Source organism: Hermetia illucens, chromosome 7 (assembly GCF_905115235.1).
Source record: "Hermetia illucens chromosome 7, iHerIll2.2.curated.20191125, whole genome shotgun sequence".
NCBI classification, from domain to species: domain Eukaryota; kingdom Metazoa; phylum Arthropoda; class Insecta; order Diptera; family Stratiomyidae; genus Hermetia; species Hermetia illucens.
In genome coordinates this window covers 4,804,632-4,948,810 of record NC_051855.1, presented here as the reverse complement: position 1 = coordinate 4,948,810, position 144,179 = coordinate 4,804,632, and the positions used below count along the sequence as shown (strand labels likewise).

The 144,179-nt window shown below is 42.4% G+C and overlaps 1 protein-coding gene and 1 long non-coding RNA gene across 4 annotated transcripts; one reads left to right on the top strand and one right to left on the bottom strand.

Annotated features, from left to right (window-relative positions):
• Positions 1 to 24,678: 24,678 nt before the first annotated feature.
• LOC119661016 (inositol 1,4,5-trisphosphate receptor) lies at positions 24,679 to 128,836 on the bottom strand. 3 transcript variants are annotated; one of them, XM_038070164.1, is made up of 25 exons: positions 128,656 to 128,836; positions 128,222 to 128,503; positions 128,083 to 128,153; positions 127,910 to 128,025; positions 126,365 to 127,846; positions 122,800 to 123,306; positions 122,530 to 122,705; positions 104,270 to 104,425; positions 72,010 to 72,160; positions 65,698 to 65,860; positions 65,386 to 65,400; positions 58,637 to 59,157; positions 43,951 to 44,095; positions 43,656 to 43,799; positions 43,366 to 43,589; positions 43,093 to 43,314; positions 41,595 to 43,028; positions 37,093 to 37,231; positions 36,079 to 37,031; positions 35,815 to 36,007; positions 35,025 to 35,320; positions 34,757 to 34,921; positions 34,281 to 34,464; positions 26,194 to 26,795; positions 24,679 to 26,120 (listed from the first exon to the last, which is right to left on the bottom strand). In XM_038070164.1, the coding sequence occupies exons 2-25, from the start codon at positions 128,320 to 128,322 to the stop codon at positions 25,860 to 25,862; spliced, it is 8,421 nt and encodes a 2,806-aa protein (XP_037926092.1). In that variant the 5' UTR covers positions 128,323 to 128,503; positions 128,656 to 128,836; the 3' UTR covers positions 24,679 to 25,859. The 3 variants fall into 3 exon arrangements, with proteins under 3 accessions (XP_037926092.1, XP_037926093.1, XP_037926094.1); XM_038070165.1 differs by having other exon boundaries at positions 43,093 to 43,293; XM_038070166.1 differs by lacking the exon at positions 65,386 to 65,400 and having other exon boundaries at positions 43,093 to 43,293; positions 65,725 to 65,860.
• LOC119661018 lies at positions 55,886 to 65,841 on the top strand. The gene is made up of 3 exons (XR_005250504.1): positions 55,886 to 56,274; positions 56,353 to 56,551; positions 65,705 to 65,841. It is a non-coding gene; the product is annotated as an uncharacterized LOC119661018 (long non-coding RNA).
• Positions 128,837 to 144,179: the final 15,343 nt, after the last annotated feature.

The following is a 144,179-nucleotide window of genomic DNA, read 5'->3' as shown; positions in this document are numbered from 1 at the left end:
TTTTTTTTTTCATTATTTGGAACGTACTAAACGAGAAATTAACGTCTAAATCCTCGCAAAATGATTTTTCAGCTTTTACCCATTTTCGTCATCAAAAAATCAAAGGCTATACACTTGCTTTTTCACTCTGATACCCTAAAATTTCAAAATCGAAAATTGGGTTTTTTTTTCATTATTTGGAACGTACTAAACGAGAAATTAACGTCTAAATCCTCGAAAAATGATTTTTCAGCTTTTACCCATTTTCGTCATCAAAAAATCAAAGGCTATACACTTGCTTTTTCACCCTGATACCCTAAAATTTCAAAATCGAAAATTGGGTTTTTTTTCATTATTTGGAACGTACTAAACGAGAAATTAACGTCTAAATCCTCGAAAAATGATTTTTCAGCTTTTACCCATTTTCGTCATCAAAAAATCAAAGGCTATACACTTGCTTTTTCACTCTGATACCCTAAAATTTCAAAATCGAAAATTGGGTTTTTTTTTTCATTATTTGGAACGTACTAAACGAGAAATTAACGTCTAAATCCTCGAAAAATGATTTTTCAGCTTTTACCCATTTTCGTCATCAAAAAATCAAAGGCTATACACTTGCTTTTTCACTCTGATACCCTAAAATTTCAAAATCGAAAATTGGGTTTTTTTTTCATTATTTGGAACGTACTAAACGAGAAATTAACGTCTAAATCCTCGAAAAATGATTTTTCAGCTTTTACCCATTTTCGTCATCAAAAAATCAAAGGCTATACACTTGCTTTTTCACTCTGATACCCTAAAATTTCAAAATCGAAAATTGGGTTTTTTTTTCATTATTTGGAACGTACTAAACGAGAAATTAACGTCTAAATCCTCGCAAAATGATTTTTCAGCTTTTACCCATTTTCGTCATCAAAAAATCAAAGGCTATACACTTGCTTTTTCACTCTGATACCCTAAAATTTCAAAATCGAAAATTGGGTTTTTTTTTCATTATTTGGAACGTACTAAACGAGAAATTAACGTCTAAATCCTCGCAAAATGATTTTTCAGCTTTTACCCATTTTCGTCATCAAAAAATCAAAGGCTATACACTTGCTTTTTCACTCTGATACCCTAAAATTTCAAAATCGAAAATTGGGTTTTTTTTTCATTATTTGGAACGTACTAAACCAGAAATTAACGTCTAAATCCTCGCAAAATGATTTTTCAGCTTTTACCCATTTTCGTCATCAAAAAATCAAAGGCTATACACTTGCTTTTTCACTCTGATACCCTACAATATCAAAATCGAAAATTGGGTTTTTTTTTCATTATTTGGAACGTACTAAACGAGAAATTAACGTCTAAATCCTCGAAAAATGATTTTTCAGCTTTTACCCATTTTCGTCATCAAAAAATCAAAGGCTATACACTTGCTTTTTCACTCTGATACCCTAAAATTTCAAAATCGAAAATTGGGTTTTTTTTCATTATTTGGAACGTACTAAACGAGAAATTAACGTCTAAATCCTCGAAAAATGATTTTTCAGCTTTTACCCATTTTCGTCATCAAAAAATCAAAGGCTATACACTTGCTTTTTCACTCTGATACCCTAAAATTTCAAAATCGAAAATTGGGTTTTTTTTTCATTATTTGGAACGTACTAAACCGAGAAATTAACGTCTAAATCCTCGCAAAATGATTTTTCAGCTTTTACCCATTTTCGTCATCAAAAAATCAAAGGCTATACACTTGCTTTTTCACTCTGATACCCTACAATATCAAAATCGAAAATTGGGTTTTTTTTTCATTATTTGGAACGTACTAAACGAGAAATTAACGTCTAAATCCTCGAAAAATGATTTTTCAGCTTTTACCCATTTTCGTCATCAAAAAATCAAAGGCTATACACTTGCTTTTTCACTCTGATACCCTAAAATTTCAAAATCGAAAATTGGGTTTTTTTTTTCATTATTTGGAACGTACTAAACGAGAAATTAACGTCTAAATCCTCGCAAAATGATTTTTCAGCTTTTACCCATTTTCGTCATCAAAAAATCAAAGGCTATACACTTGCTTTTTCACTCTGATACCCTAAAATTTCAAAATCGAAAATTGGGTTTTTTTTTCATTATTTGGAACGTACCAAACGAGAAATTAACGTCTAAATCCTCGAAAAATGATTTTTCAGCTTTTACCCATTTTCGTCATCAAAAAATCAAAGGCTATACACTTGCTTTTTCACTCTGATACCCTAAAATTTCAAAATCGAAAATTGGGTTTTTTTTTCATTATTTGGAACGTACTAAACGAGAAATTAACGTCTAAATCCTCGCAAAATGATTTTTCAGCTTCTGCCCATTTTCGTCATCAAAAAATCAAAGGCTATACACTTGCTTTTTCACTCTGATACCCTAAAATTTCAAAATCGAAAATTGGGTTTTTTTTTCATTATTTGGAACGTACTAAACGAGAAATTAACGTCTAAATCCTCGAAAAATGATTTTTCAGCTTTTACCCATTTTCGTCATCAAAAAATCAAAGGCTATACACTTGCTTTTTCACCCTGATACCCTAAAATTTCAAAATCGAAAATTGGGTTTTTTTTCATTATTTGGAACGTACTAAACGAGAAATTAACGTCTAAATCCTCGAAAAATGATTTTTCAGCTTTTACCCATTTTCGTCATCAAAAAATCAAAGGCTATACACTTGCTTTTTCACTCTGATACCCTAAAATTTCAAAATCGAAAATTGGGTTTTTTTTTCATTATTTGGAACGTACTAAACGAGAAATTAACGTCTAAATCCTCGAAAAATGATTTTTCAGCTTTTACCCATTTTCGTCATCAAAAAATCAAAGGCTATACACTTGCTTTTTCACTCTGATACCCTAAAATTTCAAAATCGAAAATTGGGTTTTTTTTTCATTATTTGGAACGTACTAAACGAGAAATTAACGTCTAAATCCTCGAAAAATGATTTTTCAGCTTTTACCCATTTTCGTCATCAAAAAATCAAAGGCTATACACTTGCTTTTTCACCCTGATACCCTAAAATTTCAAAATCGAAAATTGGGTTTTTTTTTTCATTATTTGGAACGTACTAAACGAGAAATTAACGTCTAAATCCTCGAAAAATGATTTTTCAGCTTTTACCCATTTTCGTCATCAAAAAATCAAAGGCTATACACTTGCTTTTTCACTCTGATACCCTAAAATTTCAAAATCGAAAATTGGGTTTTTTTTTCATTATTTGGAACGTACTAAACGAGAAATTAACGTCTAAATCCTCGAAAAATGATTTTTCAGCTTTTACCCATTTTCGTCATCAAAAAATCAAAGGCTATACACTTGCTTTTTCACTCTGATACCCTAAAATTTCAAAATCGAAAATTGGGTTTTTTTTTTCATTATTTGGAACGTACTAAACGAGAAATTAACGTCTAAATCCTCGCAAAATGATTTTTCAGCTTTTACCCATTTTCGTCATCAAAAAATCAAAGGCTATACACTTGCTTTTTCACTCTGATACCCTAAAATTTCAAAATCGAAAATTGGGTTTTTTTTTTCATTATTTGGAACGTACTAAACGAGAAATTAACGTCTAAATCCTCGAAAAATGATTTTTCAGCTTTTACCCATTTTCGTCATCAAAAAATCAAAGGCTATACACTTGCTTTTTCACCCTGATACCCTAAAATTTCAAAATCGAAAATTGGGTTTTTTTTTCATTATTTGGAACGTACTAAACGAGAAATTAACGTCTAAATCCTCGAAAAATGATTTTTCAGCTTTTACCCATTTTCGTCATCAAAAAATCAAAGGCTATACACTTGCTTTTTCACTCTGATACCCTAAAATTTCAAAATCGAAAATTGGGTTTTTTTTTCATTATTTGGAACGTACTAAACGAGAAATTAACGTCTAAATCCTCGAAAAATGATTTTTCAGCTTTTACCCATTTTCGTCATCAAAAAATCAAAGGCTATACACTTGCTTTTTCACTCTGATACCCTAAAATTTCAAAATCGAAAATTGGGTTTTTTTTCATTATTTGGAACGTACTAAACGAGAAATTAACGTCTAAATCCTCGAAAAATGATTTTTCAGCTTTTACCCATTTTCGTCATCAAAAAATCAAAGGCTATACACTTGCTTTTTCACTCTGATACCCTAAAATTTCAAAATCGAAAATTGGGTTTTTTTTTTCATTATTTGGAACGTACTAAACGAGAAATTAACGTCTAAATCCTCGAAAAATGATTTTTCAGCTTTTACCCATTTTCGTCATCAAAAAATCAAAGGCTATACATTTGCTTTTTCACTCTGATACCCTAAAATTTCAAAATCGAAAATTGGGTTTTTTTTTCATTATTTGGAACGTACTAAACGAGAAATTAACGTCTAAATCCTCGCAAAATGATTTTTCAGCTTTTACCCATTTTCGTCATCAAAAAATCAAAGGCTATACATTTGCTTTTTCACTCTGATACCCTAAAATTTCAAAATCGAAAATTGGGTTTTTTTTTCATTTTTTGGAACGTACTAAACCGAGAAATTAACGTCTAAATCCTCGCAAAATGATTTTTCAGCTTTTACCCATTTTCGTCATCAAAAAATCAAAGGCTATACACTTGCTTTTTCACTCTGATACCCTACAATATCAAAATCGAAAATTGGGTTTTTTTTTTCATTATTTGGAACGTACTAAACGAGAAATTAACGTCTAAATCCTCGAAAAATGATTTTTCAGCTTTTACCCATTTTCGTCATCAAAAAATCAAAGGCTATACACTTGCTTTTTCACTCTGATACCCTAAAATTTCAAAATCGAAAATTGGGTTTTTTTTTCATTATTTGGAACGTACTAAACGAGAAATTAACGTCTAAATCCTCGAAAAATGATTTTTCAGCTTTTACCCATTTTCGTCATCAAAAAATCAAAGGCTATACATTTGCTTTTTCACTCTGATACCCTAAAATTTCAAAATCGAAAATTGGGTTTTTTTTTCATTTTTTGGAACGTACTAAACCAGAAATTAACGTCTAAATCCTCGCAAAATGATTTTTCAGCTTTTACCCATTTTCGTCATCAAAAAATCAAAGGCTATACACTTGCTTTTTCACTCTGATACCCTACAATATCAAAATCGAAAATTGGGTTTTTTTTTCATTATTTGGAACGTACTAAACGAGAAATTAACGTCTAAATCCTCGAAAAATGATTTTTCAGCTTTTACCCATTTTCGTCATCAAAAAATCAAAGGCTATACACTTGCTTTTTCACTCTGATACCCTAAAATTTCAAAATCGAAAATTGGTTTTTTTTTTCATTATTTGGAACGTACTAAACGAGAAATTAACGTCTAAATCCTCGCAAAATGATTTTTCAGCTTTTACCCATTTTCGTCATCAAAAAATCAAAGGCTATACACTTGCTTTTTCACTCTGATACCCTAAAATTTCAAAATCGAAAATTGGGTTTTTTTTTCATTATTTGGAACGTACCAAACGAGAAATTAACGTCTAAATCCCCGAAAAATGATTTTTCAGCTTTTACCCATTTTCGTCATCAAAAAATCAAAGGCTATACACTTGCTTTTTCACTCTGATACCCTAAAATTTCAAAATCGAAAATTGGGTTTTTTTTTCATTATTTGGAACGTACTAAACGAGAAATTAACGTCTAAATCCTCGCAAAATGATTTTTCAGCTTTCTGCCCATTTTCGTCATCAAAAAATCAAAGGCTATACACTTGCTTTTTCACTCTGATACCCTAAAATTTCAAAATCGAAAATTGGGTTTTTTTTTCATTATTTGGAACGTACTAAACGAGAAATTAACGTCTAAATCCTCGCAAAATGATTTTTCAGCTTCTGCCCATTTTCGTCATCAAAAAATCAAAGGCTATACACTTGCTTTTTCACTCTGATACCCTAAAATTTCAAAATCGAAAATTGGGTTTTTTTTTCATTATTTGGAACGTACTAAACGAGAAATTAACGTCTAAATCCTCGCAAAATGATTTTTCAGCTTTTACCCATTTTCGTCATCAAAAAATCAAAGGCTATACACTTGCTTTTTCACTCTGATACCCTACAATATCAAAATCGAAAATTGGGTTTTTTTTTCATTATTTGGAACGTACTAAACGAGAAATTAACGTCTAAATCCTCGAAAAATGATTTTTCAGCTTTTACCCATTTTCGTCATCAAAAAATCAAAGGCTATACACTTGCTTTTTCACTCTGATACCCTAAAATTTCAAAATCGAAAATTGGGTTTTTTTTCATTATTTGGAACGTACTAAACGAGAAATTAACGTCTAAATCCTCGCAAAATGATTTTTCAGCTTCTGCCCATTTTCGTCATCAAAAAATCAAAGGCTATACACTTGCTTTTTCACTCTGATACCCTAAAATTTCAAAATCGAAAATTGGGTTTTTTTTTCATTATTTGGAACGTACTAAACGAGAAATTAACGTCTAAATCCTCGCAAAATGATTTTTCAGCTTCTGCCCATTTTCGTCATCAAAAAATCAAAGGCTATACACTTGCTTTTTCACTCTGATACCCTAAAATTTCAAAATCGAAAATTGGGTTTTTTTTCATTATTTGGAACGTACTAAACGAGAAATTAACGTCTAAATCCTCGCAAAATGATTTTTCAGCTTTTACCCATTTTCGTCATCAAAAAATCAAAGGCTATACACTTGCTTTTTCACTCTGATACCCTACAATATTCAAAATCGAAAATTGGGTTTTTTTTTCATTATTTGGAACGTACTAAACGAGAAATTAACGTCTAAATCCTCGAAAAATGATTTTTCAGCTTTTACCCATTTTCGTCATCAAAAAATCAAAGGCTATACACTTGCTTTTTCACTCTGATACCCTAAAATTTCAAAATCGAAAATTGGGTTTTTTTTTCATTATTTGGAACGTACCAAACGAGAAATTAACGTCTAAATCCCCGAAAAATGATTTTTCAGCTTTTACCCATTTTCGTCATCAAAAAATCAAAGGCTATACACTTGCTTTTTCACTCTGATACCCTAAAATTTCAAAATCGAAAATTGGGTTTTTTTTTCATTATTTGGAACGTACTAAACGAGAAATTAACGTCTAAATCCTCGCAAAATGATTTTTCAGCTTTTACCCATTTTCGTCATCAAAAAATCAAAGGCTATACACTTGCTTTTTCACTCTGATACCCTAAAATTTCAAAATCGAAAATTGGGTTTTTTTTTCATTATTTGGAACGTACCAAACGAGAAATTAACGTCTAAATCCCCGAAAAATGATTTTTCAGCTTTTACCCATTTTCGTCATCAAAAAATCAAAGGCTATACACTTGCTTTTTCACTCTGATACCCTAAAATTTCAAAATCGAAAATTGGGTTTTTTTTTCATTATTTGGAACGTACCAAACGAGAAATTAACGTCTAAATCCCCGAAAAATGATTTTTCAGCTTTTACCCATTTTCGTCATCAAAAAATCAAAGGCTATACACTTGCTTTTTCACTCTGATACCCTAAAATTTCAAAATCGAAAATTGGGTTTTTTTTTCATTATTTGGAACGTACTAAACGAGAAATTAACGTCTAAATCCTCGCAAAATGATTTTTCAGCTTTTACCCATTTTCGTCATCAAAAAATCAAAGGCTATACACTTGCTTTTTCACTCTGATACCCTAAAATTTCAAAATCGAAAATTGGGTTTTTTTTTCATTATTTGGAACGTACCAAACGAGAAATTAACGTCTAAATCCCCGAAAAATGATTTTTCAGCTTTTACCCATTTTCGTCATCAAAAAATCAAAGGCTATACACTTGCTTTTTCACTCTGATACCCTAAAATTTCAAAATCGAAAATTGGGTTTTTTTTTCATTATTTGGAACGTACTAAACGAGAAATTAACGTCTAAATCCTCGCAAAATGATTTTTCAGCTTCTGCCCATTTTCGTCATCAAAAAATCAAAGGCTATACACTTGCTTTTTCACTCTGATACCCTAAAATTTCAAAATCGAAAATTGGGTTTTTTTTTCATTATTTGGAACGTACTAAACGAGAAATTAACGTCTAAATCCTCGCAAAATGATTTTTCAGCTTCTGCCCATTTTCGTCATCAAAAAATCAAAGGCTATACACTTGCTTTTTCACTCTGATACCCTAAAATTTCAAAATCGAAAATTGGGTTTTTTTTTCATTATTTGGAACGTACTAAACGAGAAATTAACGTCTAAATCCTCGCAAAATGATTTTTCAGCTTTTACCCATTTTCGTCATCAAAAAATCAAAGGCTATACACTTGCTTTTTCACTCTGATACCCTACAATATCAAAATCGAAAATTGGGTTTTTTTTTCATTATTTGGAACGTACTAAACGAGAAATTAACGTCTAAATCCTCGAAAAATGATTTTTCAGCTTTTACCCATTTTCGTCATCAAAAAATCAAAGGCTATACACTTGCTTTTTCACTCTGATACCCTAAAATTTCAAAATCGAAAATTGGGTTTTTTTTCATTATTTGGAACGTACTAAACGAGAAATTAACGTCTAAATCCTCGCAAAATGATTTTTCAGCTTCTGCCCATTTTCGTCATCAAAAAATCAAAGGCTATACACTTGCTTTTTCACTCTGATACCCTAAAATTTCAAAATCGAAAATTGGGTTTTTTTTTCATTATTTGGAACGTACTAAACGAGAAATTAACGTCTAAATCCTCGCAAAATGATTTTTCAGCTTTTACCCATTTTCGTCATCAAAAAATCAAAGGCTATACACTTGCTTTTTCACTCTGATACCCTAAAATTTCAAAATCGAAAATTGGGTTTTTTTTCATTATTTGGAACGTACTAAACGAGAAATTAACGTCTAAATCCTCGCAAAATGATTTTTCAGCTTTTACCCATTTTCGTCATCAAAAAATCAAAGGCTATACACTTGCTTTTTCACTCTGATACCCTACAATATCAAAATCGAAAATTGGGTTTTTTTTTCATTATTTGGAACGTACTAAACGAGAAATTAACGTCTAAATCCTCGAAAAATGATTTTTCAGCTTTTACCCATTTTCGTCATCAAAAAATCAAAGGCTATACACTTGCTTTTTCACTCTGATACCCTAAAATTTCAAAATCGAAAATTGGGTTTTTTTTTCATTATTTGGAACGTACTAAACGAGAAATTAACGTCTAAATCCTCGCAAAATGATTTTTCAGCTTTTACCCATTTTCGTCATCAAAAAATCAAAGGCTATACACTTGCTTTTTCACTCTGATACCCTAAAATTTCAAAATCGAAAATTGGGTTTTTTTTTCATTATTTGGAACGTACTAAACGAGAAATTAACGTCTAAATCCTCGAAAAATGATTTTTCAGCTTTTACCCATTTTCGTCATCAAAAAATCAAAGGCTATACACTTGCTTTTTCACTCTGATACCCTAAAATTTCAAAATCGAAAATTGGGTTTTTTTTTCATTATTTGGAACGTACTAAACGAGAAATTAACGTCTAAATCCTCGAAAAATGATTTTTCAGCTTTTACCCATTTTCGTCATCAAAAAATCAAAGGCTATACACTTGCTTTTTCACTCTGATACCCTAAAATTTCAAAATCGAAAATTGGGTTTTTTTTTCATTATTTGGAACGTACTAAACGAGAAATTAACGTCTAAATCCTCGAAAAATGATTTTTCAGCTTTTACCCATTTTCGTCATCAAAAAATCAAAGGCTATACACTTGCTTTTTCACTCTGATACCCTAAAATTTCAAAATCGAAAATTGGGTTTTTTTTTCATTATTTGGAACGTACTAAACGAGAAATTAACGTCTAAATCCTCGAAAAATGATTTTTCAGCTTTTACCCATTTTCGTCATCAAAAAATCAAAGGCTATACATTTGCTTTTTCACTCTGATACCCTAAAATTTCAAAATCGAAAATTGGGTTTTTTTTTCATTATTTGGAACGTACTAAACGAGAAATTAACGTCTAAATCCTCGCAAAATGATTTTTCAGCTTTTACCCATTTTCGTCATCAAAAAATCAAAGGCTATACACTTGCTTTTTCACTCTGATACCCTAAAATTTCAAAATCGAAAATTGGGTTTTTTTTTCATTATTTGGAACGTACTAAACGAGAAATTAACGTCTAAATCCTCGAAAAATGATTTTTCAGCTTTTACCCATTTTCGTCATCAAAAAATCAAAGGCTATACATTTGCTTTTTCACTCTGATACCCTAAAATTTCAAAATCGAAAATTGGGTTTTTTTTTCATTATTTGGAACGTACTAAACGAGAAATTAACGTCTAAATCCTCGCAAAATGATTTTTCAGCTTTTACCCATTTTCGTCATCAAAAAATCAAAGGCTATACATTTGCTTTTTCACTCTGATACCCTAAAATTTCAAAATCGAAAATTGGGTTTTTTTTTCATTTTTTGGAACGTACTAAACCAGAAATTAACGTCTAAATCCTCGCAAAATGATTTTTCAGCTTTTACCCATTTTCGTCATCAAAAAATCAAAGGCTATACACTTGCTTTTTCACTCTGATACCCTACAATATCAAAATCGAAAATTGGGTTTTTTTTTCATTATTTGGAACGTACTAAACGAGAAATTAACGTCTAAATCCTCGAAAAATGATTTTTCAGCTTTTACCCATTTTCGTCATCAAAAAATCAAAGGCTATACACTTGCTTTTTCACTCTGATACCCTAAAATTTCAAAATCGAAAATTGGGTTTTTTTTTCATTATTTGGAACGTACTAAACGAGAAATTAACGTCTAAATCCTCGAAAAATGATTTTTCAGCTTTTACCCATTTTCGTCATCAAAAAATCAAAGGCTATACATTTGCTTTTTCACTCTGATACCCTAAAATTTCAAAATCGAAAATTGGGTTTTTTTTTCATTTTTTGGAACGTACTAAACCAGAAATTAACGTCTAAATCCTCGCAAAATGATTTTTCAGCTTTTACCCATTTTCGTCATCAAAAAATCAAAGGCTATACACTTGCTTTTTCACTCTGATACCCTACAATATCAAAATCGAAAATTGGGTTTTTTTTTCATTATTTGGAACGTACTAAACGAGAAATTAACGTCTAAATCCTCGAAAAATGATTTTTCAGCTTTTACCCATTTTCGTCATCAAAAAATCAAAGGCTATACACTTGCTTTTTCACTCTGATACCCTAAAATTTCAAAATCGAAAATTGGGTTTTTTTTTCATTATTTGGAACGTACTAAACGAGAAATTAACGTCTAAATCCTCGCAAAATGATTTTTCAGCTTTTACCCATTTTCGTCATCAAAAAATCAAAGGCTATACACTTGCTTTTTCACTCTGATACCCTAAAATTTCAAAATCGAAAATTGGGTTTTTTTTTCATTATTTGGAACGTACCAAACGAGAAATTAACGTCTAAATCCCCGAAAAATGATTTTTCAGCTTTTACCCATTTTCGTCATCAAAAAATCAAAGGCTATACACTTGCTTTTTCACTCTGATACCCTAAAATTTCAAAATCGAAAATTGGGTTTTTTTTTCATTATTTGGAACGTACTAAACGAGAAATTAACGTCTAAATCCTCGCAAAATGATTTTTCAGCTTCTGCCCATTTTCGTCATCAAAAAATCAAAGGCTATACACTTGCTTTTTCACTCTGATACCCTAAAATTTCAAAATCGAAAATTGGGTTTTTTTTTCATTATTTGGAACGTACTAAACGAGAAATTAACGTCTAAATCCTCGCAAAATGATTTTTCAGCTTCTGCCCATTTTCGTCATCAAAAAATCAAAGGCTATACACTTGCTTTTTCACTCTGATACCCTAAAATTTCAAAATCGAAAATTGGGTTTTTTTTCATTATTTGGAACGTACTAAACGAGAAATTAACGTCTAAATCCTCGCAAAATGATTTTTCAGCTTTTACCCATTTTCGTGATCAAAAAATCAAAGGCTATACACTTGCTTTTTCACTCTGATACCCTAAAATTTCAAAATCGAAAATTGGGTTTTTTTTCATTATTTGGAACGTACTAAACGAGAAATTAACGTCTAAATCCTCGCAAAATGATTTTTCAGCTTTTACCCATTTTCGTGATCAAAAAATCAAAGGCTATACACTTGCTTTTTCACTCTGATACCCTAAAATTTCAAAATCGAAAATTGGGTTTTTTTTCATTATTTGGAACGTACTAAACGAGAAATTAACGTCTAAATCCTCGCAAAATGATTTTTCAGCTTTTACCCATTTTCGTTATCAAAAAATCAAAGGCATCATCATTATGTATTGTAGCATCATGAAAATCTGCAATATAAGAAGAGTACAAAAGACTCTACAATAATTCCCATTCTATTGTGTCTATATAATCTTCTACGATCAGCCACCATCTTCTTATATACGGACATATCATTGAAATATATCGAAATGAATATCATTAAAGATATACGGCAATTTGCAAATGTCAATTATGAAATTCCCATAAGAGTTGCCAATAAAAATTGATCGCGCTACTGTATAAAATTGAATTGTTTCCATTGATCATTCGTCGTCGTCGTCGTCGTCGTCGTCGTCGTCATATTTAAAATCAACATCAAGGATCAATTGGAATACATAAAGTAAAAATGTCTAGGATATGATGTGTGTACTTCCAATTAGAAATTTCAAAATCGCATCTATAATCGCGTATATGCAATGGGAATATCGAATACAGAAATGCTGCCATACGAAAATACAACAATACTACTTATGTACATACTCGCCACATGTGTAGAAATATATTTCCTATAGAACAGCTATCAACATCTACATATATTCTCGGGGCCAATCATAGTCTGCAAAGTGCATACTTGTACGTACATACGAATGTCATAAGTTTTTCCAATATGTACACACATATTTCACAAAAATCTAGCATACGGAAACGTGCAAAAGAGTCTAGCTGTAAGGGGAAAAGTTGTCATCATCATCATCATCATCATTCATTAATACATACTGTTCACGTACATTTCGGGAATGAAAGATAACAAACAGACACATAAACACACATATATTTGGGAAAAACGGCAAGAAATACATTTGATTATTTCCAAAATCAAGTATAGAGCAGCGTGCGCAATATATAAAGTGCACTACTAGTCATCATTCCAATATACAGGTTAAATATCCGCTTGGGTCGCTTATCTCCCATTATTGAGTGCACCTGCATAACGGATGCACAAACCAATAGAATCATAAACATTATTAAGTGCACCTGCATAACGGATGCACAAACAAGCGAGCATCGTAGGTATTAAGGTAGCAGTAAGATAATAAAAGGAGGAGTCTAGTTGGAACTGTGGAAGGATGAAGATCAATAAAATATATTAAATAAATAACTAAGAGTCTAGTTGGAACTGTGAGAAGATGAAGATCAATAAAATATATTAAATTAATAACTTCAAGTGTTATTAATTTTAGTGGCGCAGTCGGTAGGATCCATGCATCGAGCAGGATCCAGTGATACGCGAAGTTACGTGTTTTAAATTCGTTCAAGAACCGGCGCAATTTTTTAGAAACAAAGTTGTTTTAACTAAAAAAATCAAGTGTCGCGATTCGTTTAATAATATAAAAAAAAAATATATTAACTAAAATAAATACAAAGCTAGGAGGCGGAGTAACAAGCATAAATCCGTCTTAAAACACATTCTGAGGCTGGTTTGGAATCCTAGCAATAAAAAAAAAAAAATCTAATATAAAAGTGCAGTGAAATAGACTCACCTCAAGACTCAACGTAGAGACAGACTAGCTATTTACCATCGACGCATCCTTCAAGCCGAAATGGATAGCGTATTAGCGCAACGATTGATAGCAGCTTTGGAGAATTTAGCTAATTTGCAACGGCCAAATCGAGCAGAAACAATAATAAAACAAATTGCCTACATAAAAGAGTTTTCGGGAGACAGGAAGCAGCTAACGCAGTTTCTAACAACCGTTGGTGGTCATCTTAGTGCTATTGATGAGGAATCACGGGAAGAAGCCTGGCAGGTAATTTATAACATAAAAATTACAGGAGCGGCAAAGGAACTTTTGTTAAATAATCGTCCGGAAAACTGGGAGTCGGCTAGAAATTTACTCAAACAACATTTTCGACCATCTACGAACTACAAGGACCTTTCGAAAAGAATAACGCAACTCAAAGTATGTTCTATCTCCGATCTTAACTCTAAAATTGAATATATTATAGAAGAAATCAATACATTCGCCACTTATGAATCGAATACAGCGGAAACTCGCCAAACTTTCTACGCGTTATTAGTGAATAGAATTAAGCAAATAGTTAGTGGTAATTTGTCACGTGATATAAGAAATTTGTTTGATTTACATGAAGTAAAAGAAATTTTATACTCGTACGTGGGCTACGATCAAGATAATTTAGACCGAGAAACACTATATCAGGAAAGAAAGAATTATAACAGTCAGGACTATAGGAAACACCATAACAAACAGGACAATAGACAGAAACAATCCGGTAATCATGGACAATACAATTCAAATTTTGGTAGACCAAATAGGGTAGAATCAAATCAATACAGACGTAGCTCGGGACATTTTTGGCAAGATCGACAAAATTCTCGACTAAATAACTTCCGAGATTCTGGGTTTAGAAGTAATAATAATTCTACTCAACATAGACAACATTCCTGGAATCGTTCTGACCAGGTTAGGCGACCACCACCTGAACCTATGGAGATAGGTACCGTGACCCATAGAAGATCAAATCAAAATAGAAATGACCCATCACCCGGGTCTAATTCAGTAAACGAGGAGGTTCATAATATTGAACCAGAGTTTTTTTATGAATTAGGCCTCGGAAACAAAATCTTTGCTAATCTTACCATTGATAATAAACTGTACAAGTGCTTGATAGATACAGGTTCAACAATGAGCATTGTGAACTCTGCTAGAGTAGATTGTAGCAAGTTTAAAATCTTCGATAAGACTAACATCCGTTTGCAGACTATAAACCATACAACCACGGAAAGCGTTGAACGAGTAATTACAAATATTCCAACAGAATTTAACTTTGATCCAAAAGGTGGAATCAAATGGTATAAGAGGGATTTATTAGGGAAGTCGTATGACTTTTTAATCGGAATGGACATATTATTCAAAATTGTGAAAATCTTCAATTTTGAGAATAAATGTCTCATCCTAAATAATGGTAGTAAAATATCTTTAGATTCTTCAGAAAATGAAGAAAACCTCAAGTGCTTTGAACTTAATGCCGAACAAGGGAAAGTTGACTTAAGTCATTTAAATAAAGAAGAAAAAAGTGAAATGGAAAAGTTATTTAAGGAATTTAGTGGGTTAATTTACAAGGAAGGGGATCCTTTAACTAACACCGACACAATTATGCACGAAATAAAAACAAAAACGGATCAGTCAATCCATTCGAGGCTATACCGTCTTCCTCCAAAACACGAGGAGGAAGTCCGCCGGCAAGTGAGGGAGTTTGAGAAAATGGGGATAATTCGGAAATCACACAGCCGATATGCCTCACCTATTGTAATCGTACCAAAAAAATTAGATAAATCAGGTAAACAAAAATTTCGCATGTGCGTAGATTACAGGGCGTTAAACGAAATCACAGAGGATGATCAATTCCCCCTACCTAACATAGAGAGTCTATTAGATAAGCTCGGACGAGCACAATATTTTTCAGCCGTAGACTTGGTTCATGGATATCATCAAATAAAAGTACATCCGAGGGATATCCACAAAACTGCCTTCGTTACACCCGACGGCCTATACGAATTCCTTAGAATGCCCTTTGGGCTAAAGAATGCCCCAAGGACCTTCCAACGATTTATGAACTATATACTTCGAGACTGTGTAGGCGTAATCTGCATCGTCTACTTAGACGATATTCTCATATTCTCCACTAGCCTAAAAGAGCATATTAAGGCATTAAGAAAAATATTCCAAATTTTATCTGACCATAATTTAAAAATTCGTTTTGACAAATGTTCTTTTATGCAAAAACACACCGAATTTCTTGGACATATCCTTACAGCTGAGGGTATGCAGCCTAACCCAAATAAGGTAAAGTGTATACAAGAGTATCCACTACCGTCAACAATTAAACAGTTAAGGGGATTTTTAGGTGCTACAGGCTATTATAGAAAATTTGTAAAAGACTATGCAAAAATTGCACACCCGATGATCAAATACCTGAAAAAGGACAAAAAAATTAATGTTAGAGATCCAGAATATATTCAAGCATTCGAACAACTAAAATTAGTTTTGACTAAACAACCGATTTTAAAATTTCCCGAGTTCGATAAACCTTTTACACTCACTACCGACGCGAGCAATTATGCGATAGGGGCCGTGTTAACACAGAATAATCAACCTGTGTGTTATGCCTCTCGATCGCTAAATGATCATGAGAAAAATTACTCTGTTACCGATAAAGAATTTTTAGCAGTTGTCTGGGCTGTAACATATTTCCGTCCCTACTTGTGGGGTAATCGATTCGAACTTATAACAGACCACTTACCAGTAAAGTATATGACAAAGAAGTATAAGGGGAAAGAATTTAGTCAACGTAATCAACGGTGGTTACTGAAACTACAAGAGTATCAGTTTGATATAGAGTATATCAAAGGTAAGGAAAACAAGGTTGCAGACTTCTTGAGTCGCATTCCAGAAGCCACTAACCAAAAAGAAAATTCCACTGATAACCAATCGATCAATGATTTGTCAGATAACGCTACAGTTCATTCACAAGATGAACAACAGTTGGATCACATTCCTATTAAAGAGACCATAGTTAATAAATATAAAACGCAGTTAATACTAGCATATGACGTAGATCAGGAAATAGAAATATTGCATAACCGTAGAATAATATGATATATATAGATATGACTAGGGATAGGGACCATTGGGTTGACCTTTTAAGAAGGTATATTCGACCAGGTATAACAGGAATCTACACCGAACTTTCATACCATCAGTTTAATAAAATTCAGCAAGTATTAATTGAACTATTCGGAGACGATAGGAACATAAAGTTTATCAAAGCTACAATGAGGGCTAGAGAAATAAAAACAGCAGAGGAAATCCATAGACAGATATCCTTATATCACACAGTTGAGAGTATGCACAGTGGGATTATAGAAACCTTTAATAGTCTAAAAAATAAATTGTATTACCCGAAGTTAGTCGAGGAGATAACCAAAGTTATTAATAATTGTAAAACGTGTTTGGAAACCAAATACGAACGTAAACCTTTCAGAGTTAAATACAAAATTAGTGAAACCCCCACTAGTATAAACGAAATTTTGCATATGGATATATACTATTTCATGAAGCAGGCATTTCTAACGCTAATTGATAAGCTGACGAAAAAAGCTTATATTTATCATTTGCAAAATAGAAATTGGAATAGGAAGATCGAAGTGTTGGAAGAACACTTCTCTAAATTTGGTAAACCGCAGAAGATTATTACCGATAATGAGTTCGCCAGTATTAATATCAAGGACTTCTTTAGAACGCAAGGTATAGCATTACATTTCACGAAACCTAATACCCATACAGGGAATAGTGATATCGAAAGGTTTCACTCAACATTACAGGAAAAACTAGTATCTATGAAGAAATTAGATCTAACTTTATTACAGAAAATACATAGGGCAGTAAGTAATTATAATGATAGATATCACTCTTCTATCAAAATGACTCCGAATCAAGCAGTACGGGCTGATCCTGCAATGCTTGAAAAGACTTTGAAGGAGTACAAGAATAAATATATAAACAAGCTTAATAAGAAAAGAGAAGATTATAGGGAGACTAGGAGAATTATTCCAGTTAAGAACTATAAACGTAATTACTATAAGAACGAACCGAGATATAGGATTAAAGAATTAGGTAGAGAACATCCCATTAATATAAAACGTCCGCGTAAATTTGAAGCTGATGACCTCAGTTTGGGTAGTTGCACTGCAACTTCTACTATTAGCAACACCACAGATAGACAGGAAATAGTAGAACAGATCCAGCTAATAGAAGAGAATTGTGAAAATGCAGTTCAAAACCTTAATAAATAAATTGAACTCAATTCTCATTTTAATAACTCGATTAAATACCTTAAAAATCTGATAGAGTCAGACCGAAACGCAATTAGTAAAACCTTTCAACAACTCACAGAAAACGAAAAATTATTAGTAAAAAAAAAAAAAACAACTGAAAACAGACCAAATTTTAAAACTCCGAATTTTGGAAGAGAAGTTAAATCAGATTATTGACAACATAGCAATGATGAAACATGGATTGATTCACTCTAGTATGCTAACAGCAACCGCAATTTTGACGACTAAACTGGACTTTTATAAACTCAAAAACGTACGAACCGGACTACTGAAGTATAAGGAAAACACAATAATTTTGGCCCTTAAAATTCCAAATTCTTACAAAATTGAAGAGTACAAATTAATTACATCGTTACCCACGACGAATAATTTACAAGCAATGTTAGAAGATCAGTATTTTATAGAAATAAATGGAACAAAATATGTTTATGATGAAAAATTGAATTATGAAAGGGAGTTGAAACCCTTGAGTAAGAGTATTACAAGAAATAATTGCGTACTTGTAGAAAATAATGGAACAGAAATTGTGAAGGTTGATGATAACACTATAATCTGTAAGAATCTTAAACAAACTAATATTGTTAATTATTGTGACGACAGAAACATACACCTAAATGGTAACTATTTAATCAACATCAATAACTGTACAATCCAGATACTAAATCAAACCGTTGGTAAAACAAATGTAAAACTTATTGACAGGTTCTTTTATAATGAAAATACGGATTATAATTTCACCAAAAACATTGATTTCAAAGAGATAGTTTAGAAAATAAGAGAAACTTGGAACATATCAATATTTTAAAATTTCATAAAAATATAAATTACCTATCTGGTTCAATTGTAAGCGCATTTTTGTTAATACTATTTATCATAATACTTACCCTATATCATGGACAAAAAAAAAATTGAAAATTGTTGTAAAAAGCTCGCAATCCAGAAAATTACGGAGAATTTCAAGTTAAATAGGGGAGAGGTTAAATATCCGCTTGGGTCGCTTATCTCCCATTTACAGTTAATTCCGAAACATTGTAAACATTATTGAGTGCACCTGCATAACGGATGCACAAACCAATAGAATCATAAACATTATTAAGTGCACCTGCATAACGGATGCACAAACAAGCGAGCATCGTAGGTATTAAGGTAGCAGTAAGATAATAAAAGGAGGAGTCTAGTTGGAACTGTGGAAGGATGAAGATCAATAAAATATATTAAATTAATAACTTCAAGTGTTATTAATTTTAGTTACATAAGATAAATGCAACGTATTTACTATTACACATTACACGAACACACAAAATGGCCGCCGACTCCTCCTTCTACAACACTAAGATATCAGCAGAATCAATGAAATATCATCTTGCTAATGCAATTGGAATTGCAATAAAAAATGTGTAAATATGGCACAGTGTCGGCTTCGTTCTCAGTGCCGGTTATATATGAAAAATGCAAAATTGTCGAAAATCTGACCCAATAGAATATTAAACCGCAATGTGCAACATTAGACAATTTCTGGAAAACGTGGGAAATGCAAAATTCACATCAGCAAATAGTTCATACCAAAGTCCAGATGCGAGATCAGCAAATTATTTATAATAAATATAGGTGCAACGTAACCTCCGGTGACCAGTCTCTAAAATCCATTTGAATACGTTACGTGTAGTTGAATTTAGTGCGTCAAATAAAGTTTTATAATGTATAATAAATCTTGTGTTTTTTAAAAACCTTCCCGCTCGGTCCGAACACATAATTCGCGCGGCGTGCTCGACCTAGATGAAGGCGGTTTGTACGTCTCGGCTGGTTTTTCCCATGATGTCGATATCGTCAGCATAGGCAGTAGTTGGGTGGAGTTAAAGAGGATCGTGCCTCTTGCATTTACCTCAGCATCACGGATCATTTTCTCCAGGGCCAGGTTAAAGAGGACGCATGATAGAGCATCCCCTTGTCGTAGACCGTTGTTGATGTAGAATGGTCTTGAGAATGATCCTGCTGCTTTTATCTGGCCTCGGACATTGGTCAGGGTCAGCCTAGTCAGTTTTATCAATATCGTTGGGATACCGAACTCTTTCATGGCCGTATATAGTTTTACCCTGGCTATGCTATCATAGACGGCTTTAAAGTCGATGAAGAGATGGTGCAATTAATGTCCATATTCCAACAGTTTTTTCTGAAAACCTGATCTGCTGTTGATTTGCCTGGAGTGAAGCCTCTTTGGTATAGGCCAATGATGTTCTGAGCGTATGGGGCTATCCGGCCAAGCAAGATAGCGGAGAATATCTTATAGATGGTACTCAACAACGTGATACCTCTATAACTGTTGCACTGCGTGATATCCCCCTTTTTATATATGGAGCAGATAATGCCTCTTTGCCAGTTGTAAGGCATTGATTCGCTGTCCCACATCTTGATAATAGATTGATGAACCGCTTGGTGTAGTTGGTTGCCTCGATATTTAATCAGTTCGGCTGTAATTCCACCGGCTCCTGGTGACTTACGATTTTTAAGCCGATTTTGCACGGACTGTTTCTGCTATACGTGATGGTTGCAGTATTTATCCGTCGTCTTTAGTTGACGGGACCTCTAATTCGCCAATGTTCTGCTTGTTCAGTAGTTCATCAAAATACACAACCCATCCCTCCAATATGCTCATTCTGTCGGAAATCCGATTTCCCTCTTTGTCTTGGCAGGATGAACATCGAGGTGTGTAAAGCTTCATCCTGCTGACTTGTTGGTAAAACTCCGTCGCGTGGTGCGGTTACTCCCTGTACTTTTGGAGTTCACAGACTTGTTGTTTCTCCCAGGCTTCCTTTTTCGTTTGTGATAAATCTCCGCACGTGTCCCCCCCCCCCCCCACCTTTTTGAGAATGTAACGTTACTCGGTATGCAGCATTCTTCCCTTCAGTTACTAGCTCACATTCATCGTCAAACAAACCAGTCATTCCGACTCTTTTTGCGGCTGGTGCCAAGTATGTTTGTGGCCGTATTTATGATAACGTTCTTCAGGTGATTGTGAAGATCATTTGTTGATGCTTCATCTCCAGGTCCTCTGTTGACTGCGGTTATTGCGGCATCCATTTCCCTCTTATAGGTGTCGCGTAAGGCTGTGTTGTGGCTGGCTTCAGTGTTAACTCTCACCTGATTGTCAGAGGGGATTCTGGGTGGTGTTGTTATTCGAGCTCGGAGCACCATGCCAACGAGATAGTGATCCGAGTCTATATTGGCCCCCCTATATGTTCTGACATTCTTCGAGGCTGACAGGTGGCGGCGTTCGATCAACACGCGGTCAATTTGGTTGAAAGTGGTCCATTGGAGCTAATAGTCTGAAATACGATATACAAGGGTCATATACGTATATAAGCCAAATGTGTAGTTTCTACCTGGAAACTATTGGAAAAATTCTTTAAATCGCTTTCAGCTGAAAACTGTTTATTAAATGTATTAATCACCAATGAGAAGCTGATCATGCATCTGAACCGGAAATGCCACATTATATTATCAAATACTCGAACCGTTTTATTATTTTTGTGGATTGTGGATGGTGGGGTTTGTAAGATCACAATAATAGTTGCGTTTCGATATCACTAGCGAGCCCCCCGGTGCGCACGGACGACGAGCGCGATCAAAGTCGTTGGCTCCGGCTAGTGAGCGTTAACCTATCAAAACAGAATTTTGAAGAGATAATTATTTGGGAAATACTTTATGTCATTGTATGCAATGTGATTTAATGGAATATTCTGTTTGTTTCTCAACCTCAAACGGCGCGCCTTGCATCCACACCGCGCGGCTCACGAGTGATATGCGGCTACTGGGATGATGAGAATTCCGAGATAGGGATGTTTGCCCTTTTTTGCTTCTTGTTAGGGTTTTGTGTGTAATAAAACAAAATGGTTAGTCAAGAAAATTGACCTACTACTAATAACAAGTTATAGAGCGTGAAGCTTTTGTATTTCGTATGAATTGATTGCACCCTAACGCCTAATGACGTTATCCTCATATAAAGTCGGAATATTTTATTTTTACCTTTTTTGTATTTTTATTTTTAACTCCTTTTTAGTTATTTGTAAATCAGAATCAATTAGTCGTGGTAGGTGCGTATACGCTAACGGAGTTCCGGGTAGCGCCCAAATCAGGTAGATATACATATGAATGTAGCAATAATCAATTCAATTTGCGCATGAATGCGTGTGTTTAGGAGAACTACATTTATGACTTTAATATGTACATGTGTATATTTTGTAGTTTGGATTTGGAGCTACTACACCCAGCGAAATAATTATATGTGCAAACAATTATTTTGAAATTGATAACAAAAGTGGTTTTATTTGATTTTGTTTATATTTTTATTGAAACAGGTTTAATATAAGAATACAAAAAATAGATTGCCCTTTTTATTCTGTTGGCTCTTTTAGTCAATATAAAGTGAAAAAATTAAGCTCCGAAGGAAATATTTATATGTGCAAAAGTAAATTAGATTATAAAAAAATAAGAAAGATAAGCTATAAAAACAAGAATTGATATTTTAGTATTTAGTATGGTCTCCATTATTATAAACCACTTGACTTAATCTAAATGGCATAGAATTAATTAAGGAATGGAGCGTAGAATCGTCGATTTTGGCCCATTCTTCCTTGATAGCTTCTTTGAGGTCCTTGAGGGTGTCAAATTGGCGGCCATTTTTATAGACTTGCTGAGAAAGAATACTCCACAAATTCTCCACTGGATTTAAGTCTGGACTGACAGCAGGCCACTCCAATAAAGGCACATTTTTGGAAGCAAAGAATTGCTTTGTAAACTTAGCAGAATGTATTGAAGCGTTGTTCTGCTGAAAAGTCCAGGACTCACCATAAATATCTTCAGCAAAGTCTAACAATACATCGTTAAGGAGTTCCACGTACATCTGCGCGTTGACTTTATGCGAAATAAAGCAAATTGGTGTCTTTCCATGGTACCCGAAACCTGCCCATACCATCAGAGATCCGCCGCTGAAATTGCGAGAGTAGCGCGTCTGTCGTGGTTGTCTGGAATCTCGCCAATACTTTTGGGAACCATCTGGTCCATCCAGATTAAACTTTTTCTCATCGCTGAAGATGACATTTCGCCACTCTTCGTGCCAAAATTTATATTTTTCAGCGAACTGGAGACGTGCCTTCCTATGGTGAGGGAAGAGTCTGGGTTTGGCACTGCGGTTTTCATATCGAATGTTACTACTTTCATGTAAAATTTGTTGAATACGACGCCTAGTCACTGGCAGATCCAGTTCTGCTTTAATTTGTCCAGCACTCATGTTTTTGAACACAGCTAGGCGACCGATTTCCCGTTTGGTCCTATCACAAACCATGGGTTTTCTTCCACTTCGCTTGATTTTGGCATAATTTTCAGAGTCGTCCAGAAAGTTTCTAATCGTATTCCGATGGCGATTAACTCTTGCAGCAATTTCCCCAATTTTCATACCAGATTCATGAAGACCAATTACGATCCCACGCTCATTTTCCGTCAGAGTGGTTCCACGTGGCATAGTGCTTTAAAAAAAATTTTTCTGTTCGAAAAATAACTATTTTAATCTATAAATATAAATTTACCTTCTTCTTGAATTTCCTTACTGATTAAAATACTCACAAAACGTAATTACTTTCACACTGCGCGCTTCAAAACACTATCGCTATTGAAATGCACATATAAATATTTCCTTCAACAGACAGACGCCGCCGCAGGTTTTTGTTAAATAACGGTACCGCAACAAAGCGAAAATGAAAAAAACCGATTGTGTTAAGAAACTACACACATACACGAAGTTATCTGCGTACTCAATGAATAATAACAATTATTATAAAAAGAAATCATACCAAATATATTTTTGCACATATAATTCTTTCGCTGGGTGTATTTTGAATTTTAAGCCATGTATGAATAGAAAAAAGTGCACAGAAAGTTTCTGACATAAGAAGAACACAAAACCTTTATACCCAAAGCGCCGAGCTTCCGATATTCCAACTAATTTCAACTATATATATCCTTTTTAAGTTTAATTCAATTTCAAACGCTCCCATGGCACGTAACGTCACAAGCCAAACGGAGGAATTTCAATAAACCAACGAAATACCGTCATCATACATCATTTGCATTCTTCCGACTACATCGGTTCCATAGCTTTGGCTTTTGGGTCTGCAAATAAATTTATGTACAAATGTGATGTAGATTTATGGTAATATAATTGTAACCTGACGCAGTTTAGATTCAAACTATTCGCCCAGTGACGCCATTGGGCCTTTCAGTCGAATTCTGTATCTAGAATTTGAAAAATTATAATTATTAAATTTTTTAAGGCAAGGAGCTCACACAAATTATTTTTAATTTTAACTGTTGTAACACATAATTTCTCTAGTTGATTCATACGGTATTTCCCCTGCAAGTTCCGATAATCACGAATTTACCTCCAACTCCTCGAAACATAATACTTGCGGTGATGTTGGCCCTTAACCTTAAAGGTTCCCGATTTTGGGTCCATTTTAAGGCTTCCCAGGAACTATGTTCAGTGAAAATACTTCCCATTTTTCTTCCAATAAACTTTACTACATTTTCTTTTATCCAGTAACATAAACTCACAAATAAGCTAATATATATTCACTTCACACATATAAACGTTCATTTAATGCATATATTAAATAAGTTTAAACTTTTGAGCGATTCGATTTCGATGGAAATAGTTGCTTTTCAACAGTAATAACAGATACACAAATTAGATAATATTTGATGAGGATTTTTTCCATTTATATAAAATTGTTTCTAAACATAATTATCAAAGAAAGTACGAATAGAAAAGCAATAAATGCTACCGAAATGGACCTACTTGGCCCATTCGGCTTAATAGAATGATTCAGACACTTTCAGTAAACGAGACTCGATGAGATATATTAAAACTAACAAATAGATAACAATTCAACAAATATATATGCAAATAAACCATTATTTAACTTTTTCTAGTTAGCAATTTGTTATTGACGATACGCAACATTAGTTATTCGTTACGGTTAGAAATATTGCTTGATTTATTTGAACTATTCTGCTATATAAAATATGTTTGGGATGCATCTTCTTGTTCGCCACATATTTCTATGTATTGTTTTCTTAAGGTGTGTAGATGTTGAGTCGAAAGTGTAAAATTTTTGCATGGGCGTTTGCGTACCGTATAGTAACAGTCCTGCTTGATGTAATTATATAACTTTTCTTTTGGTCTATTTATATCTGAGATTCAGCGCTACGCTCGAATGTGGATATGAAAATCGATCATGGGTCTGTATCAGGGAAAATACTTTAGCATGTTGATTTTGACAACGGTACCGCTTTAAATAATTTAAATTAATTCTTATTCTCAAGAGAAACTACCACAAAATAAATTGACAAACCGAAGAACTGGTACGTGTAACGGCTTTTAACTAAACATATCCCACCAACTCAAAGTTGATTTTTTTTTATTTGTATCTACTCACTGACCAGTAAAAATGCTTGACTTTAAACCGCAAGTGGCACGACTCATTCCGTAGCTGAGTGCAGAAAATTTACCGGGCCTCATTGGAGACCTTAAACCAACAATTCTCCATAGATTTCAACTCTTCATTTAATTTGCTTCAAAACTAGATCCTTCGATGTAGACACAATTAAATGCTGCGTTCTATACCCTGTTTGCTATTCCTACTTACAAGGAACTCAGCTCCTGTTTTCCAGGATACTCTTACACTAAATGCGAATTGAATTGATATGCACTAGATAGGCCTATGGTTGTGGTGTTTAGGAGGCCTAGTCGTTGCTTTTGTTTGCGTTGCTCGGTCATTTGATCCTTTAGTTCACGTAGCTGTTGTGATAGGTTGGAGACAAGCACCTGGGTTTGCTCCAGGTGTGCTTGCAAGCTACGAAGTTCAATCTGTTCCCCTTCAGCATCAATCGCGGCAAGGGACATGGCACGCAAGCGTGGAAACCAATCCAATATGCAGGCCTGAAATATGCGAAGAGAAAACATCTTATTTTGTATTAACTTCCTCAGTAGATTCATTGATGTGGTCACTTACCTTGACCATCGCGTAGACATAGCTCTCCGGACCAGTGAATTCAGTTGGATCTTTAACTTTGATTAAAACAATGAAATAAAGATAGTGCCACATGTTGTGTTCGCATTTAATGTGCTCTTCGAAGCTTACAGTTTTGTTATCAAAGGCCGATCTGTTCAGTCCACATATAAAGCAAGTATTTTTCAAGATTAGCTCCTTTTGCTGCTTCTCCGATCTCAAGTCGGCGAATGTATCGATGATAACACCAAAAATAAGGTTCAGCACAATAATGATGACGATGAAGAAGAATAGTAAGTCATAGATAACACGTGCTACAAATAGAGGTTCCTTGCTTGATGGGGCTCGCAGGATATCCCCAATACCACCTCCGTTTCGTAGTCCTTGATTTAGAGTGGTTACAATGCACATAACCAAAGAATCGCATGCTCGTTCTTTTTGTTCACCTCCACTGCCTTCACTTGGAGTGGGCTGTGTTGTTGTTATAACTCGATTGCACTCAGAAGAGGCTGTAGGTGATGATGGGTTATGGCACACTTCCTCACTATGATTACCACTTGATGGAAGACCTTCGGTCATGTGGTGTATGATGGGTTCGTTTGAATCTGGAAGAAGAGAGGCTCATCATTGATAGACTCAAAAGGTAAAATGCAGTTGGATACATGCACATGTCACACATTAAACTTTTTGTAGAAGATACGGTATCCAGACAGCCCCTTCTTCCATGTTATAATTCGGAGGGATTGGAGTATGACTGATAATAAGAGCGATCAAATGAGAGAGACCAACGACAGTATATTTGAGGTTGGTGTATCAGACATAAGGAAGAAGAAGAAAACAGGTCTTAGTGCCACAGGAGCGAATTGGTATTTATGCTTTCCTCTTTGAAAGTAGGATAAACCGCCAACAAGGTTGAGGAGAGACCTACGCCTTCGCGAGCAAACCTAAAAAAATGGAGATCCGCCTCGTTATTGGAAATACTAGAAGAGATTCAAGGACGAAGCCAAAAGGGGGGAAACTTTGGGCAAGTCGGGAACGGGAACAATGGTATTAGACTTGCTACTCTACCTTGGGCATATCAGGAGCTAATGCTCAGAAGTTAACGACGATCAGCCACCTTATCGATGAGCAGATGTATAATGGATGGAATGCCATGCATGTGCTCGACAGCAAATCTTTTCGCTGAGGTTGTAATACCAGTCCACCAGGATTACACGGAGGATAAAAGAAAATGACTTACGACCCCAGCCTCAAAAATGACAGGCTTGGAAGGAGTGAGCCTATCAAGATATGAAAATAACAACAAAGGAAATAAAGGAACTCTTAAACACCATGATTACTCAAACTGAGTGGAGCTTATTTGAAGCAAATTGGAGGGCAGAGAAAAATTACTCACGATCGTGAGCGATAACTGCTCCCTGGAGGCATTTTGGTTTGTGTGATCGACAACTTACATTCTATATTGCCTCTAGTGAAATGCAGCTGCACTTCAACATTGGACTCTCATATTATGTCCAGGTGAGAGGGGTGGCTGCTCCCATGCAAGTAGTCTCAGTCGCCTACTGTGCAATTATAGTCTACAACATGAATATCTGGTAGTAATATGGAAAACCAGATATGCATTAAAAGACTGCTACACCTGCCTTACGGCAGATATTGATAGCAGCATATGATAGGATGAGCTGTTAGCCAGAACACAACAGAAATATGCTTGTCGACGACGAGGACCCGGTACCGATAGGAGCGGGACCTTGTAAGAGATTAACAGCTGTTGGAGTTCGTGGACATCTCTGAACGAGAATACGAAATAAGAGAATGGTCACAGGCGGATAGTCGCGGGTCAAGCCAGCTTGCAATGTAGAATGTAAGTTGTCGACCACACAAACCAAAAATATTCCTGAAGAAACATCGGATAGAAACTCTACCGCGATCTCTGGCGAATTTCCATCATGCAAAAGCTTTGTCTGTAACAATGACATCCAAATACTACCAGCTTCAGAGTATTGGATGGACGGAGGGCAGAACCGTAGTCATGAAGGTAGGACATTAGGAACGAATTCGAGCAAGAAATACATGAGGCCAGTTGTCCGGATGGCGCCCGGGTTTACTTTGATGGAATACGAAGTCACGGCAGTATTCGCCTACTCTTTAGTGAAATAGGCCAAGGTACAAAGCCAAACTTACAGCAATGAGGTGAGGAAAGCAAAACGAAACGAGTTCAGGAAATTCTGTGAGGGTATTGAACAGACCACAATATCATCCAGGCTTTACAAGATACTAGCCAAGGCCAGAACAACATCTTCCGTATGTCTGAAAAAAGAATATTTGGAAGAATTCGATCGCTGATACCTGCTAATTTTACAGATGCTACCGCTCCGAAAATAATGTTAGCAGGGCTGGAAGTGCATTCAAAGCTATGATACCACTAAGTTGGTTGTGTTTGCTCAGTTGAGACGAACGCCTGACCCTGGTTCTGAATACAAACTGTCATAAAAATTTATGCTAACTCAAGAGAATTATGATGGTGCAGAACAATAGAGTAAGAGTGTACGTTTCTCGCAAAGTCTTGTAGAGAACTGATATACAATGGCGAGTAGTGATGTTTGAAGCCCTATGCAATATTTATTTATTTATTTAATGAGGACAATACACAGAAAGCAAATTTCTTATTACATATTGTCCTCAGAGGGAGGAGCAAGTAAATGACATATTTTGCGCTTAAAGCTAGAGAGGGACATAGAGTCAAATGAACCAAGCTGTAGGGCATTGTAGGACCGGCAAAACCTCGGGATTGGAGAGTGAAAGTAAATCTCGAGCTCGGCGAAGGGCACATCAAAAATGTCCGCATTACGTGTGTCATGAGACGAGGCGATACGGAGAGTAATATCCGAGTTGGCGGAGCAGTCCATCAGACCATTGCAGAGTTTGAAAAGAGTACACATATCAAGGAAAATACGGCGTTGCTGTAGGGAGGGGAGATTGAGGGTGCGGAGTCGTGACGGATAATCAACCCGTGGAAGGTTCTTTTTGTAAAAGAGGGTTCGGGTGAATTTGCGTTGTACAGCTTCAAGAGCGCGGCCGTCACGGATGCGGTAGGGGGACCAGACTACAGAGCAGTATTCAAGGATGTTTTTGACAAGGGAATTGAAGAGTGTTAAGGAGGGCTGGATTGAGGTAAAGTCGGACGAGGAACGTAGGATAAAACCAGACATTTTGGAAGCTCTATTGATGATGTCAACGAAGTGGGAATTGAAACGAAGTTTATCGTCGAATATTACACCCAGGTCTTTGAAGGAGGTCAGTAGTGAAAGGGGTTGACCACTGAGAGAATAGGAAAAGGATGATGGGGAGGGTTTCAGGGAATAGCGCATCCAGTGGCATTTGTTGACATTCAGTGTTAGCTTGTTGACCGAACACCAACGGGCTAAATTATCAAGGTTGGATTATAAGAGAGCACAGTCCAATGGAGAGGAAACAGAGGCAAACAATTTAAGGTCGTCTGCGTAAAGCAAATACGGACAGGTGAGGATGGAGGCGAGGTCATTGATAAAAAACAGGAAGAGTAGCGGGCCAAGTATAGAGCCTTGGGGAACACCAGAGGAAGGAGAGAAGGAACGAGATGAGTGACCATGAAAAGAAACTTTGCATGAACGGTATGAGAGATAGGAGGAAAGCCATTTAGGGGTAAATGACAACAATATATACCCAAGGTGATCATTCAAGAGAAATTTAAGTTATAGCGAAAATAGTCGCAGCTGAAAAGAGCCTGAAATTACAATGAGATCATTGTCCGGACTTCTTCTGAAGAGTTAATTTTCCAGTGGGAAAGGAACAATCTCTATTGGGAATCGCAGTACGAGGAGACAGCAGGGTTTGGACTCTCCGGTCTTCCTCTTAGAGGAAGACATCGACATCGCATTAATACAGGAGCCCTGAGTCGGAAGCGACCGGACCATCAAAGGGCTCCAAAGCAAATATTTTAATTTATTCCACAGCACAGGAGACGCTGATCAGGATAAACCTAGAGCATGTATTCTTGCAAGGAAGAGTCTGCACGCTTTCCTGTGCCCGGACCTGAGTTCCAGTGACCTAGTTGGGGTCAAACTGGAGCAGGCGGGGGCAGAGAACGTGTATATTTCCTCGGCTTGGCTCACGACCGACCAGCTCCGCCAGAAGAACTACAACATCTGACGAACACCATAACAGCAAAAAAAGCCAACCTGCTGATAGGCTGCGACGCGAATGCAAGGCATACGCTTTGGGGCAGCTCCGAAATCAACGAGAGAGGTGAGTCATTCTTTGATTTTATTATTACTTCAAATCTATCGATGTCCTTGATATCACCCTAATAACCGACAACGAGATTCTTAGGGTGGAGGACTGGAGAGTGTCTGACCAGAGATCCTTCTCTGACCACAGTTGGATACTCTTCAGTCTAGATCTCACCGCAGAGCTCTCCAAGCCCTTTAGAGACACCAGGAGGATCGACTGTTGGAAGTTTGGTCAGGTAATTAAGAACAAACTCTCCGGTGCGCAAATTGGTAGGATTGGCACGACAGACGAACTGGAGTCAAAGGTCCGGTCTCTGGAGAAGGCATTTGATACCGCCTGCAAAGTCTCGTGCCCTGCTAAGTACAGCAAAAAGACCCTGCGACCGTGGTGGAACGAAGATCTCTCTAGTCTCAGGAAGCTGACCAGGGAAATCTTCAACATCTGCTTCAGGAAAAAATACTGACAGCCATACAAGGACTGCCTGAAGAAGTACAAGTCGGCCATCAGGGCCGCCAAGAGGCGGTCTTGGCTAGACTATTGTCAGAACATTGAAAGCACTAGTGAATCCGCAAGGCTCAGTAAGATTCTGTCCAAGGAACATAAGAGTCCATCCTTCCTTAAAAAGTCGGAAGGCTCCTGGACGGAATCTTCTAGCGAAACCTTGGAGCTAGTGGTGCAAACGCACTTTCCCTCCAGCGAGGAGGACGGTGAGTCAGAACTTAGCTCGGAGGGTTTGCGGTAACTCCAGCTGTGCGAGACTATTAAATCGGTAATTACCGGGGATAGGATCGGCTGGGCTATAAACAGCTTCTCCGCATACAAATCTCCAAGCCCAGATGGCTTAGTAAATCGGTAATTACCGGGGATAAAATCGGCTGGACTATAAACAGCTTCTCCGCATACAAATCTCCAGGGCCAGATGGCATAATGCCAGTCATCTACAGAAGCAGCAGGAAAGGGTTGTGCCGTGACTTGTTGAGATTTACCGGAGCTGCATCACTTTAGGATACGTACCGCAGTCCTGGAGGCGCGCACGGGTGGTTTTCATACCGAAAGCGGGTACGCACGGTCATGAGTCCGCGAAGGACTTTCGACCAATCAGCCTGACCTCTTTCGTGCTGAAGACCCTGGAACGCGTCCTGGACATTCACTTAAGGACGATTATGAAGAGAACGCCTTTCTCTAAGTCCCAGCATGCCTACCTCAAAGGAAAATCCACAGAAACCGCCCTCCACGAGGTAATTGGCACGGTTGAGCGGTCGCTGCAGTACAAGCAGTACACCCTTGTTGCCTTCTTGGATATAGAGGGAGCTTTCAACAACGTCAGTACCAACGCCATCAAGGAAGCCTTGACCGGTATTGGATTGGAGGGGTATCTCACGCATTGGATTATATCCATGCTGAGTACCAGGATAATCCAGTCCGATCTGGGAGGCAACCACTTGACCAGAGCTTTGAACAGAGGCACGCCCCAGGGTGGTGCCATCTCACCGGTGCTCTGGTTAATAGTAATGGACAAAATTTTACGTACATTAGACAGCAGCGGGGTGAAGGTGGTGGCGTATCCCGACGACTTGGTGATATTAGTATCAGGGATGTTTCTGTCCATTATGAGCGACATCATGGAAGGAGCGTTGCGAAAGGTGTGCCTGTGGGCCGCAAGATGCGGACTCAGCATAAACCCAATCAAAACGCAACTGATGCTATTCACCACCAAGGCAAGGATACCTGAATTCCATCTACCACGGCTGAATGAATAAAGATTGGTTCTTTCCTCTAATGTAAAGTATCTGGGTGTAATCCTGGATCCTAAGCTAAATTGGAGATTGAACATAGAACTGAGAGTTAAGAAGGCCTGTATAGCCTTCTATGCCTGTAAGAGAACCTTTGCAAAGAAATGGAGTCTCCGGCCGAGGATGGTTCTCTGGATGTACACCGCTGTAGTGCGTCCGATCCTGACGTACGGCTCTATTGTATGGTGGCAGGCTTTGAAGAAGAAATACAATAGAACGAAGCTTAATAGGATTCAAAGAACCGCGTGTGCAAGTGCTACGGGGGCTCTGCAGTCCTGTCCGGCAGATGCTCTCAGTGTACTCCTACATCTCCTCCCCCTAGACCTCCACATCAAATATGTTGCAGCGTGCAGTGCCGTCAGACTACGTGAGTCCGGATGCTGGGCAGCGAAGTCCTACGGTCACAGCAACATCCTAGATGAAATACCTCGGGAAATCTGGGCATCCCCCACGGACTATGTCACACGCAAGCTGAACTTTACGAGAAACTTTGCTGTGGACCTTCCAACCAGGGCAAAGTGGAAGACCGGCGGCGTGTTGCAAGACTATGGTACGGTATTCTTTACGGATGGATCAAAGATGGCCTATGGAGTCAGCGCGGGGGTTTTCTCGAATACACACGGTATATCCAAGTCGTATGGTCTCCCAGTTTTCGCCAGTGTATTCCATGCGGAAGTACTGGCGATATTAGAAGTCTGTCGATGGCTGGAGCGAGATTCGAGCCCCAAGCGTAACATAGCCAACCTGACCGACAGCCAAGCGGCCATCAAGGCCTTGTACTCAACGACGACATCTTCCCGGCTGGTGGGGCAGTGCAGAGACGCGGTCAACCATCTGGGTGGCACGGTCAAGGTCACTCTCCTCTGGGTTCCCGGGCATAGGAACATAGAGGGGAATGAGCGGGCTGACGGATTGACCAGGCAAGGCTCTGCTCTTGGCAGTCCCTCGGCGAATACAGTCGGTGTTCCGCTGGCGGCTGTCGGGGGCCGAGTCTACTCGCACTACCTGGCAGCCGCGGGCCTGAGATGGCGAAGGCTTACAAGCTGTGCCAAATCAAGGAGAATTTGGCCCGCTTATAACATAGCCCGATCACGAGAGCTCCTGTGCCAGACGCGTGCAAATGCATTCAAGATTACGGCGGTCTGCACAGGGCACTGGCCCATAGGGGACCATGCCGCTAGGCTCGGCTTACCCTACAACTCGCATTGCCGAAGCTGGGGAGAAGGAAGGGAAACCCTCATGCACTTTCTCTGCGATTGCCCGGCTCTGGCTCGAGTCAGGCTGCGGACACTGGGTAAACCATTCTTTGGGGACCTCAGTGAGATTTCTAGCTTCAGGGTCGGAGAGCTGCTTTCCTTCGTGAATGCTACGGGCTGGCTCTGAAGATCCGAGCCGGTTGGACTCTGCTTCCCTGTTCCTATAACAACAGTCACGGTCTTAGGAGTTTGTGGCATCAAAACGGCGCACTAAAGCGCGGAGCGGCCACTGATACCTACCTACCTACCCTTGGACTCTCCGTATTTCCGGAGAAAACCGAAGTGGTCGCCCTGACCAAAGAGAGAATTCTCACAATCCTTTCTGTCCAACTTGAGTGGACAGAGATCATGATCGAGCTAACATCGGTGGTGAAATAATCTGGTAAAATGGTCGTCTCGAAAATAAGCTCCTTCAAGTCAATTTGTGCACCGTGGATAATGTTTCAGTTGGAAAGTACGTGATTAACTGATTGATGACCAATGTCGGAGGTCCTGTATTTGGTAGTTGTAATGTGCTAATGAGCGCAATTTATTCCATCCCTCTATACGATTATGGATCATCATATCATATTAATGCTCAACGGGACAGCACTACTAGGACTTATTCTGATCGGTCTGCACGCAATGGAGCGGAGGCCTATATACTTCAGAAAGGGTGAGGCAGAGATTTGCGACCACAGTAGTGTGTAAACGTGGCGACTATGACGAGTCAGCATGACATTCGCTATTTTGGTTATTCTAGAATAAAATAAAATAATTTAGCACTTACCCAAATGAACTTCCTCATCAACTGGTACTAGAAAGTCATCCTTGAAGAATATATATCCAATTATTGAGAACATATAGACTAAGATTAAGGCCAGCACAGCTGTTAAAATAATTGACCGTCCATTACGAGTTACAGAACGTATAACATTGAGTAGAGTCTCCTCCCGATATACCACATCGAAGAGCTGTATTAAGGAAACAGTAAAGATAGGAACATTAATGGGAGATATAAAATTGTTTCTTTCACTAGCAGTGTTTCCTATCACTGTTATGAGGAATATTCAGAACAGGAGAGCCTTTTCTATTAAGAATACTTCTTTCCTGCTAGCGATTCAATAAAGGTTATTCACAGTATTCCTGATTTGGCTAGCACTAAGGGCCGGGAAATTGAGAGCACCCTTTTTGACCACTAGGAGGAGAAAGGTTTGAAGTCCCTCCATTTAAACAAAAAAAACATCAAAATGATTGGATGCTTACCAAAACCGAATAGAAGAACGGATGAAACAGTAGGCCAGCCAGACATAATAGTAAGTAACCAAAATGATAAAGTAACTGTGCGTCTGTTATTATTTTAAGAAAATTCTTCTCAAGGGTACCATGGTTGCCCATTATGCTTACGATATGAACGAACTTCAGAGCAACCTATTAAAAAAAAATAGAAGAAAAATAAGTTTTCTTTCAAGAGACCAGAATTTCTAACTAATACTAGTGCTTTAACTATGGTAGTTCTATTGAAAATACATACCGTTATTGACCCTAATAGCCACATTGTTGGTTCTGGGCCCAATGAAAATATAAATCGCAGTATAACTGATGCAACCAGTGTTCTTATTCCAGATTCTCGTGGCAATGTTATAACAATGGCAAATGAAAATATCATGATGGCCCAAATTAAACATGACATGTGTGAGCTAAGTTCAGGTACTGTATTATCAAATGGGTAGAAGAATGCAACGATTAAATTTATAACAACAACACAATTAAACAAAATATTGCTCCAGAGGGACATGTAGCTGCTAACCCAGAATAGAAGCGGTTGTCCTGGAAGAAAAGAAAATGAAAAGACAAATTATAAAAATATTCTAATTTTCAGGAAGGGTTTCAAATTGATTGTAGACGAGCTATCGAGTAACATTTATATCTTTCCTCGAACGGGTACCATCTTCGTCGGTCGAAGGACATTAAAGGAGGGGATTATAAAAATGTTAAATCGGTTCTGGGCAAAGCTTTTTCCGGCTGGGTTATATTTACTGGACGCGACACATCACATTTAAATTGTTGTATCATCCGTAGATTTGGACCCAAGATTTTCACCATTGTTCATTAAAAATGAAACGGAAATAAAAGAAGCAACAAAATAAACAAGAATCTTGCTTAGTATTCCACGAAGCACTGCGCAAAAAAAAAACAGTCAGCTCATGATTTTATTTAACTCTCTACTTCAGTCCCTCCATTGAAATGGGTGTCCAAGAAAACAATCTCAAACTGACTATCCGTGGCTCTAGGGGTTTCAGTATTAAAAAAAATAATCTTACCTCTTAGTTTCTTTTGCCATTTCATCTCATTAAACATTTCTTCCGTTCGATCGAAGAAGTCCACAACTTTTGATCCTTGATCATCCCGCTCCGCTGTATTTAGGATCTTAACTTTTGTTTCATTCGTGAGATACTCACAAATTTCCGGTATGGGGAAGACAATCTGCTCAAGAGTGCGATCATGCCGGACAATCTGGCAAAAAGATTAAAAAATGAACCAGTTAAAACTTAGTAATTCCCAAATGTTGCAGAATGAAAACTCACTTCTATCTGAGCCGTATGGGTTGCATAATACAAAAGCGCCTGACTCATCTTGTTGTCATAGTTCTGGATATTTTCATTTGTTTTTAATAAAGCGGCAAGCTCCTTGTTGTGCTGAGATAACTGATGACACAAAATGTATATATTATGACCGACTTCCTTTGGTGAAACACCGACATCATCATCTGAATCTTCTGGATTATAGTCGTCATTTTCATTGTCATCAACCGCCTCCTCCTGATGGAAGGCTTTGCATGCAACTTCTATCAATTGTTTTGGATTCATATTGTACAGGATACGCTCAGCATTCTCACTATCACCTCGACTTTCCATGATGGCTAACAGGAGCTTAGATGCATTGTTCTTAAGTTCGAGTACCAGATCCATTCGATTTTTGCCAAGTGGATTTATATCATTCAAAATTAGAGCCGTTATGATGTCAAGACCATTGGATTCATGCGTAGCTATACAGTTCTGGTTTTCATGACAAGGACCCTGACAATACTCTGTAAGCGTTTCCAGAGTTTGATTGATTAAGGCCACATTATTTTCATTGATGTACAATCCCAAGAGTCCTAGTCCGCCTGTTGTTGAGCCACAAATGCAATCGAGGAACATTAAAGTTTCAGATACGAGATTATAGTTGGTTTTATTGTTTTGATTACGAAGGAGGTTCTGTAAGTCAGGGTTGTGATTTTCACAGAGCAATTGCAAGAAACGCAGAATAGGTTGCATGACCAGAACTTTTGATGACAGCTTATTACGATCCCCTTTGTCCTTGTGCTTTTCCAGTTTCTCCGCTAACATGTCCTCAAGAGCACTACCTATATTGAGCATGGTATTCTCCTCCCCGGGGGTAATGTTGCGAGCATTGCTATAGGCTCGTGCTGTCGCTATGCCAGCATTGTTAAGCTCTTCCCGGAGCTCATCGGTTATGATTATTCCATTGGACTTTACTGAAATGAAGAATGACTAAGTACATTAAACGAAAATTAGTTACAAGGCAAGCGTCAATACCTTCGTGTTTACGAGAGATCTTCTCAAGATCCTTAACGTCTTGCTTGTTTTCATGCGTTTTAGCAGCTATGTCGCTCGTATTCACTGTGACCGTTGACTTGATTTCTTGCTGAGCATCTTTCATTTTATCAAAAAATACCTGCAAAAAGCAAACTCCCAAAGGTGAGTCAAGTACCATGAGGAGCATCTTTCCGAGCTATTTGTTTAAGCAACATCGACTCAATCATTCAAAGGTTCCAGCACAAACATTCTAATATATTATCGGACTAACTTAGTTCAGGGATGCATTTTAGTGAGCAAGCATTTAAAGGTTCTTTTGTCAAGCTGGAATCCAATTTGGGGGAGAAGGTGGTATCTCGTTATTCAACGTGAGCAGAGCAGTCTCGGTTGCATTCTACGACATAGGGACATAGGCTATACGAGAAGAACCAACCTTTTTTAAGTTCGATGCGGGTGGTGGGTAAACGAGGGAGGTTTCCTTTTAATTCCGTTATGACTGGCAATTTTCCGTATTTGTATGTTACGGCGACTTGTCATATCATCGACAAAAGGTGGAATGTTATATAATTCAGAATCGTGATGAAGTGCTTCTTCCATCTCTTCAGCTACTCATCATCGTGGATGAGAAGGCTACCGTCAATGTCTCGCACAGGATCTTCGAAAGGTTTACCATCACCTGCAAGCTCCTTCATGATGCGATATACGGTAACGAAGTGGTTGCTATTTGCGATAACTTCTACTCCCCTTCCTAACGCAATGTGCTCTCTCTTTATTCAAGCACACACCACGGCGAACTTCTCATACTCTTTCTTCTGGTCTTGTAATATCCTTTTAAGACACTCCACTCGCACCGACCAAGGCAATTTTAATGACGGCCTAGTGTTCATCAATATTCTCGGCGGAGTTATTTTGTTTGTGCCGTTTGTGCAGCACAACATTTTCCTACTGTTGGACGACAGCAGTATTGCGCGGACGGCCCATATAGAACTTGGGGAAACGCTCTATTCCCCTGTGGTCAGATACAGCGGCGACGCGCAAGCGAAAGTACGCCATTATCAGATGATGGTCCCTTTCAATGGCGATGTTAACATCCCTCTAGTTATGTACATTCAGGTCATTCCAAATCCGAGACGGTGGAAATGGCAGAAATCTACGGAATTTTCACTGTTGTTGTTACGGTGGTGCTCAGAGGTGGCGGCGAGGAAGATTGGGCGGCAACCCTATCGGCCAAACCAAAACCAAGTGGTCGAGGAGAACCTCCATAGTGGTGGCATCGGGAGACGCTGCAATCACTTTGGTTTGCCGGCCGTGATTCAATAGGCGAATGCTCCAAAGACCTAATCAGGGCGATCAGACCCGAGTCTGCACGGGGACTCATCTGAAGTGGCAAATTGGTCACGAAACCTTACCAGGGGTATACTGGTACCATGGGAACCGGGAAAGCCCCTGGACTCACATACTTCGGGTGAACTCCTGTTGTATGTGAGGACAGCTCGGTTATTTGCGGTTGGCCCCCTAGTGGGAGTTTCATGGTGGTTGTGGTTATGCTCAAGCGAGAAGAGACCTTCGGGCCTCGACGTGGTGTTGCGTATCAACACGGGTGCCGTACTCCATAGTTCGGTATAGATTTAGGTAATTCTTGCATCCACCAGTATGAATGCTAAGCCATGCACTTGGTATAGACTGGTACCGTTGTTGCTTGTATCAGCGGGGCTCCGATTGTGGTCACAAAATCAATCCGTGTCTTAAGAGGACCGTAGGATTAAGTCTCACGACAGGTGCCTACTTAAAACACCATGGGCTTCACTGTTGTTGTTACGGTATAGTTAAAAGAATTGCAAATTAAAGGCAATGAATTTTTTGAGATCATTACATCACATGTGCGGGCAGGGGATTTCCAGAGCCCACCTTGACATTCAAAGCTTCCATCACGATCTGAATATCATCTTTGGGAAACCTCCCTTGAACGGTATGTGCAACTGTCCGTAGATGGCATCTTTCTTCACTCTACCCGGAAACTAGATTGGTGCACTATATAATAATTCTAATGCACCTTTTTGGACTAAACTCCTGCAGTTTAGACCCTGCAAAAACTCGTCAGCAACAGTCCGACATCGGATTCGTGTTTCCGAGGATTCTTGCTCGAGCCGAAGAGGGGCCTCAACACCGTTGTCAAAAAGATCGCGCACATTCCAGAAATAAATCATTAGCAGCTTTCGATAGCCGAAAGTCAGTTGGTATGCGAGGCAAGGTTGACATTTTGGTAATAATAACGTCTCTGGAGGTTGCTAACCGACAAATTTGCATTCATTTTCTGTAAGGGTTCTTTATCTTACCGTGGTCAGAAGCTTTATAAGGGCGACCGTTTGGGAACTAAGGGGAAACCCGAAACTAAACGGTAGTCAGACGTCAAGTTAAGGTGTGACTACCGTGCTGAGAAGTAACTGGTCATACGGGCTCAAAATTGACCAGCACGGTGAATTCTGAACACCGGATGACTTCCAATCTCAGCAAGATTTTCTCAGTAAAAAATAGTGTCTGCCTGTCCGACCTGCTCAGTAAAACTAACACCATGGTAGCCAATCATGAAAACTCAAACTCTAATAATAATAATCGTTGGCGCAACAATCCATATTGGATCAGGGTCTTGAAGTGTGTTAGAGCACTTCATTCTCCACAGTAGACTGTAGAAGGCAATGTGGTCAGCATTGCGCTCGCCCGAGATTATTACCCTGATTTGACTCAGGTACTCATTCACAGCTGAGTCGACTAGTATCCAACGACAAATCCCGATACAAATCCCACTGTCACCAGTGAGATTTGAACCGTGACCTTTCGTACGACAGCCTTGTCCTCTAACCACTCAGCTATCCGGACACAAACCATGGCAACGTTTACCAAGGCAAAAAAAAGTACAATAGAACTGCAATCGTGGAAATTCCCATTTGAATGAGGAACAACCCTAAGCTCATCTTCGGACTATACTCAAATCTCTCACATATTCAACTGGAAAGCCAATCCAATTAGGACCCACTCCTTCAAGAAATAGCAGCAAGACGGTACTTCCGTTTTTACCGCTGGCTTATATTCCAATCGACCTCACTTGTTAAGACCAAAGCCTTTTCCATGGGCAAGCATTTGCTTAAGGGCAAAAAACTGCCCTTGGATTAATCGCCTCCGGCCAAACAGTCTACAAACAAACCACAACCCTTTGAATTTACGGACGCTGGGGGTAAAGGACAGCCTAGGAAATTTATGATTAAGGGTAAAATTAAACGATAATAGTCCTCCAATAGCCTCAACTTGTAAATTCTAATCGCACTGTAGAAGAAACGGTCAGAAACATTTAAGACTCATATGGCAACCAGAGAGATTGAAAACGAGCAGTCACCTTAAGGAAAAAACTGTAAATTATCTCCTGGAAGTGCGCATTCGTTCCGAGAGACATGTAGTGTTATCGGTCCCAAATAGTAGCACCGTATTAAGAAAGTTGGCGTGGAGTTGCCAATAGTAGTTGTTAAAACTTAGATGACAGGGCGCTTAAGATAGGCATAGACAGGATTTCATTCCATATTGATGCCAGAGCCAAATCTATTGTTTGGTCCATTCTGAAGGATGAAGTTGCAAGGATTCACGTAATTGAAGGGATAAAGATGAACTCCTCCTTGCATGCGAAAAGCTTCGTGAAAAACCTCTAAGCACTCTGCTACTGAAGACGGAGGATGCCAAAATTCTAGTGCCGCTTTTTACGGAGTACTATTGCCTAAACTTCCGCATAAAAATTGGATTATTGATAATCACTATATGTACTCAGTGTAAGGAAGAGGTGCAGTAGCCTTACGACTAAAACTAACAAAGGAGAAGAGTGCAAGAACATAAAAGCTGATAACATGAAAACATGAAGCGGTTATCAAGAAAAAAGGCATAAGCATGTCTGTAATTGCGTCAGTGACTACTTCGGTTCCAGTCTCTATCGCCCAAACTCGGGGAATCATAGCATTGGAAAAACAACATGTTGCCCTTTTCCACAAACAAGCCTTCGGGCGAGTTAGTCCGCGAATATACTGTTCAATCAACCTTTGTGGAATCAATGCCCAAGCGGACACATACGTGTATACGTTTTAATTTCCTTTAACTTGTTCGCTACAAACACATTGATAATTATAAGAATTTGAATTCGAATCTAAGCGTTTTCCTATTTTTAAAAATCGTTCCGGGTGTTATCTTTGACAACCAACTCCAAGTCATCCATCCATCACCACTTAAAGCACTTGACTTTGGTAACGCAAATTGGTAGCTCATTAATCTATCGCTTAAATCTGAACTATTTCGGATTCAACTTTCTCAAAACGACCGGACGCGAATTAACTCCGCTGCAATAACCTAGTAATCTCGCCATTAAGTCCTCCAGAGGGGGAGACCTCTTGATACTACTACGGGTAAGATTAATACACAAAAACCAACAAATATAAGATAAAAAATAAACTTAGAAAAAAACTCACCTTAAAGAACGCCTGACTGAAATCTCCACTCAAAAATTTATTATACATCCCCTTCTGTATTATAGGATTCCCGCCTTCTAGTAACGCAATACCAAGCTCAACAGCTTCCACAAATATCGATGACGAATGAATTGACTTAATAACTAGTTCCACTACTAAGTCCGATGCTCCTTCTTTATCCAAATGGTTCTGGACTTCATGTAAAGTACGACCGGCCCGAATCAGGTACTTAGCGCCAGGACCGTGTGTTACTTGGTACTGCGCAGTCTTCTTAGAATCCGACGTGTCATTGGATTTAAGCGAAAATCTTTTGCCAAAATATCGGGTCAACAGTGCTGAACGTAGAGTATCACCCTTCTCACCATAGTCAATATCCATAGCCATCATTTCGCGAAGTGTTCGCAGGACCTTAACACATAATTTCTCCTCCTTTTCTTCGAGCAGTTTTTCCGTATGCTTGATAAGGCGTCGTATGAAGCCCCCACTTTCGCATTTCTTTCTGGACTCTGTGTCAACAGGAAACAGGAGTTCGGAACGATAGAGAATGTCAACAAGTAGCGAAACTTCGGCCTCAACAAGCGGTTTTAATTGATCTTCTAGTAGCGAAACGATATCCTGTAGACCCTCAATTATACTGCGATCCATTCGCATTAGTTGCGACTGAGATCGCTCTACTTTCGGCTGTTTTGAGGCCAGTAGCCATTTTGTCGTCTGGCGTGTGAATAACGCGGACTTATTGCACATTGAAGCAACCCTATTCTCTAGGTCCGCTGGTATACCGATGCCTCGATTTTTCGCAGACTCTGAAAGGGTACGGATGCAGTTATCCACATTGAAACGTTCTGCTAGCGTTAGCCATTTGCACTGAGACAGTTTGTATGTTGCCTGGAGGAGTTGGGCGAAAATTATCTGGCGAGTCTGAACAATAGTCGATTGATCTGAGAAAGGACTACTGAAAAATGTACTCAGAATGTTCATAATTCCATTCACTACATAATTGATCATGGATCGATGACTAGGGTCTGAGGCAGAATTTGGCACATTTGCATTAATTACGTGGTTGATATCAACTAAAAAGGATTTTTCAAATAGATTCCAAACATGGTTTGACGAGTAAATTTCTTTCATTTCAACTTCTGTGTCAATGTAGCAATGGTTCAGGAAGTCGACATAAGCCTCCTTGACTTCTGGAATGCAATCAGAGTGACAAATTATAGTCACTATATCGTCTAGAGACAGTAAATTGTTGCACTTAATTTCAGTGTAGACATTTTTTCCCATAGTGCAGCATGCAAGTAGCTTGACTAGCTCAACGTGATACTTAAGCGGGTTGTCATCGGTCAAAGGGTCATGTTTCCGCATCATCGCTACGAATTGGTTGAATGAGGTCTTATCGTTGTAGAATACAAGTACATCCTCGCCAGCATTTATGAGCTATAAGTTAAGGTTATGGTCGATTAAAGCCATATCCGTTTGTTGATGGTCGCAGTGAACTTACCTCCTGCATGACCATGTCCTGACACTTGCGAATGAACTGATTCTCAGCTTTAACAATAGTTTGCAAGAACTGCAAATAGGCAACATGTCGACCGTGGATTTCTATGCAATGTACAAAGTGTTGGACAACTTTGTCAGTGACTTCATTGCAAAGTGCTAAGTTATCTTTGAAGATGGCACAAACTGTCTTAGCCTCGAGAATCTGAAATGCAAGCGAGAGGGTCTGTGTAATGTAAGGATTATTATCAGCCTGGAACTTAAATGGTAATCTTACCCCTGGATTCAAAAACAAGTCCAAATGATTGTGCAATAAAATCTGATTTTGTTGATTCCCTAAACAGAAATTTTGCAAGAACTCATGCGCCAAACACATCAGTTCCTTCATAAGTACATCCTCCTTTTCATCGTAAGGATTTTGTAGGAGATCAAGTACAACTGTGTGAACTCCAACGTTGCGTAAGAGACGCTGTTCATGTTTGCGAGGTTTTACATTCGGACCTATTACAAACAGATACAGATTTCACATAAAACCAATACAAATACCAATGAAACCTTCATCCTTACCTGGAGTAACACAAAACTTATTCATGCTTATCAGAATTTTTTTGACTTTGCGATATTCCTGCAATTGTTCACTGCTTAAACTTGCTCCATATTCGGAATTGAGATTCACATCGTCTGCTTTTTCAAGCTCAAGGGATCGATCGACTGGAGATAGAAAGATGAAATGGTAAAAGGAAGAAAAAATAGAAGTTTGAAATAATAAAGTAGGAACGTAATAAAATGGTGGAACAATAAAAGGATGCAACACTGATTGAACTGATTTATAAGCTAGAGAAAGGTAGGACTCTTCACTTACCAATAATTGGTTGATTTGTATCCTCGTTGGTTTTTGATTTGTAGACCCACAATTCTGACTTCTCCACGCTTTGACGAAGTAAATCCAAATCCGTCTTGATTTGCTTGTAGGATTCAACGTCATTATCTGATACAAGAAGTTGCACCTAAAGAGTATAATTTAATGTTGTCAGAAATTTTGCTTAAAAAAATTGACATAAACCGACTACTCTATGGGACATAATTTTTCATAAAACTTCTAGTAAAATTTATATAAAGACCTGAAAAGTAACAGAGTCCCAGTATCGATCTTATGGGATCATCGCAGCCAATTCATGTTCACTATCCCGTCGATTCTCTTGAGGACCCTAGGCAATAATCGAATTCTTAGGTAACCAATCCTTATATCTTACAACTTATATCTATCATAGGCGGACTCATAGCCATGATTTCAAGCTATGTCCTGGCAAACCGAAGTTACCCTATAGCCATCTTGCGTGAAACTAGGCTACATCATAAAATTCAATTTCATTAAACTTGATCCGGGCTGACAGAACTGACGGATCCACAAAGACTTTCCGTTACCGGAAATACCGACGATTTCATCTCAGAGAAATTTTTGAGTTCTCATCTATTTTCCCTCATGAACATCTTTAATCCACTATCTCAACTGCCACATCAACTTTTATTGTAAGTCAAATTTCTGCAACCCTGGAAAATAGGAACCCATCTAAAGGCTAGTCTGGCATCAGGGCCAGTTCTAGTAATTTAGGTATCAGGACCTAAGTTACTAGCACTTTCGTTGTATTTTTTTCAACTACCATCCCATTATTACTTATTTCTGCCCTACTTTTCTGATCTACGATAAGGAACCTTGGTATTCTCTTGAGCTTTTGTCCCATTCGATACTGGAGTTAGCTCGTCGTAGCACCATCTTTCTACTCGATTCGTACATTTTTTACTTCCTCAAGGAAAACATCAGCGTTAGCCACCACGATGCCTTGTCGCACCTAGTGCGCACTTTAATTTCTAAAAAAAAAAATCGTCACCTTTTCACGATTAAAACTGTAATAACTCAAAAACTACAATAACTAGAGCATTGGAATCAATGTTGAATAATCGTGGGTAGGAGTTCACTTTAGAAAACAACAGTTTATTTTGTGAAAAAGTGAAAGCTGTGTAGAAGTAATAACAAATCGCACATTTTTAGAGCGCTTTGAAAAGACTTGTCCTATTTCCCGGGGCCAACGCGATAAAATGGTGGAACCGAGAACTGCAAAGCCTCAGGAAATCAACCAGACGACTTTTAAATCGTAATTGCAAAAGCAATAAGGAAGAAGATTGGTTAAACTTCCGGAACTCACAGCGTGAATATAAGAGGCTCGTAAAACGTTCGAAATGAGATTCTTTTAGAACATTCTGTGAAGAACTGGAAGGTGAAAGGGACACTTCCAGGCTGTGCAGAGTTCTTAATAAGGATGAGGTTGGACTCTCCTCTACACCACGTACTGTTAGTTGACAAGACAGGTCGCTCCGCGTATATTATTGATGTTGCTATCCCCCATAATAGCAACATTGAACGGAAATACGTGGAGAAGAAGGTGAACTATGAGCCATTGGCTCGGGAAATCAAAGAAATTTGGCGTCTCGAGCGGGTGGTTGTAGTTCCCATAATATTGTCAGCTACAGGTATTGTACCTAAATCTCTCACGGCTTCCCTTGATGTCCTGGGACTTTCGCACAGTCTGGTTCAAACCATGCAGAAGTACACCATTCTGCATACGTGCTCGATGTTGCGGGGAGTACTGGACGGATTCTCCCACTGACCTACCACCGGCCACCACCACCAGTGCCCCTTCAGTTTTTAAGTAGGTAGGATCGTCCGAGCCTAAATGCTTGGCACTTAGTACTAGTATTAGGTAAAATCCGGCATCTGCCGAGATTGTGATAACTCGGATAAAATAAAACTCCGCCGAAGCCGGTCCCAAGCCCGGTTGTGAAAGGAGGAGGGATGGATAGCTTCAGTCTGAATGGCTGTACGCCACCGCAGCGTCTCAGGGGGTAGGTGAGGAAAGTGCAGGAACTTCGCAGTATTGCAGATTACTCACTAAGGAAGCTATCTCAACACCTGGCAGCTAGGGATAAAATGCACCACCAAAAATGAGAAGAAGGAGAAATTTAAGGTCCGGTACGGATAACCGGCGGGAGTCGTCTGACTTGGTGACTGGGTCGTGCTCTCGTAATGGACAGCACGGCGTCGAAACCGCTAGTCGTGGAGGGGTTCGACGTCTAGGCGCCACGACGACCAGGAGCACAGCTCCGCCTGCTGCAGCTGTTTCGCCACAATCTGTGGCGACCACTTCAGCAGGTTCGCGTAGGAAGCGGATGAAATGGACTAAAGAAATGAACCTCTTCATCATCCGCTCCTACTACGAAATAACGACGGGGGCAGGTACAACATCTTACCGCCCCTTGTTGCACCAGAGATTCGTCGAGCGTTTCCCGCAATTCGCGCACGTGACTGTGCAGCGAGTCGCAGACCAGTACCGCTTTATTACTCGCAGCGACACAATCCCAGCCACCATCAGGGAGCGTGTTCGACTTGAAGTCATCGGGGAAACTGGTGACCGAGAGTCGATGGGGGCAGAGGCGGCGGCATCAACAACACCACGCCGCACTGCAGGCAACAGGTTCAGTACTCGCCGAAGCACTCTTCTCCACCGTCCAGCTGAGGTTCGGGACGAATTCCAAAGAGCGTGTATGGAATTCTCGGATATGGATCCTTTGCATAGACCAGGTATTCTCAGGCTCAATGCATCTCCAGCAACTCCGGGAATTCTATCTCAAATCAATGATGAGATTGCATCTCGACTGTGTGCTGATATGTCGCTGCTGCAACTACAATCACTTGTGTATTGTGGTGCAGTTGCAGCTGTTAGATTGCACGGTCAGAAGATTCGCTTTCGCGTTATTGGTTTGAGTGACAAAAGAGATCCACCATGGAAAATTCGTCTGGAACGTCGGCGGGACTCACTAAGGCAGGACATTGCTAGACTGATTCAGATCAGCACTGGCAATGCCAGCCGACGGGTGAGAAACAAAGTGCAGAGGGTTTACCGGAACTATGCCATCCCCTGTGAGACACCCGTTGTTGAAATTCTGGACACACTAAAACAGAAACTTTCTGTCATATGCAGTCGGTTACGACGGTATGGCGAAAGTTATTCCAGACGTGTCCAGAATGCAACATACGCGAGGAACCAGCGGAGCTTTTTCAGATCTCTTAACGAATCCCAACAGAGCGCCCAGACAATACAGTTCTCGGTGACGGAAGCGAAAGAGTATTGGGGTGGACTTTGGGGGTTACCTGCCCAGCATGCTGAGCATGCCGAGTGGATCACCGCCGAAGGCACCCGCCATGTCAATACACCTGGCATGAATTTCGCGGATGTTACCGAAGAGGAAATTCGACGAGCCATAAACAGCTCGAAGAACTGGAGGGGCCCAGGTCTGGATCGGGTGGAGAATTTCTGGTATAAGAAATTTACCAGCGTACACAGTCGGTTGGCACGCAGTATAAATGAGGTCATGAGTCGGCCGGAGGAATTTGCACCTTTCCTCACTGCGGGGATTACCTACCTTATCCCTAAGAAGGACACGGTGCAGGACCCCGCAGACACAAGACCGATCACTTGCTTACCAACCCTCTACAAATTCATCACGTCCATTATTAGTGGAAGGATCAATGCGCACCTCGAGACCAACAACATTCTGTCCGAGGAGCAGAAGGGCTGCCGAGTTGGGTCAAGGGGTTGCAAAGAGCAACTCATTATCGACTCGGTAGTTGTAGGACAAGCAACTAGAGGCCAAAGAAACCTCTTCAGTTGCTATATCGATTATGCCAAGGCTTTTGATAGCGTTCCGCACACCTGGCTAATCGATATCCTACATCTGTATCGCATTGATCCGAAACTAATAAAGTTTTTGGCGACAGTCATGGAAGGGTGGCATACCACCTTATCAGTCCGTACATCTGAGGGTGCTAATACCTCAGAGCCCATCCATATACGGAGGAGCATCTTCCAGGGGGATTCATTGAGTCCCCTTTGGTTTTGTATGGCACTGAACCCCCTTTCATGGCTACTGAATGATGCTAGAGGGCATGGTTTTGCAATAAAGTATGGCCTACGTGCTAAGTGCGAACTGACACACTTGATGTACTTAGATGACATCAAGCTGTATGCTGGTACTGACGACCATCTTAGAAGTCTGTTGCGAATAATAGACATGTTCAGCCGTGATATTCGGATGGAGTTTGGATTAGACAAGTGTCGAATCCAAGCCATCCGCAAAGGTCATCACGAGCCACATGCTGGACATAGCATTGGTGACCTCCACATCGAAGCTATGACCGAGACAGACTTCTACAAGTACCTAGGAATTCTGCAAGGAACCCATGCTCGAGTTGGTGATCTGTGCTGTCCGAATTCCTGCGACGTGTAAAGCTGGTGCTGAAATCGCATCTGTCGGGGAAGAATAAAATAAGCGCGTTGAATGTATTCGCTATCCCTTCACTGGCTTATGCATTCGGAATATTGCCGTGGACGAAGACCGACCTGGAAAACGTCCAACGGCGGATACGGACAACTATGTCCAAATTCCGAATGCATCACCCAAAGTCTGCCGTGGAGCGGATGAACCTGCCTCGTGACATCGGAGGTAGGGGCGTGGTTGACGTGGCGGCACAACATCATCGCCAAGTCGACTCGCTGCGCGCTTATTTTTACAGCAAAGAGCAGGCGAGTCCCTTGCATGCGGCTGTCTGTAAGGCAGACTGTGGACTGACTCCACTTAACTTGAAGGATCGATCTTTCAATCCTCTGAGTGGGGTGAAGTCGGACCAAGAGCGGATCGAGGAATGGAAGTCGAAGGCAATGCACGGTAAACACGTGAATTGTCTTTGGCAGCCATTTGTCGATTTGCATCTGTCGAACAGATGGCTGTGTGCTGGGGAGCTCTTTGCTGAGACGGAGGGGTTCATGTGTGCCATTCAGGATGGCGTGGTCGCCACCCGAGCTTATAAAAAGCTCATCATGAAAGAACGGGTGGAGAACGACCAGTGCAGAATGTGTGGTTCGGCGTTAGAGACGTTGGACCATCTCATTTCTGGCTGTACTGTTATGGCACCGGTGCAATACATCACCAGGCATAATGCTGTATGTAAGGTTATCCATCAAAACCTTGCATACAAGCATGGGTTGATCACGGGGACATGTCCGGTTTACCGATACGAGCCGCAAGCAGTACTTGATAGTTCTGCTTACAGCATGTATTGGGACCGGCAAGTTCTGACTGATCGCCATACCGCACACAACAAGCCTGACGTAATGTTAGTTGACAAGACAGGTCGCTCCGCGTATATTATTGATGTTGCTATCCCCCATAATAGCAACATTGAACGGAAATACGTGGAGAAGAAGGTGAACTATGAGCCATTGGCTCGGGAAATCAAAGAAATTTGGCGTCTCGAGCGGGTGGTTGTAGTTCCCATAATATTGTCAGCTACAGGCATTGTACCTAAATCCTTCACGGCTTCCCTTGATGTCCTGGGACTTTCGCACAGTCTGGTTCAAACCATGCAGAAGTACACCATTCTGCATACGTGCTCGATGTTGCGGGGAGTAGTTGCATCAATTGTATCTGGATATAGTGTAGAATATATGGGCAAAGTGATTTTTTGATATTCGGAGCCGTTCGGAAATTATAGTGTTAAATACGTGATAAGTCACATGCTAGATTTATGTCGATCGACGTAATAAAGCTTGTATTTATCGATCCGAATGACTTCGCTAATAGGATAAGAATTGAAGCCATGTGATTCATGAAGGTTTATGGACTACGTGCAGATTTAAGATTTTGTGGCTAAAAATCACATTCTACTTTTTAAATGCTTTTTTCTCGAATCTCCACGTTAAGAATCGGCAGCCACCATAGCCCAAAATCTATCCAACGAAATTATTTGAAATTTGCACGACTTATTCGGAATATATTTCTATGGTCCGCAAACTAGGATAATTGCGATTCATTTAGTAGTTTTTTTTATTCATTGAAGAAGCCTTCAAAAAACCAAAATTCACAAAAAAAAAGTTTAACACGGCACCAAAAATTTAGCTTTTTATTTTTTAATAATAATAGTTTGCGGACTGTAGTTAAGTCTGCATGTTAAAATGCCGTTCACTTTTTTTTTCTCTAAGATAATCACAGCCTCCTCTAGCGTGGGAGCAGAAAAACATAATTTTTTGGAGATGGGTGTATAAATTGCTTTGTATTTCAATAACGAACTATGCGATCGGGCTGCAAAAATTACTATGCACGCTCAAGATATTATATTAGTGAATCAATGGTGAAAAATTCGTATTTGTATCTTTATCCAGTTCTTCACAAAAAGTTTCTAAAAAAAGCCAAAAAACGGCCTTCACACGGGATGAACCCCTTTAATTAGCGACTGACGAGTGCTAGCTGAAGTCTCACTCTCAAATCACCGTTATTTAGAATTTAGTCTGACTATTGCAGGCGAATACTCTATAATACAAAGACGGAATCCTAGGAAAACGGATTGGACAAAGTTTGATGAACTTCTTGCTGACAAAGTGGAGTTCCCTAGGAGACTAAGGACTCCTTTGACGATAGAAGATCAATTTGAAACTCCAAATCGCACACTTTTGAAGCGCTTTGAAAAAACTTATCCTATTTTCTGAAGCCAATGCGGTAAAATGGTTTTATGGTAGAACCGAGAACTGCAAAGACTCAGGAAATCCAGTAGACGACCTTTAAATCGTAATTGCAAAAGCAATAAGGAAGAAGACTGATTAAACTTCCGGAACTCATAGCGTGAATATAAGAGGCTAATAAAACGTCCGAAATGAGACTCTTATAAAGCATACGGTGAAGAACTGGAAGGTGAAAGGGAGACTTCCAGGCTGTGCAGAGTCCTTAACAAAGATGAGTGGGCCAGGTTGAACTGTCTTAAAAAACCGGATGATACTTTCACGAACTACAAAGATGAGTTTATACAGCTTCCTTGGAACATACATGTAGAGATTAAGATGAAATGAGCTCTCACTGCGTGTGGGCTGTGTGGGCGCAGCTTTGCTTTGACATGCGTATGAATGAATCAGACATCAGACTTTTGGTGATGAAGTGCTACAATTGCAGGGGGTAGCATCACATCTCGTAACGGAAATTCTGCGATTCATAAACGAATCCGGGATATTCCGTTAGACGAGGGAATCGAGTACAATGGACCACCAGGGTCTGAGTGCTGAGAGGCTTTGCCTCCCACCACCCCAAACACACAACACACGCACCTCTATGGTGGTGCTGTTTTACCCGGTCTTGGTGACGTTATCCATAATATATTGTTTTCCGATCTCAAAGTCTTCCTCTGTGAGTGGCATTGCCAGAAGGCGATGGAACATTGCACTGTTTTATGCTGGTAACTATGGAATGAAGTGACCGGAATTGGCCGCTGGGTGCTGGTGGGTTGGGAGGAGAAAGAGAATACAATATGCGTAGTTGGCATATTTCAAGACAACCTCTCTCCTACTCCTAAATGAAACCTTTATGGCACCACTGGAGGAGGAAATGGAGTAAGATGGACCACTGCCAAATATATGGTTGAAGTACGTGGATGACATTTCAGCAGTGATCCCAGAAACATGTATCAACAACATGTTGAATAACATCGACACGCTACACCTAAAAATAACCTTCACTCATGAGATTGACATTAATAACCAATTGCCCTTCTTAGATGTTTTAATCAAATGTCATAACGGACAACTTTCTTTTTCTACTTACAAGAAACCCAACAGCAGTACAACCAAGAACGGGTACAACAGCACCATCATAGATACGATGACCCGGAGACACACACGAAGGATAGAACGTAGTAACCTCACTACACTGTACAGCCAACCATCGACTTCTACCACATTAAGAAGATTAAGCGTCACCTTTTCAATTTTGTCCAGGCATATAAAACGAACATTGAAAAGGTTCGACATACAATTGGTAGGGCTAAGTTGAATCTATCAGCTAAAATCTCAGCTTAGTAGAGAAAAGGACCGAAATGCGGTAGATGGGATGAGCGGTATTTATAAAATCGCTTGCTCAGATTGTCAGAAGGTGTATATCGGGCAGACGAAAACGTTGGTAATTATTAAATTTAGGGAACATGCATAGGAGGCGAATGTGGCTGTCAAGTACCCCCCGAAAACCGACAAAATCGATGGTGACTAAGCATATGGTGGAATGCGGCCACAAATTAATCATCGACGATCTGAAAGCACTAAAACAGGTACGAAAAATCAACCAGTTGGACGCGTACGAAAGCTTATTCATTAGCAAACAGCCGGTAGACACTAAATTAAATTTAGATCTAGGTAATTCCTACTCCTCGTTATTTAAAAAAAGCTTATAAAAAAACTCTTCTTCTTTCAGGATATACTAATCCGTCTTTAAAATGTAAATGCAGTTCAAATCTCACGGATGGCAGTGGAAGTTGTACCGGGATTTGACGTCGGATACCAGTCGACTCAGCTATGAATGAGTACCTGAGTCAAATCAGGATAATAATCTCGGACGAGCGCAATGCTGACCACATTGCCTCCTACAGGATACTGTAATCCTCTATTGTAGTGTTACGATCTTCAATGAAGTGCTCTTACACACTTCAAGGCCCTGATCCAATATGGATTGTTGCGCCAACGATTATTACTATTATACAAGTAGTTACATATTCGTATCCATAAAAAATCATCACACGAATTTATTCATATTCCTATTTACGAATACAAATATGCCCAACACTGGGTTTTCAGTTCAGTTCAGTTTTCATTGCGCGCACGCGGTTTTAGACAATAGAATGAGCACAATATTTACGTGTTTAATATGAATGTAAATACATCTTGAAGCTTGGCTATATATGAAGGAATAGTTCATATTCTTAGTTATGTATGTATTGAAAAACCTACATAGAAAGTTCCTTACGGAAGATGAATACAAAACCTTTTTACTCGAAGCGTCCAGTTTCTGGTATTCCGATTTCTCGTTTCTTTTTTTAACTCGCCCTTCAATCGCTCCAATAATGAAAAGTAATATTGTCCTGCAACTCTTTTTCAATTTCTAAAAATAATTTCATGGATTTCCAATGAAAGTCAGGCGTTGCATCACCTTGGCACCAACACGATCGCCAAGGCTGTCAACCAGCCAGTCGTGAAGACTTGCGCGAGATAATACTTTGAATCGGACGGCACGTACCGGAGCTAACCCGAACGCTAGCAGTTCGCCGAGATGAGGGCCAGAGTTCTTGAATCACAAATATTATCTTCCTGGCAGGATAAGAGATTGTCTTACGTATCTTGACCCAATAGTCAAAGACCTAAACCCACCCGGGGTAAACTACTATACTGCGGAGCGGACGGTGTGGGTAATGTGGTTTTCGTGAAGTGGAATATAGATCATCATCATCATCATCAACGGCGCAACAACCGTTCTACGCCTGCCTTAATAAGGAACTCCTGACACCTCGGTTTTGCGCCGAGGTTTACCAATTCGATATCTTTAAAAGCTGTCTGGCGTCCTGACTTACACCATCGCTCCATCTTAGCCAGTGTTTGCCTCGTCTTCTTTTTCTACCATATACATTGCTCTTGTAGACTTTCCGGGCTTGATCATCCTCGTCTATACGGATTAGATGACCCGCCCACCGCAACCTGTTGAGCCGAATTTTATCCACAACCTGACGGTCATGGTATCGCTCATAGATTACGTCACTTTGAAGGCTACGAAATCGTCCATGCTCGTGTATGGGGCCAAAAATTCTTCGGAGAATCCTTCTCTCGAATGCGGCGAAGAGTTTGTAATTTTTCTTGCTAAGGACCCAAGTGAAATAGGCTCTGTTGGCAGTCAACAACCGTGCGCGGATTTCATCTTCATGGCTGTTATCGGTTGTGATTTTCAACCCTAGATAGGAGAAATTTTCAACGATCTCAACGTTGTAGTATCCTGTTTTTATTGATTTCGTTTGACCAGTGCGATTCGATGTTGTTCGTTCTTTGGTTTTTGATGCTGACGTTGTCACCATATCCTTCGTCTTGCTTTCATTAATGTGCAGCCCAAGATCTCGTGCCGTCTGCTCGACCCGGATGAAGGTAGACTGTACATCTCGGGTTGTTCTTCCCGTAATGTCAATATCGTCAGCGTAGGCCAGTAGTTGGGTAGACTTCAAGAAGATTGTGCCTCTTCCATTAACATCTGCATCGCGAATCACTTTCTCCAGGGCCAGGTTGAGGAGAACGCATGATAGGGCATCCTCTTGTCTTAGACTTTTGTTGATGGTGAAATGTCTTGAGAGTGATCTTGCTGCTTTTATCTGGCCTCGCAAATTGCTCAGGGTCAATCTAGCCAGTCTCATCACTTTCGCCGGGATACCGAATTTTCTCATGGCCGTGTCCAGTTTAATCCTGGCTATGCGGTCATAGGCGGTTTTAAAGTCGATGAAAAGATGGTGCAACTGATGGCCATATTCCAATAGTTTTTCCATCGCTTGCCCCAGATAGAAAATCTGATCTGTTGCTAATTTGTCTGGAATGAAGCCTCTTTGGTATGCGCCAATGATGTTCTGGGCGTATGGGGTTATGCAGCCTAGCAAGATAGAGGAGAATATCTTATAGATGGTACTCAGCAACGTGATAACCCTATAATTGCTGCACTACGTGATGTCCCCTTTTTTATGTATCTTGGTGCTTCTATGCTTGGTGGTCAGTTGCCGGGCCTCCAACTCGCCGCTGTTTTGGTTGTTGAGCAGTTCATCAAAATGCTCAACCCATCGCTCCAATATATCCATTCTGTCGGAAATCAGATTTCCCTCTTTGTCTCCGCAGGATGACTATCCAAGTGTATAAGGCTTCATTCTGCTAACACCCGCGCCTGGTGTGGTTGCCCACTGTACTTTCACAGACTTGTTGGTTCTCCCAGGCTTCCTTTTTCCGTCTGTGAAGTCGCTTCTCCGCTCGACGGAGTTTGTGATAGGTGTCTGCGCGTGCCCGCGTTCTTTGAAAATGCAACATTAGTCGGTATGTAGTAATTTTCCTTTCCGTTGCTAGCTACCACGTTTCCCATCCCTCCTTGTTATAACTTCATGTTCAGTTTTCAGTCCCAATTTGATAAAACTGATTCAGCATTTCATTGTGAGAAAAATAAACAGTGAGTTATGTACTTACTAATTGGTCCCATTTATTCATTCAGCGAAGGCGATGCTTATTCTATTGATAAAACGCTTTCATTACATCTAGCGCTGGCTAGTGTGTAAAATAAAAGAAGTGAATATGAAAGGATAAGAAATAATTTTTTGTAACATTGACATTGCATAATTCGCAGCGAAAAATGTAATCGTATGTACATCAAAAAAGCTTTATAAGAAGCCTGAACCGAAGAAGCTAATTGTCAATCAAGGTTCCCTGTCTGATAAATATTAATTTCTTAACAGAGAACCAGTCTGGATATAAGCGTATATGTATAAAACAACTGAAACTAACGTAAATTTATAAATACATGCTATACTTTGAATTAGCCAAGTGCAAGTACTCTCTCAGTCTTAAATTTGAATGCTGGTAAGATGACTTATATACTGGCATTGTCATTTATCATTTATCATTCTTATTAGCTATTATTAGAGCAAGTATGGCAACAGGTTTATTCAACTTTTCTCAATAAAAAAACATCATGACGTTACGACTCCGAAAATGCACCTACTCATACATATGAAAAAGCAATGACTAAATTGAACAACCCTAAGTACAAAATCTTGTTCAATACGACACTCCCCAAATCAAACGCTTGCTGTGCGATGCGCAAACTCCACACCATCACCAAATATTTACCTTGATTTTGCGTATCAATATCGTCATCGTGTGCAAGTGCGTTAGACTAGCCAGAGACGTGCAACCAAGATGTCAAGCAAGTTGTTGGTTGGCGCGAGATTCCACGTATTTAGACAAGTTGCGATTTCCCCAATCTGATCGACTAACCACCACTTGTTCACAGACACGCAATCTCGCTGCAATCGGAACCTGCCGACAAACGTGCAATCTCCTTGCAACCAACAACTTACTTGACAACTTCTTGCTTGCACGTACGTGGCTAGCCCGCTCAACACGTTTGCCGCTTGCCGCAACCCAGGGAGAACCAAAGGCTGAGCTTCCTTAAAGATCCATTTAGGATTAATTGCAATTGATCTTAGGAATCTGTGAGCGAATGATGTTTCAAAAGTGTTTATAGAAAGGTTGTTGGAAGTACAGTTGTTGTTTTCGCGCATAAACTTTTTTGAAAATTGTTGATTGATCTAAGGAAATTATTCAAGGGCAATGAACGGGGGCAGTGTGTCGACGAGATTCGAAGCAAGCAGATATGGAGCTTTGGTTTTTGAAATGACAACGATCAAATGGCTCAAAATTGCAAGTTTTCCCTTTCTCCATTGCTCGTTCTCCCTGGTTGTTTTCCGAGTATAATTTTCATTGAAGACACGGAACACGAAACGATATATACCCAAGGTGTCTTCTGTAAGTAACTTTTATATTTATAAGAATCTAAAGTTTTATTTCTAGTCTTTTAAGATTCAATTATGAAAAAGAAGCATAAATGAAACGCAAAATCCATACAAAACCCGAATACCGGAAGCTCGGCGCTTCAGGCAAAAGGTTTTGTGTTCATCTTATGTGAGCAACTCTCTATGCACGTTTTCCATTCGTAGATAACTAAGAATAAATTTCTAAATTTCTAAAATATGGTAATATACTATTATTAACTTTAGTTGGGTAGATATTGGAACGGGACGTATTTTGAGGCTTAGATTTTATATAGGCGTATCACTGTGATTTTTTTCAGATTTTCGGTTGGATAGGTTCTGAGACCGAGATCTGCTTCATTTTTTGGGAATCACATTTTGAGCCCTCACTTTCCTATGTTTCACCCAATATCAAAACTAAGCAAGGTTTTCGAAAAGTTCTAATCGAGTCCTTTCATTTGATACCCCACATGACCCTGTGAAAAAAATTTTTAACATATAGGGAGCCCTCCTTCAAACCCAACACAAAATGACCCCACTTACTATATCTGAAAATATTGTGGTGGGGAAAAAGAAATATCATATTTTAGCAATAGATGGCGACATTTAAATATATCTTGTGTTGTACTTATCGCATCGGGTCATACTATACAGCGATTTGAAGACAATAATCTGCGCCACAAGTGTCTCTTTGACAGTGTTGTGATCGTACGTTTCAGTCTCAAGTTACAGCGCGTCAAAGATGGTGTCCATTTTACGTTTTTACTACCTGAGAGGTAAAAATGCAACGAAGGTGGCCGGAAAAATTTATCAAGTTTATGGACCCGATACCGTAACGATTCGCACAGCATGGCGTTGGTTCGATCGATTTCGTTCTGGTGTAGTGGATGTCGAAGATATACCCCGTACTGGTAGACCAATCATCGTACGAACTGATAAAATCGTCCATCCAAGTAGACCGGCATGTGAGCATTCGCTCGATTGGCCAGGAACTGGGTATAGACTATAAAACCGTTTGGAATCATTTGCAGAATATTGGATTCCAAAAGAAGCTGGATATTTGGGTGCCACACGAGTTAAAGCAAAAAATCTCTTGGACCAAATCAACGCCTGCGATGCACTGCTGAAACGGAAGGAATTCGATTCATTTTTGAAGCGGATGGTGATGAAAAGTAGATCACGTACGAAAACCTCGAGCGAAAAAGATCGTGGTTGAAGCATGGCAAGCCGGCCCAGACTATCGCCAACCCCGGATTGACGGCCAGGAAGGTTTTGCTGAGTGTTTGGTGGGATTGAAAGGGAATCATCCACTATGAGCTACTTAACTATGGCCAGACCCTAAATTCGGTCTTCTACTGTGAGCAACTCGACCGTTTGAAGCAAGCGATTGACCAGAAGCGGCCAGAATTGGTCAATAGGAATGGTGTTTTGTTCCACCAGGACAACGCTCGGCCTCACACATTTTTGATGACCCGCCAGAAGCTACGGGAGCTCGGATGAGATGTCCTATCGCACGCACCGTATGGTCCGGACCTGGCACCAAGTGATTACCACCTCTTTCGGTTCCTGCAAAACGCTCTTGGTGCTACTAAGTTGGCCTCAAAAGAGGCTTGCGAAAACTGGCTGTCTGAGTTTTTGAAAATAAGGGGGGGGGGATAATGAAATTGCCTTCTAAATGGTAGAAAGTTTGTGAACAAAATGGCGCATATTTGACTTAAATCGGATAATTCTAAGTATAAAGCATCAAATTTCGATCACAAATACGTGTAAAGTGTATTTCTGACTGAAGGGAGCCATGTTAAAAAAGAGCCTTATTTTAAAGTCCTGGACGCATCTGACGTTCCCAAAGGTATAGAAACGTTCAAGAAACATTTTTTCTTTTCGCGTCCGTGAGCTAACGTGAGGTCAGAAAAAAAAAATACTGACAGTGTATAGATGGGGTTCATGTGTAATAGCCCAAGCATGTGTTTGCAACAACCATGTACAACAAAACTGTTCAAAAATAGTGAAGTATCTGTATGAATTGCTACCTTGTGTTTCTAAACTTATCAATTATGCACATTATAAAAAGGTTCCTTACCTGTCTAAAAGCATGAAGGACTTCCTGTCGTTGGCTGAAATGCCGAAATAGTAAATGTAACGCTCCCGAAACCAACGGCGGATAGTCGTGCATTATCAAATGTAGAAGTACCCGAAGAAATGTTCTTCCACCTTGGCCGTCCAAATCTAGATTTGCTGATTCTCCATCGCACCCAAATATTCCTTCGGCTTGTACTCCGATCGACTCCAAATCGATGTTTTTCTGACGTATACTAACCGCTTCCCCAGTAGGAGGTTCAGTTTCATCAAATTCTCGCTTGAATATCGAGAGAAGGCAACTGATCCGATAGTCAAGACGAACATCCAGGATAAACTGAAGGATTTCAATGATTTTCAGTTTAGTATCCATCACCAGAGGATACTCTTTCATCAGCATCGTAACTGATTTTCGTTGTTGAATCGATATGGCTGGAGATACCATTGCAGTTCCGACAGGACCCAAGGCAAGGGATGTCATCACTGTGTTCATGTCGCCAATAGATCGTAGTACACCACCTTCAGCTGTATTTCGGGAAAGAAAAAAAAAAAAAGATTCATTAATATAATGGCAGTAATGAAGGCTTTACGCAAAATTAGTTTTGCAAAATGAGCCAGGAGTCAACTGCTCGCATGACAGCCTGATTTGCAAAGCTTATAGCAAAAATCTGGGTAGTTCTGAAACCGTCAAATGAAGTAAATTTTTATCATATAGAGACACAAACATAATCATGCAGACCTTATTTGATTGACTTACAAGGATTGAGGCATAAAGCAGCAAGTTGTAATTCGGAGGTAGAAAGTCTTTGTTTTAGTATTATACATAAAGAGGATCGAAGGAGACATGGCGCTAGGTAGGTGTGAACAGCGATGGGAATGTTTATAAAAAGGTCAAAGAGAGGAGCTGGAAATGTTCGCTACATTGTCATCGAGCTTTTCATGAATTTTTGGAGATAACACAAGTACCAGCATAGGTGCGATGCTGTCCCGGGGGAAGTAATTATTATTCTTTCATTGGCTGGGCGAAATAAACCTAGATACAGTGATATCATTGTGATGCCAGCAGGGTTGTTGTCAATGGCATGGTTGCATCCATTCAACGCAAACTAAGGAGAACAAATTAACTGAGGGAAAAAGGGTACCGGCACAGTCGATGGAAGAAAAGAATCTCAACTGATTAATTAATATATGTATAATATTTTAGGGTCATTCCTCAGGGAAGTGGAAGCAATATGAGGATGTTTTAGCGGATGCAAATCCTACGTGCTGGTATACTTGGATGGGGGAATCATACTTGGATGGGGAAATCATACAAACTATAACAGATCTCAATTTTCAATTGACTATCTATTGCCTATAAAAATAGCCCGAAATCTTCAATTAGAAGATGTAGTCAAAGTATCTATATCAACATCTATTTGTTAAGGTTAAGAATTACGTTTTTAAACTATTTGTATTTTTTTTATTTGATTTTCTTCGTTTTTTGAAGAATATTGTGTGAAAATTTGAGATGATTTGGAGCAAAACTGAGGAAGATACAGCAGTTTAAGCAACCACGTCTGATACATGCCTCAGTGTAGACTTGTGGTTCGAATGGCAAAAGGTTGCAATTGCTAATGCATTGGATTCATTTCAACACACGTATAGTGCTTTTCCCAAGGACTCTTTGGACGACATTAAGCTTATCTATGAAGATCGGAGTAAAGATGCCCTCCTGGAGCGATATGCCGGAGGATTTACGCAGAACAACAATGAGTATTCGAACCAACTAATTTGGAAAATCTCACCAAAGCACCTGAGTGGAACCTCTGCCATGGTTGAGATTGCAGCTTATGTGGCAGCCTGTGGCTTTATTAGCCTCCATGCAAGGCGTGAGAATCAGTAGTGGACCAAGTGCCCGTCGTAACTCCAAAATTACTGCATCGATCCTTTTCATATTTCGAACACTATTTCTCTACATAATTTACGAAGTAATGCTCTCTAGCATTAATTTACCAATTTGCTAATATTTTTTATTTTCCAATAATAAATTAGTGATTTTTTTCCACAAAAAACATGTTTTTAAGTTAAATGTGTCCCCAAAAAGTAAAAAATTCAAATTTTGAAAAATTCTCCTAGCGAAATCGATCGTCTAATGAAATGACTTTGGATTTCAGACGATTCTGCACCGAGTTATGAAGCGCACCGCAATTCTACTTTTTTCGGAACCGCATCCGAATAATCGCTGCCTTATTTTTTAATATTTCTTCATGAAAAATTTACACAACATTCTTCGAATGTCATACCTTAATATACCATTGCTTTTAATACATTTTAACTGTCATAAAAAAAAAAAAATTCGCGAAGCCGTGTCTATTTTTGAACGAACTAACGTTACGCCCCCTAAAATAATCGACCCTTTTCGGTCCCCCCTCCCTCGTTTCTGAGGACAGACAGATGAACGGACAAATAGACAGTAAACCGATGTTAGTAAGATTTCGTTTTCAACAAGAAAATGGGAAAAGCAGCGAAGGTTTAGGAAAGAAAAAGTGCTGTAAAATATATATAGGTTTGGGGTATTGGGAATGCGAACATTAATGCATTTGGCCGTTTATAGCCGACACCACCAATACATTTTTTTCACGTAGTAGAGTACTGTCACTTGAAAAGCTCCGTTAGGATTGTCATGCTCCTCTTCTTAAAAAAAACCAAAATGCGTTGAGGGCGCTGAGACTGAAGGGGATTTTTAGTGAGTGGCATATGAACCATATGAACCTGCTCTGGTTCAGACTTCCATGCGACTAAGCTAGAGTATTTCTTGGATTTTTTCACCTCCGTTTAGGAACAAAAAATAGTGCTCAGGTTTGGGGTCAGCAAGGAGATTGTTATGATAATTCTTAGGAGTTCTCAGGCATTGGACCGGGGTTTTCAAACAGAATTAAATTCTCAGACAGAAGCGCCCATTCAGAGACAGATTAAGGCTTCATCTTCTTTTATTGCAATCCTTCGTAGATAAACGTGCCTATCGACTTTGTATCCTGACTTAAAATGCTATTTATGGTCATGGACGAATGTGTTTAGCTTGGTATTTGCCATGCTGCTGTAGGCAGTAGGTGGTCAAAGGGTAGTATAGGTCCCAGGGCGAAACGTGGATTGGTACCCACGATGGAGCATAAAACCTGGGAAATGCCTGCTGAACCAACACCAACAGCTCTACTACCAAACCCTATCTCCACCTCCACGTGGTGACCGCTGGGAGCTCTTTCTTAACGAAAAGCTGCAGACGGAGAAGGATGAAGGCGAGTCTCCCGCACCTAAAAACGGGACAAATTGTACCAACTGGTCCTCCAGGTTGGGGGTTGGGTAGGGCTGACAACCCTACACGGAAAACAACTTGTTACGAAGCCACAACAGGAGCCTTGGACAGGACGGATTTTAAAACGACGGACCCGGCAACGAACACGGAATAACGATTTGCGCATTTTCTCATGGAACGTGCGCTCCCTGTACAGAGATGAAGCTGATGAGCAGTTAGCCGATACCCTGTCCCAATATAGGGCTGATATAACAGCGTTGCAAGAGATGCGATGGACAGGGACCGGTTTCCTGGAGAAGAGCCACTACACCATATATTATAGCGGTCATCCAGTAAACCATGTGCTCGGAGTAGGTTTCTTAGTCAGCCAAAAAATGAAACCTGCTGTTATCGGCTTTGAAAACATAAGCGAACGGCTATGCACTCTGCGCAACGTTCACGCCCCTACAGAGGAGACTGCAGAGTCGGAGAAGGACACCTTCTACGAAGCAGTTGAGCGGACCCTCGAAGCCTGTCCCAGATATAATGTCAAATCAGACTTGGGGGATTTTAACAGCCAAGTAGGGAAGGAGCCTGTATTCAGGCGATACGTTGGCTCCCATAGCTTACACCAAAATACAACTGATAACGAACTGCGGATAATTCAATTAGCAGTGTCACACGAAATGGTTCCTGGAAGTACCTGGTTTGCGCGGAAAGCGGTCCACAAACATACGTGGGCCTCTCCAGACAGGACCACTTTCAACCAAAATGACCACGTGTTGATCAAACGCCGCCACCTCTCAACTTTGATGAATGTCAGAACATATAGGGGGGCCAATATAGACTCGGATCACTATTTTGTTGGCATGGTGCTCCGAGCTCGAATAACAACACCACCTAGAATACCCTCTGACAATCAGGTGAGAGTGAACACTGAAGCCATTCACAACACAACCCTCCGCGACACCTATAAGAGGGAAATGGATGCCGCAATAACCGCAGTCAACAGAGGACCTGGAGATGAAGCATCAACAAATGATCTTCGCAATCACCTGAAGAACGTTATCATGGATACGACCACAAACATACTTGGCCCCAGCCGCAAAAGGAGTCGGAACGGCTGGTTTGACGATGAATGTAAGCTAGCAACGGAACGGAAGAATGCTGCATACCGAGTAATGTTGCATTCTCAAAGAACGCGGGCACGCGCAGAGACTTATCACGAACTCCGTCGAGCGGAGAAGCGACTTCACAGACGGAAAAAGGAAGCCTCGGAGAACCAATAAGTCTGTGAACTAGAAAAGTACAGGGAGCAACCGCACCAGGCGCGGAAGTTTTACCAACAAGTCAGCAGGATGAAACCTTATACACCTCGATGCTCATCCTGCCGAGACAAAGAGGGAAATCTGATTTCCGACGGAATGGGCATATTAGAGCGATGGGTTGAGTACTTTGATGAGCTACTGAACAACCAGAACATCGGCGAGTTGGAGGTCCCGCCAACTGAAGACAACGGACAAATACTGCCACCACCAAGTTTAGGAGAAACAGTCCGTGCAATTCATCGGCTAAAAAATCATAAGTCGCCAGGAGCCGATGGAATTACAGCCGAATTAGTTAAATATGGAGGCAACCAGTTACACCAAGTGGTTCATCAACTTGTGCTCAAGGTATGGGACAGCGAATCAATGCCTGACGATTGGCAACGAGGCATTATCTGTCTCATACATAAAAAGGGAGATATCACACAGTGCAGCAATTATAGAGGTATCACGTTGCTGAGTACCATCTATAAGATATTCTCCACTATCTTGCTAGGTCGGATAGCCCCATACGCCCAGAACATCATTGGCCCATACCAAAGAGGCTTCACTCCAGGCAAATCAGCAACAGATCAGATTTACTCTCTGCGGCAAGTGATGGAAAAACTGTTCGAATATGGACAACAGTTGCACCCTCTGTTCATCGACTTTAAAGCCGCCTATGATAGCATAGCCAGGGTAAAACTGTACACGGCCATGAGAGAATTCGGTATCCCGACGAAATTAATAAGACTGACTAGGCTGACCCTGACCAATGTGCGAGGCCAGATAAAAGCAGCAGGATCACTCTCAAGACCATTCGACATCAACAACGGTCTACGACAAGGGGATGCGCTATCATGCGTCCTCTTTAACCTGGCCCTCGAGAAGGTGATCCGTGATGCTGAGGTGAACGCAAGAGGTACGATCCTCTTCAAGTCCACCCAACTACTGGCCTATGCTGACGATATCGACATCATGGGAAGAACCACCCGAGACGTTCAAACTGACTTCATCCAGATCGAGCAGGCGGCGCGAGATCTTGGGCTGCACATCAATGAAGGCAAGACAAAATATATGGTGGCAACGTCAGCACCGAAGACGAATCAACCAACAACGTCAAACCGCACTGGTCAAACACAAACACGAAGAAGAATAAGGATAGGAGAATACAACTTTGAGACCGTTGACAATTTCTCCTATCTAGGGTCGAAAATCACAACCGATAACAACTACGATGATGAAATCCGCGCACGGTTGTTGTCAGCCAACAGAGCCTATTTCAGCTTACAAAGACTGTTCCGCTCGAAACGTCTCACCATAGGGTCAAGGCTCTTACTGTACAAGACTATGATCTTGCCAGTCCTCACGTATTCCTCGGAAACTTGGGTTCTTAGCAAGAAAAATTGCGAACTCTTGGTCGCGTTCGAGAGAAGAATCCTCCAAAGAATTTTTGGCCCCCTACATGAGGATGGACGATTCCGTAGCCTACACAATGACGAAATCTATGAGCGATACCATGACCGTCCGGTTGTGGATAAAATCCGGCTCAATAGGTTACGGTGGGCGGGTCACTTAATCCGTATGGATGAGGATGATCCCACCTCGAAAGTCTATAAGGGCAATATCTATGGTAGAAAAAGAAGACGAGGCAGACCCTGCCTAAGATGGAGCGATGGCGTGGGTCAGGACGCCAGACAGCTTTTAGGGATATCGAATTGGTGGACCTCGGCGCAAAACCAGGATGTCTGGAGTTCCTTATTAAGGCAGGTCTAGACCAGATACCAATTGTTGCGCCATTGATGATGATGACAAATTGAAGTAAAAAACACTTTTGTTTTTTCTTGAAAAGAGGGGAAAATTGATTATAATTTGTAGAGACTATGTGTACTATGCCCTAAAAACAGAAGACCAAGAGAAACATTAAAGTTTTCAGATGTCAAAACTGCTTGTTAGCGGTTTAATTGTAACAGGCTAAAGGTTAAGCAAGTATTGAGGTCGAAGCAATCCAACGTAACACTCAATTATTCACTGATCTCGTTATTTGACTCACAGCATCATGAACAATAAAAGCAACAAAAAAATAACAAACTGCTTTAAAATATTCAAACTATTCCTTAGGGTGCTTTATGGGGTAGCTGTCGTTATTTAAATAGTAGGAAACTGCCAACTTACCATTTTCTTGAGGAGCTTAGCAAAATACAGAAAAAAATAAATGTGTGTTGATATAATGGTGAAAATTTTAACAAAGGATGTTTTTTTTGTCAAATTACTGGCACATTTCTGGTTGATTTAAATTTCATATAGTATTTTTTACATAGTACTTGAAATGATTTTCGTATATTAAATATAAGCTGGCGTTTTCAGCCCCTTTTACATTTATTTACTATTATTTCCCTTTTTCTTATTCTTCAATTTCATGGAATTCAATTCGAAGACGAGTAATTTGACAAAATTGTTTCATGAATAGTTACTAATAATATTTACAATTTAGGGTACATTCAGGTTCATTACTTGAAAATCGGGTATCCGGCAAGGAATCAGCTGATGAAACGACATCCAGGATACATAATAAAGTTTTCGTCAAACGTAATAAATCATTAAAACTGTAGAATCCGAAGTAGATCAGGTCTCGAGCTAATTTCACTACCTGTTCAAAATAAATATTAAAGAACATTCAATAAAATATGAAGTAAGGTTTAAGATTGCTTATAGATTTATATAACTGTATGTATGCAAGAAACAGAATATCAATTGACAATTTATATTACATTATACTTATACCTTGTTTTTTTATCTAAATTGTATGATTTTATGATTTATATTATATTTATATTTTCAAAATAGTTTTTTGAAAAGCTGAGACAACGATACTAATAACAGATAAAATTGAAAAAACCAAATAAAAAAAATTATTTAAATAAAAAAGAATATAAAGAAATTATATTATAATAATTGCGATAAAAAAAACATAAAATAAATTTGCAATTTATAATAAAAAAAGACAAATTTGAAAAACTTGAAATTTGAAAAAAAAAAAAAAAAGATTTACCAGATGTACTCCTAATTAATTTCCGTTTTTTTAGCTTGATGTCATTGTTGGTACACATAACTATCATTTTGCTTAGTTATTGTCGAGTGTCTCCTGTGCGGAGTTGCCAAATCTCCCATCAGGCGCGTCCCTTCGTGCGGTTAAGGGAATGCTCGGCGAATGTGTCATGGGCATGCACATGCACGCATCCGGAGATGTGCGTGTATGGGCATGCTTATGCGCAGGCCGGGTGGGTGGGAAGTAAACGCCCACCCGTGGATAAAAATTGGCTACGGGAAGGACACCCAGAAATTAAACCAAATATGGAAGAGGAGAAAAGTAGTTTTTTTACGGTGCAGGGCTTCGGAAACCCAGTGCCGGCGGTTTTTGGGAGTGAGCAAGCGGGCTCCCGGCCGTCGATATCCAACGACCGCAGTGCCTCAGTAGTGGGAAACTTGGCTACTGTGGCATCTAATGCTACAAGAGATAATGATGGAGTGGAAATTAGGTCCACACCGGATCCCTTTAGGAGGAGTTCGAAGCTTGGGAGATCACCACCGAGAACAATGGTTCTTTTTGGTAGTAGAGATTCGTCGCGGGACTCTGAAAGAAATTTGAATAGTCCCTTAATCGAGATCATTCCTTGTGGCGCAAGGCGCGAAAGCAAACGGGAACATACCGGAATGGCGTTCGTTACACTCGGGGAACGAATAAATGAACTGTGCGAGTTCATCAAGGAGAGGCGGAATATCCACCAAAATATTCGAGCCTTGATAAGAGGCATTAAATTGTCTTATATCAGGGCACTCGAAGAAAAGAATTCCCAAGCGCCAGTTGGCAAGGTCACAAGGGAAACGCAGGTGACGCCTCCCCGTGATAAAGCAGGCGGGAAGACAGGAAAACGGGCTAGAGACGGTACCAGCGGGCCTCTTGGACCACAGCAGGCTCAGGGAGCAAATCTCTCTAAAGAGATGCTTCAGATGCCTCGATTTCGGCCATTTTGCGGCGGCATGCACTAGTCAGCATGATAGGTCGAGGAGTTGCAGGAAGTGTGGGGAAGAGGGCCACCTCATCGAAGATTGCACCGGAGATCCACGGTGTATGTTATGTAGTGGGAAAGAGGGCGTGGACAGCCGGCATATTGCGGGAAGCAGCAGATGTCCGGTATATAGGAGGGAGCTGAACCGCACAGGCAAATGAGATTGATACAAATCAATCTCAATCACTGTGAGGCAGCTCAGGACCTGCTCTCGCAAACCATTCGAGAGTCGAATGTCAATGTCGCGGTTATTTGCGAGCCGTACAGAAACTACGGCGGTGCGACTTGGGCGGTGGATGCGTCTGACAATGCAGCAATCTGGGCGTGCGGAAGACAGGCCATTCAGGAAGTCATGGCCCCCCCGGCAGCCGGTTTTATAAGGGCGAAGGTCAATGGTGTCCATATTTACAGCGGCTACGCACCTCCTAGTGCAACCTTAGCACAATATGAGGAGATATTAGACAGTCTGGTGTTGGACGCTAGAGACCGCAGCCCTAAAATCATTGCGGGCGATTTCAACGCGTGGGCCCTGGAGTGGGGAAGCCGATCGACGAACACCAGAGGTCAAATTCTGTTGGAGTCATTTGCGGAGCTGGACATCGTGCTGGCCAACGTTAGATGCGTGCCCACCTTTCGAGGAAGAGGGTCGGGTTCGATCGTTGACCTGACATTTGTTAGCACTTCACTGGTGAGGGGGATGGCTTGGCAAGTGAGTGAGCACTACACCCACAGTGACCACCAGGCCATCTTCCTCCGCACTGGGAACCGGGGAAGCAGTCAACGACGCTCTGGAGGTGGAAAGGCTAAGGCGGTTGGCTGGTCTATCGGAGCTTTCGACGAGGAGACATTCCTGGCCCGCTTTGGAGGGAGCCCATGATCCGGATGGAACAGCGGTGGAAAGGGTCACACAGCTGTCTCAGCGTGTAACCGAAGCATGCGACGCTACGATGCCACGACGACGTTTGCACCACGACAAGAGGCCAAACTACTGGTGGAACACGGAGATCGCTGCCTTGAGATCCTCTTGCTTCCGAGCGAGGAGACTTTCCCACAGGACAAGGGGAAGGCCGGAGCACCAGGAGCGTGAGGAGGAATACAGGGATATGTGAAGCAACCTTAAGAAGGCCATTCGGAGAAGCAAGCGGGAATGCTACCAGAAGCTCTGCATGGAGGCTAATACGAATCCGTGGGGTACAGCCTACCAAGTTGTAATGAAGAAGATCCGCGGGCGAAAATCACCTCAGGTGACATGCCCACGGCTCTTGTTGCAAATAATTGCAACTCTTTTCCCGCAGCAGGAGCAGGACGAAAGAGAACCCCAACTGGCAGCTCAGCAGGACGTCTTCTCGATCCCTGATGTTACCGAAGAGGAACTTTGGGAAATCTGCAGACGTATTGGGGACAACAAGGCTCCGGGATTGGACGGAATTCCGAACAGGGCTCTGAAGGTGGCGGTCAAGGCCAGACCAAGGTGGTTCGCAAGCGCATTCGAATTGTGCATGGCGGAAGGAGTGTTTCCCGCCCAGTGGAAGAGGCAGAAGCTGGTCTTGCTACCGAAGCCTCGAATACCACCCGGCGTGCCTTCTTCATATCGCCCTATTTGTCTCTTAGACACCATGGGGAAGATGTTGGAGAGGGTGATATACAACAGGCTGCTCCCGTTCATCGAGCTTGCGGGTGGTCTTTCAGAGCGGCAATATGGATTTCGGCGAGCCTGTTCTACGGTCGATGCAGTAGCAAAGGTCGTGGAATTGGCTCGAAATGCAATGGCCATGGGCAAATGCTGTGCTCTGGTGACGCTGGACGTCAAAAATGCTTTTAACTCAGCCAACTGGGGCTGGATTAAGAGCGCTTTGGCCAAACTGGGTGTTCCTAGCTACTTGGCTCGGCTCATTGAGAGTTACCTTTCGGACAGACTTCTCTGGTACGAGACGGACGACGGGCCGAAGGAGTACATTGTGACAGCAGGTGTGCCTCAAGGTTCTGTATGGGGACCGCTGCTGTGGAACATAATGTACGACGGAGTGCTTGGCCTTCGCGTGCCGGAGGAGACAACGCTGATTGGTTTTGCGGACGACTTGGCGGTAGTTGCAATTGCAAAGCATCCCGAGGACGTGGAGCTTTATGCAAATGAAGCCATTCATACCATCAAGTCATGGTTACGAATGGCCAAGCTGGACCTGGCGGACGAAAAGGCGGAGGCGGTCCTCATTACCAACCGACAAGGGCAGGTGGACCCATACATTGATCCCGTGCATCGAGAAATGGGTCAACCGAAAGCACGGAGAATTGAATTACCACCTGACACAGTTCCTTACGGGACACGGTGGCTATAGGAAGTACTTGCATCGCTTCGAGTTGGACGAGTCTCCCAACTGTCCTGAATGCGGTGCTACACTCGAAGACCCGGAGCACGTTATGTTCCATTGTCCCAGATTTCTGCAGCAGAAAAGCAGGTTGAACAGCATCTTAGGGGCGGACATCGAGCCCTCCAACCTGGTGGAAGAGATGTTGAAGTCGGAGGAAAACTGGATGGCGGTAAATGAGGCAGTAGCCGTGGTGCAGACAAAACTCCTGGAGTTGGATCGAGCTCGGAAGGCGGCGCGACGGAGACTTGACATGGACGAGCTGGTATAGCGAACCAGAGCCTCCCCCGCGAAGTAATACTTCACGGTGGTCCCGCGGGGAGGGGCGGAAGGGTGGGGGTGGTTTTAGTGGGTGTGAATCCCACACACTGCTGCAACCTGGCGCAGCAGCGTCTTTCTAAGATTTCCACCTCCATCCATAAAAAAAAAAAATTGGTGAGTGTCTAAACTGCGTTGACGTTTCCCCAAAAAGTTCCTCCAGCAAGTTTTTATTGCGCGTCAAAAATGTTGGCGTTCGTACCGAATTTCAAGCATATGCGCCATGCATTGCTTTTCATGTTCAATCAAGGAAAAAGAAGTGTCCGAGAGCCACTGTGTACTTTTGGAAGTTTATGGCGATCGTGCATTAACACTTCCAACATGTGAAACGTGGTTTCGACTATTCAAAAATGGAGATTTCGAACTGAACGACGCCGCACGTTCCGGCACGCGAAAATCGTTTGATGACGCCGAATTGCAAGCATTATTGGATGAAGGCAACATGGAAACGCAACGACAGCTTGCAGATACGTTGGGAATTCAACAGCAAGCAATTTCGAAACGTCTGCGAGCCATGGGAAAAATTCAGAAGTGTGGAAAGTGGGTGTCGCATGAACTGACCGAGAGACAAATGGAGAACCGAAAAGTGACGTGTGAAATGCTGCTTCAACGGTACAAAAGAAAGTCTTTTCTCCATCGTATTGTTACGGGCGACGAAAAGTGGATTATCTTGGAGGACCCTAAACGCAACAAATCGTGGGTGAGCCCAGATGAAGCATCGACATCGAGGGCACGACCAAATCATTACGATCAGAAGGTCATGCTGTGTGTGTGGTGGGACAAGACCGGTGTGATCTACTTGGAATTGCTGAAACCTAGTGAAACTGTGAACGCCGCTCGCTTCAAACAACAAATGAAAAATTTAATCCGAGCGATTGCGGAGAACCGACCAGAATATCAAGAAAGACGGAAGAAGGTGATTTTGCTCCACGACAATGCACCATCGCATAAGTCGAAAGTCGTTCGCGACACGCTGGAAAAACTCAAGTGGGAGGTGCTTAACCATGGGGCTTACTCACCAGACCTGGCTCCATCGGATTACCACCTGTTTGCCTCGTTGAACCACACACTTCCTCAGAAGCCCTTCGACTCCTACGAAACTTTGCAGAAATGGCTCACTGAGTGGTTCACCTCCAAAGACAGTCAATTCTACTGGCGTGGTACTCACAAATTATCAGAAAGATGGGAAAATGTGTAGAAAGCGATGGAAAATATTTCGAATAAAATAACTATTACGGGTCCCTTGGAATTATGTGTTTTATTCACAAAAAAAAAAAAAAAACAGAAATTAATTAGGAGTACACCTGGTAAGTTGAGTTCATGATAAAAATATCAATTTATTTTATATCACTTGCTTTTAGGTCAGTTCTCCCTGCCATTTGCACCCATATTCTTATAGCAAACAGAATGATTTGAACGATAAACTAAATACTATATTAAAATATGAAAATGATAATTGAAAAAAAAAAAATCTAAACCTGCAACTTGCACTGAAGTATTCATAAATTTATTTATACATACAGTGGCGGTCATAGGAATGTTAACAGGTAGTCTAAATGCAGAGATAGATTGGGTTTCTGTTACCTTTTTTTTCTGAGCATAAATTGAAATTTTATAATTCAAATGAAATTAGTTCATTTTAGATTTTGCAAGTAATTTAACAATTGTACTGTGCTAAGTGAAAAAAATGTCAATTTATAGAAAAAATGAGAGGAATATGATTAATTTAACATTTTTATGGCCGCCATTGTAGGTGCAAACATGAAAAACAACAAACAACACAAAACATCAAGCCTTAAGATATGGCTATTTATGTACGTTGCCTTTTTCCCCACTCTGCATTCAATCGACCCTTCCTACCGGTGGACAGGAAAAGTCGAATCACTGAGGTTCTCTTTCCCAGAATATTTTAATATGTCCAACTATTCCTCTTTCCATCCACTTTAATTGATTTAAACACTATAAAATGGTGAATTGGGGGATAGGGAAATGGAAGCGGAAGAGGAAAAGAAATATATGTATATAGGGTTCTGTAATAAACTCACCTCAAACGTTAGCTTATTCTGATCCTGATCGGTAAACAGCCAAGATTTTGCGGCTACATTGCATAAATAATTTTCTACAAAGGCTATAGTAGTATTGAAGCGCGCTCGTACCACTTCTTTATTACAATCTGGCTGTCTCTTACAATCATAACTATGGTGCAATTGAAAAAAAGCTCACATTAATTCTAAATAAAAAAAAATCTGACTGAACATTTATTTACACGCGATGAATGAATTAAAGAAAAATCCAAGAACCACTTCAGCTTGGTGAACAATATGGGAATGGTTGTTTTTAAGGTTTTGTGTGAAACAAAACCATATCAAAGTCAATTCAATCACTGTCTGTTTGTCTATGTGTCTGTCTACCTGTCTGTCACATTCGATTTACTTGGAAACTGGTAAAGCGATTGTCACGAAATTTTGTGAAATGATAATGCTCCAAAAAGTGAAACAGTTCTTATTCTCAGGACCTATCCAGTCGAGAAATCAGAAAAAAAAATCAATAGATGCAATGCTCTGTTTAGAGCTTTCTGTGCCTCTTCATATCGATTCCAGCCAGTGGCTGGATCAAACTTCAGTGAATGATTGAGGAGCACCCTTGTCGTTCTCCTTTGTTCTGCCAAATCTGAACTCCACCCTTCTTTGGCGTCTTGGGTGGCTTTCTTCGAAAGCTTCTCTCATGCTAGTTGTGAGCATCTGGGTTTTCTTCTCAATTCCAGCAATGAATTTGATACGCCTCCCAGGATCGTGATTCTGTCTTCCGCGGATTCCGAAATGGAGTAGCCGAAGGTGGATCCATGCCCATTACGAAATCAATGCACCTGTGTTCCAAGAGTGTGAATTTTTTTTGATACTCTCCGACAAGAGCCCCAATGTCAGGGTAACCGTGACGTCGATGGCCTCTCGCCTAACCACGTTGGAGGAAGTGGGTTCATTATCCAAATTGAGGATCTGTAGATCGGTTCCTACCTGGAACCCTATTCTAGTGCATTGGTTTTTTAACTTCCCCCAAGATATATGGTGGATGTTGACATCACATCCTGCTATTACCCCCATGCCTTTACTTTTGGCATATTGGATAGCTCTGATGGATATTCCCCTGGGAATGTCTTCTGCGTCATACAGAAAATTTGCAGAGCACCATAAAATGTATCTCCCTGTTGACTTATTATGATTAGTTTGACCGTTATGGGTCATCATTACATAGGTCGTTAACAAAATTAGCCTGGAGGTCTTTTGAGCTGCACGTGCCTTTCAATGGTGTTAGGAGCCTTTGTAACCTGACAGTCCTTAGGCCGTAGTAAAGCCGGCAGACCGTTTGTTCCTGAACGGTCTTAATATCTGATTCAGGAACGCTGATAGTAAGAAAAGTTCCAGGCCTATCGGCTCTCTCTCCTGTTTTGCTGCCTAGCAGCATCCGGGTAGGCGTGTTGAGATTGTTCTGGACACCAAGTTTTAAAATCACAGCACCATTACGCTCTTCTGGAAGTCAGAGGAGGTACTTTTTGAACGATGGCAGCCCAGAGATCCTTTTCACGTTTAGTCACGCACCCTCCCACACATCGTTGAGGGAGGTGCAGTACCGCTTTAACCACTCGTCCATGTTTTCGTCAGCAAAGTTAAGCCGTAAAATTTTACGATATACACCTTCCCATTCAAAGCGAAGCTTAATGCCTTGCGATGCAGTCCTTACAGTTAGCACGAATTTCCTTCTAAGCTATTCGCACTGCTCAGTATCGTAATCGGACGGATTAGTGTCATCATACAAGACCATTCCATCGGTTTTGATAGCCTTAGCTGCAAATGAATGCTTACCCGTTGCCGGTCTACTACTACTACTTTTTGTGTCGAAGAGTTGAGATCGTCCGAGGATCGCTGCCGCTTCGATTTGCCTTAGCCGGGTGCCCCGGATGCTCCTTTCACCTCAATCTGTGCCCGTGGGTTGCGATTTGCCCGGAGACTGTTTCTTGTCCGAGGACCTATGGGCAAGACTTCAGCCTCAGGAGGTGGATTGGAGCCCGGGGTCAGAAGTGCTGACAAAAGGGGGCGTGTTTCCGCTCGTCCCTCCAGTCTTTAGACTGGGTCCCAATCCCCCACTTAAGTGGGTGGAGAATCTGAGTCTAGACTCTAGACGTTTCCATTAATGAGCTTGGCGTTGCCCCTTCACTCGGGGTTGGATCATCATGATCGAGATTTAATTTTAGTTTTTTTAAAGGCTTTTCACTTCTTTGGGTTCTTTTATAATTGGCTGCCATGGTCTTAGTTTTATCGGGGCAAGTCAGTCCATCTCGTCCCTTTCTGGCGAGAAAAGGCTAGTTGAAACGGGGTCGTCTGGTGCGCAGAGTTCACCGCATTGTGACCATCAAAAGGAAAAAACAAAACCTAAATAAAAAAGGGAAAAGACAGCTGAAAGCATGTGAACGAGTAGTTATGGACACCTTCGTGTCTATATATCAGCCCGTCTCGACGGCTTTTTGGCGAGTACTTCTGAACGCAGTTTCGGTCGATTAGGGCTAGTGCTAGAGTAATTGTTTACAGAATCTGGTGACGCGGCTCTCGTTAATCGGTCCGCCTCCATGATTTTACAGTCAGCCAGATCTCGTGACGCCTCTTCAGAACGTATCCGACGACCAGCGTAGCACTTCCAAGGAGAGCATTTTCGATGGCAGCCCAATGATCATCGATATTCCCAGGCGACTTACTCAGTACATTTGACATCCGATCAGCAAGATAGCACTAACACGATCGAGCGACAGTTGGATCATAAAAGTCCCTCAACCCTGCGAGAAATTGAGGATTCAACATCCAAAGCAGACGTAAACGACCATCAGGTTGTGATCCTTTTCGAGGCCGGTGTGAGCTCCTCTCTTGTTACGCACATACAGAAGATAACTCCTGAATCTACTGCTGATCGAGAAATAGTCGATCTGATTGCTCGTACGGCGTTGGTCAGTTGACACCCAACTGACTTTATAGCAGGTCCTGTTCTCGAAGAATATACCACCAATAAGGAGGCGGTGAAAGTTGCAATAAATCCACAAACCTCCATCCGCTACCGTTACGGTCCTCAAGACCATGCTTTTTTCCTATACCATGTCCGCACAAGATGTTAGCTTCTCAACCTAACTCCTTAGCTAGGAGCTTGCTACAGCAGCTTAGTGTCAGTTGATAAAAAAACTGAGCATCCTAGGATCTAAATAAAGACACAAAATAAAAACAAACAAATCTGCACGAATAAAGTTAATAATAGTATTTTACTATGTTTTAGAAATTACCGGAAAACCCCCCTTAAGTTCGTCTTAGAAGTATATAGGCGATAATGTGGGACATAATTCTGAAAATTTTAGATGGATGGATTGCATTATTATTAAGAAAATTTTGCATTTCAGGTAAATTGATTACACTCTAAACCGTGTATATGACGTCACCATCATATAAAGTGAACGTCTTACCTATTTACGAATGCAAAAACGTGCATAGAGAGTTAGTCGCGTAGGATGAGCAGTAAACGTTTATACTCGAAGCGCCCAGCTTCCAGTATCCCGACTTGTAAGAAACAAAACCTTATTAGAAACGAGTCGATATCTGTCTGTCTGTCACACCCGATTTATTTGGAAACTGCTAGACCGATTGTCACGAAAATTGGTGAGAGCGTGTGGTCTGTTGTTCCCTTTACATACAGCAAGAGGCATTTTGTGTTAAATTTAAGAGGAGGCTCCCCATATATGTGAATGGAGGGTGCAATTAGAACTTTTCAAAACTGACCCCATATTTGATATCGAGTAAAAGGTAGGGGAGTGAGGGTTCAAAATATGACCCTTAAAAGTGTAACAGGTCTCGTTCTCAGAACCTATCCAATCCAACCAAAAATCTGAGAAAAAAAATACATTGCACAAATAAAGGCAATAATAGTAAAGTTCGCCGAAGCTGGTCCCAAGCCCGGTTGTGAAAGGAGGAGGGATGGATAGCTTCAGTCTGAATGGCCGTACGCCACCGCAGTGTCTCAGGGGGTAGGTGAGGAAAGTGCAGGAACTTTGCAGTCTTGCAGATTACTCACTAAGGAAGCTATCTCAACACCTGGCAGCTAGGAATAAAATGCACCACCAAAAATGAGAAGAAGGAGAAATTTAAGGTCCGGTACGGATAACCGGCGGGAGTCGTCTGACTTGGTGGCTGGGTCGAGCTCTCGTGATGGACAGCACGGCGTCGAAACCGCTAGTCGTGGGGCGGTTCGACGTCTAGGCGCCACGACGACCAGGAATACAGCTTCGCCTGCTGCAGCTGTTTCGCCACAATCTGTAGCGACCACTTCAGCAGGTGCGCGTAGGCAGCGCATGAAATGGACTGAAGAAACGAAGCTCTTCATCATCCGCTCCTACTACGAAATAACGGCGCAGCCCAGTACCGCTTTATTACTCGCAACGACACAATCCCGGCCACCATGAGGGAACGCGTTCGACTTGAGGTCATCGGGGAAATTAGTGACCGAGAGTCGATGGGGGCAGAGGCGGCGGCATCAACAAAACCACGCCGCACTGCAGGCAACAGGTTCAGTACTTGCCCAAGCACTCTTCTCCACCGTCCAGCTGAGGTTTCCGCTGAGGTTTCCGCTGAGGTTTGGGACGAATTCCAAAGAGCGTGTATAGAATTCTCGGATATGGATCCTTTGCATAGACCAGGTATTCCCAGGCTCTATGCATCTCCAGCAACTCCGGGAATTCTATCTCAAATCAATGATGAGATTGCATCTCGACTGTGTGCTGATATGTCGCTGTTGCAACTAAGAGCGCCCAGACAATACAGTTCTCGGTGACGGAAGCGAAAGAGTATTGGGGTGGACTTTGGGGGTTACCTGCCCAGCATGCTGAGCATGCTGAGTGGATCACCGCCGAAGGCATCCGCCATGCCAATACACCTGGCATGAATTTTGCGGATGTTACCGAAGAGGAAGTTCGACGAGCCATAAACATCTCGAAGAACTGGAGGGGCCCAGATCTGGATCGAGTGCAGAATTTCTGGTATAAGAAATTTACCAGCGTACACAGTCGGTTGGCACGCAGTATAAATGAGGTCATGAGTCGGCCGAAGGAATTTCCACCTTTCCTCACTGCGGGGATTACCTACCTTATCCCTAAGAAGGACACGGTGCAAGACCCCGCAGACACAAGACCGATCACTTGCTTACCAACCCTCTACAAATTCATCACGTCCATTATTAGTGGAAGGATCAATGCGCACCTCGAGACCAACAACATTCTGTCCGAGGAGCACAAGGGTTGCCGAGTTGGGTCAAGGGGTTGCAAAGAGCAACTCATTATCGACTCGGTAGTTGTAGGACAAGCAACTAGAGGCCAAAGAAACCTCTTCAGTTGCTATATCGATTATGCCAAGGCTTTTGATAGCGTTCCGCATACCTGGCTAATCGACATCCTACATCTGTATCGCATTGATCCGAAACTAATAAAGTTTTTGGCGACAGTCATGGAAGGGTGGCATACCACCTTATCGGCGCGTACATCTGAGGGTGCCAATACCTCAGAGCCCATCCGTATACGGCGGGGCATCTTCCAGGGGGATTCATTGAGTCCTCTTTGGTTTTGTATGGCACTAACCCCCTTTCATGGCTACTGAATGATGCTAGAGGGCATGGTTTTGCAATAAAATATGGCCTACGTGCTAAGTGCGAACTGACACACTTGATGTACCTAGATGACATCAAGCTGTATGCTGGTACTTACAACCACCTTAGAAGTCTGTTACGAATAATAGACATGTTCTGCCGTGATATTCGGATAAAGTTTGGATTAGACAAATGTCGAAGCCATCCGCAAAGGTCATCACGAGCCGCATGCCGGACATAGCATTGGTGACCTCCACATCGAAGCTATGACCGAGACAGACTTCTAAAAGTACCTAGGAATTCTGCAAGGAACCCATGCTCGAGTTGGTGATCTGAAGGAAACTCTGCTGTCCGAATTCCTGCGACGTGTAAAGCTAGTGCTGAAATCGCATCTCTCGGGGAAGAATAAAATAAGCGCGTTGAATGTATTCGCTATCCCTTCACTGGTTTATGCATTCGGAATATTGCCGTGGACGAAGACCGACCTGGAAAACGTCCAGCGGCGGATACGGACAACTATGTCCAAATTCCGAATGCATCATCCAAAGTCTGCCGTGGAACGGATGAACCTGCCTCGTGACATCGGAAGTAAAGGCGTGGTTGACGTGGCGGTACAACATCATCGCCAAGTCGACTCGCTGCGCGCTTATTTTTACAGCAAAGAGCAGGCGAGCCCCTTGCATGAGGCTGTCTGTAAGGCAGACTGTGGACTGACTCCACTTAACTTGAAGGATCGATCTTTCAATCCTCTGAGTGGGGTGAAGTCGGACCAGGAGCGGATCGATGAATGGAAGTCGAAGGCAATGCACGATAAACACGTGAATTGTCTTTGGCAGCCACTTGTCGATTTGCATCTGTCGAACAGATGGCTGTGTGCTGGGGAGCTCTTTGCTGAGACGGAGGGGTTCATGTGTGCCATTCAGGATGGCGTGGTCGCCACCCGAGCTTATAAAAAGCTCATCATGAAAGAACGGGTGGAAAGCGACCAGTGCAGAATGTGTGGTTCGGCGTTAGAGACGTTGGACCATCTCATATCTGGCTGTACTGTTATGGCACCGGTGCAATACATCACCAGGCATAATGCTGTATGCAAGGTTATCCATCAAAACCATGCATATAAGCATGGGCTGATCACGGGAACATGTCCGGTTTACCAATATGAGCCGCAAGCAGTACTTGATAGTTCTACTTACAGGATGTATTGGGACCGGCAAGTTCTGACTGAGCGCCATACCGCACACAATAAGCCTGACGTACTGTTAGTTGACAAGACGGGTCGCTCCGCGTATATTATTGATGTTGCTATCCCCCATAATAGCAACATTGAACGGAAATACGTGGAGAAGAAGGTGAACTATGAGCCATTGACTCGGGAAATCAAAGAAATTTGGCGTCTCGAGCGGGTGGTTGTAGTTCCCATAATATTATCAGCTACAGGTATTGTACCTAAATCCCTGACGGCTTCCCTTGATGTCCTGGGACTTTCGCACAGTCTGGTTCAAACCATGCAGAAGTACACCATTCTTCATACGTGCTCGATGTTGCGGGGAGTACTCGACGGATTCTCCCACTGACCTACCACCGGCCGCCACCACCAGTGCCCCTTTAGTTTTTAAGTAGGTAGGATCGTCCGAGCCTAAATGCTTGGCACTTAGTGCTAGTATTAGGTAAAATCCGGCATCTGCCGAGTTTGTGATAACTTGGAAGTATATTAGCATATTTTAGAAATTTAGCCGGAAAGCCCCTTTAGTTTTCGCTAGAACTACAAAATTTGGCACTTGCATAAGGGATGACATAAGGCATGACTTTGGGATCCAATCCAATCATTATTAACAAAGTTATAGAAGATGAAACTTTTACATTTTGTGTGAATTTCGTGCATTCTAAAACGTGTATGACGTCATCATAATATATCAATTCGTGAATACCACATGAATGAATGACTGAAGCTTTGAGGTAGTGGAAAATTCACGTAGATATATTTGAAAATTGAACAAGCGATATTCAATATACGTACTTTATATGTAAATATGTATACTTTTATACACGAAGTAAATTGAAAATAGGTGTACGATTAATTTATATACATGCATATAGAATACAATACTCGGTAATAGGCAATATTTGTTTGTTTAGCATGAGCATAGCATCTACATCTGTAATATCTACGTATTTTTTATAGTTTGAAAAAAAATATGAAGGAATATTTTAGTTTTTTAGCCATATCCGAATGGAAAATTGTGCGTAGAAAGTTTCTTACATAAGATGTGAACACAAAACCTTTATACCCGAAGCGCCAGCTTCCGGTATTCCAATTTGTTTTAAGGATAAGAAAAGGGGGTAGTCATCACTAAACAGGTAACACGAGTTGAATCGATTGGTCTCTAGAAAATTAGATTAATTAAAATAAGTTATCAATACAGGACCCTTCATTTAAGTCATGAATAGATGGTCCAGCAGTGGTTTCTCTTCGCTCTAATAAATTACTCAGATGCTCGCTATTTAGTAAATTAATATTAAAATCGCTAATTACAATGCAGTTTTCACGAATTTGTGTAAAATTTTTAAAATCGATTCACTCTCTATCTAAAAAGTTATCTGTTTATAACGGTAATCACAGTACTTCATCATTCTGATCTTTTAGGCTATAAATTGTAAAACTGTTGTCATAAAGTTTGGAGTTATTTAAGGGGGTCATCCTCTGTGAAGGTAACTTTTTTTCGCTTTACATACAAATACGAATTTTTCATCATATACTTGAGCATGCGTAATAATTTTTCCAGCCTGATACCAGAGTTTATTATTTAAATACAGAGTAATTTATATACCTTTCTCCAAAAAATGTATTTTTCTGCTGCCACGCTAGAGGGCGCTGCGGTCATTTTAACGAAAAGAAGTAAACAACATTTTAACGTGCAGACTTAACTACAGTTCGCAAAACTAAGATTATTAAAAAATATGAAAAGCTAAATTTTGGCGGCGTTTTAAATTTTTTTTTTCTGAATTTTGGTGTTTTTTTAAGGCTTCTTTAATGAATAAAAAAAAAATTACTGAATGGATCGCAATTATCCTAGTTTGCGGACCGTAAATATGTTCTACATAAGTTGTGAAAATTTCAAAGAGTTTCGTTTAATAGATTTTGAGCTATGGTGGCTGCTGATTTTCAACATCCACTTTCGAGAAAAACGCATTTAAAAAGTTGAATGCGATTTTTAGCCATAAAATCTTAACTAATCGTTAATCTGCTATACCTAGTTAGGGTTCTTCAAGAAACACATGTATAGCCTTGAAGTGAAGTCATTCGAACGTCATTCGGACCGATAACCGCTTTATTACGCGATCGACATAAATCTGGCATGTGACTTATTACGTATTTGACACTATAATTTCCGAACGACTCCGAGTATTAAAAAATCACTGTGCCGATATATTCTACACTATATCTAGATACAATCGATGCAGAAAAAAAAAATTCGATTTCGCGGATCCGACACACGAGATGACCCCATTAAGGAATAAGCGAAGTGATTATTTTTTTTTAAATGGTTGGATATAAGTACAACTCTTCAATGGGATCAATGATATTGGCCGACTGTTCTAATGGATTATCTCAAAAAGAAATATCCAATAAATATTCAATTGACAAGTCAACAATTTCAAGAGTAATATCAAGCGGCGGTATTGAATGATGTCATAGAGGAGGAAAATCTCGTGCTATAACCTCTACTCAGGATAGACATAAAAATTCTATATCTTGCTATTTGGAAATATATTTCGCAATCTTAACTATGTCCCAGGGGTGGAGTTTAGGAACGCTTCCTACGATTGTCTGCTACTAGGTATATAAATATGTCCCATAATGACAGGTGGCAGAGCCTAAATGCTGCTCGACACACCAAACTTTTCCTGCCAGAACTCAACATACGTACCGCAAATTTATCCTGTCGAAAAGCAGGAGGTCTTGCAGGTGTATTGTGGGCATTCTGACAGGCCATAATTCACTAGCTGGGCATATGTTCAGAATAGGGATTACCGAAGATGATACGTGTCCCTCCTGTAATGAGGAAGCGAAATCCACGGAGCATTTCCTATGTGAATGCCCCGCCTATGGACGCATCAGGCATCAGATCTTTGGTGCCGATGTTCTCCAATTGCGACGGGTAGCATCACATCCACTAACGGAAATCCTGCGATACGTGAACGAATCCGGAATATTCCGTTAGACGGGGAAGGCGAGTACAATGGGCCAACACGGCCTGAGTGCTCAGAAGCTGTAGCTTCTCCCCACCACACACACACACACACACACAGGTATATCAAAAAGTTCCCGGATTGGAAACAAGTCGAGAAACCGGAAGCCTGACGCTTCAGGTATAAAAGGTTTTGTGTTGTTGTTTTGTGAGAAGCATAACGTAGTTCTTCATTGGCCGATAGCATTGACCCAAGATATTTAAATCGCTCAGTTCTGGACAGGTTACTGCCATTGCCAGAACTGAGCGATTTAAACATCTCGAGGGGCAGGTTACTGCCATTGCCAGAACGCAGGGATTTAAATATCTCGAGTCAATGGTATCAGCCAATGGAGAACTGCGTGATGAGATTGCTTCACGTATTAACGCAACCTGGATGAAGTCGCATTGTACAACTGGTGTTTTTTGTGATCGATGTATCAACGCACGTCCCAAATCTAAAATTTACCGTAATGTCGTCCGTCTGCCGCTCTCTATAGTTTTGAGTGTTGGCCGACTATAAAAGACAATGAACGGCATCTTGCGGTAATGGCGACGAAGATGTTGCATTGCATTGGTGTGTGACACGTTTTAATCACGTCTGAAATGAGAATATCCGCGATCGATATGGGTGTGGTAATTCACGCCAACGAGAATTCAATTACCAATATTGGTCTGAACATCGAAGTCAATGGTAAGCAACCAAAAAGTCGGCCGAAACAACGGTGGCTTGATACGTTGGATGGGGATTTAAGGGGGTCATCCCGTGTGTCGGGTTGGAGAAATCGATTTTGTTTTCATGAATTGTATCTATATATACTGGAGAATATGTGGGCAAGGGGATTTTCCGATATTCTGAGTCGTTCAGAAATTACAGGGTTAAACAGGTAAGGATTTTGCAGCCGCGGCTAGAGTACTCGATGAGAAAGAACATCGAATCTTCTTTTACCTGTTAGTTTTTTACCTGAGCCTTATAAATTCGAACACAGGTATAAATATAAAAAGATGGAAAACCAAATCAATTGCCTAAACTTATTTGCTGTTTGGAATAAAAAGGATAATCCAGTCTAGAGTGAGCACTGAAAGGCGTCCAAGCTATACTCAGTTATATTTTGTTGTAAGTATTATGCTGTTTGTGTGTTCAGTGATTTTTTTAGATGGATCGTACGAAGGGAGATCGTTTTAACGTTCAACGTCATGCTCGCACCAAAAAACCAGGTTTTCATGGGAATCGATACTTATCAGAGAAGAAAAAGGACCTCGCATCAACACCAGCAAAGAAACTTTTAGCAAGCATGAACATGGATGTTCCAATTGCGATAAGTTTTTGGTGGAGTTTTCCCCGGTATTTCTGCAAATAATAAAATATACGTAGTAGTAAAAAAGGAAGGCGTAGGATATGTCGAGAAAAGAATGGGAACGTGGCTTAGAAATGCAAAGAAGAATCACAAAGGCATTGGTGGAAAAGGGGCTGTAAAACTTACTGATAAGGTTATTAACGACCTCACTACATTTTTGAGCTAGCTATCCGTCGACACGCAAATTTGATAGAAGGAATGAAGCAAGCAATTTGGGTAACTTTCTTCCAGCAGGCGAGGACAGTTGTTGCAAATGGCACAAAGCGGAAGCTAAAGGAGAACTGGATAGTTTCCACCACGAGAAGGCATCTTTGACTGAAGAAGTTGAAACAGTCATTAAACCAATCTACGAAGATTTGTCACGAGATGATCTGTTGAACAGATGTTTAGGAGCAGAGACCCGGAATAACAATGTGTCGTTAAATGCATTGATTTGGACTTTCGCTCCTAAACAGCTTCATTCTGGGGCCAAGGTCGTAGAAATAGCCACTTTTATGGCTGTAATTATTTTCAATGAAGGATTCAATTGCATTCTCAAAATCCTAGTGACAATGGGATGTCAAGTTGATCACATATGTCAGGTTTATGCCGACCGCCGTAATGAAGCGCGAATTTGGCGGTTCGAACGACGATCGACTGACCTCGCTAAAAGAGCCAGAATTGAAACCAGAAAGCAACAATCGGCCTTACAAGACTTTTTTGAAGAAACGGAGGGTGCTTTCTATGGACCAGGTATAGCAGATTAATGGTGAGTTAAAATTTTACTGTTGATAATGACATTTAAATTTTCAAATGCGTTTTTCTCGAAACTGCATCTTGAAAATCGGCTGCCACCATAGCTCAAAATCTATCCAACCAAATTCTTTGAAATTTTCACGACTTCTTTAATACATATTTCTACGGTCCGCAAACTAGGATAATTGCAATCGGACAGATATTTTTTTTTGTATTCTTAAAAACAGCCGTAAAAAAACACCAAAATCCAAAAAATTAGGTTTAAAAGCCCACCAAAAATTTACCTTTTAATATTTTCTAATTATCCTAGTTTGCGGACCATGGAATATTGTCCACATTAAAATGCCGTTTAGTTTTTTTTCCTCAGATGAACACAGCGCCCTCCAGCGTGGCAGCAGAAAAACACCTTTTTTTGGAGATGGATGCATAAATTGACACGTATTCCAAAAACTAGCTACGATATCAAGCTGAAAAATTTATCACATATACTAGAGATATCAATAAATATATGGTGAAAAAATCACGTTTCTATCTTTATCCAGTCCTTCAAAATAATTTTTCAAAATAAGGCAAAAAACCGGCCTTCACACGGGATGACCCCCTTAAAGGCCTCGCGATTACATCTTGATCAGGCATTTGATAAAATAAAACGATGAAACCGATCACGACGAGCCGACCCCGCTTGCGAACGGGACAAAGGCTGAAGAAAAGGATGAGAGGAGCGACAAGTGCACGACAGCTCCGTGTTACATAGCTAAAAATTCCATTTCCTTCTATTTTTTAGAAAGCAATTGATAATGATGATTTCATGCAAACCCCTGTATTGATAATAGTCAACCTCATACGCCTCACACTCTGCGTTCAATATTATTAGCAAATGCCAAGAACCTGCACCAAATATAAAAAAAAGGCTAGCGAGAATTGGATTCTTCTTGAATGGAATTTTAATGTTTCACTCGAATGTCGATTATTCTCATTAATTATGACATCAGCATCTTATTTGTATGGCTTAAGATGCTGTTAATTCGCACGAAATTGATAAGTTTGAACTGCTATAACTTTGACACTAATAGTTGGATTTTCATGAACTTCGGCATGTGTATGCATGAGGCCGTCCTCTATGTCGGTGCGAAATTTAGTACATCTAGGATGAACTTAAGGGGGGAATGGGACATCTCTGGAAGATTTGATAAGTAGATTCTTCATAAATGCGACTTTAATATTTCACGCGAATGTCAATTATTCCCGTTAGCTGTGACGTCAGCATCTTATTTGCATGGCCTTGGAACCAGTTAATTCGCGCGAAATCGCTAAGTTTGAACTGCTATAGCCTTGGCGTTGATGGTCAGATTTCTATGAAATTTAGCACGTATATACGGAATATTGTCTTCTATGCTGGTACAAAATTCGGAAGTCCTAGGATGAATTTAAGGGGGGTTTTCGAGTAAATTTCAAAGTTAGTAATATACTATTAGTAAGTTTATTTGAGCAGATATCGAAATGTGACATATTTTGAGGCCTCGATTTCATCTAAGCGCACCACCCTGATTTTTTTCGGATTTTTGGGATGGGTAGTTTCTAAAAATGAGTCCTGTCTCACGGCTCTCGTAGAGTAGGGCACGGTCTTTTAAATAGTTCTTCAGCATCCCCAATAGCTAGCCTGAAGTATCGAAATGATTTTCCAGTGCCTCAAGCATGCCACACCACCTCACAGAATTAAATAATAATAATAATCGTTGGCGCAACAATCCATGTTGGATAAGGCCTTGAAGTGTGTTAGAGCACTTCATTCAAAACCGTAACGGTACACTAGGAGGCAATGTGGTCAGCATTGCGCTCGTCCGAGATTATTACCCTGATTATTACTCATTCACAGCTGAGTCGACTGGTCTTCTTCTTTTTCTTCAGCCTTTGTCCCGTTCACAAGCGGGGTCGGCTCGTCGTGATCGGCTTCGCCATTTGGCTCTATCGAATGCCTGATCTGGGTGCAATCTCGAGGCTTTCAAATCCCCGTCCAGCGTATCAAGCCACCGTTGCTTAGGTCTGCCTTTTGGTCGTTTACCATCGACTTGGATGTTCAGACCAATCTTTGCAAGTGAATTCTCGTTTGCACGAATTGCGTGACCATACCATCGAAGACGCCTCTCTCGCAACTTTTCCACGATCGGTGCAACCCCATAACGATCGCGGATATCCTCATTTCGGATGTGATCTAAACGTGTGACGCCACTAGTCCAACGTAGCATCTTCGTCTCCATTACCGCAAGACGCCGTTCATTGTCTTTTATAGTCGGCCAACACTCAGAACCATAGAGAGCGACTGGACGGACGACATTGCGGTAAATTTTAGATTTGAGACGTTCGTTGATACGTCGATCACAAAGGACACCAGTTGTAGAACGCCACTTCATCCAGGTTGCGTTAATGCGTGAAGCAATTTCATAACGCAGCTCTCCATTGGCTGATAGCGTTGACCCGAGGTATTTAAATCGCTCAGTTCTGGGGAGATCACTGCCGCTGACAGTGATTGTGCCTGTTTCATGGGGATCGGTCGTCAAAAATTCAGTTTTGTTTAAATTCAATCTGAGACCGTGTTGCATGAGGCGATCATTCCATTTTTGAACAAGTTGCTCGAGATCATTTTTGCTATCAGATGCTGGACGTTGGATATCCCGTGTGACGGTGTCCATAACAAGGACAAAGAGGAGTGGTGAGAGGGCACTTCCTTGATGAACTCCAACAGAGACACGAAGCGGTTTTGATACACCCGCCATACTTCGAACTTTACTTTTCGGATCGTGGTAGAGCAATTGAACCCAGCGCACGAGTTCTTCTGGCACGAAGTGTTGTCGTAAAGCATACCAGATGAGTTCGTGTGGCACACGGTCAAACGCTTTCTCAAGATCCAGAAAGGCAATGTAAAGAGGGCGATGCTTCACACGGTGTTTCTCCATGAGTAACCGCGCAGCGTGTATTGCGTCAGTAGTTCCGCAGTTCTTGACAAATCCGGCTTGATTCACGGTTATTTGAACGATTTCGCGAATACGGTTGTCAAGAATGCGTTCAAAAATCTTCATGGTATGGGAAAGTAACCGGATCGGACGGTAATTTGAACATTCTGCTGGGCTACCTTTCTTTTTCCATATTGGAACAGTGGTACTTTCTTGGCAGTCAGATGGTGTTCTTCCTTCCTGAATAACCCGGTTAAAGAATTCACTGAGTCACAGTGTTGGGTCCCAGCTCTTCGCTTTCCAGAGCTCAGATGCGATGTCGTCAGGTCCTGTTGCTTTCCCCGATTTCATTTGTTTTATTGCCTCCTCGACTTCAGTTGCGCTGACTGGTGGAACTGCTCCAAATGTCGGCAATGATTGTGGAAGTGGAGGATGAGCAAATTCTTCAGTTGAAATCTGCTCGAAGTATTCTCGCCATCTATCCGTTGCGGCTCGACGGTCGGTAAGCAAAGTACCGTTCTTGTCATTAACACAACAGAAGTGTTCGATATCCTGTGTGCGTTCATCACGGCTTTTAGCAAGTCGATACAGATCTCTCTCGCCATCCCCAGTTTATCGTAAAGATTTTTGAAATGGTTCCCTCGGGTGACAGCGACCGCTTTTTTGCTTCCCGGTTGGCATTCTTATAAATTTGCCAATTAGCAGGCGTTTTATGGTCGAGAAATTTGTGGTAGAGGCGTTTCTTTTCACGGACCTTCATTTCAACATCATCATTCCAAAGCCAAGTATCTCGGTTGATGTAACGCTTACCCGGCTTGGTGACCCCGAGGGTTGCAGAGGCCGCTTTGTGGATCGTGTCTTTCATTTGGTTCCATGATTCTTCCACATTCGTAATGGTTGGCAATCGTATGAGTGAGACCGTTTCTTCTTTCTTCTCACCAAATCGCCACCATTTAATGCGCGGCGGGCCAGTGCGTTCCTCACGCCGTTTTATCGGTGGCTTAATTCGCAGGACAGCAATCAACGGCCGATGTTGAGGTGCGATGGTCTCATAGGGAACGACTTTGCAATCAGTGACAGTGGTAAAATGTTGGCGTCTTATGAGAATATAGTCGATTTGCGTTTTATTGTTCCCACTATAAAATGTGGGAAGATGAGACAATCGTTTGATGAACCATGTATTCATAAGTACAAGGTCATGGGTGTCCGCAAAATCGATTATATGCTCGCCACCTTCATTGCGCGCTCCGAACCCCTTTTCCCATGGCACCTGTTACCGTCTGCCTTTTCACCCACATGACCATTAAGGTCGCCGGCAATGATTATGTAATCATCAGCAGGCACGTGACAAGTCTTTTCATCGAGAAGTTGCCAGAAGGCATCTTTCTCGGCATCAGGTCGACCTGTCTGTGGTGCATACGCGGTGAAGAAGTGAATAGTGCGATCAGCTGATATAATGGTGAGCTTCATCAGCCGATCATCAAATCGTTCGACTTCTTTAATGGCATCACGGAAACCCTCTGAGATGGCAATGCCAACAGCATATTGAGTGTGTGGGTTACCAAAATAGAGAAGTTTGTAGCCATTTTTACCGCGTTCGCGTTCAATGTCGCAGCTTTTGGCACCAGACCATCGGGTTTCTTGCAGAGCGCAGATGTCAATGCACCTTTTCCGAAGGGCTCTTGCGAATTCCTCGGTCTTTCCAGTTAGGGTACCAACATTTAGCGTGCAGACACGTATTTGTTTTGTTCGTTGTGTGCGGACTAACTTGCTTACGTCCTGACGCCGTCCATGCGTCAAGAACCCTTGCCCATTTCTCGACAGGACCGGGGCCCGTCCTGCCGCGTCGACTGAGGTGGACGCCCTAGCATTTCTCCGAGGCCTCTGACTTAATCCGATCATCATGTTTGTAGCGACATTCTATGCATTTTCTTGGTCGACCTGTCGCGGGGCCTGTCACCAAGAGAGATCAGGTAGGATTTAGCATAGTAGAATAACTTCAACTATACTCTATTTATCTCTTTCCCTGATACAGCTGAGTCGACTGGTATCCGACGTTAAATCACAATACAAATTCCAATGCCACCAATGAGATTTGAACCGCGCAGAATTAAAGGCGTTTGTTAGTGCCTTCGCAACCAGGGCATCGGAGTGTCAGAGTGCTACCGGTATTTAGGACAATGAATCCTCCTGTCCTGTCCTGACGACCATCTGCAAAATCTGTGAGTCCCGAGAATTTAGTTGCGGCATGCTCCATTCGAGAGTTCTGGCGTTAAAGTCTTCTCCGACTAGAATTCTCCCTTCCTTGTTTCTCATCTCGTCCTCCAAGGCGGCGAGCCTATTCCGAAAAGCTTGTATAGATTCGTTCTGTGTGGAGCAAACGCTGAAAAACGTCACTTTTGCATAACGAATCTAACCGAAGCCGGCCCCTCGATCTCACCCAGATGGCAGCAGTGCCAGATATATCGGCATACCACGATAGTGAGTTCCTATTTCGGTATTGTTCACTAAGAATCAATAAGTCAACACTTCTTTCCTGCGCCATCTGCCCCATCACGTGATGAGCAGTTGCACTCCTCCTGCTTGACTTTTCGCTTTCGCGCAATGGAGAAGTTGGTACGCTGTCTTCTCAGGGAGAGCGACAATGGCCAGTTTTCATCCTCTAGAATTAACAGAAGTAACGTGGAGCTACTGCTGTCGCTATTCAACTTAGGTTGTTGAATTTTCTCCTGTTTCCGACGCTACTTGGTCCGTTTAGTTACCACCTCGCGGAATTATTCTTGCTAGGTCCTTGTCGGCAGATTCCCCTCTGGCGACGTGCTTTTTCTTCAGGCACCCCGCACTTCTTGAGTAGCCTCTCTTCCTCTACTCTTTCGGATGAGGTCCATCCTCTCCGCTGAGATGAGTTGCATCTATGCCCAATTGGAGAGTTCATCACCTTTTTTCCCGACAAAGGGGTGTCGCGCAGCTTGGAGTTTGCCATCTTTTCTTGTGGCCCCTTTTCCGAGCTCGAATTCAATCGCGTTTCTTCTTTTTGGTCGCCAAGACTCTTAGCCTCTACCGTGTCATTCCCTTTTTCACTTTCAGTTGCCTTCACTGTTGGGACAATGGGCCTTTCTACTTTTTCAGTAGGTGACCTTCGTAATTTGGCGCCACCTTCAAAAGGATATATAGTGGGATCTTCTAATTTAGTTGCCACAAGCGGTGAGCGTGGGGTATTGCTGCTCCTACTTAGATGATACAATTTTCAACAATGTACATAATATACAAAAAATCTGAATTGCAGATTCACAAAAATGCAAATATTGGATTCAATTCTTCATATTATTAATTATAATATAATGATGTGCAATACAGAGTTAATTTTGGGGAAGTGAGAGTAAATTTAAAGAAGACAAAAGAAAAATGGATAGAGAAAATAAATAAAACCACAAGGAAAAGAAGACAAAAGGTTTTGTGAAAAAACTACAAAGCAGCCAAATTAAAACATCAATCTAGATTTGGTAAAGGAAAACTTCAAAACGTGCATCCAAGTGATATTAAAAGACCCTACAAATTCAATCTATTTCCCAACGATGATTTAAAAGTTTATTGTAGCACAGAATTTCTAGAGTTTACGGAAGAACAATTATCCATTATTAATACGGCAATAAATGAAGGTCCTGACGATGAAATCCTAACATCTAAATTTCGTATGAATATCACCAGACTTATATCATTACATTAGAAAATCGTAGGCGGCTCAACGACAGTTATTGAATTTTACTTAAAATTAATTGCTGAGGTAGGTAGGTATCAGTGGCCGCTCCGAGGAGCCCCATTACCGCTGTGGTGCACCGTTTTGATGCCACAAACTCCTAAGACCGTTACTGCTGTTATGGGAGCAGGGAGGCAGAGTCTAGCCGGCTCGGATCTTCAGAGTCAGCCCGTAGCATTCACGAAGGAAAGCAGCTCTTCCACCCTGTAGCCAGAAATCTCTCTGAGGTCCCTAAAGAATGGTTTACCCAGTGTCCGTAGCCTGACTCTAGCTAGAGCTGGGCAACCGCAGAGAAAGTGCATGAGGGTTTCCTTTCCTTCTTCGCAGCTTCATTCGCAATGCGAATTGTAGGTTATGCCGAGCTTGGCGGCATGGCCCCATGGGCCATTGTCCCGTGCAGACCGGCGTAATTGAAGGCATTTGCACGCGTCTGCCACAGGAGTTCTCGTGATCGGACTATGTTATAAGCGGGCTAAATTCTCTTTGACTTGGCACAGCTCGTAAGCCTTCGACATCTTAAGCCCGCGGCTGCTAGGTAGTGCCCCCGACAGCCGCTAGCGGAACACCGACTGTATTCACCGAAGGGCTGCCAAGAGCAGAGCCTCGCTTGGCCAGTCCGCTCATTCCCTTCTATGTTCCTATGCCCGGGAACCTAGAGGAAAACAAAATAATGAAATACTATGACTCGTTAGGAGTATCCAATTCAGAAATTCTAGAAAATTTAGAAGAGTACCTAAAGACTTCTTCCTTAGATAAACGAGGAATTCCTTCCGACATTTTAACTTTTATCAAAGGCAGTTGTTAGCATACCTCAACGGGAAAATTTAAACATAATAATAAAACTATATCTTCCTATCCGACCAAATTTACAGCTATCCCTCACGATATCTGCAATACTACTACACTCCAATCAACGGACAATTAAACATACAAAACATTAAAGCCAATCGAGGAATCATACAAATACATTTAAACAAAGTAGACTTACCGACAAAAATATAGCATCGTTCTTCATATCATAAACCCATTAGAAACCCTTAGCGTAAAAAATGAATTTAAAATCAGTGTAGGACATTTAAATGAACAACACAAATCCACACATAACACACTGAAACCATTAGACAAAAGACATAAACGAGGAATTCTTAACTTAAGGGGGTCATCCCGTTTGAAGGCCGTTTTTTTGGCTTCTTTCAGATTTTTTTTTGTGAAGAGCTGGAGAAAGATACACATACGAATTTTTCACCGTAGATTTATTAATATCTTGAGCGTGCATAGCAATTTTTCCAGCCCGATCACATAGTTCGTTATTGAAATACAGAACAATTTATACACCCATCTCCAAAAAAAGTTGTTTTTCTGCTGCCACGCTAGAGGGCGCTGCGATCGTCTTAGAGAAAAAAGTAAACGGAATTTTAACGTGCAGACTTAACCACAGTCCGCAAATTAAAAAATATTAAAAACTAAATTTTTGGTGCTTTGTCAAACTTTTTTTTGAATTTTGTTTTTTTTTTACGGCTTCTTCAATGAATAAAAAAAAAACTAGTGAATGAATCGCAATCATCCTAGTTTGCGGACCGTAGAAATATGTTCTAAATAAGTCGTGAAAATTTAAAAAAAAATTTCGTTTGATAGATTTTGGGCTATGGTGACAGCAGTTGTGAACATTTCAAAGAATTTCGTTGGATAGATTTTAAGCTATGTTGGCAGCCGATTTTCAACATGCGGTTTCACGAAAAACGTATTTAAAAAGTAGAATGCGATTTTTGGCCATAAAACCTTAACTGACCATTAATCTGCTATAACTAGTCCACAAACCTTACGTTTCTTCAAGAATGTACGGCCTTGGCTTCAATTCTTGTCCTTTTAGCAAAGTCATTCGGACCGATAAATACGAGCTTTATTACCGCGATCGACATAAATCTAGCCTGTGACTTATCACGTGTTTAACACTATAATTTCCGAATCACTCCAAATATCAAAAAATCACTTTGTCCATATATTCTACACTATATCTAGATACAATTGATGCAAAAACAAAATATTCGATTCTGCCAATCCGACACACGGGATGACCCCCTTAATAGGTAATGGTAATGACGTTGGACGACCAAGACAGGAAAAATATAGACGGACACCTCAAGACCATTATTTAAACAACCATAACGTCATACAAATCATCAACCAGCAAGTACAGACTAACAACATTTTTAGTGAAACAATCAAGATGTTTGGAGATATGACTAACAGGGACAGACATACAATGATGAGTAAAGTAAACAGCATTTTAAATAACACTTTTGAGAATAATTTAGCTATGACCAAATTTTTAAAATTGAAATTCCAAACAGGACAACATTGCCTCCGCCAGATACTCTAATTTCCTTACAGAAGAAGAGATAAAAATGTATAATATCGATGTAAATAAATTATAATAGATAGATTGTGTAAAACAGAGGATAAAGCATTGATTTTTGCAAAATAAATCCGCGTAGAGTTTATAAATACCCAACTTAAGATGATTCTACCAATAACAAACCAGTAATTTAAAGAAATTGATTTTCCAGTAAAAAGAATAATAATATTAATAATAATCGTTGGCGCAACAATCGCAACAACAATCAATGTGTTAAAGCAGTTTATTCAAGACCGTAACGGTGCACTTCAGTACACTGTAGGAGGCAATGGGGTCAGCATGGCGCTCGCCCGAGATTATTACCCTGATTTGACTCAGGTACTCATTCACAGCTGAGTCGACTGGTATCCGACGTCAAATCACGATACGAATCCAACTGCCACCAGTGAGATTTGAACCGCGTATGACAGCCTTGTGCTCTAACCACTCAGCTATCCGGACACGTCAGTAGAAAGAATTCTATCCATAAACAACACAATATATGCCTATGAACTTTACAAATATTTCAATGAACTCTAAAATAGTAAACACGGTATCTACGGCAATACATAATAATTTACACAATAATTTTAATACTGAAATATTATAATTGGATCTACCATAATTAAAAATGCTAAAAGACTTATTATAAACCAAACATGTGACGCAAAAAACCTCATTGTAACGGGAAACATTTTGACACATTTTAATAATTGTACTATTTTAGTTATGGATCACTATTTTTCGAATATTAAAGAAAAAATAAATGAAAGATTTGATTAGTCTACCGAAAACACTGTGAAGTAATTTTACATGATATAATTATCAACAATGTACATAATACACAAAAAATTAGGGGTGGGGGTCCCCATATATGTAAAAGGAGAGTGTAAAATCCTTTTCCCCCGTGTGGAGTATCAAATGAAAGGCCTCTATTAGTACTTTACGAAGCCTGTATTAGTTTTGACATTAGTTACAAAGGAGAGGAGTGCGTGGGTCCGAAAAGGGTCAGTTACTTCAACGACCCGTTCTCAGAAACTACCGAACACAACTAAATGAAAAGAAGTCGGAATACCGGAAGCTGGCGCCTCAGATATAAAGGTTTTGTGTTCATCTTATGTGAGCAACTCTCTATAAACCTTTTTCCATTCATACACACAAGAGTGCAAAGTATTCCGTCATATATTACGAAACAAAATATGCATACGTATATACATATTAAAGCCATAAATATTGTGCACAAAATTGATCTAACGCATCTTCACGAATTGCCACTTTAATCTGTGCATGAAAGCACATACACGCACACATACGTCCGTCTTATTGAACAATATCCGCAAATTTCATTAGCATATACGTATACACCCACATATGCCTGTCTCCAGTAATTAATGCTAATGTTCAAATAACTAAAAAAAGCTAAAAAAGAAAAGCGAAAGTGTCTCCATGGACCCCGCCATTCATATAAGTTCACTTTATCCATATGATGATGACGTCTTACACATCTTAGAGTACAATATATTTACATGAAACCCAATACTTTGACTTCCAATAACTTTGTTAATAATTGTTGTCCGATATCATCAGCTATGCCGTTGCCAAATTTTGTACTTCTAGGATGAATTTAAGGGGGATTTGCGGGCAAATTTATTAAACATGGTACTCTACTATTATTAACTTTATTTGTGCAGATATTGGAACCGGGTGTATTTTGAGGTTTAGATTTCGTAGAGATGCACCACCGTGATTTTTTAGTTGGATAGATTCTGAGAACGAGACATGTTTCACTTTTAAACCCTTATTCTCCTATACTTCATATACTATCAGAAATAAGGTCAGTTTCGGAAAGTACTTATCGAATCCTTTCATTTGATACCCCATGTGACTATACTCTGTTAAAAAAATTTACATCTCCCTGTAAAGGATCACATAGACCACATGTTCTCGCCAAATTTCGTGACAATCGGTTCAGCCGACATTGAATCAATTCACACACAACCTCTCTCTCTAAAAAATTTAGTTTCAAAAAATTAAACAGATAATTAGATAATAATAATAATAATAACGTCGGCGGGACTCACTAAGGCAGGATATTGCTAGACTGATTCAGATCAGCACTGGCAATGCCAGCCGGCGGGTGAGAAACAAAGCGCAGAGGGTTTACCGGAACTATGTCATCCCCTGTGAGACACCCGTTGTTGAAATTCTGGACACACTAAAACAGAAACTTTCTGTCATATGGAGTCGGTCTCGACGGTATGGCGAAAGTTATTCCAGACGTGTCCAGAATGCAACATACGTGAGGAACCAGCGGAGCTTTTTCAGATCTCTCAACGAATCCCAACAGAGCGCCCAGACAATACAGTTCTCGGTGACATAAGCGAAAGAGTATTGGGGTGGACTTTGGGGGTTACCTGCCCAGCATGCTGAGTGGATCACCGCCGAAGGCACCCGCCATGCCAATACACCTGGCATGAATTTTCGGATGTCACCGAAGAGGAAGTTCGACGAGCCATAAACATCTCGAAGAACTGGAGGGGCCCAGGTCTGGATCGGGTGCAGAATTTCTGGTATAAGAAATTTACCAGCGTACACAGTCGGTTGGCACGCAGTATAAATGAAGTCATGAGTCGGCCGGAGGTATTTCCACCTTTCCTCACTGCGTGGATTACCTACCTTATCCCTAAGAAGGACACGGTGCAGGACCCCGCAGACACAAGACCGATCACTTGCTTACCAACCCTCTACAAATTCATCACGTCCATTATTAGTGGAAGGATCAATGCGCACCTCGAGACCAACAACATTCTGTCCGAGGAGCAGAAGGGTTGCCGAGTTGGGTCAAGGGGTTGCAAAGAGCAACTCATTATCGACTCGGTAGTTGTAGGACAAGCAACTAGAGGCCAAAGAAACCTCTTCAGTTGCTATATCGATTATGCCAAGGCTTTTGATAGCGTTCCGCATACCTGGCTAATCGGCATCCTACATCTGTATCGCATTGATCCGAAACTAATAAAGTTTTTGGCGACAGTCATGGAAGGGTGGCATACCACCTTATCGGCGCGTACATCTGAGGGTGCCAATACCTCAGAGCCCATCCGTATACGGCGGGGCATCTTCCAGGGGGATTCATTGAGTCCTCTTTGGTTTTGTATGGCACTAACCCCCTTTCATGGCTACTGAATGATGCTAGAGGGCATGGTTTTGCAATAAAATATGGCCTACGTGCTAAGTGCGAACTGACACACTTGATGTACCTAGATGACATCAAGCTGTATGCTGGTACTTACAACCACCTTAGAAGTCTGTTGCGAATAATAGACATGTTCTGCCGTGATATTCGGATAGAGTTTGGATTAGACAAATGTCGAAGCCATCCGCAAAGGTCATCACGAGCCGCATGCCGGACATAGCATTGGTGACCTCCACATCGAAGCTATGACCGAGACAGACTTCTACAAGTACCTAGGAATTCTGCAAAGAACCCATGCTCGAGTTGGTGATCTGAAGGAAACTCTGCTGTCCGAATTCCTGCGACGTGTAAAGCTAGTGCTGAAATCGCATCTCTCGGGGAAGAATAAAGTGAGCGCGTTGAATGTATTCGCTATCCCTTCACTGGCTTATGCATTCGGAATATTGCCGTGAACGAAGACCGATCTGGGAAACGTCCAGCGGCGGATACGGACAACTATGTCCAAATTCCGAATGCATCACCCAAAGTCTGCCGTGGAGCGGATGAACTTGCCTAGTGACATCGGAGGTAGGGGCGTGGTTGACGTGGCGGCACAACATCATCGCCAAGTCGACTCGCTGCGCGCTTATTTTTACAGCAAAGAGCAGGCGAGTCCCTTGCATGCGGCTGTCTGTAAGGCCGACTGTGGACTGACTCCACTTAACTGCACTCCTTTTCAAAATTATAACCGCATGATTACTGAGTAAATTTTTTTATTATGAAAAGATGTGAAAATAACCAAACTTAAATTAAATTCCAAAATGTATAAAAACAAACATAATGTAACAAAAATGAAACCTAAAAATAGCAATTAAGCTTAAAAAATGTGTAAAAACATAACAAATTGAGAAAAAAAGTAAAATTGTCCTTTTTCATAATTATAACCGCATTAATTACCTCGTTACATAAAAAATAAATAAAACAATAATGGGCAGCCTAACTCATGGCTTAATAATCGATAGTGTTTCCTCCCTTTTTAATCACTTCGAAGATTCGATTAGGCATCGAATGAATGTATTTTGAGAGCATTTTTGATGTCAACTCATGCCCTGCTCTTTCAATGGCCTCTTTCAGCTCATTTCTGGAAGAATATTCTTTATCCTGGGAGTAAATCTGTCGGACTAGCCATCCCCAGACATTCTCTATAGGATTCAAGTCTGGTGAGCAGGCTGGCCATTCAAGTGTGGCTATGGAATTCGCTTCCAACCAGGCTTTAGTGGACCTACCTACGTGTACGCTGGCATTATCTTGCTGGAAAATTACTTCATTGCCCTCAAAAGAGTTTATAAAAGGAAGGAGATTATCCTGCAGAACATTTTGGTACTCCTGGCTATTCATTCTCGCCGATGTAAATGCTAGACGCACTGTACCTTTACTACAAATGGCTCCCCAGACCATAACTGTTCCACCTCCGAAATTCCTTCTGGACAGATATCGTGGTTCCTTACGCAAATCTCGCCAGTAGCCATCAAAACCATCCGGACCATCTAAGTTAAATTTTTTCTCATCAGAGAAAATTACCTAATCAAAAATAAAAGATAATTTTGCTGAAAACATCCGCCAACAAAAAGGTTATACCTGATCCCAATGTCGTGACATGTTATTTCGGGCGAATTCCAGTCGAGCATCCTTATGATGCTGCTGTAATCGTGGTGCTTTCCTCATTTTTTCCCGTACGAGATTAGGATTTCGATTTATTTCCCGCCATATGGTCGGAATCGATACAGAAAGCTTACATTCGTTCCTTATGCCTCTTAAACTGTTCGTGGAATTTGAAGTCGCTTTGCTTATGGAACGTCGATCTCTATCGGAAAGCACTCTTGGTCTTCCTTTTCGCTTTTTAGTACCGTAATTGTCCACATTATTTAAATAATTACGAACTACTCGATCCGATCTGCCTATTCTTGACGCTATTTCGCGTTTTGATATACCTTCTTTAAATAAGGCACTAATTTGCCCTTTTTCATAATCGGTAAGCTTAACCCCTCGTGGCATATTTAAAAAAAATTAATCAATGAGCAGAATCGATCAAAAGAAACTAACAATTTTACAAAAATATGTTTTTTCAGCAGCCTACAAACAGTATCAGTCGCGCGCGGTTATACTTTTGAAATAGCACAAAACCGGTTTTCTGTGAAATATTTCTGAACGGTTGCGACTAACACCGTTAGTCGGTATATTTCGAACAACAGACTATTACACTAACTGCTGAAAAAATGAGACAGCTGCATCTATATCGAGAACTATAGAACTTAGAATTTTGCCGTGCGGTTATAATTTTGAAAAGGAGTGTAGAAGGATCGATCTTTCAATCCTCTGAGTAGGGTGAAGTCGGACCAAGAGCGGATCGATGAATGGAAGTCGAAGGCAATGCACGGTAAACACGTGAATTGTCTTTGGCAGCCATTTGTCGATTTGCATCTGTCGAACAGGTGGCTGTGTGCTGGGGAGCTCTTTGCTGAGACGGAGGGGTTCATGTGTGCCATTCAGGATGGCGTGGTCGCCACCCGAGCTTATAAAAACCTCATCATGAAAGAACGGGTGGAGAACGACCAGTGCAGAATGTGTGGTTCAGCGTTAGAGACGTTGGACCATCTCATTTCTGGCTGTACTGTTATGGCACCGGTGCAATACATCACCAGGCATAATGCTGTATGTAAGGTTATCCATCAAAACCATGCATATAAGCATGGGCTGATCACGGGAACATGTCCGGTTTACCAATATGAGCCGCAAGCAGTACTTGATAGTTCTGCTCACAGCATGTATTGGGACCGGCAAGTTCTGACTGATCGCCATATCGCACACAACAAGCCTGACGTACTGTTAGTTGACAAGACGGGTCGCTCCGCGTATATTATTGATGTTGCTATCCCCCATAATAGCAACATTCAACGGAAATACGTGGAGAAGAAGGTGAACTATGAGCCATTGGTTCGGGAAATCAAAGAATTTGGCGTCTCGAGCGGGCGGTTGTAGTTCCCATAATATTGTCAGCTACAGGTATTGTACCTAAATCCCTCACGGCTTCCCTTGATGTCCTGGGACTTTCGCACAGTCTGGTTCAAACCATGCAGAAGTACACCATTCTGCATACGTGCTCGATGTTGCGGGGAGTACTCGACGGATTCTCCCACTGACCTACCACCGGCCACCACCACCAGCGCCCCTTTATAATTTCAGTAGGTAGGATCGTCCGAGCCTAAATGCTTGGCATTTAGTGCTAGTATTAGGTAAAATCCGACATCTGCCGAGATTATGATAACTCGGAAATAATAATAATCGTTGGCGTAACAATCCAATTGGATCAGGGCCTTGAAGTGTGTTAGAGCACTTCATTCAAGATCTTCACGGTACACTCCAGGATTACAATATCATATAGGAGGCAATCTGGTCAGCATTGCGCTTGCCCGAGATTATGACTCTGATTTGAGTCATGTACTCAATGACAGCTGAGTCGACTGGTATCCGACGTCAAATCACGATACAACTTCCAGTGTCACCAGTTAGATTTGAACCGCAACCTTAATTAGATAAACTCTGCCTTAAGTGGCCTCTTCAACAATTAAGCACTGATTGCATACAAACTTTTGTGATGTTTATTTGCGCCACTTTGCAAAACCATGCTGTACTTTCTACTGGATCAACGAATATCCTTAATAATAATAATAAGCCATAGCTGGTCCCGAGCCGGGTTGCGAAAACAGGAGGGATGGATAACTTGAGTCTAAACGGCTGTACGCCACCGCAGCGTCTCAGGGGGTAGGTGAGGAAAGTGCAGGAACTTTGCAGTCTTGACGAAGCTATCATCACAACTGGCAGTTAGGTATAAAATGCAAACCCAAAAATGAGAAGGAGAAATTTGAGGTCCGGTACGGATAACCGGCGGGAGTCGTCAGATTTGGTGACTGGGTCGGACTCCCGTAATGCACAACACGGCGTCGGAACCGCTAGTCGTGGGGCGGTTCAACGTCCAGGCGCCACGATGACCAGAAACATTGCTCCACCTGATGCAACTGTTTCACCACAATCTGCGGCCACCACTTCAGCAGGGTCGCATAGATAGCGGATGAAGTGGTCTGAGGAAATGAACCTCTTCATCATCCGCTCCTACTAAGAAATAACGGCGGGGCGGGTACAACAATTCGTGCACGGTACTCGCAACGACACAATCCCGGCCATCATCAGGGAGCGTGTTCGACTTGAGACCATCACGGAAAGTGGTGACCAAGAGTCGATGGGGGCAGAGGCGGCGGCATCAATAACACCACGCCGCACTGCAGGCAACAGTTTTAGTACTCGCCGAAGCACTTTTCTCCACCGTCCAGCTGAGGTTCGATACGAATTCCGAAGAGCGTGTATAGAATTCTCAGAAATGAATCCTTTGCATAGACCAGGTATTCCCAGACTCTATGCAGTTCTGCAACTCCGAGAATTCTATCAAATCAATGATGAGATTGCATCTCAGCTGTGCTGATATGTCGCTGCTACAACTACAATCATTTGTGTATTGTCATGCAGTTGCGGTTGTCAGATTGCATGGTCAGAAGACTCGCTTTCGTATTATTGGTTTTAGTGACCGAAGAGTTCCACCATGGAAAATTCTTCTGAAACGTCGGCGGGATTCACTAAGGCAGGACATTGCTAGGCTGATTCAAATCAGCTCTTGCAATGCAAGCAGACGGGTGAAGAATAAAGTGCAGAGGGTTTACAGGAACTATGCTATCCCCAGTGAAACACCCGTAGTTGAAATTCTGGACACACTAAACCAGAAAATTTCTGTTGTATGCAGTCGGTTATAACAGTAAGGCAAAAGTCATTCCAGACGTGACCGCAATGCAACTTACGCGATGAACCAGCGGAGTTCTTTCAGATCGCTCAATGAATCCAATTAATACAGTTTTCGATGACGGAAGCGAAAGAATATTGGGGCGGACTGTGGGGTTTACCCGCTCAGCATGCTGACCATGCTGAGTGGATCACCGCCAAACGCACCCGCCATGCCACTACGTCTGGCATGAATTTTGCGGATGTTACCGAAGAGAAATTTCGACAAGCCATAAACAGCTTGAAGAACTGGAGGGATCCTGGATCGGGTGCAGAATTTCTGTTATAAGAAATTTACCAGTATACAGGTCGTTAGTCGGCGAGAAGAATTTCCACCCTTCCTCACCGCGGGAATTGCTTACCTTATCCCTAAAACGAACACGATGCAGGAGCCCGCAGACACAAGACCAATTGCTTGCTCACTAGCCCTTTACAAATTCATAACGTCCATTATTAGTGGAAGGGTCGATTTGCATTTTTTGAACATATGGCTGTGCGCTGGGGAGCTCTTTGCTGAGACGGAGGGATTCACGTGTGCCATTTAGGACGGCGTGGTCGCCACCCGAGCTTATAGAAAGCTCATAATGAAAGAGCGGCTGAAGAACGACCAGTGCAGAATAAGTGGTTCGGCGTTAAAGATATTAAATCCCTCACGACTTCCCTTGATGCCATGGGGCTTTCACACAGTCTGGTTCAAACCATGCAGAAGTATACCATTCTGCATACGTGCTCGATGTTGCAGGGAGTTTTCGATGGATTCTCCCATTGACCTACCACCGGCCACCACCACCAGCGTCCCTTTATAATTTCAGTAGGTAGATCGTCCGAGCCTAAATGTTTGGCACTTAGTGCTAGTATTAGATAAAATTCGAAATCTGTCGAGATTGTGACAACTCGGAAAATAATAATAATAATCGATGGTGTAACAATTAATTAGGATCAGGGCTGTGAAATGTGTTAGAGCACTACATTCAAGACCGTAACGGTACACTACACTATTATAGCACCCTGCCTCTTATGTGGTCAGCACTGCGCTCGCCGAGATTATTACCCCGATACAGGTACTCATCACATCTGAATCGCGACCCCCCACTACGACATCCCAGCGCTCTAACCACTTGAGCCATCCGGACAAATTTTATTAATGGTTTCTTTTTTTACTAGCACATATTTAACCAAATTCATGACATATGGCATTAATTACAAGATTTCAAAAAAGGGCACTAGTCTTGTGTGCGGCAATTGGAGAGATATCTGCATGCTTCTTGCCGTCGCAAAGATAATAATTAAAAGCTGGTTTCCGTTCTGGATCCTTCTACATTAACCACATTACAACACTACGGATCGTTTGGGAACAGTGAGCGGATTTTCGATCTTCTCTTCATCGATTTCGAGAAGAATTTCGGCAGCATGAACAGAGAGTGTGTTTGGAGTGCTCTATGCGGGGAAGGTATTCCGGAGAAGCCAGTCGCTATTATCAGCGCGACATATGATGGCACAAAACGTCGCGTGATGCATTGATATAAAAACTCAGAGGAATTTGGGGTCCAAATCGGAGTCTGCTAGCGTAGCATCTTGTCATCGTTATATTTCTTTTTGTTATCGGTGACGTTCTCTATGCCGCTTTGTCTGGAGGACGTGGAGGAGTTCAAAAGACCTTCACGTTTGGCTCATGGACCTTCACCCCATAGCTCTGGATTTGGAAAGAGAGGCAAGTAGAGTTGGATTGAAGCGCACGAACCTGGTATTCGTTCGGACTGCGATCGGGAAGCGAAAGTGGTAGTGGATAGGTCACACATAAAGGATTGTGAGGTCCACTGCATGGCGTAGCGCAAGATGACCAACCACTGGGTCTTCTGTGGCGTAGAACAGTAAGCGGTGTCGCGGGTCCTGGGAGGATTTTATGTGTGTTTCAGCGGACCACGTACGATGGCGCGCTATGATCCACCAAGGAGTGAATTGCAACCATATATACAATAAATTTTATCAACTCTTATCAGGTGGGAACCTCGTGTTTCTCAAGTATACAATATTTCAATCAAATTTATCCTTATCTGCGAGCACATCAACCAATTTCAACGATTTTAAACAGATAAGACCCCATTAGAATTCCCTTTTCTCCAATCCAAACTAACTTTATGAAAAGGTATGAATCTGGGAAAAATTTCTTTCATCTCTTTTCCTCCTTTCTGCATAGAATGAAATATTTTAACCAACTTCATTGATTCTGAACAACTCGTTTAAATTTTCTTTCCCTATTTAAGGTTTCGTGTGAAACAAAACCTTACTAGAATTGTTTCAACGCCTGTCTGTCTGTCACACTCGATTTATTCGGAAACAGCTGATCCTATCGTCGCGAAATTTGGTGAGAACATGTGGTCTATGAATCCCTTTAGATATAGCAAGTGGCGCCATTTTTTGTTGAATTTAAGCGCATCCCATTCCGATATTCGTTCAAATAAAGTTTATAACAGCATATTACCATATTTTAGAAATTTACCAGAAAACCCCCATTAGGATCATCACAGAAGTACACAAATTGGGACTATTGTAAGTAGTGACATAGTATTTTTTGAATTTTTAGTGATGTACGAAAATGTGAATAAGAAATTTCTCACACAAGATGAACACAAAACCTCTACACTCGAAACGTCCACCTTTCGGTATTTCAACTTGTCAAGCTTTATCAGGTTAGCAACTTCTCTCGATGATGATGATTCGAACGAATAACAGCTTCATCGATTCCAAGCTCCTATTTCCTTCGGTCTCTCGCTCTCTTTCTTTGTAACCCAACCAATTTCCGACAGGCAGGAATTCATCAGAATCCCTTTTTCCCTCACTTTCTATAATACAGAGCATTGTAAACAGATGGAAGTCTATTAAATTGCTTTGCTCTCTCCGTTGCACCCACTTTCTGTGGAGTACCTAACCAACGCGATTGATCCCAAGCAGAAGGTTGATCATTGGTTATATAAGATCTTATTATTCACAAAAAACAAAATTTTTCTTTTCCAAAAAGTAGAGTTCTAGTTCATTTCTATTCTCCTTTTCTGTACATACATAACAAACACACAGAAACTAGCAAATCAATCGCCTTCGCAATATAGTCAGTCACTGATCAAATAATATAAACATAACAAAAAGGGATGTACTTACTCATAAATAGACATTTTTGATGGAATCTCACTCCAAAGGCGTGCATATTTAACAGGAGTGACCGGCTCCTGTGGATCACGATCCACATGCAAATGAAGCATTAAACGACAGAATGATGCACGAAGCTCATATGGCATTGTTTCACCCGACATACACCTGCGAAAAAAAAAAAAAAATAGGAAATAAATAATAGTAGTATTCATAGATATGGATGATCAAAATAGAGCAAGGTCCGTATTGTTCAGAAATTGATTGATGAATGTTGGTAGTTATCTTTGGACTATTCCAGAAGATCCTACCTTTGTTTTCAGTAAATATCATGGGACCTCATGAGTTGGAGAGGGTACTTTAAAGGGAAGATTTTTTTCAATGTAACGGCGGAACGATACTCGACCCCGTTTTCACATCTCTGCCATCACCCACATTCTGAACGAGGGCTTCTACGGAGTAACTAACAAAGCGCCTATCGGTATGCAATACAGCAGAACTGAATTACTAACGGACTTGACGCTTGGATACCGCATCACTAGGAAACGAGGCAGTTGGGTGGGGATAACGTCGCCAAGGAATTCCTAAGGTCTTTGGACCTCCAGCAACTTTTGGAGGGCACCCAAGTCATGCTAGCGTGTGCCGATGGCGGCTCTTTCGAGGTGCACGCCCACCCCGTAGTCGCGGAGGTGTTTCCCGAATCCGCAGTCGTGGTGGGTTTAAGGGCAATGTTATCATATTGACGGCGGCGGTGAACGATTCACATTCGAGAGAGCGGTCGCGAACTCGCACAACGACCACATCTAGAAATGACGTGAGTCTTGGCTTGCATAGGACCTTTTCGTGGCGCATTATTTTGATTGACATCAGTGTCCCCATATGGGCTTTCAGCCAGTTAAGCATGATTTCCAGCAACATATCAACAGATATCGGTTCCTCAATCTTCTCGAAGGTGCGTCCTCTACCCCCCAGAAGCACGCTGTAGCGCCGAAAGAGTCCGTAAGCTTAATGGCGACCTTGTACAGATTACAGAAGCCTGAATGTTCAGATCATTTCGGACCGGTAACCCATTCGTCTCATCCAAAACTTTTTTGCTAATTTGCACACCTTTCGGGTTCTTCGATACCTGTGCAACGCAGCGCAAACCTTCCATAGATTCATTCTACATTGCGAAATTTAGATTTCCAATTCGTCTACTTGGATGACGTTCTGCTCGCCTCCTCCACTAAGTCAGAGCATTTGGCATGTCTCGAGTGCATTTTTCAACGCTTCGTTCACCATGGTGTTGTTCTCTCAATGTTGATGAAATGTAAATTTCTCCAACCGTAGGTTTTGTGATCTGAACCAGCTGCCCGGGCTTTTGAGACCACGCATGTTTATGCGCAGGCCGGGTAGGTGGGAAGTAAACGCCCACCCGTGGATAAAAATTGGCTATGGGAAGGATACCCAGAAATAAAACCAAACATGGAGGAGCAGAAGAAGAATGAAGTTACGGTGCAGGGCTTCGGAAACCCAGTGCCGGCGGTTTTTGGGAGTGAGCAAGCGGGCTCCCGGCCGTCAACATCCAACGACCGCAGTGCCTCAGTAGTGGGAACCTTGGCTACTGTGGCATCTGATGTTACAAGCGTACGGGAGGAACTTGAACTGGCTCCAGTGAAGGATCCGTTCAGAAGGAGCTCGATTTTTCGCAGATCCCCTCCCACACGGGCACAAGCCCCCACGATCGCTACCCCCAGTGGGAAGCGTATAGCGGGAGACTTCGATGAGGAAGAATCACTGACGCCGATACACCCGTGCGATGTTTTGGGCAATGATCAGTGTGGAGCTGCCTTTACTGCCCTCGGTAAAAAGATCATGGAGCTGTGTGAGTTTATAAAGGAGCGCAGGAACATTCACCAAAATATAAGGGCCATGATAAGAGGCCTCCGTTTGACGTACGGCAAGGCCCAGGATGAACGAGTAGGGAAGTCGCCGATTGGAAAAGTGAACCAGGCAACTCAAGCAACGCCGGTTCAAAACACAAAAGGGGAGAAACCGGGGAAGAGGCTGCGCGAGAAGCTGAATGACTCAACAGGCCAGCAAACCCCGAAAAGAAAAAAGGACTCAACTCCCAAAAAGGCGCAGTTCATGAAAAGTACGTCTGAAGCTGCCAGTGAAAATACTGCAGCAGCTACCTCGAGAAAAGGGATCGAACCTTCAAAGGCGGATGCGGAAGCTTGGAGGAAGGTAGAACTGCGGAAAAGAAATTATCGGAGGAAGATTAGACCGGAGGTGATTTTCATTTCCAAACGGGGCGAAGGGTCATACGCCGACATTCTCAGGAAAGTGAAGGCAGACGCCGAACTCACCAATTTGGGAGACAACGTCAGCCGCATTAGACGGTCGCAGAAGGGAGATCTTATGTTGGAACTTAAGAAATCCAAGGAAGGCAACCGCGGACAGATTCTTAAGCCAAATCGGGAAGACTTTAGGGTAGGAAGCCGACATAAGAGCTAGCAGGCCGGAGATCACTATAATCTGCAAAGATATAGATGAAATCACGATGAAGGAGGAGGTTTGCGAAGCGTTGGAGAAACAGTTCGATCTTGCCGGACTACAAGAGTCAGTGGTGAAAACGCTAAGGAAAGCCTATGGGGGGAACACAAACCGCCGTCATCAGCCTACCAGTGGAGAACGCACTCAAACTGTTAGCAGCAGGGAGAGTGAGAATAGGCTGGGTTATGTGTCGCCTTAGGGAACAGGTGGCGTTAAAACAGTGCTTTAGATGCCTTGGCTTTGGTCACATTGCGAAGTCATGCACTAACTCAAATGACAGGTCAAAGCAATGCAGGAGATGCGGAGTGGAAGGCCATATCAGCAAGGACTGCGGAGCTGACCCAAATTGTCTACTGTGCAAAGGAAAGGAGGGTGTGGACCATCGGCACATTGCGGGCAGCAGCAGGTGCCCGGAATACAGGAGAGGCCTTAGCACGAATCGCAGATGAGGTTAATACAAATCAACCTCAACCACTGCGAGGCGGCGCAGGATCTACTCACGCAAACCATCCGCGAGAAAAACATCGATGTGGCCATACTAAGTGAACCATACCGCGGTGGTAGCGTTTGGGTCAAAGACCAAACGGCCCAAGCAGCGCTGTGGACTTGTGGAGAACAAGCCTTCCAGGAAAAAATGGAGCACCCGGAGGAGGGCTTCATCAGAGCGAAGGTGAAGGGCATCCACATCTACTATGCTCCACCCAGCGCTACACTCGTCCAGTATGAGCGGATACTTGCTGCTCTTGTTTTGGATACAAGAGGACGTTGGCCGATCATAATAGGGGGCGATTTCAATGCGTGGGCTCTTGAATGGGGCAGTCGGATAACTAACGTCAGGGGACGTGTTCTCCTCGAAGCATTCGCGGAGCTGGACATGGTACTGGCGAATGTTGGGTCTTCGTACACTTTCCGGGGAAGGGGCCTGGGGTCTATAGTGGACCTGACATACGTGAGTGCCACTTTAGCCAGTAGAATCGCTTGGCATGTCAGTGAGGACTATATTCACCACCAGGCAATCTGCATAGAGATCAAGGGCGGATCGAGCTCGAAGAAGAGTTTTCGCAGAATGCCGGGTGGTATGCTTGGCTGGACAGTGAAAGCTTTCGAGGGGGACACGTTTTCCGCGGTGCTCAAATCCGACATATCCCTGAATGGTACGGCTGGAGAGAAAGCCACCCAAATCATTCGATGGGTGACGGAAGCATGCGATGCTACTATGCCCAGAAGGCGATTGCTCCCCAGTAGGCAACCCAACTACTGGTGGAACAACGAAATCGCAAGTTTGCGAGCCGCATGTTTTCGGGCAAGGAGGATTTGCCAGAGGCTCAGAGGAAAACTCGGTGGCGACGGTCGAGAGGAGGCACACAAGCAATTGCGTGGCCGCCTAAAGGAAGCCATTCGGAGGAGCAAAAAGAACTGCTTCAAACAGCTGTGCGGCCATGCTGACATAAACCCTTGGGGCGAGGCTTACAGAGTGGTGATGAAAAAGCTGCCGAAATCACCCCAGGTGACCTGTCCGCGCCTCCTGAAACACATTGTTACCACTCTGTTCCCTCACCACGAAAATAGGGGAAGGCAAATTTTTGTCCAGCTAAATGACGACATAATACCGCCTGTAACTGTGAAGGAGTTGCAGGAAATATGTGGTAGGTTCGGTGACTACAAGGCCCCAGGTTTGGATGGCATCCCCAACCGAGCTTTGAAACTGGCAGTGAAGACTAGGCCCGAACTTTTCGCCAACACCTTCGAGGCGTGCTTAAAAGAAGGAATATTCCCTGCCCAGTGGAAAAAGCAAAAGTTGGTGTTGCTTCCGAAGCCTGGCAAACCACTTGGAAACCCAGCGTCTTATCGTCCTATCTGTCTGTTGGATACAATGGGGAAGATGATGGAGAAAGTCATCTACAACAGACTCCTGCCCATCGTCGAAGCCAGCAATGGTTTGTCGGAACGCCAGTTTGGTTTCCGACGCGCCCACTCTACGGTGGACGCAATTAACATGATGGTAAACCTGGCAAAAGGTGCACTGATTGCTGGCGGCTGCTGTGCCGTGGTGGCGTTGGATGTCAAAAACGCATTCAACTCTGCCAACTGGAATAGAATTAAAGGGGCATTGGCTGACATAGGTCTCCCCGGATACTTAGCGAATTTGGTGGAAAACTACCTCTCAGAGAGGACTCTCTGGTACGGGACGAATGAGGGCCCCAAAGAGTACATTATCACAGCCGGGGTACCACAGGGATCGGTACTTGGTCCCCTGTTGTGGAATATCATGTATAATGGGGTGCTTGCTCTTCCCGTCCCAGAGGGGACTACGATTGCCGGCTTTGCTGATGACCTAGCTGTGGTTGTTGCAGGAAAACACTCAGAAGATGTGGAGGTTTACGCAACAAAAACAGTGAGAGCGGTAAAGTCCTGGCTAGAAAAGGCCGGGCTGACCTTGGCGGACGCGAAAACGGAAGCGGTCTTAATAACGAAACGCAGGAAAAATAACACTGTAAAAGTGGAGGTCGGTGGACATACGGTCGTATCAAAGCCGGCTATCAAATACCTGGGGGTAATAATTGACACCAAATTGAGTTTTAGGGAACACCTAGAGTATGCATGCCAAAAGGCAGCCAGTGCCACCACGGCACTTGCAAAAATGTTGCCAAATATTGGTGGGCCGAAACATTGCTGGAGGTTGGTGCTAGCCGGAGTGGTGCGCTCCATCCTGCTCTATTCGTCGCCTGTGTGGGCAGAGGCGCTTGCAAACTCTCAGAGATGGAAGCAGGTGAACTCGGTTTACCGGCGGATGGCTTTGAGGGTTTGCAGTGCTTTTAGAACCACATCAGATGAGGCAGTATTGGTGGTGGCAGGCATGATCCCGGTTGATATTCTGGCCAAAGAAATGAGTGTCCTGTACAATGCAAGACATATGGAGGGGCATGCACAGCATAGAAATGCGGCAAGGTCAGAGTCGCTTGATCTCTGGCAACGCAGATGGGACGAGCCTGCGAAAGGTCGGTGGACACACAGGCTCATTCCCAACATTAGGGTGTGGCTTGAGCGAAAACATGGGGAGACCAACTACCACATTACCCAGTTCCTCACGGGGCACGGTGGTTGCTACAGGCAGTATCTGCACCGCTTTGGGTTGGATGATTCTCCGCACTGTCCCAGATGCGATGGCATACCGGAGGATCCAGAGCATGTGATGTTTCACTGCCCACGATTTGCGATGGAGAGAAGGAGCTTAAACCAGGTGCTGGGCAGGAGCGGGACCCCGGAGAGCTTGGTTACTGAGATGCTGGAGTCCGAGGAGGAGTGGCTTGCGGTTGGCTCCGCAATCATCCAAATGCAGGAGGAGTTACTGAAGGAACAAAGAAGGAGGAAAGCTGCAAATAGGAGAAGGATGAGTGCCTAAGAGCAAACCTACCCCGCGAACTAATACCTCAATGGTGGTCCCGCGGGGCTGGGGCTGGAGAGACCGGGAGTGGTTTTTAGTGGGTGTGAATTCCACACGCGCCCGCTGTAGTTCCGCCGTTCGGGCGGCGGAGCTGTGGCGGACGTGTCTTTCTAAGATTTTCCACCTCGGTGTACGCACAAAAAAACACAAAAAAAAAAAATTCCCTCAATAGGATTCACCCCTCGTTGTATTCGTCGATGCCTCAGACAGACAGAATCAAAGCTATTAACCGTTGAGTTTTTTCTCGAAACAGTTGAATCCCACTAAACGAAATTACAGCACCTACGATCGTGAGCCATTAGCCGCGTATCTAAGCATCAAATACTTCCGTTTTATTCTTGACTTTCCTCTAACCTTTATAGGTCACTTTACTTCGGACATTCGACATGGGTCCGGAAAGGACTTAGTGACCGGCGTTTTATCCCGGATCTCAGAGATCAACATCCCAGTCACAATTGACTTTTCGGTTCATATGGAGTGGAGGCAGGTTCTGCATGATCTTTGGAGACAATATTTATGAAAGAAGCCTTTGAGTAAGGATTTTTCTTCTGTTGATATTCTTTCTGGTACTTACTTCTCGTTCTGAACATGTCGAGGCAATATGTCTTAGGAGACACCTTCCCCTTAGTGTGCTCAGCCGGATCTTACACAGTCGAGCATACGTTCAAAACAGTTGGATGTTATCGAAAGGTCGCCTTCAGGTTTATTGTTATATTTTCACTTTTGAGCACTTTTACTTTTACGCATATTACTACTAAATTTTTCTCCTCTCTGTCTAGACGTCTTTCCATCATAGTCCCTCCTCGACATGTGAATATTTGCCTCGTCCTATTTATAAAAGGAAGTGCTGCGAACATTAGTCGGTCAATCCAAGTAAAAATGACGCTAAGGATCTACGGATTAATTGCTTTCCTGTTCCGCCATTCGCACCTTTGATTCCGCTCGAATATGGTTTATTCTCCGAATCTTTCTTGATTTTCCTTTCGTCACGTCTTGTGGAATAAAAAAAAACAAAAATCATCGTCTGTGTATCTGAGTCCAGTGCAAGTGCGTGTGCCTTTCCTCAACGACGACAGATCTGCCCAGAACCCTTCCAACAAGCCTACTGATTCCAGCAAATTTCTGAGTTTATCACAACTCACTGCTATTACGCATAACCTTAACGGTAAAAAGTCAGCAGGCCTAGATGGAATTACGAATTTCGTCTTAAAAAATCTTCCAGTAGCCTCCATTAAGTTCCTGCTTGCGGTTTTTAATAACTGCATTAATAATGGCTACTTCCCATCCTCTTGGAAAATAGCCAAAATTATAGCCATTCGGAAAGGAGGTGTCTCCTGTGAACCTGGTAAATTCAGACCCGTTTCACTTCTATCTAACCTGGGGAAGCTTTTTGAGAGAGCATGGACCGTAGGGCTGGTCCAACACTGCAATCTTAACAACATTATTCCAGACCATCAGTTCGGTTTCCGTGCTAAACACAGAACACAGCACGCCCTGAGCTACCTCCACGATACTGTGGCCAGCAGACTTAACGTCAATAACAAACCCACGGTAGCTTGCGTTCTGGATTTATAAAAGGCCTTTGATTCCGTCTGGATAAACGGGCTAATCTATAAACTGATCAAGTAAGAATTCCCAATCCCCAGTTTCTTCGAGGATAGACATTTTAACGTCAGTGTCGGAAATGAGATTTCCGATCTCTTGCTGGTTACTTCTGGGGTGCCGCAGGGATCCATTTCTGGTCCTACTTTATACAATATTTTCACTGCTGATGTCCCTTCCCCTGAGGTCGGTACAGAACTTATGCAGTATGCCGACGACACACTCGTCTACTTCTCTAATTTTCGCCCAGACAAGGCAGTTAGCGATATAGAGGATTACTTGGTTGACCTCTGCTACTACTACCAGAGCTGGGGTATTAAAATTAACTCAACCAAGACACAAGTCTGTGTCTTCAGGAGGAAATCTACATACTCGGGATCTAGATCTATCCACAGGAAGGCTAAACGCCTGAAACTGGAAATCGGGAATACAATAGTAAGAGGGTCGAAATCGATCAAATATCTAGGAATCAATTTCAACGAATTCCTAAGATTTAACGACCATGTTAAACTCGCCATTGGAAAAGCAAATGGTGCATTGCGCAAGATCTACTTTCTTCTTCGCAAAAAAGTGGGTCTAAGCACCAAAACTAAGCTGATCCTATATAAGACCTTCATCAGGCCCATCATATGCTACGGAGCCCCTTCGTGGATCACTTGCTCTTCGAAAGCCATGGATAAATGCATGTCTTTCGAACGCCGTGTATTAAGACATTGCACTAGATTGTCTTACAATTGGAAGACTAAGAAGTGCCGCAGGAACGCCATAGTATACCGGCGAGCAAATATAGACCCCCTTAGAGAATATATTCTCAACATTACGGAGCGGTTTTTCAATAAACTTGAAAACCATCGAAACCCAAAAATTAGAAGACTGCATGAGCAGGGCAAAACAATCCCACTAGCGACTTTCCTTAGGCCGTGCCAGATACTGAACCATGACCTAAAATCAATAATCCTGTCCCTCTTCGACACACCTTGCCTGGCAGGAGTGCAAAGAGGCTAAGCACTATATGAATATTAAGTGCTATTGTATATAGTAGAATTAAGTATTTATGTAAGTAAATATAAGTAGTAATAAGGTAGATGCAAGTAAGTAAAACAAAACCTTCTCGCGTCATTAGTGCGGACGCAGTTTTGAAAATAGGTTAAGTAATGTTTTAATTAAATACAAAGCCAAGGAACGTTGTAAATTACAGTTTGTTTTTACACAATAAAGTTAATTACAGAGAAGGTCGGGTAGGCCAAACAATGTATAGTCACCCATTGTAATAATTCTAAGCTAGCTAAGCTAATTCTAAGCTACTTTTAAGCAAAATGTATCAGATGTAAGACACTAATTGGAAATAAATAAAATGAAATGAAAAAACGACGACAGATACGACAGCACACTAAGAGGCCCCAGAGAATGGATCCCCGGGAAATTCTTCTGCACCCAGGTCATTCAGGCGCCTGCTTCTGCTTTCATGTAGAGCTTTCGTTCTCGAGTCTGGAAAACCCTCCCTCAATATGCTGCCCCCGGTCCTGCTTGGTTGCCGCAACCTTTTTCAAAGATGATCTTCATGCATATCAGCCGGAAATCCTCCCTCTCGGAAACACCCTAACCCAACGGTCCAGCGGAAATTGTGTGCAGCACCTAAATTCAAGCAAATGTTCTAACCCAATAAGATTATATACCGGAGATTCGTCTCCCATTTCTTGAATTGGTATGGCGGTAGAAAAGCATGGCGTATTTTCGATGTTCTTCAATCATTTACGCATGGAAAATTTTATGCATTTTTTATGATGTTGGCATCGTGTATGGATATATGGGATGGAAAAACATATACAAGGAAACTATCTAGGTGTCATCATCACACGCGCCAGTTAGCTACCTCGCAGCTAGCCTGCGTATATGCAATGATACTTCGTGCCGCCTAGAAGCTCCATTCGCTTCTCCTATATGTAGTCTTTTTGTCCTGCTCCTACGTCATAGATGTTAACGGCTACCAGCGGACCGTTTCAACATACGACCCCAAAGCGGACTTACTTGAAACAACCAACTTGCAGATTAATGGGGTTCAGTCCCCTGACTTGCGCGTCTGGGTAAGTCTAACATTTTACTCGCTCGCTTCCATAGCTCAGCAAACCGAGAATTCCGCAGTGCCACTGCGCTTGCGGAAGCGGAAATGTAGTTAGCGAAGGTATATCTCTTTAACTAAATTTTAATTTTTGCCTCCATATTTTCCAGCGGACACTTTTTGAGATTCCTCGGCAATTTGTTTGATTCTTTTTTTAACGTTTTGTGTGAAAACTCCCCCATACACGCAAAAGGGTAGTGTAAATTTTGTTTTCACCAAATATAGTCATGTGGGGTATCAAATGAAAGGTGTCGGTTAGTATTAGGTTGTTGCATATGAAATGGCCGATTTGGCAATCAAGTGAAGTTAGTTGCGATTGTGCTGTATCAAACCACCAACCAGGAACATTAACAGCGCATTTGGAGCTGATACTGTAAGCGAACGAACCACATGGCGTTGATTCGGAAAATTTCGGCCAGGCGACCTAAACCTTCAAATTGAGCCACATGGGCATCCAGGACCATCGATTGATAACGACGAGCTGCGAGTGCTAGGCGAATCCGACACACGTCAGTCTGTGAGGGACATTGCAGGGAAACTGAGCGTACACTATTCAACAGTTTCGCGGCACATGCAACAACTTGGAAAGGTGAAAAAGCTCGACAAATGGGTACTGCAAACCTTTACGGAGCAAAACATGGCGCTTCGCATGGACATTTGCAGTTATTTACTCTCCCGCAACAGAAGCAACGTCTTTTTGCACATAATAGTGCCATGTGATGAAAAGTGGATATTATACAACAATCGTCGCCAATCAGCGCAATGGCTAGATGCTGATGAGCCACCGAAGCATATGTTGAAACCGAGCCTCCATCCGAAGAAGGTAATGGTGACTGTTTGCTGGTCTACAGCTGGAGTTACCCACTATTCTTTTTTGGCATCTGGAGAAACGATAAATGCACAGAAATACTGTGCCCAACTCAAGGAAATGCACCAAAAATTGAGTATTCAATGACCGAGATTGGTCAACAGAGATGGTATGATACTCCTTCACGGCAATGCACGACCTCATGCATCCAGAACAACGGTTCAAAAGTTGAACGAATTGGAGTATGAGACTCTGCTTCATCCATCATATTCACCGGACCTTTCGCCAACCGACTACCACTTTTTTAAGCATTTGGATCATTTTTTGGTGAAAAAACAATTTAGGAACGAAGAGGTTGTCAAAATTGCCTTCGACGAATTTATAAACATCCGACAGTTGGACTTCTAGGAAACTGGCATACATGCTCTTGAATCTCGTTGGGAGAAGTATTTTGAATCGACTGGCACCTATTTTGATCAAATAAATTTTTGTAAGCTTTACAGTCGCTTTAAATTTTAGTACCAAAACGGCCATTTCATTTGCAACAACCTAATAGTTTACAACGGGTCTTAGCACTAAAAGCTCTACAAAATCTCCAAAATATGGCCCAGTTTCTGACCTTTCGAATTGTCCTAGCAAATACGTCTTTGGAATCTTTGTAGATTTCAAAGGCGCATTTGATTACCTAAGTTGGTCGTCTGTGTTGTCCAAAATTTGTGAGTGTGACTGCCAGGAATTGGCTCTGTGGAGGAGCTACTTCCATGGCAGAAGAGCATTCGTCCAAGGTGTCAATGAGCGTGTGTGGGTGAACGTGGAGCGCGGCTGTCCACAGGGATCTATCGCAGGTCCATTTATATGGAATCTGATGATGGATGAACTGTCGGGTGAGCTTTCGACCGTTGCTGAATGTGTTGCCTACGCGGATGATCTCCTCATTCTTGTTGAGGGGAACACTCGGCGTGAGGTCGAGCAGCAGGGTACTGAGTACATGCGCATCGTTAACTCGTGGTCTGTAAAAGTCGGCGTCGCGGTCTCAACGAAAAAAACCGTCGCGACGATGCTGAAAGACTACCTGCGTCGTACACCATGTGTTAAACTCAATGGAGTTCCATTGAAATACCGGAAGAAAGTGACGTACTCGGGAGTCACGATCGGGGAACGCATGTACTTGGCTCCGCACCTGCGCGAGCTCAAGCCACGATTGACTAAATTGGTGTGTATGTTGAGGCGAGTGATGAGGTGTGAGTGGGGTCTAAGCAGGAGAGCTGCTAGATCCATTTATGTGGGACTCTTCCTGGCATGTTGTGCGTATGGGTCCCCTTTTTTTGTATGATTTTGCGTTGACGGTGCAGGGCAGGCAGTTGCTCTACGCTTGTCAGCGAGTGGCGTTGTCATCGTGTCTTCCTGTATGTCGTACGGTCTCGACCGACGCCATGCAGGTCTTGTTGGGTGTTCCTCCTCTTAATCTGGAGGTAGTCCGGCGTGCCACGGCCTACAGGATCAGGAGGGGCGTCAGTATTAATCAGGTTGAGGGCTAGGGCCGCTTGCGGTCAAAAAGGTGTTAGACGAGAGTGTAACATCTAAGTGGCAGCTTAGATGGAACGAATGTGGGAAAGGTCAGGTCACATATAAGTACGTCAGATATGTGTCTGCCAAAGGAAGTTTCGTCGTGGACTTTGGGCTTGAGATGGGCTTTCTCCTGACGGGGCATGGTAGCTTGAATGAGTTTCTCTTCAAGCGGAACCTTGCTTCCAGTCAGGGTTGTATTCTGTGTGGGGCTGACTCAGAGCACTGGTTCCATGTTCTCTGTGTCTGTCCGGCGTACTGTGACATCCGCAATCTAGACGACATGAGCGTTCGTGTGGTGAACGGTATCTTTGATTTTAGCCAGTGCCTTGCTAGCAGTGAGACGCTTCGATGTGCTAATGTTTTCGCGCGTGCTGCCTTCCAAAGAAAGAGGGAGTTTCTCGACGCTGCTTCGCCTGCGGTTGTTGGGTGAATGGCCTTAGTGGCCATGGTGGATAGCCACCAGTCCTGTGTGTTATGTGTTTGTGTTGTCTTGTGATGTCCTGTGTGTTTTGTGTTTGTGTTGTCTTGTGATGTCCTTTGTGTTGTGTTGTACGCAGAGCGGTAGTTAGCTGGTTAAAGGTTCCGTTGCGGTTCTCCGCCTCGGGCTGATTCCAGTTAACCCGTTGGGGAGTTCCGTCTCCACGTACTCGTGGAGGGCGATCAGACCCGAGGCAGCAAGGGACTCATCTGAAGTGGCTTCGGCCGCGAAGCCTCACCGGAGGTTGTCTGGTACCATGGGAACCGAGACGGCCCTCTGAGAGCATTTGCTCCAGGAGAATTCTTGGAGGATGTGTTCTCGGCCCGGTTATTTGCGGTTGGCCCCCTAGTGGGAGTTTCATGGTGGTTGTGGTTATGCCTACATCGCGGGCAGAGCTCCTCGGAGCTCAAGCGTGGAGTTGCGATGTACAACTCGGGTGCCGTACACATTAGTTTCGGTAGAGGTGTTAGATAGGCCTCGCATCCACTGGTATAAATGCTGAGCCTGCAATCCGTATAAACCAGGACCGCTGTACTTGCATGGCGGGGCTCTGATTGTGGTCACAAATTCAATCCGTAGCCGAAGAGGACCGTGGGATTGTGCCTGCACGGCAGGTACTCACGTGAAACCCCCAGGACTTTCATGACCTTTCGAATGACGTACAAATATTTGTCAGCAGAGGAAGCAAATAATGGTCTTAAAATAAAAAAAAAATATATTTAATTTTTGATTTTACAAGCTTTTTTATTCTTAATTTGGCAACAAAATCATTAATTGCTACATCTAAAACAATAAAACTTAAATACCTACCTACCCCATAGTATATATATCGTATTGTTTGGACCAAAAAACGTGGGACTAAGTTGCTCTCCGTTTGCCCCGGTCCAGCGCACAAGTGGATGTGGGTTTAAGATCCTTCATATTCCAAATAGGAGCGTTTCTTTCGGTGACGCTGCTGCCAGGGCAGAGGTAAGTCAGCGTTTGATGAGTTGCCTCTGCCCTTGACGAAACCGTTAGTCCCTCTTTTTGGCATATATCTTGTTACGCATTGTGCTTATGTCAATGTCATGCACTCATCTCAGCCGGAATTCTCGTCTTAAATTTCAATTGCATCAACCTTTGACATGCCCGTAAGGTAAATGCACTGCGGCATGGTGCTGACAACAGAACTACATTACATTAAGAAATCGTTCCACAATTGATCGCGAAACAGGTAACGGTTCAAGTGCGGTGTGTGTGGCTTTTTGCGAGTCTTTAAGATTGTAAGCCCATATCTTTGGGTCTTCTTTCAATTGTCCTGATGTCGCACAGTTGATTCAAAGCGCACAAGAGTTTTGGTGGATAAATGGATCGACCCAGTAAACATAAACGTCTTAGGTGAGTTTCATCCTTGGAGTTCAGAGCTCCAGATAGTTTCGGATATATCCGTCCAGTGAGCTATCCAGTGTGGCAGTCACCATCATCAACGGCGCAACAACCGGTATCCAGTCTAGGCCTGCCTTTATAAGGAACTCCAGACATCCCGGTTTTGCGCCGAGGTCCACCAATTCGATATCCCTGTTTGGCGTCCTGACCTACGCCATCGCTCCATCTTAGGCAGGGTCTGCCTCGCCTTCTTTTTCTACCATAGATATTGCCCTTATAGACTTTCCGGGTGGGATTATTCTCATCCATACGGATTAAGTGACCCGCACACCGTAACCTATTGAGCCGGATTTTATCCACAACCGGACGCTCATAGATTTCGTCGTTATATAGGCTACGGAATCGTCCATCCTTATGTAGGGGGCCAAAAATTCTTCAGATGATTCTTCTCTCGAACGCAGCCAAGAGTTCGCAATTCTTCTTGCTAAGAACCCAAGTCTCCGAGGAATACATGAGGACTGGCAAGATCATTGTACAGTAAGAGCTTTGACCCTATGGTGAGACGTTGATGTGATGTTGTTGGTTGGTTGATTTTCGAAGCTGACGTTGCCACCATATATTTTGTCTTGCCTTCATTGATGTGCAGCCCAAGATCTCGCGCCGATTACCGCCTGCTCGATCTGGATGAAGACAGTTTGTACGTCTCGGGTGGTTCTTCCCATGATGTCGATATTGTCAGCATAGGCCAGTAGTTGGGTGGACTTGAAGAGGATCGTACCTCTTGCATTTACCTCAGCATCACGGATCACTTTCTCGAGGGCCAGGTTAAAGAGGACGCATGATAGGGCATCCCCTTGTTGTAGACCGTTGTTGATGGCGAATGGTATTGAGAGTGATCCTGCTGCTTTTATCTGGCCTCGCAAATTGGTCAGGGTCAGCCTAGTCAGTCTTATCAATTTCGTCGGGATGCCGAATTCTCTCATGGCGGTGTACAGTTTTATCCTGGCTATGTTATCATAGGCGGCTTTAAAGTCGATGAATAGATGGTGCAACTGTTGTCCATATTCTAACAGTTTTTCCATCGCTTGCCGCAGAGAGAAAATCTGATCTGTTGCTGATTTGCCTGGAGTGAAGCCTCTTTGGTATGGGCCAATGATGTTCTGGGCGTATGGGGCTATCCGGCCTAGCAAGATAGCGGAGAATATCTTATAGATTGTACTCAGCAACGTGATACCTCTATAATTGCTGCACTGTGCGATATCTCCCTTTTTATGTATGAGACAGATAATGCATCGTTGCCAATCGTCAGGCATTGATTCGCTGTCCCATACCTTGAGCAGAAGTTGATGAACCACTTGGTGTAATTGGTCGCCTCCATATTTAACTAATTCGGCTGTAATTCCATCGGCTCCTGGCGACTTATGATTTTTAAGTCGATGAATTGCACGGATTGTTTCTCCTCTACTTGGTGGTGGCAGTATTTGTCCATCGTCTTCAGTTGGCGGGACCTCCCACTCGCCGATGTTCTGGTTGTTCAATAGCCCATTAAAGTACTCAAGCCATCGCTCCAACATGCCCATTCTGTCGGAAATTAGATTTCCCTCTTTGTCTAGGCAGAATGAGCATCGTGGTGAATAAGGCTTCATCCTGCTGACTTGTTGGTAAAACTTCCGCGCCTGCTGCGGCTGCTCCCTGAACTTTTCCAGTTCACAGACTTGTTGGTTCTCCCAGTCTTCCTTTTCCCGTCTGTGAAGTCGCTTCACCGCTCGACAGAGCTCGTGATAAATCTCTGCGCGTGCCCGCGTTCTTTCAGAATGCAACATTACTCTGTATGCAGCATTCTTCCGTTCAGTTGCTAGCTTACAGTTTGGCAGTATTCTTTCGAAAATGGTTCCACTGATGAAGGATGTACTTTCGCATATTTTGTAATGCAACATTGACTTTTATCATCGTAAGATAATTTCTTTTTTGGTTGTTCCATGTGATTTTTAACACTGGTCACCTCACGCAATGATTAATAACTAACACATCGTTCAATAAGTCCCGGGACTAACTATGAAAACAACATTTTATCGGCAAAATTTTTTATTATTCACCAACATAATCTCTTTCAAGGGTTATACAATCATTCAACGCTTCTCTAACTTTTCAATGCCATGTTTGTAGAATGATTTGTCTTTTAACTCAAAATAAGCCTCAGTAGCAACGATCACCTCCTCATTTGAGCCAAATCTTTTTCCCTGGAGTATCTTTTTGAGATCCGCAAGCCAGCAGTCGCTGGGGGCCAGATCCGGCGAGTACGGAGGATGAGGAAGCAGTTGGAAGCCTAATTCGTTGAATTTGGTCATCGTTTTGATTGACTTGTGGCACGGTGCGTTGTCTTGATGAAAGATGACTTTCTTCTTCTTCATGTGTGGGCGTTTTTTCGCTATTTCGGCCTTCAAACGATCTAATAACACCATGTAGTAGTCGCTATTGATGGTTTTTCCTTTTTCGAGGTAGTCAATGAAAATTATACCATTCGCATCCCAGAATACGGACGCCATCACTTTGCCGGTCGACTGTTGTCTTTTTGGACGCTTCGGGCAGCTTTTACCGGTCGTACGCCATTCAGCTGACTGCCGACTTGACTCCGGAGTGAAATGGTGAATCCATGTTTCGTCCACTGTCACATATCGACGCAAAAAATCCTGTTTATTGCGAGTAAACAGTGCCAAACAGCTCTCCGAATCATTGATACGTTGTTGCTTTTGTTCCATTGTGAGCAAACGCGGCAGCCATTTGGAAAAAATCTTTTTCATAGCCAATTTTTGGTGCAAAATAGTAAATGCACTACCAGTTGATATGTTCACCATCTTAGCTATCTCGCGCACTTTCATTTTGCGGTCACCCATCACGATTTTCAATACTTGCTTGGTGTTTTCGGGAGTTACTCCCTCATTTGGCCGACCCGTACGTTCCGCATTATTTGTATCGCGTTTCACGTCGAAAACCACCGACAAATGGTTGTTTTCGACGGCGTAGAGTCCGGATAACGTTTTTCAAGCCATTGCTGAGCTTGAACAGTGTTTTTTCCCCATTAGAAAACAATGTTTTATCAACACACGAAACTCGATTTGATCCATTTTTCACGATTGCAAAGGTAGCGTCAGTTTAACCACTATAGCTTTCTTGGTTATGTTTCGAATTACATCAAATTTTTACACATCTTATCTGAAGGTTGGTACTTCTGAACCTTGGTATATAAATGGCATTATTAGCGCCATTTCTACGCTAGTCCCGGGACTTATTGAACGATGTGTTAACTGTACATATTACCACCATTTTATGATTCTAGAATGACCTAAAAATCTAAAAAATATGGTAATATACATACTATTAACTTTATTTAAACATCGATATGGAAGGTATTTCGAGGCCTAGACACTGTATAATGGCAACTTTCAGAGTTTTACGTTGATTAGTTTCGGGGAAAGGGTCCGAGAAAGAAATTAACACCTTACCGTCCCGGACTCCACCCGTTTGCATCAGATATCAAAACTGTTCGAAAGGTACTAATCAAGACCCTTCATTTGAGGCACCATATAACTATATTCGATACAAAGAAAAGTTGAAACCCCGTTTTATATACTTCATGCAGGAGTCACTTGTTTGCCACTCTTCGCTTGGTCTGTGTAGGCTTGAAAGCGCTTGGAATCGATCCGATCGAGTGTCGTCTGTTTTGACTGGCTTGCTTGCTCAGGAAACACAAATGCACTCGCAAACTTGTTAATGGCGATGTTTGGTCCGTCAGACTTTTGCAGAAGTTCATATGTTTTCCGTCAGGCGGCAAACATATGGATTCGGCATCAAAACACCATAAAGTTCAGAGAAATAGGGAGGTAGTTTCGGCGTCGTCGTTCATCTGTATTTTTCATAAATTACGATATGAAACAAAGAAATACATAACGGCCACTGTTAATGTACGATTGACGATACGTAAACATTTGGTGACACCAATTTTTCTTACGCTAAGTGACACTTCATTATGCGCATGATAAATACGGTTAAGCGAGCGGTATTCAGTCATAAGTTCATCGCGAAGCCGTGGAACTTATCCTTCTGTTTGCGCGAAAATCAATGACTGAATAACCGATGCCCGGTTTTAGGCCGTCTTAATAATAATAATAATAATCGTTGGCGCAGCAATCCATATTGGATCAGAGCCTTGAATTGTGTTGGAGCACTCCATTCAAGACCGTAACGGTACAGTACAGGATAGCCTGTAGGAGGCAATGTGGTCAGCATTGCGCCCGTCTTAGTACTTATTTGTTTTAACTTTAACTTTAAATTAACCTGTATAATCACTTACTTGAGTATGAGGTCTATATCCAAATGCGGGGAGAGATTATTTAAGGCCAAATATTGACGATTTAGGCACATGTTCGAAAACAAGTTCAGTTGATGTCGGTAGTAGTTCAATATGGCGGTCTCCTCTTTACGTCCCATAGACATCCCTTTCGCTAATTCCGTTATAGATTTTGTTTTCTAAGGGAAGAGTTTGGGGAAAAAAGGAAAATACGAAAAATATAACCCAATAACAGGATCAAAGCTACAGTGTCTAAGTTGTTAAAGCACTTACCAACTGTCCTTTCCATTGTAAATACACTTCATATTTCTTCTCGTTCCTATCTTCCTTGTCAAGACTACCACCACGTCGTTTACCTTGAACCGCTCCCGTATCCGAAATGCTACGTATCAAAGCTGTTTTATCCGTTACACTATTCTCATCAGCAAAATCTGTATCTTCCTCCTCCAGGATCAATACAGGAGGTAATTCCTTAATGTGCGTTTCAATTAAAATATCTGAATTTTTCAAGCTAAGTACACTTTTGCAAATGAGCTCCTGTGTAACGGCAATAGCTTTTCGATTTGATACACACAGATCAGATAAATAGTCTAGGAAGCGTGAATCCCAATTTTTCATATTTTTTCGTACAAGTCCTACGAAGGTTTCGATTTCGGCCGCGGTTATATGTTTCTCAAGAAGCTTACGATTATTATGAAGAAGAGCGGTGATGGTGTCCTCGGCTAGGATGTCATAGCCAATTTGTTTTTGCATCAGACCGAAATGTTTTGCAATGTATTCCTGTGGAAGTAGAAAAATGGGAGAGGTTAGCTACAGAAATTGAAGGACGATTAGAATTGTACTAGTATAAGGCTTTGCGCTGCTCAAAACTCCTAAAGAATAGAGTTCTAACCCAGGGAGGAATCATAGAGGGCTAAGAAATTAACACCTGATTCGGAAAGTACTAATAGAGATCTTTCATTTGATACTCTACATGACTATATTCGGTGGAAAAAAAAATTTTACATCCCTCTTTTGCACAAATGAAGATCACCGTCCTAAGCTACACGGCATAGAACGATGTAACTCACTCCATGGGTGAGCATTCACACATCCTACCAAATTTGATGTCAATCGTTGGTGAGAAAAGTGTGTGTGACAGACAGACGTACAGAACTTCTATGACACAGCTGCTATAAACCGCCAAACTAGCCCCAGTAAAACCTGACGACTAAAGCATAATTCAAATCCAAGCTGAAAAGAAATGTATAATTTAAGGACCGTTATTCGCAATCTAGCTGGCCACCGGTATAAACGGTCTCGAGTACATTTGAGAGAAGAAAGGGGGAATCACTATAATGACTACAGTCTGAATATGCTTCCCGAAGTGGGATAACCCATTAAAAATATTCGTTTATCATGAAAGCTGTGTAAAGTGGATAGAAGTTTGTGGTTTAGGAGTCTGTAAACTTCAAACTTCTTTAAGCTCCTCCATAACAGAATCGAGCAACCCTAGAATGATTGCTTTATCAAACTTGACCCGTGAATTTTGTGCCGCATTGGAGCTGATAGCTACAAGGAGGCGCGCTCTGAAGTCTTAGGAAGAAGGTTTAGACAGAATTTTGGCTGATTCCAATTTAAATTAAAAAGCATCACAATAACATAGTGCGGCGCTACGCACCAACGAAGTCTTCCGATACAGAGGAGAGTGGGATGATGTATATGAACAACTGCACTTAATACAAAAGAAGCGTTGTAATAGCATGTTGTTGGGTTCTCGGTGGTTGCAACACACGAGGCGCTAACATCGACCTCCAAGGGACCAGTTAAAGGCAATCAACTATCGAGGAATATCCATAATGAGTCAGGCAGCGAAATATTGTTATAAAGTCTAAAAGGAAGGAACAATAAATAAAAAGCAGCAGCAGCACGACGAAAGAAAAATCGAAAATACCGAAGAATTTAACATCTCCGAGAACCTTGGTAACGGCGACCAATAACAAGAAGTGCTAGCAAGCAAACATCGAACTTAGGTCCCACTGCTATCTTCCACCCTTCTGAAAGGCAAGTACCGTCATCACCAACGATGCTTTACGTGTAGAATGATTGTTAAAAGTGTTGAATGCCTATAACCACGACGAGCAGGCAGTTCGCCGGTACATACTTTCTTTGCCATGTCAAAGACAGTCGCAGAAAACGTCGACCGGTATGGAGCTAGCAGCGCTTCGACTCAACATAATCTACCCCGTCAGTCAGCTTTTTCGTTCTTTTTTGAAAACTTGGGTTTAACTCAAAAAAGAGGAGCCCGTGGATTACAAAAGAGGAAGTAAATTGCTTCCTAAGTGGTCTGGTCCGTCACCAAGTGGGTGCGGACTCGGGACTCCCAGCATCCTCAACAAAAAGTCTACTCGATCTGACTGGTCAGGCAGGCGATCCAGTCAGGCCACAGCCTTTGATAATGAGCAGTATCATTGAAGTGGCACAAGCTAATGTCCACAAAGGTGCAGATATGTGACTTCTTCACGCGCATAAGTGCATGAAAAACATAATTTATTGATCTAGGCAATCATGTTACAATTTCTTATGTTCGCCCGAAACAGCGTAATATTAGCATCAACTTTGAAATTCCTGAGCTAGGTTGTACAACAAGAGGGAATATTCTTAGAATGTGTGTGCAAACATTTGTAAATTAAGCATGTAAGCAATTTTGCTAGTATTTAATATCTGTTTGTTTTTTTATCGAAAGGATAAAGCCCATTTGATATGCCACCAAATGAACTTACAGTAATTAACAGGCGGGTTTTCGGAGCTACAGTGTCTGGTTTCTATCAGCATGTTGAGGGCGGCGGTAGACTACTCGTCGACAAACCGGACCCATCCCGGCGTGCGGATGCATATGCATCGGCGACATTCTCCATTTCATTTTTTTTTCGCACCCCGAAGTTCCCAGTGCTCTGAGGAAGACGGGACAGCAACCTTGTCGTTCGCACCAAAACAATGTGGCCGAGGAGAACTTCCAAGTGGTGGGACCGAGATACGCTGTATTGACTATGGTTTACTAGCCGCGATGTAGTAGGCGAATGCTCCAAAGGCCTAATCAGGACCATCAGACTCGAGTCTGTACAGGAACTCATTTGAAATGGCAATATGTCCGTAGCAGGGGTACACTGGTATCATGGAACCTGGATAGCCCCTGAATTCACATGTCTCATGTGCGTTCAGCTCGGTTATAGTGGTTAGCTTCTAGTGGGAGTTTCGTGGGGGTTGTGATTACGTTCTAGCGAACAGAGACCTGGGCTTGCCGTGGTGTTGGATTTCAACACGGGGGCCGTACTTCTTGGTTCGGTAGAGATTTAGGTATACCTTGCATCCATCAGTATAAATAAACTGACCCATGCACTCAGTATAGACTGGTACCGTTGTGCTTGTCTCAGCAACTCCGACTGTGGTCACAAAATCCATCCGTGTTTCAAAAATACCATGGGGTTAAGTCAACTCGACCAGTACTTGCGTAAAACCACAGGGATGTTCCCGCCACAAGAAACGGCAAACGACGGCAGACAACGTTTTAACCAGTTCCAGAAGTTTTTGCAAGGCCACTCATTCACAGGTTTCATCGACAATTAGCGTCTTGTCTACGATGCCCAGACACTCTCTGGCAAAGCCCTTCCCATAGAGACCCATCCGCTAGGCTATATACATTGGAACATCAGCTAACTCTTCAGTATGTGAGGGGTATGGGCACGGGAATATTTACTCTCGCACATGTACACCGCAACCTTGAAGTTCAATCTGAATCTAACACCAACTCCGCAGTAATCCCTCATCCTAGATGAAATTAAACACACACAACACTAACCTGATTTTTACGGTAATCCTGTTGACTCAATCGCAATATTCTGTAACACAAACGAAATATATACTTAAACGGTGCATTTTTCGGATCATTCAATTCATCCAATCGTAAAAACGGACCATCACCAGCTGCAGTTTCCTGAAATGGTCCCTGCAGAATCTTAAACAATTGCTTGAGAATATATTGCTCCCTGAGCAATTTCTGCCGATCGCGGATGGGATTCTTAATAGTCAACTCTAAAGCTTTGGATTTATTCTGATCATTCTCCATGCCAGCGATGAAAAAAACAATATCCTGCAGCAAGGATATGAGCGAGCGTCGCTCGTTATTCGAGATGGTGCCCCCATCCAAACGGGCACTCATTGCCGCCAACACTTTACAAGCATCATTGGCAAAATCCAAGTCACGAACTTCAACTGGCGAGACAGGAATGAGGGCGAAGGCTTCCTTGTCCTCTTTGATTGGCGAACAACAAACTTTCGACATGACCGGTTTGTCGTCGTCGACATCGATTGGAATTGAGGTGGCGTGAACCCATGTGTTGGAGCACAAATGGCGCAATCGAACGTAGCTTGACTGCGGCACCAAACTGTCTGCTCTGGTCATGGTTGTTGGATCAAGTTCGAAAACGGAGGCGATGTCGCTTGAGTACGGAACGGAAACCAGACGATACTGCTCGTTTCGAGGACGATTGTCTGTAATGCAAAGAGGAGAGTCTTTATTCTTCGGCGATTTTACTTCGTAACCTGACCTACCTGAACTTATCGACTCTCCAGTGTCGCTGAGTATCGATTCACTTGCGTCTATCTCGGCCGCCAGATAATATCCTGTTGCCAGATGTTTGAAACGATATAGGGAATTCCAGTGGCCGGCGCCCCCACGACAAGAATCGTGCTGGACGACTTCAATCTCCCACAAAGCTTTGCTGCTCGTCGCGGCAGTTGCACTTGTGCGGCCTGTTGTTCTGAGGAACACATGTTGCTGCTTCTTGTACTCATCCATGGTCAAGAACTTTTCCTGCTCGGCGTGGAATAGACGTACTACATCGCCACCTTTCAAGATGTGCTCCTGATTCTCCTTGTGTTCCATGAACAAACTTATCTTCCACGACGTTGACGAGTTAAGGACATTTACTTCTTTGCTGCCAGGATTGTCGGGTAGCTCGTAGTTGGCGGCAACATGTAAGTTCTGCTGGTCAGCATTCACGGGGTTTAGGATGACCTTGTCTCCGACGACGACATTGTCGCCCGTCGATCGTAACTTGTAGAAAGGCATTATGTACCACCAGGAGCCCTCGTTACCATTTGCGTCCAGATATACACGGATCGCATTCTTTTCGAGGAGCGACGGTAGGCGCTTGTTTACAGTCAGGTACTTGTTCGATTTAAGATGGAGAAGCTGAATCACACTGCCATACTGCACGACCGTGCCCAGGAGCTTCTTGTTCTCCGATTCGTTCTGTTTCTTCTCGATTTCCGCTGCATGCTAAGAGGTGAGAATAAAAGTACGTAATCAGGGTTGAATCAAGGCTGGACATGGTCTGCTCACATGTAATCGCTTAAGTAGGTTAGCATCCGTGTTGGAGTTGGCGCTCTGCTTGGCCGCCTTCCAGAACTGCTTCTGGGCCGAATATCGGTTCATAGGACATATTTTGATGAGACAATCTGAAAACAAATTTCGTTAAATTTAGTTGTAAGGTTTCTATTCAAGTGCATGCGAACCTCGAAACTTTTTGGGAGGCGCTCCCAGGTCTCCTGCTTCCGGGCATACCACCGTTCGATCATCGACCAAGCTGTAAGCGGAAGAAAAAGCGATAAAAATACAGCTTCGATACTAATTGCCGCGATAAGGCCCACTCACCCAAGAGTACTCAAGAAACCACAAACACTTCCCTCTGCATAGAGGGACACTACGTCCCCCAAATGGAGGAAGCTCGCCGAGCCGATGATGCTGTCGCCCATTGCTCAGCTGCTGACACGGTCTCCTCAAGCGGAGGGCCAGACCATCCAGGGCCTATCACTGCTCGCCAGCAACCTTCCGTCCACCAGTTTTTGTCAGTTCCAGCGCCAGTACCAGATGTATCTATGAATGCCTACCTAACATGCAACTTTCGATTTTTATCTCATCTCACTGTGAATGGGCCTGGAAAATAGGAAAATCTCTGAATGACTTCGCGCACCCACCCCCATCCGGTATACACAGAATACATCGAAAAGAAACAACCCTCCCGGTGAGAACTGTGTGAATAACACCCCCGTGAAAAATCACACCAATGGGCCGCTGCCGTTACTTACGATTTAATCTTTTTCTGTTTCAGAACCCCCGCAGACGCGCCGGTACACGCTGAGGAACTGGAAAACTGCACTTGTTGCTGCGGTAGAATCGATTCCAGGTAAATAGCCCAGTGAAGGATTAATGCCGCAAGGAGTGTTTCCGGCCAATCGATCCCTGTAGAGTTCTTACAAGCTGTCAGAATCTTATGTGACAGCGGCACCAGTTGATTCCCATACTCGGCAGTGAGCTTTTTATTCTGATTGGAATTTGTAGCTGCTGCCATCTGTCGGACGCTAGGTTCGGTATAATGTGAAAGTTCTTCGTATGTAGGCGATTTAGCTTGGTTTAATCTGATATGCGAGTAGATGGCGCGGTGATATTCATTTCCGTTCAGAATATAGTCATTTGCGGAAACTAACGCGCTCGGTTGTAATAGAATCCGTTATTTTTTTGGCGGTTGACTAATTTGAAAATTTTTCGACAAGAAAGTGGGCGAAACGCGCAGTTTATTCTTCTCGGGGCGAATTGAAACTATTCGGGGAACGGCAACAGCGTTGTTTGGTTATTAGTTACGCTAGATCTAGTTCAGGAAGAGATTGATTGATTGATTTATTTATTAATATTCATGATTTGCTTGATGCAGAAACTTAGTGTAGAGGCACAGTAGCTTAGCCTACTTTTCAACTATAGTAACGGTGGACAGTTTAGCTATTTTGTTTTTTCTATGAAACTTTAGAAGTTGTTAATACTTGTTTTCGCGTGAGACGACTTGGGATATTACGTGACAGACTCTTTTCACCCATAATCATTCAGAGAAAGTCCTTCGCTTAGATGCGTTTCGCAATTTTCTCCTTTAGCGATGTAAGTATCCTTTGTTGTATGTATTGTTCATCCATTTATACATAAACACGATATTCGTTATATATATATAGCAATGCAGGAGATGCGGAGTGGAAGGCCATATAAGCAAGGACTGCGGAGCTGACCCAAATTGTCTACTGTGCAAAGGAAAGGAGGGTGTGGACCATCGGCACATTGCGGGCAGCAGCAGGTGCCTGGAATACAGGAGAGCCCTTAGCACGAATCGCAGATGAGGTTGATACAAATCAACCTCAACCACTGCGAGGCGGCAAACCATCCGCGAGAAAAACATCGATGTGGCCATACTAAGTGAACCATACCGAAACCGCGGTGGTAACGTTTGGGTCAAAGACCAAACGGGCCAAGCAGCGCTGTGGACTTGTGGAGAACAAGCCTTCCAGGAAATAATGGAGCACCCGGAGGAGGGCTTCATCAGAGCGAAGGTGAAGGGCATCCACATCTACAGCTGCTATGCTCCACCCAGCGCTACACTCGTCGAGTATGAGCGGATGCTTGCTGCTCTTGTTTTGGATGCAAGAGGACGTTGGCCGATCATAATAGGAGGCGATTTCAATGCGTGCTCTTGAATGGGGCAGCCGGATAACTAATGTCAGGGGACGTGTTCTCCTCGAAGCATTCGCGGAGCTGGACGTGGTACTGGCGAATGTTGGGTCTTCGTACACTTTCCGGGGAAGGGGCCTGGGGTCTATAGTGGACCTGACATACGTGAGTGCCACTTTAGCCAGTAGAATCGCTTGGCATGTCAGTGAGGACTATACTCACAGCGACCACCAGGCAATCTGCATAGAGATCAAGGGCGGATCGAGTTCGAAAAAGAGTTTTCGCAAAATGCCGGGTGGTATGCTTGGCTGGACAGTGAAAGCGTTCGAGGGGGACACGTTTTCCGCGGTGCTCAAATCCGACATATCCCTGAATGGTACGGCTGTAGAGAAAGCCACCCAGATCACTCGATGGATGACGGAAGCATGCGATGCTACTATGCCCAGAAGGCGATTGCTCCCCAGTAGGCAACCCAACTACTGGTGGAACAACGAAATCGCAAGTTTGCGAGCCGCATGTTTTCGGGCAAGGAGGCTTTGCCAGAGGCTCAGGGGAAAACCCGGTGGCGACGGTCGAGAGGAGGCACACAAGCAATTGCGTGGCCGCCTAAAGGAAGCCATTCGGAGGAGTAAAAAGAACTGCTTCAAACAGCTGTGCGACCATGCCGACATAAAGCCTTGGGGCGAGGCTTACAGAGTGGTGATGAAAAGGCTGCGGAAATCACCCCAGGTGACCTGTCCGCGCCTCCTGAAACAGATTGTTACCACTCTGTTCCCTCACCACGAAAATAGGGGAAGGCAAATTTTTGTCCAGCCAAATGTCAGCATAATACCGCCTGTAACTGTGGAGGAGCTGCGGGAAATATGTGGTAGGTTCGGTGACAACAAGGCCCCAGGTTTAGATGGCATCCCCAACCGAGCTTTGAAACTGGCAGTGAAGACTAGGCCCGACCTTTTCGTCAACACCTTCGAGGCGTGCATAAAAGAAGGAATATTCCCTGCCCAGTGGAAAAAGCAAAAGTTGGTGTTGCTTCCGAAGCCTGGCAAGCAACCTGGAAACCCAGCGTCGTATCGTCCTATCTGCCTGTTGGATACAATGGGGAAGATGATGGAGAGAGTCATCTACAACAGACTCCTGCCCATCGTCGAAGCCAGCAATGGTTTGTCGGAACGCCAGTTTGGTTTCCGACGCGCCCACTCTACGGTCGACGCAATTGGCATGGGGGTAAACCTGGCAAAAGGTACACTGATTTCTGGCGGCTACTGTGCCGTGGTGGCGTTGGATGTCAAAAACGCATTCAACTCGGCCAACTGGAATAGAATTAAAGGGGCGTTGGCTGACATAGGTGTCCCCGGATACTTAGCGAATTTGGTGGAAAACTACCTCTCAGAGAGGACTCTCTGGTACGGGACGGATGAGGGCCCCAAAGAGTGCATTGTCACAGCCGGGGTACCACAGGGATCGGTACTTGGTCCCCTGTTGTGGAATATCATGTACAATGGGGTGCTTGCTCTTCCCGTCCCAGAGGGGACTACGATTGTCGCCTTTGCTGATGACCTAGCTGTGGTTGTTGCAGCAAAACACCCAGAAGATGTGGAGGTTTACGCAACAGAAACAGTGAGAGCGGTAAAGTCCTGGTTAGAAAAGGCCGGGCTGATCTTGGCGGACGCGAAAACGGAAGCGGTCTTAATAACGAAATGCAGGAAAAATAACCCTGTCAAAGTGGAGGTCGGTGGACATACGATCGTATCAAAGCCGGCTATCAAATACCTGGGGGTAATAATTGACACCAAATTGAGTTTCAGGGAACACCTAAAGTATGCATGCCAAAAGGCAGCCAGTGCCACCACGGCACTTGCAAAAATGTTGCCAAATATTGGTGGACCGAAACATTGCCGGAGGTTGGTGCTAGCCGGAGTGGTGCGCTCCATCCTGCTCTACTCGTCGCCTGTGTGGGCAGAGGCGCTTGCAAACTCTCAGAGACGGAAGCAGGTGAACTCGGTTTACCGGCGGATGGCTTTGAGGGTTTGCAGTGCTTTTAGAACCACATCAGATGAGGCAGTATTGGTAGTGGCAGGGATGATCCCGGTTGACATTCTGGCCAAAGAACTGAGTGTCCTGTACAATGCAAGACGTATGGAGGGGCATGCACAGCGTAGAAATGCGGCAAGGTCAGAGTCGCTTGATCTCTGGCAACGCAGATGGGACGAGTCTACGAAAGGTCGGTGGACGCACAGGCTCATTCCCAACATTAGGGTGTGGCTTGAGACCAACTACTACATTACCCAGTTCCTCACGGGGCACGGTGGTTGCTACAGGCAGTATCTGCACCGCTTTGGGTTGGATGATTCTCCGAACTGTCCCAGATGTGATGGCATACCGGAGGATCCAGAGCATGTGATGTTTCACTGCCCACGATTTGCGATGGAGAGAAGGAGCTTAAACCAGGTGCTGGGCAGGAGCGGGACCCCGGAGAGCTTGGTTACTGAGATGCTGGAGTCCGAGGAGAAGTGGCTTGCGGTTGGCTCTGCAATCATCCAAATGCAGGATGAGTTGCTGAAGAAAGAAAGAAGGAGGAAAGCTGCAAATAGGAGAACGATGAGTGCCTAAGAGCAAACCTACCCCGCGAAGTAATACCTCAATGGTGGTCCCGCGGGGCTGGGCTGGAGAGACCGGGGGTGGTTTTTAGTGAGTGTGAATCCTACACGCGCCCGCTGTAGTTCCGCCGTTCAGGCGGCGGAGCTGCGGCGGACGTGTCTTTCTAAGATTTCCCACCTCCGTGTACGCAAAAAAAAAATATATATATTATGTATTAAGAAATGTTTTCTTGTAACAAACAATGTTCACTTTTACATTCCCCTTTTTTCACTCTTACCTTTTTATAATTAAAAATTATCTAAACCAATTAAAATTTAAATTGAAAAACGATAAAAGAGAAAACGAGAAACAAGCTTAAAACTTCAATTATAATATTTTTCTTTCATTCCGCCGCCTTTTAATGGCACTCTTCCACTGCCTGCTCTCTACTCCTGTGGCGAGCTCTAAACTGAGTGAAGAGCGCCGGTGACGTCATCTGTCCGCTGGTATTTGCAACATTCGAAATAAATTTCGAATGCCGCGAATCCTGCCGCGCCACATCACTCCGCCTCCAGATGAAACCGAGGGGTATCAGCGACTGAATCCGGAACCGTGTTCCCCATCAGTCCCTGAAGCGAACGCGCCGTTGTTTAGGGGTGCATACGGGCTTCAGCCTGGACAGGGAGACCGCCTTTTTGTGCCCACCGATCTCGATCTGGAAGAAATGTTCTCCCCGCTCGAGAACGCGGTACGGGCCTTCATAAGGAGGCTGCAGCGGCTTCCGGACGGCATCCGTCCTGACCAGGACGTGCGTAAACGTGTCCAGTTCCTTGGGCGCACTGACAGGCGAGGACGAGTGCTGGGTGGGAGGAGTGGCCTTGATGCGTCGGAGATTGTCTCTCAGCAGACGCACCAACCCCGACTCTGTGAGGGGAGATTGACCCCTCTTTCGCTAAAGCGTCCGAGATTTCATTTCCCTCTATGCCACAGTGACCAGGTACCCAGAGTAGTTCCACCGTATTGAATCTAGACATAGAGTTCAAACGGTTTCTGCATTCCTGAACGATTTTCGAGGTGATCAAAGGACTGCTCAATGCCCTCAGTGCAGCTTGACTGTCACTGCAGATTGCGATGCGCCTGCCCTTCAACCGCTCGTCAATCACCCAGTTTGCCACCCTTAGGATCCCATAAACTTCGGGTTGAAAAACCGTTGCATATTGTCCCAAAGGAAAAGCCCACTTCTCGTTTTTATTCGAGAGGTAGACTCCGGCTCCAGAACCCTCTTCTGTTTTTGAGCCATCGGTGTAGAAGACTTCCGTATATCCCGCCACGCATTCCTCTGGGTCTTCCCAGTCCTCTCTACGCTTCAGGGTAACTACATATCTTCTACGAAACAGATGTATGGGGACACGAGAATCGGAAGGCATTGTAAGAACTGGATTCAGTCCTCCCACTAACTCTTCCAATGCTCTGTGCCCCCCACATCCGTTGTTTTCCCATAGATCTAATCGAATTAGCCTATGAGCTGCTCTCATTGCAGTGCTTTGAATAAATATATCCAAGAGCTGCAAATTGAGTGTGCATTCAGAGCTGCGCCGGATGTCGTGCTCATGGCAAGACTAACTATGACATTATATTGTTCCTGTTTGGTAGAACAGCAAGATAGATTTTGGATAAGCTCTTCCGATAGTTGCAATAGTTCTTGTCGAATAAATACAATATTTCCACTGTTGCCAGACTGTTCACGATGCAGTGGTGGAGCTTTTAAAATACTGCTGTAATTGGATTTTTGCGGTGTGTGTCTTCACTACTCGAATTGACGGAAAGTTTATTGCATAGTGCTCTTGCAATGATTTGCCTACTTTATGGAGATCCCTTTTATTGTTGCGACAATTAAGCTTTTCGTTTAAATTAATGTAATGTGTAATGTTAACTTAAGGGGGTCATCCCGTGTGTCGGGTTGGAGAAATCGATTTTTCTTTGCATGAATTGTATCTATATATAGTGGAGAATATGTGGGCAAAGGGATTTTCCGATATTCCGAGTCCTTCAGAAATTACAGGGTTAAACAGGTAAGGAGTTTGCAGCCGCTGCTAGAGTACTCGATGAGAAAGAGCATCGAATCTTTTTTTACCTCTTAGTTTTTTATCTGAGCCTTATAAATTCGAACACAGGTATAAATATAAAAATATGGAAAACCAATCAATTGTCTAAACTTATTTGCTGTTTGGAATAAAAAGGATAATCCAGTCTAGAGTGAGCACTGAAAGGCTTTTAAGCTATACTCAGCTATATTTTGTTGTAAGCATTGTGCTATTTGTGTGTTCAGTGATTTTTTTAAATGGGTCGTACGAAGGGAGATCGCTTTAACGTTCAACGTCATGCTCGCACTAAAAAACGAGTATTTCATGGGAATCGATACTTATCAGAGAAGTAAAAGGACTTCGCATCAACATCAGCAAAGACACTTTTAGCAAGCATGAACATGGATGTTCCAATTGCGACAAGTTTTGTATATTGTATATTGGATTTTGCTGGAGTTTTCTCCGGTAATTCGGCAAATTTCTGCAAATAATAAAATATACGTAGGAATGGGTAGGACATTTCGAGAAAAAAATGGGAACAATGAGTCATTAAATGCATTGATCTGGACTTTCGCTCCTAAACACCCTCATTCTGGGACCAAGGTAGTAGGAATAGCCACTTTTCTGGCTGTAATTATTTTCAATGAAGGATTCAATGGCATTCTCAAAACCCTAGTGACAATGGGATGTTAAGTTGGTCCCATATGTCAGATTTATGTCGACCGCCGTAATGAAGAGCGAATTTGGCGGTCCGAACGATGATCGACTGACCTCGCTAAAAGAGCCAGAATTCAAACCAGAGAGCAACAATCGGCCTTACAAGACTTTTCGAAGAAACGGAGAGTGCTCTCTATGGAATAGGTATAGCAGATTAATGGTGAGTTAAAATTTTGCTGTTAATAATCACGTCTAAATTTTCAAATGCGTTTTTCTCGAAATTGCGTCTTGAAAATCGGCTGCCACCATAGCTCAAAATCTATGCAACCAAATTCTTTGAAATTTTCACGACTTCTTTAATACATATTTCTACGCTCCGCAAACAAGGATAATTGCAATCGGACGGGTAGTTTTTTTTTTATTCATAAAAAAAGCCGTAAGAAAACACCAAAATCCAAAAAATTAAGTTTAAAAGCCCACCAAAAATTTACCTTTTAATATTTTCTAATTATCCTAGTTTCCAGACCGTAGAATATTGCCCGCATTAAAATGAAGTTTAGTTTTTTTTTCCTCAGATGAACACAGCGCCCTCCTGCGTGGCAGTAGAAAAACACTTTTTTTTGGAGATGGATGCATAAATTGACACGTATTCCAAAAACTAGCTACGATATCAAGCTGAAAATTTATCACATATACTAGAGATATCAATAAGCAGCCTGGGAGAACCAACAAGTCTGTGAACTAGAAAAGTACAGGGAGCAACCGCACCAGGCATAGAAGGCGGAAGTTTTACCAACAAGTCAGCAGTATGAAGCCTTATACACCTCGATGCTCATCCTGCCAAGACAAAGAGGGAAATCTGATTTCCGACAGAATGGGCATATTAGAGCGATGGGTTGAGTACTTTGATGAGCTACTGAACAACCAGAACATCGGCGAGTTGGAGGTCCCGCCAACTGAAGACGACGGACAAATACTGCCACCACCAAGTTTAGGAGAAACAGTCCGTGCAATTCATCGACTAAAAAATCATAAGTCGCCAGGAGCCGATGGAATTACAGCCGAATTGGTTAAATATGGAGGCGACCAGTTACACCAAGTGGTTCATCAACTTGTGCCCAAGGTGTGGGACAGCAAATCAATGCCTGACGATTGGCAACGAGGCATTATCTGTCTCATACATAAAAAGGGAGATATCACATAGTGCAGCAATTATAGAGGTATCACGTTGCTGAGTACCATCTATAAGATATTCTCCACTATTTAGCTAGGCCGGATAGCCCCATACGCCCAGAACATCATTGGCCCCATACCAAAGAGGCTTTACTCCAGGCAAATCAGCAACAGATCAGATTTTCCCTCTGCGGCAAGCGATGGAAAAACTGTTGGAATATGGACAACAGTTGCACCATCTGTTCATCGACTTTAAAGCAGCCTATGACTGCATAGCCAGGGTAAAACTGTACACGGCCATGAGAGAATTCGGTATCCCGACGAAATTAATAAGACTGGCTAGGCTGACCCTGACCAATGTGCGAGGCCAGATAAAAGCAACAGGATCACTCTTAAGACCGTTCGACATCAACAACGGTCTACGACAAGGGGATGCCCTATCATGCGTCCTCTTTAACCTGGCCCTTGAGAAAGTGATCCGTGATGCTGAGGTAAATGCAAGAGGTACGATCCTCTTCAAGTCCACCCAACTACTGGCCTATGCTGACGATATCGACATCATGGGAAGAACCACCCTGCCTTCATCCAGATCGAGCAGGCGGCTATCAGGGCGAGATCTTGGGCTGCACATCAATGAAGGCAAAACAAAATATATGGTCGCAACGTCAGCACCGAAGACGAATCAACCAACAACATCAAACCGCATTGGTCAAACAGGAAGAATAAGGATAGGAGAATACAACTTTGAGACCCTTGATAATTTTTCCTATCTAGGGTCGAAAATCACAACCGATAACAGCTACGATGATGAAATCCGCGCACGGTTGTTGTCAGCCAACAGAGCCTATTTCAGCTTACAAAGATTGTTCCGCTCGAAACGTCTCACCATAGGGTCAAAGCTCTTACTGTACAAGACTATCATCTTGCCAGTCCTCATGTATTCCTCGGAAACTTGGGTTCTTAGCAAGAAAAATTGCGTTCGAGAGAAGAATCCTCCGAAGAATTTTTGGCCCCCTACATGAGGGTGGACGATTCCGTAGCCTACACTATGAGCGATACCATGACCGTCCGGTTGTGGATAAAATCCGGCTCAATAGGTTACGCTGGGCGGGTCACTTAATCCGTATGGATGAGGATCATTCAGCCTGGAAAGTCTATAAGGGCAATATCTATGGTAGAAAACGGAGATGAGGCAGACGCTGCCTGAAATGGAGCGATGGGGTAGGTCAGGACACCAGACCGCTTTTAGGGATATCGAATTGATAGACCTCGGCGCAAAACCGGGATATCTGGAGTTCCTTATTAGATCGGATACCGGTTGTTGCGCCGTTGATGATGATGATAAGGTATTTGTACAAAATCTTCAAGAAAACAAAAAAATAAAAATGGCGGACCTATAGGTGTTTTCCAAGCGTGCTTTTTAAGGTTACTAAAACTACTACGTACTAAAATCGGTTCCATATCTGTCTGTCTGTTACACGAGATTTACTTTGAAACGGCTGGAGCTATCGTCACGAAATTTGGTGAGAGTATGTGGTAAGTGAACTGCCACACGTGCTACATTTTGTGTTGGCTTTCAAGGAGCTCACCATATATGCGACAGAGGGGATCAAAATTTGTTTTCCACAGAATATGGTCATGTGGGGTGGAGTCTAGACTCAGATTTTTCACTTACTCAAGTGGAAACCAATGTAATTGTGACCCAATTCGCAACGGACGAGCTGAAGTTTTTGTCGGTACCCCTTCTGATTCCAGGCTCCAATCGGCGTCACCTGCTGAGGCTTAAGTGTTACCCATGGGTAAGCAACTGTCTATGGACAGCAAACAGCCTTCGGGCAAACCGCTTCTGGGCAAACCGCTTTCGGGCAAAACACAACCCACGGGTTCTGTTAAGGTTGAGGCAAAAGGATCGTTCGGGGTACCTGCGGCTAATGGGAAACCTAAGCGGCAGCGGTCCCCCGACGATCCTAACTCTTCGACACAAAAGGCAGCAAAGAGGGCTCGGCCGGTAACGACTAGGCTTTCATTTGAAGCCAAGGCCAGGGTCTTGTATGACAACACTAATCCATCCGGTTACGATACTGAGCAGTGTGAACATTTTAGGCGGAAACTTCTCCTAGCTGTAAGGACTGCATCCTCGCAAGGCATTAAGCATCGCTTTGAGTCGGTAGGTGTTATGGCTAAACTTTGCCGACGAAAATACGAACAAGTGGCTCAGACAGTACAGTTCCTCCTTCAACGATGTGTGGGAGGATTCGCGACTAATCCTGAAAAGGGTTTCCGAGCTTCCAGAAAAAGTGCGCAATGGTTCTGAGGTTCTGCAACAACTTCGTGTCCAGAATAACCTCAACACCTCCACCTGGATGCTGCTAGGCAGCAAAACAGGAGAGAGGGGCGATAGACCGAGAACTTTCCTTATTATCGGCGTTCCTGAGCCCAATGTTAAGAGGGTTCGGGAACAAACGGGCTGTCGCCTTTACTACGGGCTAAGGACCGTCACGTTACAAGTGTCGGCTCCTATAACTATTGAAGGGGACTCTTCATCTGAGCGTAGATGAGATGCCATATTTCCCAAATAAATTTGCAGCATTCTAAAGCAGTGGCTGCACTTGTCAGCCGTCGGATTAATAGCTGCAAGATATTTATATCCCTCATACAAAAACCGTGGGTTGTTGTTGGGGTATTCAGGGGACTATACTTCCAACATACTGACCTGTTGTATGCCAATGGAAGTGATCGAACCCGCTCCTGCATGGTAGTCTCAAAAGACTTCTAGGTTAATTTGGTTAAGGACCTATGTGATGGCGACAACACAACGGCTAAAGTAACCATACAAGGTCAACAGGGAGATAAAAAGACACTATGTTGTTCTGGATATTTCCCCTATGACTCAGAAGAAGTTCCCAGTGGAACATCCATCAGAGCTATTTAATATGCCAAAAGTAAAGGCATGGGGATAATAGCAGGATGTGATGTCAATGCTCACCACATATGCTGGGGAAGTTCCAACATCAATGCAAGAGGATCGAGACTACTGGAGTATCTGATCTTATCTGATCTGAGGAACCGATCTGCCGATCAGTAATTTGGCTAATGAACCCACTTTCTTCAACGTGTTCAGGCGAGAGGTCATCGACAGCATAAAGACATTCCGGCTCTAGTCGAAGAGTGGAGAGTATCAAACGATATCACACACTCACATCTGGAATCGCTATAAAGAGGCGCACAAGGCTCTAAAGAAGAGCATGAGATCGGCTAAACGATCAGTGGTGGCAGTGGGATTTGTATCGTGATTTGACGTCGGATACCAGTCGACTCAGCTGTGAATGAGTACCTGAGTCAAATCAGGGTAATAATCTCGGGCGAGCGCAATGCTGACCACATTGTCTCCTATAGGATATTGTAATCTTGTAGTGTACCATTATGGTCTTGTATGAAGTGTTCTAACACACTTCAAGGGCCTGATCAAATTGGATTGTACCGCCAACGATTATTATTATTATAAACGATCATCATGGAGACACTTTTGCGAAGTGACTAACTATCTTGAGGTAACCTTAAAGCTGAATCGGATTCTTGTTAAAGAACGTAGCCAGAATCTGGGTTATTTACATTTACGGAGTGGGAGGTCCACAGAAGGCAATAATGCCCTGTGTCTACATATTCGGAATAAATATTGTGCATGCCTAGCATGCGCTTATATTCCAATTAACTGGTGTGATGTAAAGGTGATATTTATTCCCAAACCAGGGAAACCCAGCTATACGGACGCATAAAGCTTCTGACCGATTCGTCTAATATCCTCTTTACTAAAAGGACTAGAAAGGCTAGTAGATCGGCCACTTCACTATAGGTAACACGCCTATTTAGAAAGAGAAATCCACAGAGACAGCACTCCATGAACTCACGGCAAAAACCATATTCTAGGCGGAGATATATGCCATTTCATTGGCAGCAGAAGAATGTCTGCGAAAAAATGGAGGGGTCACACCATTTGAATCTGTTCCGACAGTCGGGCAGCATTATCAGCAATAAACAGCAACGACATATTAAGCGCAGTTGTCATCAGGTGCAGCTGAAACTTGGTCGACTGGACGAAACATATCTGATGTGGGTGCCGGGGCACTTTAACATCGCTGGTAATGAGGAGGCTGACAGACTGGCTCGCCGAGGGTCTGGATCCACAATGGTGGGGCCAGAACCAACTAGCGACGACCTTAAGCAGTTTTCTAATATATCCTCGCCTATGGACTGTGTTTCCCTTCAATCTAACCTAGACACTCTGGTTTGTTGGTGCTCGACTAATGGTCTAGCACTAAACGTCAAAAAGTGTCACTCTATGTGCTACTCCCTAAAATCCTCTCCCACTTCTTTCTCCTATTCTCTTAACGGACATTCCTTATCCTGCTTAAAATCCACTCAAGACCTCGGGGTCACTTTCAACAATAACTTTCGAAGTTACCAATCGAGTAGCAAAATTGTCAGACTTTGTACTTCTCTCCTCCTCCGATTTCGACTCTATCCAACCTTATCTTTCTTCAATTTCCTGGTGAGGAATACCCTCGAGTACTGCTCCATGATCTGGTCACCTTCCCGTAACTGTATTTGGCTTACTCTTGAAAATGTGCAACGCGAATTCACCCGTTCCTTTTTCTTTAAGAAAAGCTTCCCTCGTGCGGATTACTCCAGGCGCCTCCACTTTCTGAACCTTCCCTTCCTACAACAGCGTAGATCCTATCTGGATCTATGCACATTTTTTCAACTTTGCTCGGGTCTGATAGACTGCTCCGCCGCTAACGACATCACCTCCCATTCTGCGCCATATAGCACACGTTTTTGTTGTCCCTTAAGAAGTAGGACATGAAAACCCTAGTAAGGCTTTTAACGGGACACTGCTCCTTAAACTATCATACTATATGGGAAAAATTGGGGTGGTGGTTTCGGCTATGTGTAGCCAATGTGAGGAGGAGGAAACGGCCCTGCACTTTATATGCAGCTGCCCGGCTTCCTCAGATCTCAGACGAAGACACATTTGTAAGGTTTTCTTCAATGAAGAACCTGCACACTGTCTGCCTCCGGAGAATGTTCTCAGATTTGCTAAAGCCTGCGAACCCCGTAGGCGGGAAGCCATTGAATAGGTGATTTACGGGGATAGTACAATGGACCTAACAATGGGCTGACTGCTCGGAGCTGAGGCTCTCTCCAGTAAACTAAATTAACTAACTAACTGTTCAAAACGAAAAGCACCGCCAAATTGCAAATGGCGTAAACTATCATCGGAACGAACTTTGCCGATGTGGAGCGAACTTTGCCGACCTGAAATCTTCATTGTATATTGAAGCTGCGTGCGGACCAGAGCTAGTCTGTATTTCCATACCCACTTAAAAATTGGGCAAGGAAATAGTCAGTCTCACCATGCCTCCCATTCAGCCACGCACCTAAGTTGCCGATGAGCTGCGCAGTTCATCTGGCTCTAGTTTCATTTTGCCACTAGAGCTGCCACTCGTCTAGAGTGCGTTGCCGTTCTTCGGGAGTAACCACCTCTTTTAGCTCATCTCCCTTGCGCTTGTATATGGCTTGACGCTCCTTAGCAAGAAGGGCAACGGGGATCACTCCCGCGATCACCATCACGGCCGGCTCAGAGACAGTGCGGTATGGAGACGTCAACCGTAAAGCTCCCCGTCTCTGTACTTGCGCCAGACGTTTACGATATACCTCCTTGTTACGAGCGCCAGCCCATACCTCTGCGCCGTAGATCAGGACAGACTGCGTTGAACTCATCAGGAGACGTCGCCTTTTAGACGTAAGGTCCCCAATGTTTGCCATTAACCTACTTTACGCCCAAACTCCAGCTGCACGCTTGTTCGCTGCTGCTTTGATTCACTCAAAAAAGCTCATCTTTGAGTCAAGAGTCAACCCGAGATACTTTACCGCTGATTTTGACTCGATTATCGACTCGCTGAACGATATGGGACGCAGCGTCGGAATTCTCTTTTTAGTCAGGATGACTACTTCGGTTTTTTCCAGTGCAATGTTGAACCATGCGCTTACCCGTCGTATCAATATGCCAAGTCTGCTTTGTGCCTGTTCGACAGTGCGCCCAGCAACCAGCGCTGCGGCATCATCGGCATAGCCGACCAGGCGCGACTCTTCTGGCATGTCGAGTTTAAGTAGACTGTCATAGGTAGCGTTCCAGAGGTCCGGCCCTAGGATGGATCCCTGTGCTACCCCCCACGTGACCTCCATCCTCCTTTGATCCTCTAGTGTTTCATAGAGCAGGGAGCGGTTCCTCACATAGTCCCTGAATATCCGTAAGAGATAGTTCGGCACGTTGAAAGTATTGTCTAGTGTGCCTAGAATGTCTTTCGATCTTACGGAATTAAAGGTGTTTCTGACGTCAAGTGTTACGAGGAGCACCACCCGTCGAGTTTGGCGGCTATGTGCCTCTGCTCGTCGAACGGCGTCCACGACTTGCATGACAGCATCAATTGTCGATCTCCCTGCTCTAAAACCACACTGCCGGGGAGATAAATCTCCGGCAGCGCGTATCACTTCAGCGAGTCTATGTTGTTCTGATGAGCTTTTCGAGCAGTTTCCCAGCAGTATCAAGCATACATAGTGGGCGGTATGAAGACGGCAATTTGGGGGCGCTTTTCCCTTTATGGATCAGCACAAGCCTCGCCACCAACGAGCAGGGAAAATGCCCTCTTTCAGGCAAGCGTTGAATGCACCGAGCAGTAGGTCTGGCCGGTGTTGGAATACCAGTTTGTATACCTCTGCTGGAATACCATCGGGTCCTGGCGCCTTCTTGTTTTTCATAGAGGGGACTGCCTGTTCCAATTCTTTTATAGAGAAAAGTGGACAGTCCTCTGCCTTCTCCGCGCCGACGCCATCATCCCATACGGGGTGCACAGGGAAGAGTGCCCTTACAATGCGGTCCATCTGCTCGGCCTTAAGTGAACAGGGTTTCCGCAGAGCACCGATTTCTCGGGTTACCAGTTTGTGACCGAGTCCGCACGGATCCTCATTCACCTCGTCGACCAGAGTTTGCCAGCAGCGAGCTTGCTCTTGTTTATTGCGCTGCGGAGTCTACTTTCGGCTGATTTGTACTCCGTCATTATGGTACATGCCTCCTCCCGGTCGCCTAGACGTTGTGTTAAGCGGCGGAGCCTGTGACACTCCTTCCGGAGCTCTGCGATTTCCACTGTCCAATAATATATGGAAGGTTTGCCTCGCCTCGATGTCTTCCTGGGCATGGAGGCTTCGCAGATCGTCGTTATCAGGTCCATAACTGAATTTACGACAGTGTCAGCTGCGGCGCCACCGCCCCCAGGAGTATCCTCTAGCGTGGCCCTACCTGCTCCCAGAGTTTCAACAAAATTCCCGGTGTTCACTTTCGCGAGGTTCTATGCACAGAAAGATCGCCGCGCACACCGTGAGTTTGTGTCCACCACTTCGAAAGCAATGTATTGGTGGTCACTTGCCGAGAAATCTTCCAGAACTCGCCACCCGTCCACCAGCGGCACCAGTGATTCCAACGCAAAGGTTACGTCTGGAATGCTTCCCTCGCAGCCCGGGCGCCGGAACGTTGGGGTGGATCCGGTGTTTAGAACTACCAGCCCTGTTCTCGC

Bases quoted from the DNA above. Each gene is read 5' to 3' on its own strand.
- LOC119661016 (XM_038070164.1), bottom strand. From the start codon at position 128,322: ATGGGCGACAGCATCATCGGCTCGGCGAGCTTCCTCCATTTGGGGGAC. The intron at 43,590-43,655 runs GTAAGGATGAAG...TGTTTGTAATAG, and splicing joins TAAGTTTTGTGTTACTCCAG to GTCCGAATGTAAAACCTCGC. The intron at 37,032-37,092 runs GTATTGACGCTT...TCTTCATTTCAG, and splicing joins GATCTCTCGTAAACACGAAG to TAAAGTCCAATGGAATAATC.